Here is a 142,291-nt window from a genome sequence, read left to right on the forward strand (position 1 = left end):
TTCAATGAATAATTATGTCATGTTGTAAATTTTGAATTTACTGGGTGGGTGTAAATACAAAATTTACAACATGACAGTTATCATTTGTTATGATTAACTGTGTTGTTGGTGTCTCTGAAACTCATTACAATGTGATTATTGTGGTAAATGCTATATTACTTTGAAAATATTGTGGCGTTTTAGGCATATAACAGAATCTCCGACAACGTGTATGAATTATTCCCCATACCCTATAAAAGATGCTTGCTAACCCCCAACTCACGGATCAGAGGTACTTAAGCTTGTACTTTCTCCTCTATTTCTTGAGGAACACGGTTTTTGTTCATCATTCTAACCAGTTTGAAGCCATTTTTCGCGTTTGATTACACTTGTACACAATCATATGAATTAATTGAACATTAGAACATTGAAACTGAACTATGATACAGGCAGTGTTCTAGTGCATTCACTGACACAATTTACTCAAGTACCTATATGATGGTTCCATTGTCAATTGATGCCTTATTCTATTATTTGAGATCGAGTAATTTTTATTTGCAACATAGAGACCACAGTATGCAATTGCTGACGTCAGATTTTATCATATAAAGGTAGTGATTTCCCATATATGGAAGAATTTGCTCTTCCTTCTATCTTACTGACAATAACAATAAATTACGTAATTTAACTACTTTACATTAATAATTTACTAGGAGGTTCATACAGAGAAGCTTTCTTTAACAGGTAAGTGTCCTTTTAAAAGTGTTTCAAAAAAGGCTACGGAGGTAGTGGTAATGTTAGAAAAAATAAATGGTCCGCTGATTAAGGTTTTGTATTTTCTCTACAACCCTGCTTCCTTCATACCCGCATGAACTCCCACAGAAAGCATTTTTTTGTTTAATTGACTACTAAACCAATTTTTCGGTCTCACTTTCTCGTTGCACCATTTTTTTTCAATTTCAACATGGAATATTGGAATTTGAAATGCTCAAGACGTCATTATTCTCAGTGATGACTTTTGGGTGCAATATCTTTCAATTATTCACCACCATGCTTCTAGAGAAAACCACCTCTTTATCAGTCATCCAATAGCCATTTGTTTTAAAAACGCTTGAATAAGTGCAAAAGTGCACTTTGTTGATTATACAATATAATTAGGTATGCAAAATATGCTGAATATTTATTCATGAATTATTACACTGGTGTGCTTTTTTCCATTTTCAAAACCAAATCAGTAATACTAGTATTTATCATTTTAGTTTATACATTTTCAAATAAGTTAATCTGGTGTAATATTTCTTTTACATATCGTTTCTTGTCAGAAGAAAATCTCATTAACAAATCGCAGCAGGACCAATTATGCATTTTTTTTCGAAGCATAAGATTTAATTTGTATGAAAAACTTACTGTATATGGCTGAAAATTGAACGCTTTGTTGACAGTTTCATGCATGAATGCGCAACATACATTTAGGACACACTCGACGTTCCTCAGTTTTAGATAATTTTCCTTGATAGATTATTTCTTTTTTAATTGCATTTAAACCTGTTCATGCCCAAAAATTCAGGGTATATTACCTGGCTATTTTCGGAGTTAGAATATTTTGAATTTTTCTTTTTAATAGCATGTAGTATATGCAATTGAACGCTTATTAATAAGGTCATAGCATATATTTTTAATTGAAACTATATATCCCAATAGAAAAATAACATATACCATGAAAATATAATTTTGGAATTACATAGTGGAAATCTTCACGTTGATAGAAAAAAATAGAAAACAATGGAAGATATGTCGCGTCTGACCTTAATATAAGAAATCAGACAGGTAAAGAGAACATGGTATTTGATATATTTTATTGGCAAGTACAAGTATCAAGGACTGAGGTGAAGTTTTGGAGATATGACCGAGGATGCCTACCACTGGTACTGTATAACAATATGTGTTGAATACAACTTTACGGGTTTTTCCAACAGAGCTCGCAACACACAACGGAAAAATCTGAAAGGAAAGTGCACTGTTGTATAATGTCTATGTTTCTTGAAGGCAACGTCCAGATGAAACTAAGTCAGCCATAATTTTGTCTATGTATCATCTCCATGGCCTTTGCAATATGCACATATTTCAAATAGATATCCATATCTATTACAAACATCGCATATAGTTTAAAATCGGTTATTGTGCGCATTTCAGCAAAATGATTTTTGACGTCATAAGAATGTGTATTTCATAAGTCTTGACCGTACAGCACTGAAGTTTCCGAAACTGAATATATCGGCAAGATTGGTTTGAATATTTTGCTTCAGTTATATAACAGTATTAGATTACGAGAAAACCGTCTATCAAACATTATATCGTGATCACAACATTATATTTCATTATGGTAGTTTTTATGTTTTTTAGACAACAGGATTAGTATCTACAAAATTAACTTACAGTGTGTAATTTTCCGTCTGTCAAATGATGGTACCAGCTACTATCTATGGACTATTGAAACCCGTTATAACAAAGTCCTTATCATACACCAGTTATGTAATACAATATATGAATTTAAGAGATACAACCTGATAATTCTAGTTGCATGCATATCTGTACATGTAGATTCATATGTTTAATATCAAGAACAAATAATTTTAAATATATAGAACTTAGATAAATTAAAAAAATACATAAACAAATATGCACAATCATAAAAATCATAGTCTTTCAAATATGCATACAGAACAACCATGACGTCACAACTCGTACAGGTTCTCGCACGACTTGTCTTTTTTGCTGTGTTTTCGGAAGAGTTTTGTCAGAATTCCTTTGGCAATTCTAAAGGAGCCCTTCCGGTGCTCCTTGTGGGTTTTGTGCGCCTCGTGCTCCTCCACGGCCCCTGGGTCGTGTTTTAGCCTGATCTGGCTCAGTACGCCCACCAAGAGTTCGTCCACGTGATGGTTGAGGGCCGCTGATGTCTCGGCGTACTTTGAGTCGTACTGATTCGCCGCGGCCCTGGCTTCTGTAATTATGAGTGATTTATGAATTTTTATAATTATGGATGAATAATCATGAATATAATTACAACAATGATTTTTACAGCACAATGAGGAGTTTAATAACCAATAAAATCTTTGCATCATTAAAAACAGCGAAAATATGGAATGCACGTTCTGATGACAGCTTTTGGCTCTTGGAACCGTCCATGGAACTAACTGATCGTATATATCATAATTAATCACAATTGTAGTTTTATGTACTTTTACTCACTTTTCTATATGAATTTTTTAAGAGATAGGTGAATATAAACAGAATGCTTCATTTTTTTTGGGGGGGGGGGGGGGTCATACAGTCTTTTAAGTTAACGATCACTACAGAATACAACTACATTACTTTCTGATCAGGGAATAATCAATATCAACTTTTTATTGTTTCAATCAAATAGAATTTATGACTGAAACGCATAAGCGTATTTTCATAAAACCATAAAGTCAAACGGCTTCGCAAAATTTGATAAAGCTTGATAAAACAACTATTCCAACTTAAAAAAAATATCCTGTTGCATATCATTACTAAATCTGAAGTTTCAAATATCATTTACACTACTTGACGCATATTTTAATCTGAAACAATAAAGTTATATTTTATAGTTAAGGTATAAAATACATAAACTAACTGAATAAATAAAATTGTTATAAAAATACCAATATATTTAATCGGATTTATCCTCAAAAGACAATTATCAAAAGATTTCTCACATGTTTTTTGTAAATAGCTACCTACTTAAAAAATAAAGACTTATATATCTATAGATTGATTTTGATTTTTGTGATATTAGGTATAGAAACAAAATTGTTTATTCTCAAAAAACATCGATTCCGCGCAAAATTTTCAGCCAACCTGCAAGTACCTTGACAGCAATCGCAGTTGCCGTGTTAATTACATTTGCATGGAGACTAGGGAAATCTTGAGGCCAAAAATTTGCATTCTTCGGCAATAAATCAGTTTTCTCTAACCCTTTACAAGATTCGCCTCGGAACCCATTTCTCTGTTTTGTGGTCCACATACCGTCTGAGGAAATCACCCTCTTCCGGACAATATCAATTTTGTTTGCGACCAGAATGACTGCTTTCTCCGAGCAGAGCTCGTGGCGTATTTGGAACAAAATTTCCACCGCCATTTCAAACGTCTCTCTGTCGTTGACCGAGAAGACAACGATGTAAGCGTCAATGTCATCTTCGCTCACATCTTCCTGTAGTAAAAGTACCAATTCTAATCGTTAATGACATCCATGTTCATTTACAAATAAATTGTTATTGATACAACATCTGTCAAGGAGGCTGTATGGTCTAGAAATTAACCACAATTGATCTACCTTTTAAAATTATTTATTAAATTTTTACACACGCCATAAACTATTATTTAGTAAAGAAAAATTCTTAATCGCAAAATTTGACTGAGTTCTACATTATTTTGAATATTAACATTAATTTTAATCAATTTTTACACGTTACAATAAACAAGATATTAAAAACAGCGGCATAACACCTTAAATATTTCGGGGTTTTTTATTTGCAAAGTTTTCAAAAAGGTCAAGAGTCTATGATTTATTAACAGCATGTGCTTTGTGTAATTGTACTTAGTTTGTTCAATATAATGTATTTCAATATAATGTCAGTTCAATAAACGCTTTAGTTGCGGGAATTTGACTGCAATTTAGATTTTTTGTAAAGCATCGAATATTTAGCAATTATTTTTTTCCAGGGAGGCACTGCATTGTTATGTTGTGTACTTTTCTCTCCAGGAATATAATAAGCCTTTAACAGCATAACATAAAAAAATCTAGATCACCCATATTTAGAGGGCAGAAAGAGCATATATATTATGTGAAAAGCATTGATTGATGAAACTGCGCCGCTGATTTTCGGAGATAACACTCTTGTGGCGTGGGGAAGGGTGTTAGCACCAGTGGGTGTCTCATACAAGGGTCAAGGTCCGATTTACAATGTTTCCATACATGTCTCTTAATTAGCAAATTATCCAAATAATAATTCTTTGCCCTGTGCCTACGCATGCGTATATTACAACCGGTGTGGGAAGAGATACAATGTGGTATTTCTTGCTCGCAGTTGTTATATTATCTAGGGCATTAATTGATACCCATATACGAAACCTTCACGATCCTTTACATTAAAATTCAGCCCAGAAGAAATCGCCGTGAAATAATTGCGTGAAAAGCGTATATAAAGGGTTATTGACATGCAAAGACCATCTTGATTGTTTGATGAAACCATCTTTAGAGTTCCCTTTAGGATGCATGCTACTCAGACGTAATTAAGGAAGGACATTGATTTCTGTTGACGATGTGGAAGTGGATATAACCAGGTTTTGAAACACCTGTTTGTCAAAAAGGGCTTCTTTTAGAGGAATCCCTATGAACTACATTGTAACGATTTGTCTTCATCTCGACCGTCAAACATAAAAAAACAAATATGTAGACATTTGTAGCCATAAAAAACATTTGTAGACATATATGTAGCCTTAAAAAAATATATTTGTAGACATAGACATAACAGCTTGGAATGCAGAACATGTACGTCAACACATTACATAGATATGTTTTAATAAAAACATGGAAGTTGTAGTTTTTTACTTTCTAGTAAATATAGTGAAAGTAACAGATGTGCTAGGGATATTTTACCAATAATCTCATACTTTGTCAAACCAAAACCTCTCCAAAGAATTTTGCAATTTAGCAAATTATTATACGCAGAGTATGGCGGACACTTACCCCGTCTCTGGAGGGGTCAATGAACCGGATGGTGTTCTCCTTACCGTCCAGTTGTACGGTCACCGTCCTGTCCCCTCCTGGAAGATAAAAAACCATTCCATTTCAGGTTATCTTTCACAAGATAAATACAAACCATATCCAGATAGTTTTATATAACTCTTGATATCCTTACATCATTAAGGTATGCCAATTAACTGTTGCAAGAAAGGGAATGTAAAAGTGCGTCAACTAAAGACTTATCTCAACTATCACAAAACGGGGGGGGGGGGGGGGGGGGTTAAACTACAACGCTGATTAAAGGTCTTGTCACCATTGGAGTTGATATACATGAAGTATTATTGGCGATACATTTTTAAAAATTCTTTCTATTCCTTCCAGACAACTTTGATTTATCTTTTTATATTTTTTTATGTGCAGTTCAAAGTTTTTTTTTCGGAAGGCGGGGGTTGCGTGTGTGTTGGGGGGGGGGGGGGGATGTGGACTGTGATACAAGTAAATAACTCGATGTTTAATGACATCATATCTACTTTGCAAATTTTGGATATAACGGATCTCACTCTCTCTCTTTCTCTAGATCTGCGCACGCATTGCAAAAATTAAGATCGAATCGGGGAAAGGAAATCCCAAAACAATAACACTGATTGTTTTATACGTGCTCGAGCGTATTAGTAGAAAGCTTCCACTAATCATTGTAAAATTACAAGTTGAATCAAATGACATTTCTAAACGACAATCATATTGAAAACTTAAGATTAACGTTACGTACATGAGAATTGAAATGTCAAACTTTTTATATTCTTGAAACAGTTTTTATTAGTTTCGATCGCGGATGGTAATTCCATTCAGGGGAACAATTTTTTGCGTTTTTTATTTTTGTTTTCAGACGTAGTTCAAATTCATTTGAAGTTTAATACATGTATTCGACATGTTTACTATACAAGATTGTATAATCAAAGTAAACATTGTAGACTTCGGTGAAATTAGTGTCATTTTTATTAGAAATAATATATAATTAAAAGAAATCAAGTAAAGAAGTCAGAAATATATACATGTATTTCATTTTAGAGGCCATATAAATTTAATGAAATTTCGCAAATTTTCAAGGAATTCGTTAGTATCCCTTGCTAATCAATAAACATCCCCAACGAATACTTAACAATTCTTCTACAAGAGAATCACGAAATAAGATTCCAATGAACCTTTACAAAAATTAATAAATGACAACAATTGGCCCCAACGGGTTTTAATAATTTCACACTTTTGTACTGACTAGTGTATATGCATGCAGTTAAATGGAGACGGTACTGTAGGGTATTTTTCTTCCTTGGGGTACAAAGCCTTGTTTTAACTGTGCACGCAATCTTGCAAAATCAACAACGAAATATTATGTAACGGTTTACGGGCTTGAAAATTACATCATGGCTCTCATCAGGCTCCATTTCAAAAAAGAAATCCTTCTAAGCTTATTGAAGTCCTTGCAGACCAAATGCCATGAAATCACGCAAGATTACAATACACAGACATGGTGATGAAGAAAAAAATGGTATCTTCCTTCCATGAGCTGTACGAGAGCTTGTAATGACTGATGAAGGGGATTAACGTTGTCTACGCCATGGATTAATCACGGACATTAATGTTGATATGTTTACTTAATCCCGGCTTTGTATTTATGGAAACATAAATCCATCATCTAAGTCGGGCTGTTAGTTGAAAGATGCAAACCGAACGGAAACCGCCCATAATAGGTTGAATATATATCGTTTTTTCATTGATTTTTCAATGATGATCCAGAAATATTTGTTTCTTTTAACATTTGTTTCTTTTAACAAGTTAAAAAAATTCTCTCTCTCTCTCTCTCTCTCTCTCTCTCTACTGAACTGAAAAGTGAAGAGTATCGCATCGTATGAACTATGTATCTGTTGATGCTTTTTAGCATTTTTTTCACAATATATCGATATCCATATGCTTTATTCTTTTTCAAATGCAGAAAATATGATCTCAAGTTTGCAGCACATTGTATCAGTGACTTCCGTGTGAACGGTATTGAATAATTCAATGCAACTGATAATGGCAAAGACCTTTTGCAATCTTGTTACACACCACAAAACAGAGAATTACTGAGTATAAGTAATAACAGAACAACTGCTTCAAAGAGAACAATTACGTGTTCTGAAATGTCAACTTGCTGCTACAGAGAGAACTATAGCATTTGACTCTAATGAACCTTCTGCGTACACAATAACGAAACATTCCACTACAGTGTATACATATAGCAGATACAAAAGACAGCCGTACTTATCTTTCATTATTGTAAAAAAAAAGTCTAACTTATGCGTTATTATTTCAAAGTTTTAATGAAGAGGACTGAAAGATAATAAATACAAGTACTAAACAAAAGGAAAGCCCCAAGCACCATTAAGCAATTTAATGCAATGTCCGTTCAAAGCTTCAAGCAACAAAAATCTCCTCAGATGCGGCCGATGTGATGAGGGGGAGCGGACTAGTACTTGTATTGATCCTGGGGGGCAATATCCGCGGCCAGATGTGGCAACCGAACGCTTGTAAATGTTTAGAGCTAGTTAATTCACCAATTAATGACGTCCCTATGCCATCATAATAGAAGAGAGAACCTGGTCCACAGAAGAAGCTTGTTTGGTGTTAATGGAGAGATGCTGGTTTCGATAGACAGGGAACACTGGATCGATGGACAGAAAATGGACTTATTTAGAGAAATAAGATTGCATTGTAGATCTACATTATCTCTTGATTAGGAAGAGAGGAGGAACTAATAGAAACGTTACTTATATTTTTATTCACACCACCGCCCTTGATACACAAAAGAATGAATCGTCGAGCTCGATAAAAAGTTGGCGACATGTGTCTACCACATTAAGTTGTGTTTGTTTTTCTTTTATTTACCATGGTGATGTAACACATTGTAGTTTGATGTTTTATACATGCAACAGCCTTGTGTCGTTATATATATATATGTTTTGCTTTTCAACGTTGAACTTATCTAGCATGCACTATTTGATACACAAAAATATCATTTTATAACACGTGATTGTTCTTCGCAAGTGAAAAAACATGAATCAAATTACATGCAAATGTATATCAAATATTAACATCCCATCCAGAGTATATGTACAAGGAACAAGGAAATGCTCGAAATTCCGAAAAAGAGCAATGGCGTTTTAATTGGATCATTCCTTAAAACCTCATTACGATTTGCTGCCTTGAAAAAAACAACTATTTACGGAAAATCCCAAAGAAATAAACATCTCTTAAACGTTCGGTTCAGCCAAAAATTAAACAGTTCACAGCCAAGTTGTTTTGACTTTAATGGATCGCAGAAATTTAAACTACAAGAATTGATTTTTATCTAGAATATTTGAAAAATCAATTTAAGAACAAGGGAAAAATGGAAAAGAAGTCCCTTGTTTCTGTCCAATTCCTGACATAAAGCTCATAAACATGTAATATTTTAAACATTGGTGAGAAATTTGCAATAATGGACCAGTGCTTTGCCCCATAATCACTAAACGAGATCCTGTGTTAGAACTTGATCGATAAGGCCATTACAGATATTGTGAAGGATAAAGGGAAAATACGCTGTATTTTTTACGACATGCAAAAAAAACTCCACAACTGTGTCACAGTAGTAGCTGTTGTTTTGACGGCATCGTTATTTCAATACTATATAGTAATAAAACCCCAATGTTAAGTCATGTTTGTCTCTGCTTTTGATTTTCACTATTGAAAAAACCGCTAATAAACAAATGAATAACAAACAAGGTTTAATCTACGAGATTTTCCAATTTTTTTAAAAAATTGACCCGATTCTAAGACTTACCATCGCCATCAGATGATGTTCCGATGTACTCTGACGTCATAAACTGCGTCGTCAGGAGAGTTTTGCCAACACCAGCGGGCCCCAAAACAACAACGGTAAAAACCTCGTTCTCGTTTTCCTCATTTTGGTATTTACACTCTATATCCGAGGAGGAAGCATGCCTTACCCCCGGGGCACGCCTGGCCTCGGCATCCTGTGGAACACTATTTGTGGGATGCACGTGAATGTGGTCCTTCTGGGCCTTCCGTTTAACACTGTCCCCTCGGTTCACAATCCCACCCTTTGACGTAGTCTTGAAAGATCTGACTCGACACAAAGACGATTCCTCGCCCTCAGTCGGGTCAGTAACGGGGGCCGGGGACGCCCCGCGGCGTGGGTGGGGGTGAGAGGGCATGCTGTTCCTCCGGGGGCGGAATTCGTGTTCCTCGTGCTCCTTTGGCCGAGGTCTGCCCTTGAAGGATCTGGACCTCGTGTGACGTCCCGATTCTTCTTCCAAGGCGTTTGGTGACAAGAATTGCTCGCTGTGATCCATCGTGTCTATCTCTTTACGTTGTCGGCGCTAATCCATGCTTCAGGGTCCACACAGAGTTACTGTGCTAACAGCAGCTATATAATAATACAAAAGTCCAAGTCATTTTCTTTATATTTGCCTGATCTAATAAAGATATTGATCACTCTGCTTGTCACGTGTAAACTTTTTTATCCAATATGTCAACCCTTTCTTCCATACGTTGAGCAATGTGAATGAAGCTGAAAATAAGAATTCAAATACCGTTATACCGTCATACTGAGATAATTTCCCCCTAACGTGCCAACACACCAATGGGTTGGAATTATATGACATATTGTTCAAACATTCTCTTATTAAACTGACAATGTTAAAATCGACTGAGGCTACCCCGGGTATTGACCTATATATCCTTCTGGCAATAACAATTCTAAACGCAAATCCATCAATTGTTCATTTTTGAAAGTCAACAGCCTCTTTCATATATTGCAATGAATCAATTTTTCAAACAAAGATAGTTATCGTTTCAAGTTATGTTAAAGCAATGTGAGAACTAGAATTTGGTAATGGAAATACTCACAACAGTTCTCACGTTGGCTCAGCTGATACACTAGCTTGTCCACAGAAAGATTTTGTAGCCGATATCCTATAGCTTCTAATGGAATCGATAAAAGTATGAAGTGGACCCTGGGGAATAATCTGGCCTGCAGTTGTAACCCGGCACTCCAGTGCGATGTGTAGATGGTCAACAATGCATGCAGCTACCTTAAACCTAAGTATAATCCATGGTGACATTTCTGGTGTATGTTTTAAGTCACATCTGCGCGTTATCATGGAAATACGAGATTTAACGAATATAGGATCTCACTTTTCTTTTAATTATTAATCATTTAGACGATACCTTTCCGCAGTCCGCTATAGGCTGGTATTCTTGTGACAGTGAACCGGTAAATTTTGTCCCTAGAGAAGCATTACTCGACTTCTATAGACCAGTGAGTCTTGTTTAAAATTATATATGTACTTTGTTATATTTATCCTCGAATGCATTACAAAATGTCAAAAGTCGTTTTAATAAACATTGTTATATTGATTTACATGTCCATAATTAAAACGAAATGCGCAGTAATGAAACTCTATAAATGCTGTGCCGCCTGACCTTAGATGCAAATCCTCGAGCATTGTCAATACATTGTCGCTGTGACAGATAAATTCATGCACAACTTATGAAATCGTTTCGAGCATAGAAAATCAAAACAATGCTGCAAATTGCAAAATTGTTGCTTTGGAAAAGAGACCCGATGATAATAAGTCAGGTTATTTGACATCTTTATAATACACAAACATATTGATTCTTTTTCTTTCTGTATCTCCATCTTTGTGGGGTTTTTTTTATAAATTTTATATTGTTTAATTTTGCTCATTGTGGTTATTCTTTCAAATGAAGAGATCGTTACACCTCAGTATAATTACATGTATGGCTCAAATCTAAGAGCGCAATTATGATATCAACGTTGATTTTGAATCCGCAACGCGTGTAGCTTCTGATGGACCACTGCGCCACGCATGGACGAAAACTTTGATTCCAAGACATTATCTACAGACAAATGCAAATCAGTTGGAACCATTTTCTTAATCCTCTTTTCTTCCACGGCCTTTCTTTTTTTTTCCCTCACGTTTCACTTTACCATCTAAAAGCCGTAAAAGGTCAAACCCATTCAAGATGCAATTTCCATTAATCCATAGCGCAGATTAATGGCCTCATGCAGTAACATCATCAAACCAAAAGTGCACGTGTTGATTGATTTGCCGGCAGTTTTTAATCATGGAATTACATGGTTTTATCTATACCCACGGGCACTCATCAGGAACTCCATCAATACAAACTTTAAACTAGCAATTGCTCGACAGAAAATCTAAAATCGATAGAAAATCTTTAAACTCATCCGTCATCAATTACACATCAATCGATTCAAGAACCTTTACATTAAGATCATGCAATTGATGATCTTGAATAAATAAAAGTAAGTAAAATATTCATATTTATTTATATATTTTAAAATATTTTATTTATATAAAATATTAATATCCATAAAATTCTCAAAAAAAGAAAAGAAGAAAAAAAAAAAGAAACTGGTTTTATGATCCTCTTTATGTTTTTATTTTCTCTGGTTACGTATTTCAAAAACTCATTTTTACTTCTGAGCAATTCTTCTTCAAATGTTTCTTTTTCATAGTAAGGAATACATTAGGTTGAAAAATAAAGCTATTCTTTACTCAAATGGAGTACATTGTATGTATTGCAGAACCAGCTCACCTTAGCAACAGTTCTTAAATGAGTGTCCAATCCTTCTCTATTTTTTCACAAAGAAATATGTACTATGGGGCAGGGAGAGAGAAAATATTGATTCTAAACATATATGTACATGTATATCAGGATGCTTGCATAGCAATATCAGAAATTACAAAATTGTATATCTCTTGAGAAAAGATTTAATAAAATTGTTTCCCAATGTACATGTATTTGTATCAGAATTTTGCAACTCATTACTTTTTTAAAATTTCACCTTTGGTTCAGGTGAGCTAAAACTAAAAAGTGTGCATATTACAGTTCTAACTTCCCCCCACAATACTTCCTTCATTGTTATCACAAATTAATTCACCAACAAATGTTTTCTGTTCGGAAGGATTTCTATATTAACCAGACACACTCAATATCTTAGCAGGGGCCTAGCATCGTTGTTTAAAGTTAGGGGGGGGGGGGGGGGCTCATAAAAAAAAATCTTGGCGAGCAAAAAAAATAAATTAATAAATAAATAAAGGCAACTTTTCAAAATCTTCAAAAACCTAATCCGTGGGGGTGGTGGGTGGGGGTGGCAACTCCATATTAATTCAATTTTTTTTATGTAAATTTAAGAAAATTAGTTGCTGTGAGAAAAAGGGGGCAGACCCCCCCCCCCCCCCCCCCCCCCCAATGCTATGTGCCTGCTGACCCCGAGTGTTATGACATGAATAAAGTCAATAAACCCTACCAACTTCTGTACGAGGTCCTTTCAAGATAGTTTCACACATGTACATTCTGAAACCCTGTTAGGTCTCCTTCCTGAATTCTGCAGGTATAATACATCAGGTAAATTTCATAAAAGGTTGGATACTTTATATTATTGATAAGATATCTAAAGCATCTCACCCAACAATATTTTTGTTCTTTTTAAAATTAATTTCGATACGAATTGGAGGGGGGGACCCTTCAATTGAACAATCCTGAGAGCCCTTTGTCATTTATAAATGATTTGTGCCAAGTTCAGTTGAATTAGCCAAGGGGTTCTTTAAAGAAACTTAAAATACCGGAAAACTTAAAGACACACACCCTGCCTCTTTCTGACTAAACTTTAAAATTCTCTTACTTTATTACTTATTTCACAAATAACTTCACTCACCATGTTTTAATTTTTTATCATAACATATTCGAAAAGGATTCAACCATTAACTGAATAAACTTTACTTAGGGATGCTTTGTGCCAAGTCTGGTTGAAGTTGGGAAAGTGGTTGTGGAGAAGATGAAAATGTAAAAGGTTTACAGAACAATACTGGATAAATTGTGATGAAAAATGCTCAATTCAGCTTTCAGCTCGAATGAACTAAAATCATACATGTTACCATGTAATTGCAGTAAATTAGGAAGATTGTAACTGATACTCATTTATTTAATCTAGGTCCTTTTATAACTATCTAGGTAATTCACGGCTGATTTCATTAGATGATAAAAGAAATATTCAATAAACCAACAGTTACTTAAAATCCAATCTAGTGTAATCACCCTGTAAATTTGTAGCTGAAATGATGCCCTGATGTCTTCCTGTATTTGTTTAATGTCTTCTTCTACACAGCTTAATCAATAGCTTAACCATACAGTGATCAAGTCGTCTGATTTAACAAGTGAAATCATTAAAAGTCTTATGACTCATTCCAGTTTGTCCAAATACATTCTACCTCTAAATAAGTCAATATATACCCAATCTCTAGATACTATTAAGCATTTTTGTCTCTTAAAAAAATGAACACTTGCTCAATCTCTAAATAAAGAGTTGGAAGCTTTCATTAAGAATCAATTCTTTAATAATTTTTGTTTATATGTAATGGAGATCATCTCCATACAAACAATCTGACATTAATATTTTATATAAACAGACAAAAATGAATTGCTCTATGATTCCAAACATTCAGAATGCAGGCAGTTCACTTAGCGTATACAGAAGCTCAGAACTCATCACAAGAACCTCAATTGATCAGTGCCACATGTACTTTTCACAAAATGGAACACATCACACATGATCACAGATGAAATATTGCAATTCAATGCTTGTTAAAGTCTTTGTATGTAAATGTCTTTGTATGTAACTGTCTTTATATAAGTTTTACAAGAGCCAACAGAAATGTAGCAATGGACACATTGAAACAAATATATCAGGTGTACAATTTGGTATTCCTTTTCTTTTTTGAATCACTCTTTCCATAATTGTCTTTCTTGGTGCACTTTCTAAAAATGCAATAGTTTCATTGCTGCCTCTATTTCCCAAGCTGAAACTCTGATAATGCAGATAAAGAAAAGTTTCCTCTACATAGAAAATGCTTTTCATATTAACAACATCACCCTTGCATTATTATCATATTACACATGTGGAGAATTGTGTTTCGATTCTACTACATATCTGTTGATCAGATTATACAAACAAATGATTTTTATTATCCTACGACTCTCTTGGTCTTTGAATTAGTCCTTATGAATATCAGTAGTACGTTTTCCCTTGGTCCTTCTTGGTATTAAATGACGGCCATCCCGAGTTTCTTTTAATATTCATCCTTACCAACTCTTCATTACTCTGTTGACTGAACACAATATATAAATCCAGAGTTATCAACAACCAAGATGACTGTTTCAAGATCAACTTGTTCTCACAACTTTTTCTCAACAACACTGATCTTTACGCTTTGAATTTCACAACACTTTTTTCTTTATACCAGTAGTTTAATAGTCATATATTTAATTTACTGTAAATTTCTATGATCAAATGAAAAATTTCTCCTTAAGGTGCCTCAATGCCTGACCAGATGACTAGCATTGTGCACTGGGGCTTGCTGTATGTACCTGACGGCCCCTGCGGGGTTCTGAGAGGGGTTGGCACTGAAATTTCTGTCCTGGCGAGTCTGGGAAGCATCACCCTTTAATATGGATATACCTTTCCATCTTCCAAGATAGTTTGCTGAAAAATGACATCAAAAATAAATCTCACAATGTCTAAAGCTTGTTCAACACAATCAAGTCACAATAAATCTCACAATGTCTAAAGCTTGTTCAACACAATCAAGTCACAATAAATCTCACAATGTCTAAAGCTTGTTCAACACAATCAAGTCACAATAAATCTCACAATGTCTGAAGCTTGTTCAACACAATCAAGTCACAATAAATCTCACAATGTCTAAAGCTTGTTCAACACAATCAAGTCACAATAAATCTCACAATGTCTAAAGCTTGTTCAACACAATCAAGTCACAATAAATCTCACAATGTCTAAAGCTTGTTCAACACAATCAAGTCACAATAAATCTCACAATGTCTAAAGCTTGTTCAACACAATCAAGTCACAATAAATCTCACAATGTCTAAAGCTTGTTCAACACAATCAAGTCACAATAAATCTCACAATGTCTAAAGCTTGTTCAACACAATCAAGTCACAATAAATCTCACAATGTCTAAAGCTTGTTCAACACAATCAAGTCCCTATAAATCTCACAATGTCTAAAGCTTGTTCAACACAATCAAGTCACTATAAATCTCACAATGTCTAAAGCTTGTTCAACACAATCAAGTCACTATAAATCTCACAATGTCTAAAGCTTGTTCAACACAATCAAGTCACTATAAATCTCACAATGTCTAAAGCTTGTTCAACACAATCAAGTCCCTATAAAACACACGAGAATACTGTAAATAAAATATTGAACACATGCTATAAATATCACAGAGATTTTCAAGCAACCTTCGCATGCAGATATTTATCATTGCAAACCAGTGACCTTTTAGACTGTATGAAATGACAATTTGCTATCACAGATTGTTGCTGATCAGTTCTCAGCCAGCCATTTGTCAATAAAAAATGATCCCTGAATATTTGGTTCACAGTAATAGTATCAGTATTACATGATAAATTTCTACAGAGTCCTGCATAGACCAAAAAAGATTTCCATATTAGTTCATAAAGGACTATAATGTTGCACAGTGCTAAAAAAAGGTACATGTACTGGGGTACATAACCCAAGTCAGCAGGTGATTGTTATGTAATATTTCTCCTGCAACAATTGCAATCATTTATGACAAAGAGAGTATTCTATTCCCTATAGTACACCATAGTTGTACCTTTCTTTAAATTGATTAAATAAATTAACAGAAAGTGTTTCAATTTTTGCATTCTCAATCTGCATGTTCCATAGATGGACGATTCTGTATACATTGGACTTCTGACACTTCACCATTTTGGTTATGTTAGGCAATTAGTTTAGTAATTGTAACCAGTTTTAACACAGTTATTAAGTAAGACAACTGGATGTCCTTGATATTGGAGATTACAGAAAATGCTCTGTTATAGAAATATGAATTTATCAGTGTGTGGGTTTGAATGCAAAATCTGAACTGCTCTGAACAGATAAACTGCATTACAACTCTGCTTTTAAAATCTGGCATTGGGCATATATATAATATTGTTATACTTTCATGTTAAATACTGAAATCTGATTGGTTAAGACGCAGTTAATAATATTTTCTATTACCCTCAGCGTTAGCAACGGGTAACATTAAAAAATGTTACATGCGCGAAAATTATGCGCGTACGGTTCGCTGTAGAATTCACGTTATTCCTATATAAAAGCAGTAAAATGTTCTTAAAAATTAAGACATTCAGTATAACAAAATAAATAGTGCCTGTTTGGGAGGATAACAGTTGAAATTGACACCCCTCGAAAACCATTGTCAACCTCCGCTTCGCGTCGGTTGACAATGGTTTTCTCGGGGTGTCAATTTCAACTGTTACCCTCCCAAACAGGCACTATTTATATAATGTAAAGCAATGCATATTACAACCAAAGTACTATTATCAGTTAAAGGCCTGCAGTGTACATATTACAACCATTGAATGAAAAGGTCAGCCCAGGCGTCTTTACATTACTACCGATGGTACTTTGTCATTTGAATTACAACCAAGACACCATTACCTTTCCATAACCTGACACAGCCATCGTCTCCTGATGAGGATAAGACCGTCCCTGTCACATTCCAACTCACTCTCCATACCTGTCAACAAAAATTCTTAGTCAGTAAGAGTTGTCTACTCATTTTACTTACACGATTTGGTACCGGTATATATATGCATTTAAGAAATTCTGTGAAGCTTAGGAAAAATTTAAAAACAAGCAAATAAACAGATACATAAACAATCAAGCAATGCATCTCCTCACAACAGGATTTTTTTTTTGTGTTGCAATAAACATATACAGAATCTGTTGACAGAAAATACTTTGAAATTTGCTCCTTGAACAAGTTAAGTTCACTCATTCAGTTTTTGAGCAGTTTTGTTTACTTGAACATTAAATTAGCATTATATCTACATGATTTTGTCAGATTTCTTGTGACATACGGTAATTCATCAATAACTTTGTAAATGAATAAGGTTAACCTTAAGTGTGCCAAATTAAATGATTCTTTGTTCTAAGCACTAAGGTTCCTTTCAACAATGCCAAAGCTTTTGTTCACCTTTACACCATTACAGACCCGGCCGGCCCATACACTAAGTAAACAATGCTATGCCCTCCTCTGCAACAACTTGTGCCAGGAGAAAACAACAGAATGGGAAAACTGGTAGGTCATCAAAGTAATTCAAAAGCCATTAAGGGACTCAATATAAATTATTTTTTAAATTACACGATCATAACAATAAACTTCGAAGTCTTCAACTGAAATGAAACATCAGTGTACCTATGATTCTTTTGTCAGGTGTAAGAATTATCATTGTAGAACTTACCGGAGATTCATGATCTGTAAAACTGGCGACCTGCTTCATCTCAAACCTGCTGACCACAGACTGGTTCCCAATAACGGAGTCTCTTCTACCAACAAAAAACTTGGGTATATAATCAGGTAAAATGTCTTATTAGCATGTAATACTGTCATCATTTATTTGCTATCAGAATATACATGTACATTAATACATTAAACAAGAGGCCCAGGGGCCACATCGCTCACCTGAGCAACAATTGCCTTAATTCTGATCAAATTAGCATTACAGTATCAAAATATCTTGACAACTAAGTACAGTAGATCTTGCTAAAAAAAATTGAAAATCTGCCAATTTTTATCCACCTCTTTCTTGTGGTAAATACCAAGCCCCTTTTGTTGTTGTACCTGTAAGAAGATTTTTCTCTATTCCTATATACCCCCCCCCCCCCCCCCATTTTGTGGCCCCACTTTTTTCTAGGGTATCATGGTTTCATCAAACTCAGATTTGGGCTTTCCTGGCCTAATAGATTTGAGAAGAAGATTTTTTTTAGAGATTTTCTCTATGTATAAAAATGTATCCCCCATTGTGGCCCCGCCCTACCCCCAGGGACCATGATTTGAACAAACTTGAATCTACACTACCTGAGGATGCTTCCATTTTAATTTGATCTTTTCTGGCCAAATTGTTTTTGAGAAGAAGATTTTTATAGATTTTCTCTATATATTCCTATGTAAAACTTGATCCCCCCATTTTGGCCCCACCCTATCCCCGGGGACCATGATTTGTACAAGCTTGAATCTACACAACCTGAAGATGATTCCATTATAATTTGAGCTTTTCTTGTTTAATAGTTTTTGAGAAGAAGATTTTTTAAGATTTTCTCTATATATTCCTATGTAAAAATTCATCCCCCTATTGTGGCCCCACCCTACCCCCAGGGACCATGATTTGAACAAACTTGAATCTACACTATCTGAGGAAGCTTCCACTCAAATTTGAGCTTTCCTGGCCTAATAGTTTTTGAGGAGAAGATTTTTAAAAATTTTCTCTATATAATCCTATGTAAAACTTGATCCCCCCATTTTGGCCCCACCCTACCCCCGGGGACCATGATTTTAACAAATTTGAATCTACACTACCTGTGGATGCTCCCATTTTAATTTGATCTTTTCTGGCCCAATAGTTTTTGAGAAGACGATTTTTAAAGATTTTCTCTATATATTCCTATGTAAAACTTGATCCCCCAATTTTGGCCCCTCCCTACCCCCGGGGACCATGATTTGAACAAACTTGAATCTACACTACCTGAGGATGCCTCCACACAAGTTTTAGCTTTTCAGGCCAAATAGTTTTTGAGAAGAAGATTTTTTAAAAATACCAACAAATTTTCAATAATTCTCAATTATCTCCCCTTTAAAGAGGGCGTGACCCTTCATTTGAACAAACTTGAATCCCCTTCACCTAGTGGTGCTTTGTACCAAATTTGGTTGAAATCTGCCCAGTGGTTCTTGAGAAGAAGATGAAAATGTGAAAAGTTAACAACGACAACGACGACAACGACAGACAACGGACAAATTGTGATCAGAAAAGCTCACTTGAGCCTTTGGCTCAGGTGAGCTAATAAAAGCTATAATCCTTCCAACATAAATTCTAGGTATTCATTTTTTTTAAAATGACCTTAAATACTCATATACAAAATCAATTAATTCATGTAGAACAAAGATATTTCAAAAACATATCCATCAATATAGATCAATGTATGAATAGTTCTATGCAAAACAGATATGTAAAAACACCAAAACTGTAGTACCCCAATGGAGTCAAACTGATGATTTTTAGTTCCTTGGAAGCTATAGCCAATAAATGATAGGATCTGCCGAGGTTTGGTGCAAACGCCACATCGTGTACTGGGTCTGTGACTGCTACTATTGTCTCTACTTTTGTCCATTTCCTGAAAAAAGTTGACATAATTTCATACATCATTGGCCTGAAATATTCACTTCTACAGTGAGAAGTTCATCTACTACATTAAGTACGTGTAATAGATTATGTTATAGTTGCTTAATGGGGTTATTAATGTTTTTTTTATAGAACTGCTTGTTTTGGTCAACCATAATCATCTTTAATAATATGTAGGTTTACAAAGCCAAACTACATTTGTATACGGTACATAAAATTTACTTTGTGTGAAATTTATCTGTGTGATCTACATGTATTCACATACTGGGGGTATATTATAGGCAAACTTTTTTTTTTTTTTTTTTTTTTTTTTTTTACATAAATTGCATGTTAGGCTCCACTGACTGTGTAATTACATGTTATATATTCAGTAGAAATGGCAACAATAAATATTCATGGCTCAGTTTTCTTGGGACTCACCCATGAATATCAAATATTAATCCTTGGCAAATGATGAAACTTAATCTCCTTATAATTTTTCAAAAAAACTTATTCATCCACAAAATTTCATGTCCATAAATTAGTTAAAAAAAAACAACCTTGCAATCTATAAAAATTGGGAACAAAGAAATACAAGACTTCACAGTGTGTGTTTTTTTTCTTTTTGATTCATAAACACCCACCTTGTGCTATCATTGTACTCAAACACTTGACATTTTCCTCCCCCTGACGGATTGTTATCGTCACTCCCTACTGCAATCATCGGGGGGTGCATCCTGTTTACGTAACACAAAAATTAAATCAAAAATTGATGATCTTTTTGTTTTTGATAAAAAGTTTCTATTCTTTCTGTCAGAAATTGGGTTTAATGTTACAATCAGATCTAAGGTTACAAAATGCTTACTGATATATAATAACATAGTATTGTCTCTAGTAGCACAGTGCATGCTTTTCCAAATGATTAGAAAATAAATACAAAGAAATATTATACCTATCTATTTTCTCAGTATGCAAACAATCTTAAAAATTAATTTATTGTACCAATAGCCAAAAGCTGTTAAATAAATGTATTTTAAAATTGATGTAGAACTATAATGAAATCAACAAGAATTTTTCTAAGTTATAAATAACATACATGTATATGTACATTCTGTATAAAAATAAATAAATAAAATAGGAAAGGAAGATGTTATTATTTTTTTTAAATCAAAAACATTGCAATACATTTAAGGTGTCTCACTACACCTTGAAATAGTTTCTCAAATCAGCAGAAAATTACTTGATTATGATAGATAGCATGATGGATAAGAAGTATCTGTGTCAAATACCGGTAGGCAAAAAAATGTGCAATTTTAGATAAAAAATGATATTTTCAAAAATTTCATTCAGTAAACATGAACAAAGGCCCCAGCGGATTCAAACTCATGACCTGCGGTTCACAAGCCTGGTACTTTAACCACTGAGCTATTATGATATACATCTGAATCGATTGATACAAACAGTTTAACAAAACATTTAAATCGCCATCTTGTGACATAGTGTCTAAAAAAGTATAAGTCTCAGTGTAGTAAAGTACCTTAAACATACAGCAGTATATTGCAATACAAACCTTCCTGCCAATATCTTTTAACACAATATTATCAACTTATATATTTTAAAATTTCTTGATGAAAGTTTGCACTACATGTATTAACATCTGTGAAGCTGGGGTCCATACCCCTCATAAAATTATTTGTTATTTTCAAAGCATCTCTATATCAACTATAGAGAAGAAAAGTTCATATTGTACCATATTTGTTTTGTAGAAAAGTTTAACTTGTACCTTGAGGAGTTCCAACTGAGACAGCTGCACTTGAACTTTGTCTGTATGTCATGTTGTAGAGACCATTGACTGATGTTCATAACGTCGGGACATTCATAAATTCGAACCATTCCATCGGAACAGCAAATTGCCTGTCGTTAAAAACAAAAATAGAAATCAACACAAATATCAAAACCGTCAAATGCAATGAGAGAGAGAGAGAGAGAGAGAGAGAGAGAGAGAGAGAGAGAGAGAGAGAGAGAGAGAGAGAGAGAGAGATTGATTATTTACTGACCAACTGTAGACCTAGATGTTTTGGTGCAAATTTGACATCAGTTACAGCTGTTCGACTGTCCACTAAAATACTCTTTTTGATCCAATTACTCTTCACCCCCTCCCTTCCTACGTCCCCAAAACTCTCCTCCCAAACAGCTGCTTGTCTGTCAAACGAACAGGTGGCCAGGACCTGTCCGAATTCTGGGTGGGCCCACGTAACTCTGAACACTGATCCACTGTGTGTCTGAGAAACAAAGGAAGATGATTAGGTTTTTCTTCTTTTGCGGATAAAAAAAACTTTAAAAAATTTATCTATAGGTTGTGTAATAGAGTGGGAAGGAAGATGCAGAATCTTGTGTAGAAAGCTTACAATGGTTTCAATATTATTCTTGGGCATCAATTTTCATGGTTTTTGTGATCATTAGTTTCAAGGATACATAAATTTGTTAAAAATGATTCTATCAATACAAAATCATACATGTTAACCTCCAGTGATGAAAAAGAGGTAGATTTAGAGCCCAAAAGTGGTAGCATTGCGCACGGCCTTTTTCACGTACATTTTAAAGTATATACATGTATTTTGATGTACTATATAATTATGTAGACAGGATTTCTGATAAGACCAAATTAGGAATATTAACTATAATCTAAAAGACTTTAAAAATTTAGCAGTATCAACACATGCAAAAAAAGTTTGCAAGTATTTAATTACCGTCAAATTGATTAAGCTATTTATTTTTTTTTAAGAGAAAATCTTTATACTTAGAGACTTTAACAATTAATTGTCATTGTTCCATAAAAAAAAAATTAAGTTGCTGAAAAATAACGAAAAAGAGAAGTAAGAACTAGTAGTAAATGTATAATCTAATGACGATGTTTACATGCTTATCACAAATCATGCAGCGTTGCAATAAAATGCAAGTCAAGTTTACTGTTGTGGCCAAGTTAAAAGATATCTTCAGTCATTGTTTGGAATAGCAATGTTTCTCTTTCCTTGGCAAGGATAACATTGTCATGTCTTAACTAATGTAATCAGTTTAGGTGGCTTCTTTCATCGTTCAATGTAAAACACATGCTTGAAAACTTATCATTAAAGTGACTGAAAAAAACTTTTATATGCCCCAGATTCAAGTCACGTGCTGATTTCAAACCTGACAAGATTTATGGACCACAAAAGCTTTTCTTCAAAATGATTATCTATCAACTCACGTATTTTGAAGAAAAAGCGGTAGATTTTCTAATAAAAGCGGCAGACAGAGTTAAAAAGCGGTAGACTTCTGCATAAAGCAGAGGAATTAACAAATATGACAAAATGTTATTAGAAGCTGCACTTCAATGACCAGCAGCACAAGTAAAACAAAGTAATTTGTACATTGTGCAATGCTCATTTGAAATACAATGGAAACACTATTGACATGTGGTAACACATCTACAAATAAGTATATCTATCCTTTTTTCATGCTTTTATCGAGGTACAATGTATGACGACTAAGAAGACTTATATCAAATCGCATCTCATTTATGTAATTTGCATCGAATAAGCTAATTACAGTATCATCTTAACCCTAGATAGTGATTAGTTGAATTCAAAATACATGAAAGAAACTGTGTGATACCTTCCAGGTTGCTGTGCATTTCCACTCTCCATCTTCTCCTAAGTCCCATACCTAAAATATTAACTTGTTATTACACAAAATGAAAAGGTTAAGTCGTTATGACAATATTCAAATACAGGTTTAATCCTCAAAAATATGAGTATTAATAAAATATGAATAAAAATAGTCCCATCAATGCCACTAAATAATTCCAAGTCGTTGATTTTTAGAAATCTTACCTTGACACTTTGATCACTAGAGCATGATGCCATCCGTTTACCATAAAAGTCAAAAGATACATCGTGTATTAAGTCCTTGTGTTCAGATTCTATCTGTTTTGTTACAAACATCTTAACATGTTCTTTTGACCGCTTCTCTACTTTCACATTGAATCAAGCGGCAAACGACATATGTGACAACGCATTCTATTGGCTGATGGGAGATATACTACCCAACCACATTTTCTTTCACATTCACACACACCGGAAGTGGGGGTCTTTGAGATTTCTCTGCTGTTACTGACACTGTCCATATGCGACCCGAAAGAAAATACAAGTTTTATTGATATGCAATATTTTTTAATAAGAGACAATGATAAGTAAATCGATTAGGGTGTGTCAAAAATTTTTGAGGTATTGAAAGGTATGAAACAATATTTTTCTGTATTTGAATATTCTACGAGATATTAACTCAAGGTGTGAAGTTAACGAAATATACATGAAGAAGGGGACTGTATAATGACCTGATATGTATAATGTCCTGATGACCTGATGGCGTGTATTTTGTAAAATACTGATTTGTGCAATGATATAAGAACAATATTTTTACATATTTATACAGATAATACTATTTTCTCTCAGAAAAACACAAGAAATAATTTATAACTTCTTTCAAATAAATTTTTCAGAGCATATAATTTTTTCAGTGGTATAATGTCCTGATTTTTTGTATAATGACCTGATGACCTGATGGCATTTATTTTGTAAAATACTGATTTGTACAATGAAATAAGAACAACATTTTTATTTTGTTGTATAGATCATACTGTTTCCTACAAAAAAACACAAAAGATATTTTGAAAATTCCTTTAAATTATTTTTTATTGAGCAGTTAAAAAAAACAAGGGTTATAATGACCTGATTTTTAATTGGTAATGACCTGGTGACCTGATAAATTTCAACAGTTTACCAAACACCATTTTTCAGCTTTATATCTGAAAAATTGTGTAAAAGATGGATCTTTATAAACTTTTGAATAATAATTTTGTAGGATAAACTCTTTATTAATCAAGATCTGTTCATGTTTCTTTGATCATATAAATGAAATTAGGGACAATATTAAAGTTATTCGGGATAAACCCACATATTGCTATCTAAAATATATTTTTTTATGTTCTTTTTTTTGTTATGATATTTTTTTTTAATATATATAAATGTTTCAATATATTATTTGTTCTGGTATAATATGTGTCAGATTATATATGTATATATTCAGTAGCCTCTATAAATGTATGGTTTACTGGGGTGTTATTCACACTTTTTTACCACAAGAACCATAATTGGGTTCCTTTGTTTTGATAGCAATTAACAGTTTACACTGCATGTACACTGTCCTCTCCTTGTTACATACCTTATTTTTATATGTTTACATTGCCATACAGTGTATAATAAACATTTTAACAATTGTGTTACAAAAACAGAAATTATTGTGTATTAAAGTAGAAGTTGAATAAGAATTAAAATAATGCAAAATTAATACGATTACATATAATTCATCTAGTACTGGTAAATCAGTTTCCACACTTTTGGATGAGGAATGTATGAATTCCTCAGAATATTTTTACAAACTAAGATTTATCATCTCAAAGTATTACATGTGAGTGTATATGAATTATATTTTTTTAAATCAACAATAAAAGATTGATTCCCTCCGTTAAAGATCAAGGTATTTACCGATATTTCTTATTGACAATGTGTGTATTTTTCAGTTTTACATATAAATTTTTCTAAGTTTAGTAACTTACAGAGAAAACATATACAATGTATTTAGGCTTACATTTCAATCTAAAATCAAAAAGATATACTATACTGACTTTAATTTTGAATATTTATAGCCTATAATACCTACGTTCAACTTACCCCCCCCCCCCCCCCCCCCCCCCCAAAAAAAAAAGGAAAATGAGAAGTATAGACAAATCACATTTCATATAATCTTCACACTCATTTAATTCTATATAAAGAAAATGTGGTATTTAAGTATTTTCAAAAATGTATAAACACTGAAACCCAAACAAAATTCAGCTGTTTCAGAGAGAGAGAGAGAGAGAGAGAGAGAGAGAGAGAGAGAGAGAGAGAGAGAGAGAGAGAGAGAGAGAGAGAGAGAGAACAGTCTTAATAACCAAGAATTTAAAAAAAATCTTAATAACATTATTTGTATGTATCATTGAAATGTTTTCTTCGTTCTTAAATTGTCAGAATTATAGGATCCGGTTCATTATCTACTTGATCAGGTCAATCAGGCCATTCTGAAATCAGGACATTATACCCCGTGTTTTAGATCAAAGTGATTTTTGGAAAAAGTATCCATTTATATTTGTTCAAACTTCAGAATTTTCATTTAGATGATCATATCAAACGATGTCAATATAAATAATGAGGCCTAAAGCTTAAAATTTATAGCTATGGCCTTTTAAAAATCATCAGGTCATCAGGTCATTATACAAAAAAATCAGGACATTATACCCCTTAAAAAATTATTTGCTCTGTAAAAATAATTTGAAAGAAGTTATAATTTATTTTTTGTGTTTTTCTGAGAGAAAATAGTATGACCTATACAATTAGGTAAAAAATATTGTTCTTATTTCACTGTTCAAATCAATATTTTACAAAATACACGCCATCAGGTCATCAGGACATTATACATATCAGGTCATTATACAGTTCCATGAAGAAGCGAAAATGGAAACTGTAAAAACTAAGAATCTTGACATACTTTTCTTAACTGCCGGTTGATGGCATATATTCATCATCTGCAGAAGTATTTTTAATAAAGAACGATTAACATGATTAAGCTTACGGTAGCATGCTACTTTTTAACCTGTGCATTTCTTGTACTTATTATTTTCAGATAAATCTTTACGTTTTGTAAATTTGTATATGTTGATATATATATATAGATATTGCACAAGGTATGTTGATGAAGAGAGAGAAACTTACTTCTTGGTGATCTCTTCCATAGCTCTCTGGAATAATTTTGGTTGACACACAGCCGTTTTAACTAGTCTTTTCAAGAGCGTTGACTTTAAGCAGTAATATACAAACTCTGATTTGATAAAGGAAGGTTCTACTCATGGTTAATTGTCCAGTCATTGGCAAATGAATATGAATATATGGAATGTAATGACACTTGTCCAACTTCATCTAGGGCTGTATATATTTCAGTTGAAACAGCATCAATTTCACACAACAAAGCCGACCATGGGGGAAAACTTTCTGATTTTGACAGTCTGTGAATATCAATGAACTTCTCTTAGCAAAGTAGAAGAGAGGAGGTCAAAATTTGACAGCCTGTTTTGATGTGTAAAGTGTAAACTAGAAAGAAGAAAGTAACATCACACCAGACGTCCAAGCTCTTGTTAATACGGCTAAATTGCAAGCAGTAGTTCCATATAGACTTGTCAGAAAAATATAATGTGTAGTATTGAACTGTGCAGAGACACATTGTTGGTTTTATATTTAACAGTTTTCAAGTTTCAAGTAAACGAAAAGATCTTGCATGTTGACATAGAGACCTAACAAGTGATGGTAGAACTTAGCTGCAAATCTATGGAATAAGGATATTTAATAGTTTAATTTAATTAAGTTGAAAGATAATTTTATGCTTTTATTTTTCAATATTACTTAATTTAGATTGTTTATAATCATTTGAATATGTTTATTAATTGTAGATAATGCTTTATTGACAATGACAAGATTTCATCCTTACCATGGGCAGAACATTCGCCTTCTCCATGACAACATGGTGGCATACAGAGAAACAAGCTTTGCACATGCACTAACATTCAGTGAAAAGCCTTTACGACCAGGAGAAATATTCCTTGTGGAAATTGAGAAGAACGAACGTGGGTGGAGTGGGCACATGAGGATAGGACTAACGCAATTCAATCCCGCTGATCACTTTGAATTACCACAGTATGCACTTCCAGATCTCCATAACATGGGCAAATCATGGATATTTGCTGTGACTAAATCTCATAACAAAGTCATGTTGAATGAGGAGGGGGACACTGATAATGGTGATGAACCGTACCAGTCCGTCATAGGTGAGACGGACATCGTGCAGACCCCGCAAGGCTCGTTTAGTCGCAGCTTATTGTTACCTTTAGGAAAACTGTTTCCTTCAAATAAAAGTGGAAATAATTCATATCATGTGCCCAAAAAGAATGTGTTGCCAACAGATGTGGGCAGTAGGATTGGTATTATGTATAAAGTGAATGGTGACACGGCCGAAATGAGGTTCATAATCAATGGGGAGGATCAGGGGCCATGTGCTCGCTACATTCCTTACCAAGGGGGAAACCTTCATGCAGTTGTAGATGTCTATGGAACCACCAAACAAGTGCGAATTATTCAGCTTTACGGAGGTAAAAACTGTAATATGATTATACTTGAAGGTGTTATTGGTACCTTTATATTATCAGCACAATTTCCTGTTGATAAAATTTGGGATGATTTCTGTATGCACTGTGCAGTCGTATTGTATGGGCTTTTCCCCTTTTATCAGCAGTTTGTATGTCTATTAGCTTTTTTGAGTTAAGTCGTCTTGAGTGCAACATATCAGCTGATACATCTTGTGAGAAGATGAGCCACATCTCAAAAGGAGATCATCTTATTTTGGAGTTCTATGGCTGTACATACACAATCACCAACATAATATCTCGGACACAATGATGCTGAGGATCATTTAACTTATTCAGCTTTTTCATCTTTGGGGAGGGGGGTTCTGCAACCCAAAAGTTGCTTACCAGTACTATGTCTCAATATTTGCAATTGAAGGCTTAACTTAGCTTCTCAAAACTAATAATATCCAATTCTTGCACACTGTAAGGCCTTGCTCTGCCAACCCTGGTCTATGAATGATACTGGGTGGAAGGTGTTGTATGACCTAACAGTAGGTCAATTTTGGCCAAAATATATTTATTGTTTGTTTGGAATTGCCTCCCGTCTCATTGAAATACCCCCCACTGATAAAATTTTAGTAGCGAAAAGTATAAGGAACTTTTTTTTTATAGAAAAAAAGATGGCAAGAAAAAAAAATAAGCTGTAAATTTCCACTGTTTATTAAGATTTTGTTTTACCAATTCTTAATTAGTTAAACTTCCAGTTTGAAAAATAAAAAAATTCCCTCTCTCCCTCCTGGGTCTGGAAACCCCAGGCGGCAATTCAAAACAAACATTTTTTTAAAGAGGTTCTTGTCCATAAATTTTTAATTTTTTCAATATTTGGCTTATGAAAGATGTGTAATTTTTATGGCATCTAATACTTCTTTGCAGTGTATCCATGACTGATCAACCGTGGAAAAATTCATCTCAATACAAAATAATGAGTACTTAATATTACAGGGAAGATAAACCTAAATGTTTGTAATAGACATTTTTTGGGGTTTTTTTGTTTTTATGACATTAAATACTTTCCCCTTCTTCTCCTCTTATCTTGTACACAATGTATACACCAATGTTAATTGATTATTGTTTTGATGATAAATCTTTTCCCGTCTTTCAGTGTCCACCCTTCAGAACGCCTGCAGGGACAGAATCCTACAGCTAACCAGTGAGGACGACCTCAATAAGTTGCCATTGCCGAAAAAACTCAAGCAGTTCCTTCGATATGAACTGTAAAACTCATGACACGATTTTTTCTTTGTTGAACTTGATTTGATTATGTTGTTATAATCATGTTTAAATCCTTTCATATGGTTCTGTGATCATTTCTGGGTAAGATTTGCCACGCTGTCTATTTGTTTTTTCATAGGGCACCATACTTTTTTGTATCTATATATATATAAAGATATAGTTTAGACTTAAAGTCATAACAGACTTTTACGCTGTGAAAATTTCTTGAAAATCCGTCTATAGCTTTTAAATGTTTTGATATTCTTATAAATGTACAATGTACATATTAGATATCAAATTAAGTCGTCATTTTGAAACTCTTATTGTGATGCTGAAATTTATGTTTTTTTCCTTCTTTCTAATCATAGAAGCTTTTTCTACTTGTAATTATGTAACCTTGTTGTTGATTGTTTTTACCAGCAGTTGCCATTATACTAATAGTTTCTTTTTGTCATTTAATCTTAGCATTAACACAAAATTTAAAATTTGATGGAAGGATACTAAGTTGTGATAAATTCTTTCTGTATAAAACTGTTTGCTATCTGATTACAGTATCATTTACCAAAGTCTTTATGTTCTAGAACTGAGGGATAAATCTGTATGCTTCAGTCTAGCATTGTATATCAGGTGTTTTCAAGTTTTGATATGAGTGGAGCAATGTATATTCATGTACTTGTAATTCTTGCAGTTCACAAAACAAGATTTGAAAAATTCAAACGCACGTTTTGCAAATCTACACGAACACCTCTGGTGTAATGTTTTGATATGGTTTTAGCTATCAGCAGCATAATACATTAGTAATGCTTCCAGATACGGAAAGTGTACCATTTCTTGTGTTTAATTAATTCAAACATCAAAAGTATTAAATACACAATTTTAAAATCTTTTTACATAGACTATTGCAACATGGGTCCTTCCTGAAAAATGAGTAAAATCTAAATGAATTATTTTCTTGTATGAACCAGTGAGGAAAATATGGCGTGTTTGTGTGTGTTTTTAATTGATGTAGGTGTCATTTTTTGGTGCATCTTATCCTTGTATCAAATGTAATAATAAAAGTTATCCAACAGAAACAGAAGCTATTTGTACGGAAAAAGAAACAAGTTTTACCTGTATAGGTGAAATATGTATTAAACAATGGTACAATCTTTATGTGTTATTATGTAGGGTTGTGTGATTATACTGCAATTGTTTTATGACAAAAAAATTGGAACGAAAAACAGGTCATCATGATGAACTCGTACTTCAAAACTATTAACTTATTATTGCCTTCAAAATTTTATGTACAAATGAGTTTTTATTTAGCAGTTCTTCAAAATAAGTTTCATGAGAGTTGTTCTTATACATTTTGTTGTACTTGTAGTTTGAAGGAATAAAGATAAATAAAAACTTTCTAAGCATCTGTAATAAGTACTTGTTTTTAATTACCTTCAAAGAAAATATCAGGATACGTTGGTCCTGATTCACTAATTAAATGATGTACAATACACATAAAAAAACATAGCAGGCTATAGATATATGAAGAAAAAAATTTTGCTCTGTTGTGTGAAGTCTATTTGAAATAATTTTATCTTTAGAAAATTTTTGAAATGCAATTTTATATGTGAAGGTCAGACTGCTTCGAATATATCATTACCAGACAGCTCAGTTGGTAAAGCACTTGACTAGAGATTAAGGGGGCCTGGGTTTGAATCCGGGTCTGGTCCATCATTATTTTTTCCCTGCACATTACATTTGGTGCTGTGACCAACCCCATGAACTAATTAAAAAAGCTAGAGCATGGTGTAATGTCACTTAAGGGGGGAGGAATGTGACGATCAGACTGGTTTGAATACCTGTGCTAGATGTCTCATTTGGTAGGATACCTGACTAGAGATTCCGGCGGCCAGAGTTCAAATCCTGGTCTGGTCCATCATTATTTCTCCCATCCCATTATATATAATTTGGAGTTTTTACAATAGCTAATTTAGTTTATACATATATGCATGAGTAAATGGTACATTATTTTAACTACAAGTATTCAATAATGATATCAAAGTACTGAAAACAATAATTATTATATCCAGTACTGTACTTCAGAGTACCTGTTATCCTGAACACTGTAATATTTAATGCATTACTGATGCCCAGGGCACAATAGATATTCAGAACTATACTTTGGGTACTTTGCAATTAATAACATGATTAAGATATCTGCAGATATTGTACATATTCATTGCTGTACAGTCTAATAGAGAAATTTACAGAAGAATAAACATCGTGCGAGCTAATATCACTGTCGTATTTTCTACATCATCAAGATGTTTGTATGTCACCTGTTTTTTATGATAGATATTTATGAGTACGATTAACATTGAACTATATTATTTCATCATGTGTAGTGTACAAGAAGGCGAAGATGTTTCTCCTGCACGCAAGGAAAAGATTGTGTATGTAATTTTATATCATTGATAAAATTTTACATCCCTTTTTAAAGAAGAAGGTTCATCAATGTAATTGATAAAACAGTGTCACGATCACTGGACATCGATCACTGTGTCCACATGTTACAAGGCTTGTCTTCTTACTATGAGACCACCCCTATGCTAATATGTTTTACGGTGGGACTATAGGGGCGAGCACAGCAGAAACTACACACCCCCATAGACTTTCCCTGCCCTAAAACAGTCCTGTACTCTTATCGAGAATTTGATCAGTGAAATCAGCTCAGTAAACGATAAATTTATATGACGTCATAATCTGGTATAGGGTTTTTGAAATTTCCTGGGGTTATGTAGTTTCATTGAAAAAGTAACAGAACAAAAGCATTTTATTAATTTTCCACAAAAAAAACGAAGTCCGCGTCATATATTTTTGAATAGTGTTTTAGAAACACCAGATTACACATGTACATGTATAAATGTTTCCTCTCATATTGCGGGTTCTATGGTATCGTGGTATTTCAGTTTACGTAAAATAACACGCGTTGAAATTGACATTTGAAGTCAGGATATTTTTAGACATAGTAAATAGAGGCACACTGAACATCACTCGGGTATATAATAGAGGAAACTCGCAATAACATTAATTTCTGGAAATATCTCCGTATTGATAGATTTTTTTGCAAAATGATTTAACTACCGCAATATCATAGGACCAGCTCATATACTAAGGTAAGTTTTTCTTGAAATTGGTGGACTTGGAAAGGTTTCAAAGAAGTAAACATATTTTTGTTTACATTATATCAGTCCAATTTTGTGCATTTTATTCCAAGACTTTTTTCTAAGTAGTTCATTAAAATTTTTAAAAAATGAATCATGATATAAATAGTGACATTATTTTGAACATTTTAAGCATAAATAACCCGTATAATAGTCACATATAAAATGTATATATTTCTTGAAATTATTTACATTTTATCAACATTAAAATTTGAAATCATGACTTTGACCTTTTGTAGTTATAAAACGGGTCTGGCAAAGTCATTTGAATTTCATGTGAAAAAGGACTTTAGTATAGTGAACAAAATCGTATGTAACTTTGGTACAAATCCAAAAAAAATTGCAAGCCGCAAACCTTACCTTAAACCCTTGTGAATTTTAAATACTAGTAAACTTATTTAATTTAAATTTTTTTGCAATGTAAAATTAAAACTATCGTGATTGGTATTTTTTGAGAAATCCTGAAATTTTTAACACTGTGGAATTAAAGCAACTAAGAATATACAGAATTTATAATTATTCTAAGCTGATATTGAGAACTAATTTGTAGGGAAAATTCATGGTATGATAAAAGACAAACAATAAACATATTGATGATATCAGAACGGATACTGTAGTTTGTAAACAGGGGTCCACTGTCAATTTAAAATTAGTAAAATAATTTCTAATGTTTAATCCTACTTGCCATTGGTATTTCTTTTTCAATACTGAACAATAAGACAATAATTCAACAATGAGAAATGACACCATTCGTTCCTTGTTTTATACCAAGCAAACAAATTAATTTTAACAATGTTCTGAAGACAGCAACACAACTGTCCTTACAAACTGACAGTCATAAAAATGATTTCATGTAAAATGCATGCAATTAAATAAAAAGAGCAAAATAAATATTACATGAGCAAATATTGTTTATGCAAGATCTTCTCAGTGAAATTAGTATTTGTGGGAGATTCTACCAGCTTTTATGTGAACCCCAACGCGGGTAGGTTAAGGCAAGTCCGAGTTTAATGACCTTCAAAATTATGATCAATTCAAAAACTGTTTATTATTATGAAAACAGTGCTGAATATTAATACCAAGTGAATGTGTTCACCAAGATATTATTTTTCTACTTAGGAATCAACTCGATCTTTGAAGCTGCCGTGCCATGGTATCAAGTGACAGTTAAAAATAGATCACTTTTTTACCTTAACAAAAAATCAAAAAGTGTAACACTACCCCGAAGTTCATTTGTATGTTTGCTACAATAATTCGATTTTTGGCAATTAGTTCATATTTATCGGAAACCCTCTCAACTTCTATAATTTCATTGAAAATACTACGTATTTTTCATTTAAAACAACGAAGCACAGGATTCTAGCAGCGCTTTTCAAGTAGTTTAGGTCATATACTGTTGATATTTACCAGTCATCTTTCATAATATGCGGGTAGTGTTACACTTTTGCCATTTTTTGTACACACTGACAGAGGAAAGGCCAGTCAAGCCATATAAATGTCATTCTGCTTACCTTATTACACTCGCTGATAAAACAAAATATCCATGCCCATATTATCCTGATTATATCCTAACTGACACTCATCTAAATCTTGGGCATCTGTATTAAATAAGTCTTATTTTGGCATTGTTTATACTGCATTCCAATGATTTGTCTCCTGACATGATTTTCTCTATTAAACATGCTTGTGACGTCATCATTGACAATCATACGTAATACAAAGAAATCGAAGATATATTCAGTTTGAAGAGTTTCTAGTGATATTTTATGCCTGTAGTTTTTATAATTTAAACTAGAGATAAAGTGAAAATCTAGTGATATTTTATGCCTGTAGTTTTTATAATCTAAACCAGAGATAAAGTTAAAATCGACATGTTTCTGACTATAATATGACATCATGCTGCTTATTGTGATGTCATATCGATCAGAGGAATTTTTACTCAATCGAGTTGCCTTATCATACCTGCAAAGGCCCAAGCAGACATGGAAAGTTAACCCAAGGTTTGGTTGGGGTTCTCTTTTTAATAGGCTGTGCCTGGTCAAGACCATTCTCCTTTGATTAAGTATGAATATTGTTCATTCCTGAGCAAATCTTTGGCATTGCATTAATTTAGTTGGATTGTGATTTTTACCAAGTCGTCCATCTGAGTTTTTTCAGACTGGGAGCTATACAGACCTGCAGCTATTTGCATGTAAACACTGAGGAATAAATGAATGTTTTGTTCTTATCTTTATGATTACAACATTAATGCATTTAAGATATCGACTTGTCAAAATATTTTCAAAATTTGGATATTCTGGTACAATAGTATACATTCAAACTTAATTGAAAAATCCTTTTTTTTTTAAATTGCATTATTGTTGGACCCTTTTATTTACAGGGAGGAGAGGACATGCATGAAATGTGAGAAGAAAGCAGTGCTGGTGACCAGAGTCAATGATGCTTTCTGCAAGTAAGTTCAATAGAAATTAAAACAAACATTACTTGTACTCTAGTTTTTTTTTGTTCTTTTCCTAAAAATACATAAAAAGGTATTCGAACAGTTAAAATACAGTGAATTAGAAGCCATTGATGTGACAATGACTGTCCACCTGATGTAGACACACTGTACAATAAACTGTTGTTGTGTGATTTAAATGAGCAACAATGACTATTTGGCAGTATAACAGGAGCATTGTTTACTTTTCCTCTTCGATAGAAGGTGATTTAATGTAAACAAGTATTGTTAAGTAAATGCCAAAAAAGGGGAATATGAACTGATTAAATTATTGGTTTCTGGACATATGGAGTTAACTCGAGAAAATTCCTTGCGAAGAGACTGGGATTTTCACAAACATTTTTATGGCTTTAGGTAGGTGATATTAAGGTTGTGGAAAAAAAAAGTATTTTATTTATCTATATCTAAATATACCGGGTAGGTATCTTCATTTCTTTTAAAATAGAAACCATAAAACAAGCTGCATCAAACCTGATACAGAATAATTTTGGTATAAAGTCAAAGGTCAAGGATCAAAGTTCTTGTCACCAGAAAGATACGTGTAATATCTGACTAGGATCTTGAGCCCTTTGCTTGACAAACTTCAAACCTGGTAAACATGTACCCCTATTGATTTTCATGACAAGAGGTCAAAGGTCAAATTACATCTATTCTTTGCTTGTTAGCTTAACATCTTTGTGGAAAAAATTGCCTTATATGGGTTATATTGTTCTTTAATATTTCTTGGTATTTAATGAAGTTGATACCGACAAAGAAATCAAAAGTTTTTCTCTTGTAAACAACAATAATGTGTATCTTGATTCTCCAGAGCAAAAGAATAAAACAAATACATACATGTAATCCAAAATTGATTTATTTAATAATTTTATGTAAACAGGGAATGTGCATATATATGTACAGCTCTGGCCCATGAACAAATATTTATGAGCAGTTTTTAGAATGTTGAATGCAGTGTTACTCTAATCTTTGAACAGGGAGTGTTTCATGGTGTATGTCACCCACAAATTCCGGGCAGCCATTGGTAAGTCCAAGTTGATCAGAGATGGGGAGTCGGTCCTCGTGGGTGTGTCGGGGGGTCAGGCCTCTAGCTGTCTGCTGCACCTGATTCAGGAGGTAAGTAAATTCCATCAGTGAATCCTAATCTTGTTTTACTAACACATTATTTACTGCGTATGGTGAAAAATGGTCCTCTCAATTTCAACTGCTAGTTGTAGGAGTATAATTTTTTATCAGCATTCTGTAATGTTTATTTTAAGTTCATGACACAGTGTTAACAGATAAGAAAATTCTGATATAACCCTCTCCATCCTACCGTAATACATGTATTTTGTACCCGAGCTGTGACTGTGTTTTTTTTTTTTTTTGAGTTCTGTGTAAATTTTTATTGTCATCTTTTTGTAGGGTCTCAGTGGGCGTGCTCACAAGAAGTTACGATTTAAGCCAGGGCTTGTCTTTATTGATGGTAATTGTGTATTAAGTCATGTTACATAGGTATAATGCAAATGACATTCACAAGTGGGGTATTATTTAGTGTAGGTGCTTGCATGGTTCTCTGCACAGATATAAATCGATTTTTATTGTATGTTTTAATATACTCGCTGATTTATGAGGGAAAAAACTTGCATTGAGATGCATGTATTACAGTACATGTATTTATGTGTGAAACAATTACTATATTTTCCATTGCCAGAGGCAAATCAATAAAGACTTTTATCTCATGTTCCTAAGTACTCATAAATCTAAAGAGATTGAAGCAAATAAAAAATTAATTAAACAACTATAATTACAAAGTTTTGAACATTTACACGTACATGTTAAACATGATACAGTTAGGTTATTTTCGAATATTTTGAAATTCATCAGAACAGAAACAGTAAACAAATACATGTACATATACCTGGTATGACATTTGTTTACCTTTGTAGAGGGTGCCACCATTGGGATGTCAGCTGAAGAGAGATTGGCTAACTGTACTCAGGTGTTAGAAATCATGGAGAAGACAGGTTTCCCCTGTTACCTGAAGGCCCTCGAACAGGTAGGTGTCTCAGGTGTGACATAGATGACTTGAGAGTGAGGTACAGTTGAACTTTGACATCTCTAACACTGATATCTTGAATATAATAGGTGATGTCAAAGTGAGTTGTATGTCCCAAACACTTATTTTTTTAAGTATTTTACCCTCGATATTTCGAAGTTTTTAAACAGTCCCATCTAGTTTGAGATGACAAAGTTTGAATGTACATATGCCAGGAGGAAAACAAAATAAAAGTTAGAGATTTGTGTTGTGTTAGAAAATAATAAATCTATGCATGTGTTGCAACAAGAGTGTTAAATGTTAGAAAGGTAGTCAGAATAAACTGTCAAAAATCATGAAATTATAGATCACAACCAGACTGGACCATAAGAAAAATTACACAGTTGCCTATTAAGGTGGGTTTCTCTGTGATAACAAATAATGTTGTACATGTTCTACTGTTTATATGTTGCAGGCCATGGAACTAGAAAGAGAGGCTGTCACAAATACAGCCGACCAGACAGTCACAGCCTCGATGACCTCGGTAGAGGACCTGACCAAACTCCATCGGTATGACAAGGCGGAGGAGGAGCTCCGAGCTCTGATGGACTCACTCAAGTCTGTCAGCGCCAAAGAGGACCTCATCAAGAGCCTCAGGTAAATTAAGGAACAACCTGTTCTCTCAGATCTCTGAATAAAAGCCTCAGTCCAGAATCAAACTGTTCACTGTAGTCTATTAATACCAGCCTTGATTCAGAATCAAACTGTTCACTGTAGTCTATTATTACCTGCCTTGATTCAGAATCAAACTGTACTATCAGCACTTTTACATCTGGAACATGTAAAAGGTTACTGAGTTAGGGTTTTTAAAAGTATCAACTTATAAAAGTTATTTTGTTGTGGATTGCTTATTTGAATGCAGTAATTTTAAGCCAAATATGAGTATACTAACTGTAGTGCCTTAAGGTTAGTACATTTATTTTGATATTTCAAGGACAGTGTAAATTAGAACCATATCACACTGGGATTGAAAAAAATACCTTTTAGAAAAAATATTATATAGTATAAACAAGCAGTAATGGAAAGCAGTGTTTCACAGTGTTTGGAATATATATTGCAGGCAGAAGATTTTGATGGACCTTGCCCTTAAGAAAGGTTACTCCAAGGTCATGCTGGGGGACTGCAGCACCAGACTGGCTGTCCGACTACTGACTGACATCGCTCAGGGCAGGGGGGCCCATGTAGCCATGGATACTGTAAGACAAAAATCCATCTCTGTTAATATACATGTAGATTTGAATTATTTTACTCTTAAGTGTAATTGTGTTATTGTTAAAAAATTCTCCCTGTGTACTTCTGCCAAACCTGTTTGAAATTGGTTGCTCAACTAGGAAAATTCACTGGCTTAACCAGCTCCAAGATGCCTGTCAATGGAAAATAACTTGGAGGGAAAATATGTTATACTACATGTATCTATAAAGATATCTTTATGATAAGAAGTGTTGTTCATAATAATATGTAGGGGGAAACTGACACATCTTTTTTTATCAACAGGCATTTGCAGACAACAGATGCAATGACATTACCATAGTTAGACCGATCAGGTACGGGTTTTGTTTTTGTGGTTGGTCATCATTAGAGTAATTTGAGTCAAGACGAACTTTTGTTTTTTGCTATGTACATGTATGTTCAATATTTGTACCAGTTCCTAATCTTTCCATTTGTGATTGACCTTGCTGTATGTTTGTAGGGATTTCAGCAGTAAAGAAGTGGCCATGTTTAACATCCTGAATAATGTGCCAAGTGTTTTCATTCCAAGGATAACAACCAAAGTATGTACATGTATTTAAAACAAAATAGATGATCTGAGCTATATTTTGACCTGTAAAAGAACGTTTGTAATCTCCCAAGAAAATTATAATTTTGTCTCATTTAGATAATTACAAACATAATTCAATTCAATTCAATTCTTTATTTCTTTAAGCTTTACAGCTTATCAGTATAATATATGTATAACATGAGGTGGTAGTGTATATAATTGATAAAGCTATTTAATCTTATCACTTTGAAAATTTCCCTTCTCATTAAAGAGATTCCTATGTTTGGCAATATACTCAACATTGGTGTGGGATGCTGTAGTTCTGTTTACCACTTCATAGATGAAATTTAACTTTGCCCCACTGAAAATTTGCTGTAGATAATGCTACAAGCATGCACATATCCTGTTGGATATTGATTCAATACCTTTGAAATAAAGTTTGACTTCTTTGTGGTTTAGGCAGCAGACAGCGTGAGCATTGAGCACCTGACAGAGAGGTTTGTGACCGGACTACAGGCTGAATACCCCTCAACAACCAGTAATATCATGAGGTAGGTTATTATACCCCCCGCAAACGAAGTTTGGGGGGTATATAGGAATCACCTTGTCCGTCTGTCCGTCCGTCTGTCTGTGCAATCGTGTCCGGTCCATATTTTTCTTCTGGAGAAACAATGGAAGTTCTTACTTCACACAAAGATTGCTTATGACATAAGGGTGTGTCATGACCTTGACTCAAGGTCATTCGGGCAAGGTCAAGGTCACTGGCAGAAAAAATACAAAATTTGTGTCTGGTTCATATCTTTCTTATGGAGAATTATTGGAAGTTCTCACTTCACACAAAGATTGCTTATGACCTAAGGATGTGTCATGACCTTGACCCAAGGTCATTCTGGCAAGGTCAAGGTCACTGGCAGAAAAAATACAAAATTCGTGTCCAGTCCATATCTTTCTTATGGAGAGTTATTGGAAGTTCTAACTTCACACAAAGATTGCTTATGACCTAAGGGTTTGTCATGACCTTGACCCAAGGTCATTTGGGTAAGGTCAAGGTCACTGGCAGAAAAAGTACAAAATTCATGTCCCGTCCATATCTTTGTTATGGAGAAACATTGGAAGTTCTTAATTCACACAAAGATTGCTTATGACCTAAGGGTGTGTCATGACCTTGACCCAAGGTCATTTAGGCAAGGTCAAGGTCGTTGGGAAAAATAGTGCAAAATTCGTGTCCGGTCATTATCTTTTTTTATGGAGAAGCATTGAATGTTCTAACTTCACACAAATATTGCTTAGGACCAAAAGGTGCGTCATGACCTTGACCCAAGGTCATTTGGGCATGGTCAAGGTCACTGGCAGAAAAAGTGCAAAAATTATGTCCGGTCATTGTCTTTCTTATGAAGAAGCATTGAGTGTTCTTACTTCACACAAATATTGCTTATGACCAACAGTTTTAAAAAAAATAGAGCAGTTGTTATTTATAGAAAATACACGGTGAAATAGATTCATCCAATATTTTCTATAATTGGAAAAATACACGCATTATGATTTTTATCTTAGCGGGGGGTATCCATTGTGAGCTTGCTCACAGTACCTTTTTAACTTTTCTGAAACCTCAAAATTTTTTATCTGCATTGTCTCAGTCCACCCAGCTAAAATTAGGTACAAATTATACTGAGGGTTAGTCTGTGATGGACTGGTGTCCCATCTAGGGGGAGTCAAAGACTCTCACCCGCTTAACACTATGGAAACTGGGGATAAGCACTGGCTTTAAGCTTTTAAGCACCTTCATGGCTCAGTAAAGGATTTAATTTTTTAAACTCACAAGTACTCCTGAAAAACCTGTAATATCATAGTACCCTCATCATGAGATAGATTCAAGTATTCCTCAACCACCACTGATATCTTGATGTACATTTATGTTACCTTTATATGAAATCTCACAAGTTCCCCTAAACAACCTGTAGTTTGAAATAAGGTAGGTTCAATTAAACCACCAGCAATATTGTGATGTATGTTACTTTTATCTGAAACCTAACGACATCATGAGCTATTTTATATCAAGCCCCAACCTCAAGATGCCAATTAAAGCAATAAACAATAGGCAAATAAAGATGTTTTAGTATTTGCTAAACTATATATTGTACATTGCTTATTAATTATTTTTTATATAAATAAAATTACCGTATTATTTGTTCTTGCCCTTGTCCAATGAGTAAGATTTTGAAAATTAGGAGAAATTATTTTCTGTTATTTTCTGCAGGACAGGTGAAAAATTACACACAGAAAAAAAGAGTTCTTCGGAGAATCAATGTGCAATCTGTCAGGTACTACAGCCTTGTTTCTATTTGTTGATAAAGTCCGTAGCTTTTATATAACTACAAATGACTACATAAAAAAGAGCCAAGATGCATGAATAGATGTCCTGTAGTTGCACCACTGAAATTAAATATTTATGCCATATGAAATATTCTGGTTACTAGGTAATATTACACAGATGTTTTTTGTGAACCAACTCTTAGTTGTGACAACTTTATTTATCAATATACAAGGACATGTAATTTTAAAATTGGTTCATGCAGATTATTTTTGTGATAGAGCCTTTGTAAGTGCATTAGCAAAGAGTACCCTAATAGTCACAACAGTTAAGATCTCATTAACCTTGCAATGTTTTCTGGCACAAATAGAATTTGTTTAAGAGTGTCTGTGTGGCTAGTATTTACTGTCTAGACAGGTTTTTTTAAAAAATAGTTAGAGTTGCGCAGTTGATTCGCATGCTATCTTAACTGACATTTCAGGCCCCCCTCGACACGGACGTCCCTCCATCCTCAGCCCTGAGTGCCGTCAGGTTCTCTGAGACTATGTCTCGTTGTAGCAGTGTCACCCTATCTATATTTAGTACAGATACAGCATGTGGTGGGGGTGGAGACAAAACCTGTCAGTCAGAGGGACAAAAGGAATCTGAGTGCTGTGGGCGGGGTGATGGAAGCTGTCAATCAAAGGAATCAAAGTAAGCAAACTAAGGAAGGAAGAGGGGTGATTACTGTTACCAGAATCAGGATCAAATACAGAAATTGTTTTTGTTCTTATACTAGGATTGAAGCTTTCTCTCAGTAAATTAGTACAGAATATTTTACAAAACTTCTTAAAACTTTATAACAGTGTGCTTTTAGATATAAATACAGTAAGTGATATTGGTGCAGACTTAATGTACATTTTATTTTTTTTTTTCAGGCTGACGCGTGATGAAGTTGAGTCAGCATTGTGTTATGCTTGTAGATTACTGATCAAAGACCTGGTTAGTCCATTACTATACACATGTATATGCTTACTATCAAATATTTTTCTTGTTTCAGTTTTCATATTGCGTGTACAAAATATCTGATCAGTAATGTCATTAGTAGTTGTCCAAGAAATAGATAAGTATTGAATTAAAGGTATTCAATTTGAATGTTAGCCAGCCTAAATGATTGGTCAAAATTATATGTTTATCTTATGCATTAGATTACAACTAGCAATTGGGTTTATAATTGAATTTTAGAAGTAAATGTACAAGTGAAATTACTTTCATAAAAAGTTGAAATAAAAAAGACAGTATTAAATTTGAAAATGTTATCATGACTTGCAATTGCTCTTCTGGGATATTTACTTTCATATGTTAACATTTTCCTTTGTATTTTGATTGCATTAATGATGAGTTGAATCTTTATACAGGGTGATGTCAGTAAGCTGCCGAAACATATCCTGGATGATATCAGTCAGAGACAGCGAAGGTATGATACATGTAAACATTAGATTTCTTCATCAAAATGCATTATTCGTAATATTTACCTCAAACAGTGGGAATTTCTGGAAAAGTGAAGTCAGCCAATCATAGCACAGCTAACTAGTTCATAATGATAAACAGGGTTATGATAATACTTCAAATTAGTGAGGTTTATTTTTGTATTTCATAAAAACTTATTATAATTTGTTATATGTAAACTTTGATTCTATAGATTATAGGAATGAAAAACTATTTTGCAACAAATAAATACTAGTGATTGTTTGATTTTGTTCATCTGATTTTGGATTGCAGAACAAAAATGAAGTCAGAAATTGAGGATTTCCTGTTGGACCCCTCAAACACCCCAGATTGATAACCAGACTACAGCCATCCTTGATTCTGTCAATTAGTATCTTTGACAGATTAATGTCAGAAATAAAATTTTAATAATTTAAAGAAAACCTAAATTGTTAAATAAAGATATGTTCCAAATATATAAGTATGTGAGTATTGTTATTTAAAATTAGTTATTACAATAGTATGTCACAGTTGTAATTTGTATTGTATCTTTCAAAGTCAAAATAAAACGATCTAGATTTTTGAAACTGTTTTCCATTTATTTTATCAGCCTTTACACAGTTACCCAAAACAGATTATTTATTGGTCAATACTATTATCAATTATTGGTATAAAAAAAAAAAAAAAGTCAACAATATTTAATGGCATCTACAAATTTTTCAGTATCTTTGTGATAACACTAGGATCGATTTTGTAATGTACAATCCAATAAATTCAAATGTTGTATTGTTGGGGCGCAAGCTGGATTTGCATACTTAATATTCTAACATTTGATCATACAATTGCTGAAAATTATATAAATATAAATAATAAGGAATCATTTTTTTTTTATAGATATAATGAGACGATTTCAGTGAGGGCGTGATCAAATCTATCATACAATAAAGTCTTGGGCTTTATTGGATTTGACCATCCCAAATAATCACCTCATAATACTCAAAGAATGATTCCTTGTTTCTTAAATATATATTTTCAAACTTCTGTCACCAAATGTATCTTCAACTGTATGCAAGTTGCATTTTTTTTGGTATCATCCATTACTGGTATGTGATGAATACAAACGTGAAGTATGCTGGGGTGACAACCGGTATGATGGTGGGCTAGGGTAACCCATATGTACAAGTTGTGTGTACTCCTTCCCTGTTTATTATGTTTCAAAACAAAAGAAAAGGCAATTTGATAAATACTTTATTTTAGAATGGCTTTTATTCATTTTGTTTTAACAGATTTTATAAAACTGGAGCACTTTGAGACTGTATATTGAATTAATTTTTTAATAACATTTTGTGTCAATTTATACAAAACTAGTTCACATCTAATTAAGCACAACTAACAAAATAACATCATAGATAACATCATAATAACAGAAATGATTTTCTCAGCATGTAGGATAAACAGAGAATGCAGAGAAAAAATTCCGACAAAAATTAACAACAAGCAAGATATAGTCACATGTTGAGATTTCTGTCGTTCTCTTGTACGTTTGGTGTCTCAACACAACACATACAAGTATACCAACCATCAGAAACATGGGTATCTCAATCATAATGAACATGTACCTTGAACAGATTCCAAGGGATATGTACAAGGTGAAAATATTGAAGGGTTTCAAGCACTTGATGATGAACAAATACTGCTATATATGATCACTGATGGAATATGAAATGTATATTCAGTGGAGAATGGGCCAGTGTCTCATGTATGAAACAGTTCTTTTCATTTTTGACCTGAGTCTAGCATGATTTGATTACAGAGGTTTGCTATACAAGAAGTGGAAAAATGATGGTTTTTCAATGCCACTCAAACTGTTTGTACAAGTACCAACTGACAATTGTTGTCCATTTTCTCCATTTTTATCTGCTATGATAAACAATTATTTAAAAAAAAGACCTTTTTGAATAGCTACATGTATGTGTGAAAATGTATGATGATTGAATTATTCTCCTATATAGTGTGGCAGTTATCTGCAGTCACCGATTTTTAACATAAATGTAACACAATTCACTGGGTTTGTTACATAACTTGACTCTCGTCAAAATTATGTGTGCATGGACAACATCGAAAAAAAAAACATTGCAAGGAAAAAGTGAAAAACACTTTCACTTACAAAGACATTATCACGTGTCCAAACATAACATGGCTATTCCAATGACAATTTCACCCAAAACTTTTTTTTGACTGTCATGTTAGTAAAATGTTACAAAGATGCCTGAAGATGGTACAACAAAATGTGCTATGTGGACAACATGAAAGGCACTGGGTAAATGCAGAGATTGTGCGAAGTTGTGATGTAGTAGTTCCTCCAGATCTAGCTGCCGGCCTTGACCTTCCTCTTATCACAAATCGGGACACTCGGTGTGAACCTTCCATCTCCAGAATCCCTGAGCTATATCATATTTCCTTGTCGCACAATAGATGAAGTGGAGAACAATTTTATGACAGTTAAAATTCTAGGTTTGTATCTGGGGAGTAAACTAATGTTAGTGTGTCTTTCAAGAGAGATATCCTAAATGTGTTGTCAAATGTTAAAAGTCAAATGAAAAATACACAAATTTCATCAAACTCCTGACTAAAGTTTCCTTATCAATTCGATAACATTGCCTATCATTTATCTCATCTTTCTTTACTGAGTCATGTTTCCTAACAATATCAGTGCACTTTGAATATGGTGACTTCTGAAGTGGGTACTTGAATAAGCATATTTTTACCTGCTAATTCTGGCTTTTTTGAGAAACAGAAATTAATGCTTACAAGTACTGTCTCTCCCAATGAATTTGTGTATTTAAGAACAAGAGGAAATGTCCTGCCTACAATGTTTCATAGCTTTTAAAAGTAATTTCTGAATTTCGAGGTATATATTCATAGCATTTTTCTCATAACCCATACAATGTTTCCTCACATAACAATAAAATGAGAATCTCAGTATTGAAGCTTTACTCTTTCCAGTCCCTTTGTGACAGAGTAAGGCACTAACTGCGTACTTCGTGCAGAGATGAAATTTTAAGAATCAATTGCTCAGGAATTGCTTCAGAAGATATTGCCAATATAAAAAAAAACTGAGATCTACAAGAACTTGAGTAGAATTGTACAAATGTTTTAACATTCCATCTGACTATGACCATGTATTAATTTGCTTAAGGGGCCAAGTCACACATCCCACCCCCAACAATAATGCAACAACAAAACAACGTGTAAACATATCTGATGCTCGTTCATTGGAGTTGTTGCCCTTTGCACATGTAATATATTAACCCAGAAATGTCTCAGTGGTTCAATGTACACCTATTCTAATGCGTTTTCCTATCAAGGGTCTTCTTTAGGTTTAAAAGAGAGAATATTGCATAATAAAGTGTAATTTGACACACTTTGACCGATTCTTAGTTCCTGTATTGTAGAAATAGTTTGATAATTGCTCATAGTATGTGATGGATGTTACAACAACAACCATATAGGGTTTCACTACATATTTTTTTTGTTTCTTATTAGCTGGATAAGAATAATGGCTTGAATTACAGACCACATTTCCTTCAAATCTGCATGCTTATGAAAGCATTCCCTTTCAATGTGGAATGGACTTGGAAAACCACCCATATATTATTTTTCTTAAAAATAAAAAATTGTTCAATAAGCTGGAGATCATTCTAACATTGTTGTTTTTCTACTTCTTGATATCGCCATTTTTCATAGGAAAAAAATTCCTGACATGTTTCAACACTGTAGTTATGCTGTGCGTTTCTAATACTTCAGACAAAAAAGTGCATTTTCAAGATAAAAGTTAAAAAAAGAAGAAGATATGTTATCTGTACATTGGCATTTTAGAGAGAAAACTCGTTTGATCAAACAACAATTCATAAAAACCAAAAATTTCATTCTGTTTTATAAATCAAAAACTGTTTTCCTTACCCATTCAAACACACTGTTACAACATTCATTGCTTTTTTTCTTAGAATTAATAAACTTGTAATTGTATTGTGCGTTATCTAAGATAAAAATAATCTAAAATTATCACAATCAATTTTCCATGAAACAACATGTAATAACAAGAAATAGACAGTCTATAACAAAATCCATAAAGGGTTCTTCACAGTGAAGTACAGTAAATGTCATTTTAAAAATAATTCAATGAATCATAGACTATATATAACAAAGCACTCTAAAAATACTGATGACATCATAAAAATTTGTCAACTCCCGGTCAGGGGGCAAAAATATACAGTATAGTTCTAAAAATTTGAAATCGAGGAATTACAATATGGATAGTTTGTTCAACAAACACAAATTTTATGTTCAATGGGCTCTAAGATAATTAGCTTCCAACAGATCTCTTCATTTTGGTATTCTTAAAATAAATGAGGATAAAAATAACCAGAAGCTGACATGTTTTCCTATTGTGGCTTGTTGATAAGCCTACCCCTAGGTTGGTTATATATGCCTTCATTATATACATCATTAATGAGCAAGTTACTAGAACAGTGTACTGCATGAGAATGCAGGGTATTTCTCTAAACTAACAAGCATTTGAAAACATCTAATAGCACTTTTTGAAGGAAAAACAAATTCTATCATCGTACTTATTATAGTGCTGGGACTTAAAACAATTGCACTAAAACAGCAATTTAATTGAGGCCTCATTGCTACAGTGTAACCGTGTCAACCAATCAAAAGGCAGGGAACACTTTAAAACTAAACCAAGCAGGAACACTATGTCATTACAGATAGATGGAAATATACATGTACAAAAAAATGTACCCTCATCTCTAAAGTTGTTGTTTTAAACTCAGACAACAATATCAAGAGTCTAATAAAACAAGGAAGGGTGGAGCTGATCTGTTTTTTTTTCTGTGTAACAACATAACAACACAGATATTGATAGCTTTGAGTCTGGAGGGGGGTACATCAGGTGACACTATAGTGGGGGCTCTCTGGAGGGGGGTACATCAGGTGACACTATAGTGGGGGCTCTCTGGAGGGGGGTACATCAGGTGACACTATAGTGGGGGCTCTCCCGCTTCACTTCTACATTGTCTTTCTGAGAATCCACATGGTGACTGGACAAGGACGAGAGGTGGTGCTTCCGGGATCGCCCCTCGACGTCACCGGGCGACGTCCCCTTGTGGGCGGGGCTGAGGGAGGAGGTGGAATTTCTGAGAGCGGACGCCCTGAGAGGGGAATCCTTTGACAGCTCCTGCTGCTGTAGGGAGATCTCCGCGGCCCTCTCCTGCACGTCTTTGTGTGTCAGCGAGATGCAAACATCCCCCACACTCAGCCTCTGGCAGTCCAGACCATAGCGGTGAAGGCTACGCTCGGGTTCGCATGAGGACCAACCCTGTCCAAAGACAAAGAATGGATGCTCCAACGTGGCCTCCACTGTCACCTTAAAGTAGAATCATTCAATAATAAACACCTCGAAAAATATATCTAAGTACGAATCAGCTGCTGTCGTCATCAAATGTACACTTCTAAAATAGCTACAAATAGAGAGAGACGAGAGTAGTACGTGCCTATTGTCACTTGGATGATGCTGAGGTGTTAATTACCACATATACATTAGGTTTATATCAAACTCATTCTCGATATGCCATAAGGAAAAAATATTATTATTCACCTACCAATAATAGGCTGCAAGTAGTCAATGTTTATCATGGTGTTTATTTAATTATGAGTGAAATTCTTCTAGACAAATAGCAAGATATTTAGTTCTGGTTAAACCATTGAGTGAGGTCCAAATTAATAATATGTAAAATTTTAAACCATGCACTCCTTTACATGTAACCCACATAAACAACATGCACTGCATGGTTTGATTTTTATTTTACTAAGATATACAAAGTGATCTTACTATAAAATGGATTGGCTTGGTGCCTGAACATGTTTTGATTCCATTAAAATTTCAGATTTAATTAATGTGTCTGTGCAATATTAGGGAGAGATAATTGCAGAATTGATTTAGCTAGAACCGACTCTTATATTACATTGAAATGAAATGGTTGTATTTTTGAATTGTAGGTCTATAACACAGACAATGTTTATGTTTTATTTATCTAGAACCATGTAAGAGCAATATTGATGGGTAAACGGATATTTCTGCCCCCTCATTCCATGTCTCGTAACGTGACAAACAGCGGGGGAATTATTAATGGTCGCGTGGGAGTGCACCACTGCATTGTCAACACGTTGACAATTTTCTGATCAATAGGGACAAATTGGGAGAATTGATTGACAATGCTTGTCTGTCAAAAAGCTATGGTGGCAAGTCTGCGTGCCTGGGAGGAAATGCTTGTTCATAACCTAATTCTCCTCATACATGTACAAGTTAAGTTGCAATTTTGAATTTGTCCCCCAGTATGTTGGACATTTCGCATTCAGTGTGATGGGCCCCTCTTGAAAATGGCTTTGCTTCATATTGCATATTGGCTAATGTCTCTATCAGGGTCCCAGTAGTGTGTAGGAGAGGGGTTTAATTATTCAGTCTGTTGATAGTTCACAATAACCCATCAAGTCAAAAATAACTAGACTACTGAATTTCCTATCTTTTTCTATGAATATTTCACAGTGCAACCTTTAGACTAGCTTCAGGAGGACCTTGAAAATAATTCTATAAATACTTCTTTGTTTAAAAAAAAGTAATATTGATGAATTAATCATGTGAAGCATTTAAATTGCTAGCTTTGAATCCCTTGGCTTAAAATTCTGCGAGAGATTAATTTAACTTTTGTTGTTTAGAAGTCATATTTCTTTGATGAGATGAAAAGAATCATAATACTAACTTCAAAAGTTTGTATTTTTTAATTTACCTTTAACAAAAATCTAAACAAACCCCTTCAAGTTTTGATAAATAAAAAAAATAAAAATTCAACTTAATGACTTTGAGCTATCCTCAGCAGATTGACGATTCGTGGAAAATATCAGTACTTGCTGTTCTATAAATATGTACGACACAACATCCTACCATACTCTGTGTATGATAATATATAAATATGTGCATTTTGTAAACAAATTTAATGAATTTATGCATTACTCACATACATATGTATATTGTTAACTTCTGTAACTCTTACTTTAATTATCAAACTTATTTATCAATCAAATTATTTCTCATCTATTCTTTTGTAACCATACAAAGTAACAGGAAATATAAATAGCATTTTGAAAAATTCTACGAATTCAGTTCACATTACATGAATTTTGCTCAACATAATTATACCCCTCCAAAAACCAAAACTCTTCCCTGGGACAAGGAAAGGGCATCAGGGTTCAAAGAATGTGAATTAACTCCCTTGGTCAAAGATGCAAGCCCAAAGCCTGATTTGTACCAAGGTAAATTATTACATAACTTACAATTCTAAATTTTTTTGTTTTGGTTTTTCCCTCTTCTTAAGAACAATAGAGCCGATTTGTTTACACAGACAGTTGCACGCCCCAGGGAACCTAATCTTAAAAGGTAAGATTGATTTGGAAACTCCCAATTGACATCTGTATTGTAATATCACTTGTGCTGCAATACCAGTATCTTGCTAAGAACTTTAATAGGTGAATACATCGTAAATTATCTGCATGTAGTGAATGTCCTTTTCTACACACTATTTTGTTTTACATTTCATGCTATTTAGGTCGTTATTTTTGTTATGTATCAATAACATACATGTAGTTTAATCATAATTATCAATCATGGATTTTTATGCAGTATTTTCTTTACAGTCTGTACTTAACATTTCATAAGATTTCATGGGAAAACAGAGGCAGAAATACAAGTTATAATACTCCCCTGAAATAATTAAAGTCTATAGCATATATAGCTGGATCGATTCTGATTTATTATTTCTAACACAAATTCATATCTATGATTCATAAATCTTACAAAGAGATCAGGTTTTGCAAAGATCAAACGATAGCAACTGCACAATCTTTATTCTAAATCATAAAGTACCAATAAAAAAAAAGGAGTAAATATGGAGGTTGCTTGCTGCCTACCTGCACTTTGTGCTCGCCTACCACAAAACCGAGAATAGCTGTGCTGTGGTCAGGATTGAATTCAATTTTCACCACAGTACTGGAATCTATTTTGAGATCATTGCTGATTTCTGCACTGTGTACAAAATCCTCTGTTTGCAAGTCCTCCACTCGTTTTAATTCACCATTGCTAAGCTGTATAATTGATCCTTTCATGAAATGGGGGGGATAATGTAAGTGTGCACCCGAGCCCTGGGCAGAGGATGGGCTCTGTCGCATGGAGGACTGAGGCATCATGGAATGCCCACTGGGCCCCTCGTCCGCGGAATGTTTGGTAGACATCCCTCCATGATTATTTTTTGATCGTTTGAGGGCAGGTTCTTCCGCTGTGTACGTGGAGAACCGTGAGTCTATGTGAGAACTCTGTATTGCACTGTCAGAGGGGCGAGTCAGAATCCGGTGTTTCAGACTGCCCTCCTTTCCACTAGGCACTTTGTAGCTGGCCTCACGGTGAGATTCCCGACGAGGTGGGTCCTTAAATGATACAGATTTTCCTCCAGAAAATTCAATAGATGAAAGACTTTGAGCGCGCTCATCCTTCAGACGAGACAACAATTCGTGTTCCTCTTGTAGCTTTTCTCTCTTCATGTCAGCGAGACTGATCTCAGCTTGATTGTGGTGAGGGTCAGGACTAGAGGACACTGACGCTGACATTGAGCGCTGGTGTGAGCTGCTTAGCCCAGAATACTGTGTCACCGGACCGTAGGTATTGCGTGGAATTGGGGTGTGGGAGGTCTGTTGCACAACAGTGCCCATACTTTGTAACACAGCAGAGTAAGACTCAATTTGTGGGTAAGGTCCAGACAGAATACCAGATCTCTGCAAGTTGTATGGATGCTGATAAAATGTATTATAATGTGCCAGATTTTGTAAATGGGATCCTTGCACTGCAGATGGACTATGTCCTTGCAGAGAGTACGGAGATATTGAACTGGCAGCACTACCCCCAGCTGAATACAGATTAGGGTACTGGCTGTTTCCGTGTGTAAGGAGTCTAGAGGCAGCATCATTCAAAGGCGGGCGGAAGACCCCCGACATACCACTGGGTGAGGCTGCTGATGCTAACATGGTTGTTGAGACCGATTCACTTCCTATGTTGGTGACATTACTTAGCATACCTTCGGAAGGCCTCGGTGGGGAAGATTGATTGTTAGAGCCATCGGTAAGCCAATTAATATTTTCACTGCTACTATGAGGAGCACTTCCAGTCATTCTACTGAACCCATTGTTATTCTTATTCATTCGTTCACTACTGTCATTTTTCAGGTCCAGAGCCTCATTATTGTTTTCCTCTGTATGAGCTTTGGTGGTCTCCCCTTCATTCAGTGGCTGCTTATCACTTGCGGTGTGAATACTTTGAGTCAGCAGCTGACAAAGTGTCTTGTGATGCACAGACTTTGTGGTTGCAGGGAGGCCATGTTGTACAGCAGATATCAAATTAGCGGACGCTGATTTCACATCTTCTGATTCTGAAAATAAAAAGGAACAAAAATTGGATTTGTATCTACAAATAAATCTATACTCGGCGTTTTCCTCCTAAACAACTGTATACATAAACCCCATTTTTTAAAAATCAGATCCAATTTACTGATAAAGGCTATGTAATGTACGTCACCATTCCAATTGATTCCTTATGGGTCTTGCTCACAAAATCTCAGTCAGTTGTGCAATTTGTACAACAGAGCATTGATTTGCATAATCACCACACTGCACTTTAGCTTACTAATGACACTGAGATTATTTAGAGAACTGTAAACTACATATAGTGTTAATCTTTTGTAACAGGGATTATATATATACACTGTATGTACATGAACCCGACACTGTTCATACTTCCGGACGACATGTAGATAGGAAGAGAAAATATGTGCATGAATAAACATTTCATAGTGTACACGACACAATGTATGCATGTTATCAGGGCCAGTATTAGCGCAACTATTTACAGTGATACTACATGTAGTAGTAGTATATATATAGAACTACAATAACAACAGGACATTTAAAACAAAGTAGAACATTCAATAATTCCCCCCATTCAGTTCACATGTATAAATATGTATATGCAGACATACACAATTCCTTTAGGAATTTAAAAGTCTTTTGGATCAATCCATTCAACGAGAGCTGAATGAATGAAACAACAAAGGGATTATAGATCCTAAATTGACACAACGCCAGGCTGGAAAATACTAGGGCAGCTTGAAACAAATGTGTAAGTCACGTTATGATCAAAATCAGCTCTTTATGTGTATTGATTGGTGTGTATTTAGACTGGCAGGCTCTAAGGGTACCCATCGTTGACCACAAAACATAATCAATATTAGATGACCATACCCAAACATCATCCATCATTGATTTCTGACATTGACAGAGGCACACAGTAAAAATTGACCCAATCCTTGCTCTAATATGCGGTGGCAATTTCCATCAAATTGTGCAATTACTCTCCAATGTGTGAACTCTACCATTCCTTTTCATGCATTTACAGCTCCAGACAAACACTTCTCTGGTCTTTTGACGTCTGGGAAGAATCGGGGCACACAGAGTGCAGTTAGTCACATGACCCAGGATATTCCTGTATAACGGGTTTTTAATACTTTTTTATTTTGATAACGCCCACTCAGCAATATTGGCTTCTCTTTTTCCAAATTACCATTTATCATGCACCTAAATTCAATTCCTATCAACTTTCATGGCCAATATTCTAACATATTGGTAGCCAGGAGCAATAATTGCCTATCAATAACACCACTAAATTTGTTACCTCTTGGGGATTTTACTTAGAATTCATAGCTTCGTATTCTACAGTACGCCTCAATGGCACAAAATGCACAATATAGATGTACAGTCTGATCCCAAAAATATGAGCATACAAATTCTATATTGTCTATAAGCAATCGTTTATTACAGCTTATCAAATGAGCTTTCAAGAATTATGTAAAGGAAGGCCAAGGTTTGTTAAAAGGAGTCACATATCACAAAATCAAATGGCTGTTATAATTTTTTTTCCCCTTCTGATTGCTTATCTGGGTGTGTATATACTCAGAAAAGGCGTGAATAATGTGAATCAATCGAGGCTAAACCTATGATTTCCTGAGAATGCAGTTGGTTTTGGTAATTTGAAAATTCTGATTAATATTAAATCAAATTTCTTAGCGATTTTTGGCTGGCTTTAACTTCATTTTTTTAATTAAGAAAGTCTAGAGTTAATAGTTAATGATTTTTTTTTTTTTTTTTTTTTTTTTTTTTTTTTTTTACAAAACTTGAATCCACATGCATTCAGGATCATTATTTACACGTGTATCTGCATTCTAAATCTGTTAAATCTCTATTATGATGGCAGAGAAAGCCACTCCACTGGGTATATTCACGTTGCATACTGCACGTGTAGATTTAGAACAGTGATTAAATTTGTTGCCTATCAACTTCAGTGACAGAAATAAAAGCATGCACTTGAACTGTAACCAGACTCCTCCCGAAATCTTGACAAGAAATTGAAATCAAAGACTGCATGTATATATTTGGGCGATACATGTACCAGTACTTTAACTTCTTTTTTAACATATGGTACATTAGTGGATAAAATCAGTACTTGAATGCTGTACATATATTTTTAGGTGAAAGAGTTGTTATCTGTCATGAAAATCATTATTATTGGTCTCCTATAGATAAAAATATGTATTGGACTTCTACAACTTCATCAATACCCTACATAACCTGAAAATAGACATACATGTACATCAGTGTACTGCCTATTTCATACTACATGTAATATGGGAGTGCAGGTGAACAACACAATATATGAGAAGGCTGAATGTTTTTGACAATCACTTGACTTTCCTCTTTGTTTATCAATAATAAACCCCTGTTACATATGACAACAATATCGACAGCTCTGCTACAGTCTGTATTGTTGACTGCTATTGTTGAGAGTGAAAACAAATGATCATCAGAAATATCATCAGCCAATCTAATAATTAGCTTACAATATGATACACAATATTACACATGTAAATGCAAACTCATTAAAGGTGTTTACAGATGCCACTGAGCATTAGTTTTTGTTGAAAAAAAATAACACAACATGTACATGTGCCCTCAGACTTCATAGCCCAAAGTAACATTGGTACATAGAAATTCCACGAACCCTGCACCTTGATATACCTGTTGGGGTAAGGTGGAATGAAATCTGTTCTAACCATGCAGTGTATCTGTGTTAATAAGCATCACCATTATACACACTGAAGCAAGACTTGCTCACAGAGGGATCAATAACTGTCAAGACCAGAAAAAATGTTGATTACAGAAACACCGTTGTACGCTACCATTAATTGGCATGTACATCTCTCTAGTCAGGTGACTTTCTTAAAATAGGATGATGTTATAGTTACATAAATTACAGTCCGCCAGAAATGCTTGGCAGTAAGTGACTCATTTATTAATGTACATTTTGTACTGAAACTTCAGTAAATCTGTTACAACAATAAAAAATCTTTTTGACAAATTTGAGCTAGTCAGCCGGTATCACCCCCCCCCCCCATAACATGCAAACTTTTCAAACATATAGTCATCCCCCAAAATAACTTTATTAAAAACATACCAGGAATATGAATTCTAAATTGATTTATTACTTCTTTTCACATACATTAAAACACAAATGTGAACTGCTAATCTTGATACTTAAAAAAAAAGATTTGCCCCAAAAAATGATTTGGAAAAATCTATTTCAAGGATAAATTTTATTCATATATACTTAATATTAAAATGTATATCATTGAGGCCAATATTAAGTCTAAATAACCAGAAAAATAATATTATCTATGGCCTTTAGAAAAAGAAATTTCCCCCTCTCAAATGCTCATAAAATGCTGCCACCCACGACAAGAAGATTGAACTACACTCTCCATGAACAAACTTGTACACCTTATGATTGTATGTACCAAAATCTTCAATCAGTGATGACCAGTGTAAACCTAATACAAAGCAATGTTTCCAACATTCCAAACAGAATATTTTTTGTTGCCTTGCGAAATTAAATCTTGTAAGACAAGTATAAGACGTACGTAACGACAAAAGACGAAATGACAATAAACTTGCTTACCTCCTGTAAATTGGTGAGGAAATGAAGGTTATTTATAAATCTGCTCTCACACAGCACAAATAAGTTTTATCCATTGTGCTCAACTTGCACATTTAAGGAAAGAAATCTCATCTGTGCTATATTTGTGCCTCTAATCCTTTGTGAATGCAAGAAGAAAAAAAAGCCCTACGAACAACAGAAATTCTTTAGGTAGCAGGAGATTTAACCTTTTTATCTGCTGATAGTATTTGGGCAAACTATGAAATTCTTTGGTGTACTTTGCCAAGCATGTGCACTGAAGCGTTTTTTCGTCCTGTTTCAGCGATAAGTATATTCATTGACAAAGTTCACTACGTACTCTACAGGGCGACCCATCCATCATGCCTGTCAACCGAATCTGTGTATATATAAAATGTAGACTCCAGTTTGGCCACCATACAGGTCCTCCCCATGTCCACAAATGAAATCACTCTCTGGCGAGCCTCATTCAGACAATGTCATGAATCAGGGACCCACAAAGCACACAGGTATATAAGTCACATACTAATGCAACATGTGACCAGGTGTATTACATGTGTAATATTGATTTTATGTAGGAACTTATACATAACCAGGAGCCGATTAGATCAACCATCATTTTTAAGCTTCAAATCTTAAGTGGAGCAGCTTAACATCAATAAACATGTGTTTTTTTTATTTTTACACAACAGTTCATTGAAACATATAAATAGTATAAGAATATTCTTTTACTTTATAAGAGTAATTCTGACAACTTTTATCTTTTTGGGGGTTTTTATGTGTAGGTATGTTTGTTGTTCCTTTTTGTTTTTGTTTTTTTTTTTTTGGGGGGGGGTGCATTTTTATATTCTGATTTCATGACATAACATCCATGGATTGTAAGTTACTTTTAGTACACAACTATATATAATGTCATAATCATATATATTTTTGGTTTTCACACTGCTATAAATGGTTTTGATAAAAACAAACCAACGTCAGAGAATCACCGACTTCTAAGTACTAAGTTGCAAAAACTGATCTGATTACATCACACACTTTTAGAGTCCTTTATCTACATCAATAAAGTTGAGTACTTGTTAATTATCCTATATAGCTAATTATTTCACAGCAATACATAACCACTGCACTCGAAGCCTCAGAAGTCAAACCTGTAAAGTCCATAGTCATGCACTGCACACTGATTTAAGAGAGGCATTGCAGTCTAGGCTACTGAAACTTTAATGCACAATTTCTTCTTAACTAGAAGCCTACAATCTATTGGCTTTATGCACCATCTATAAACTTTTGGACAGAAAACACAGCTTCAACAAACCATCCATCAACAAAGATAATAACTGTGAATACATGTACTACTTGACTCATTGTGGTGCAAGATTTGACTATTTCCGGATCAAATGCTGGTAATAAGTGTAACTTCAATTACACAGATGGACATTTTCAAGTGTGGGCCCTGCTCATGTCACAAGATGTCAACCACAGGGTGAGAAGTGCGGCCATTAATTTGTTGTCATTAACACAGCCAAGGATGAACACGTATTTCATCCCCAACAAAAGGTGGAAATGTGAATGAAAATTATTATGAAAGTGATACATATCTGACCTGGGAAGATGGCGTGTTTACCCAGCAGATATACAAATAATTCTACCTTGATATTAAACAAATAACACACTACCTGTACAAAACCATCTGTGTTGAAGGCCACTGAAGTCATGCAAGATAAAGTAGATGAAAATTGCAACCTGGAGTTTACATGACCCGGTGATAATATTTTGCAGCCAGAGAGAGAGAGACAGAGAGAGAGAAAGAGAAAGACTTATTCTCATACCTGCTCTATAATTGACCATTTTGTGACAAAGTATAAGTACTGGTAGACCCCACACAAAGAAGTCCCATTCCAAGAGTGATCGAGCCCTGCTTTCTAAGAATCTATTTTTTTTACTACCACGAGTTGTACCGGTTGATAGTAAGAGCACTCAGGGCTATCTGTGTACTGTGACTCATCAAAAACAAGGTCAACACAGGTCTCTCTTTTCTTCGCCCCTGGGGGTGGTAACGTTTTTAATGTCTATGCTTCAATGTGTATTGAATTTTTTCGGCAAAGAATTTAAACCTATCTCAGGTGTTTGTTCCTAACAAAAACAAACAGACCAGGTAGCAAGACTTTACACCACTCTCGGGTCAGTTTATAATTCAGAATCGTGATTTGACAAAATATCAGATAACACCCGGTGATTAAAGAGGCATGCACAAAGACAAGGAATTCGTTTCACAGGAGCACAACAAGTTCTTGTTCCTTTATCTGGATCTATGATCTCTGTTGCAATTACCACACTAGCCACCAAAAAAATATTTAAAAAAAAAAAAGGAGAAAAAAAAACCTGTTACAATTACTGCCTTCATTATTTGATCCCTATGGTCTCTCACTTCAACTTGTATTTGTTTTCAGTTCTTTTGGCGGTCAATACCTTTTTTCTCATAGCAACAATGGCAACTCATTGTTACACTGATAAGAAACACTTTGATAATGGATACAATATTTTTGTTCCAGAAATTCGACAAGTCACAGGACATGATCAATTATTTGTGACTGCCTTATTAATTCTGTAGCTTTAACAAAGAGCTTCTCCTGTTTAAAGTACCTATCTGACTCTCACCATCAGTAACAAGTAACAAATCAGCAATTAAAGCACAGAAATCTATAGGACCAAATTACTTATCAAAGTACACACACAATGGACACACACAGAATCCACAGCCGTAAAATTAGCTTCAAATGACCTTGACCTGATCTCGTTAAATGAAGGCAGGGTCCTATGGGCCTGGGGCCAAAACACATTAAGAATGTTAATGTGGACTTGATAATTCTGAAGTTAATAGCAGTGACTTAATGTTTTATAATCCAAACAACCAACTACAACACATGAAAAGGTAATAACCAATAAACTACCTAACTGCTGATGTTGCGAATACTTCCAATGATCCGGCGGATCAATTTCATTGGTGCAGCACTGGATCATCATTTTGGCTCAGTGCACCAACATGTCTGCCTCTTAACAGGAAGCTAAACCTGGATCAGCACCATCAGAAGTGAGCAGAGGGGAAATGAACACAGCACAACTACCAATGGCTGGCCATCTGCAACAGGCAATATTCACGGAGGCAGGAGGCAGGTTTTAATGGCCAAGAAGGGTGAATCCGAAAAATGAATCCGTATGCAACCTGAATGCATTTTCTCTTGAATATTTGAATTCATCAGAATGACAAAAAAAATGTCATGTAATTAACTTCATCAGCCTACAAAGCCCCATCTGCCCATGCACTGTATAGTTTGTGAACTTTTATAGTGTGAAAAGCACCCCTATGACTGCCCAATATCCCCGCAAGACTCTCGGCTAAAGTTAATCACACCCAAATGTTTTGGTTCTCAGGATGATATTTGTAAAATGGCATGTATTTATGTGTCACAACTGAGAGAGACTGGTACTTTACCACTTAATGTCAGCTTCAATTGTAACATACTCTATTGACAAAATGCCGGAAATATCCTGATCACCAGTTGTTTTTGTTAATGATGTACTTTAATTACAACTGCAACACTAGACAATGATCAATTTTCAAAAATCATCCAAAGTACTATCCTAAACACTGTTCACTTTGAGAAGTATAATAATATATAATTACATTGAATTGGATTATAAATACTTTGATGTTTTATGTACATTTGTTTTCTATATAATCCATATCAAATCACAACTTTTAATTTGTTTTATCAATGAAAATTCCCTCATCAACGGACGATATCTCTAGTTACTTTGAGAGACAAAACACAATTGAAACATACTTCTGTTTACTAATGTTATTTTCCTTTATAATAAAACATTAAAACTTAAGTTGGCATTATAGATTCATTCCTGGGATTGTCCTAAAATTAGATGAATCATTTCTTAATACACCTCAACAGTAAGAATTAAAAAATAATTGCATTATAAATTTAATCATCTATGGTATCATCATAATACATGTATGCTAATTAGAAATTTCTTAACTCCAAAGATTTCCAGGACAAATAAAAACTTCAACTGAATTTACAAAGACATGCACACATGTACTGTTGTCAAAGTTCAGGATTGATGGACAAATGAAATTTCCTAGACCTAAATGCTTGAGTCTGCAGATAATGTGTAAAAGTTTCTGTATTAAACCACCTAATTTGAATAGGATAGAAACAGCATTTTTCACTTGCAAGAATTAACACGTTACACTCTAATGGACTTGCAGGTTTCACTTTTTGGGCCCATCTGAAGACACAGTTTAAGCATATAAATGATCATTTTAATTGAGGCTGTTCAGATATTTAACAAGAAAACTATTTTTAAAAGAACTTAACTGAAAGTTTCTCTACCTACAGAATGGAGAGAAATACATTTTGAAATGTATAAGACAAGCTGATATCTTTACACACCTTAGTGGACCCCGCACTGTCAATTTAACCACTTTCAATCTAACGGAGGAAGGAATGAAGCACATGTCATACCTCATGTAGGGGAACACTCTCTTGAAGGCTTTACTATAAAATCCCTGGGTTTGAAACCACAGGATGCGATACAAGAGGTACTAGATTCAGACCTCCTCTCCCATTGGCTCATGGATTCTGACACTTTAGAGCACACAAAACCAACTTGTTTTATTCCTTGATCTATTACCGGTAAATGCAGGTTTACATAATCATATGCTGTATCATCAACTCATTACATACTACTTTAACTTATTAAAAATAATCATTAAACATACTCATTGACTGTAGTACCTGATGTTCAAACAAATGCTGCTTTATTTTTCTTTTTATCCAGTACCATCTTTCCTCCACCCAAATTTGCAGCAAATTCAGAGGGTTTTTGTACATATTTCTACATTTACCTCAAAATGTGATGAAAACCATCATATTTCTTTTTAACACCTATTATAGAAATACTGTGCTTTTAATATTGCCATTTGGGGGGGGGTGTTGGGGTGTTGATTCACCATCCTGACTTAACAATCTCAGTAAGCCCTAAAATCGGTTGCAATGCAGTGTCATTCAAATTCTTTACTATGACAAACACCCAACACCCCTTTTTTCAAAAGCAGATAGTTTCTCAAGCAAATCTTTTTTTCTTTTCTATCTGCATTGAATTTTGGATAAAGGGTGTGAGACCTGAGTCACCGTGTTGGCTTTTCCTGCCTGACAACACAGCAATATTCACCGAGACCGAACCAGACCAACAATAAAGTTGTGGGTGTATGGGAGAAATTCATTTCATAGTAAAACTTTTACAAATTCTGTTCTAGAAATTGATTTGGACTTATTCACATTATGAGGCACATGAAGTCATGCTTCAGTGGTCATACAAAATATGATCATGCTTATTCAAAGTGCCATAGCGTCTTCTTTCCTGCTTGAGATGCGATGTATTTCAATGCATTGATTATTTCCACAGAAAAGTACTCGTTTGAAAATAGGAAAAACCAAATTGACCTGTATCCTTTATTAATACATAGGCCAAAGAATCTCAGTTAACACAAAAGGGTAGGGCAGATTTGGAGAACATAAGCCTTTACCGCCATTTGCCTTATGTGTAGGCAGTGACGGTTTAATTGTAGGGTATTAACCAAGATATATAGATTTATTTACATATCATGATCACAATATAAAAGAGAGCCTCTTGTTTAGCTTTACTGGGTGAACTCTCTTTTTATCGCAACAGAGAAGGTATTAACACCCTCTCTTGGAAATAAATATCTAATGAATTATCCAATGGATATCTACCTGAACCTACATGTATGTAAATACAGAACTATCTTTAACTTATCTTTCAGATAAACTCTCCTAAACTCTCACTCGCCTAATCTTTCTCTCTTTTTATGTAAAAACTAGTAAAATTCATCAATGAGTGATGTAATTTTGGGAGTTTCTTGAAAAATTCATTTACAATATGAATCATAAACTGTATGGGGCACAAAAGTATTATCTCAATGAACGTCTACCATTAAAATTACTTCCATGACAAAATATTAATTGAGTGTAATGGCCCAAATTTAAATAAATGCCAAAATTAACATATCGTGAAGTTACTATTAAAGTTTACACCATAATAAACTAAAACTGCTTTGAAATTCAAGAGATCGTCACAATTAGGTTTAAAACATACATGACAGCTTTTAAAGAGTACATGCAGTCCAGATGTTCACTTACAAGCTATTTTTACACATAAGTCATCAAGTTTGTGTGTGGTTATTTTTTTCATGGTGGCGCAAATTGAAAAAAAAAAATTGAATAAATCCAGGTGTGAATCTTACGGCACACCTGTGCTATCTGCTTGCCCTCCTTCACAGATCCACTTATTATCTGGTCTAATTTGATTTCTTAACAAAGCCATGGAATACAAACATGATAAAGCAGGACTTTCAAAAAATAAATAAAACATTCAAATCATCATTTCAAAATCTCTCCACGGTATGTTCATAAATGGCTTTTGACATCCTACTTTATGCCCTGATATAATACAACATGTTTTCCCAGAGCTCATAGAAAAACTTACAACACTCAATAGAAAAGATTCAATTCACCAAAATACAAAAAATCAGCAATAACTATCGTCACTAGATGTCTGGTCCAATAAACACAATAAAACTAATTAATTGCTCATGGAAAAGGAACAAAATTTACAAAGATTACTGGAATAAAATGAATCCAAATTCTAACGTATGACACTATCAACAATACAAGAACTTTGATGTTTAAATATTCAATAATGATAGTAGTTAAACTATTTTCAAAACTTTGAAGTCTTGTAAATTGTATCTATAAATAAGGGATGGCAATCAATAACACTATTACAGTAACAATTGGTTAATTAATGTCAACTTAATGACTGGATAATATTATGATTTTTTTTTTTTTTTTACACAATTTTGAATGGTTTCACCTCTTCAAAATAAGCTCTATTTATACATAAAAAGGGACTTTGATTTTGAGTTGTTAGAGTCTAGTGATGGTTTTAAGTTTTCATTCTTTTGCCATCATTTAGGCACAATTAGGGAAATGCTGGACAGCTTGAGCTATGTCACAATGTGCCTAGATTTACATGACAATCTGGGGTTACTAGGAGAGCCTTGTAGAGTTGTGGCAACAGGGGGATGTCTAGGATGGACCACTCTATCCCAGCCACCCACTGTCACCGACAGAAGTAAATCAAACTTAGCAGATGTTCTAATGGCATCAAAAGTGAAGAAGTTGATAGTGACTTAGTGTAACCATTTACCAGTACATGTACTTGTGATTATATGTAGTAACTTTCCAGAAATCTGTCTACGCATCTTTAGTCATGTTCTATGTAGAACCTTAATAATAATTTAAAAACGGGTGACAAAGTTGTAAAAGTTGTTATACAATTTCTGAGTAACCGGATGATTCAATTGTTACATCATATTGACAGCGATAAAAAGAACTACTGAATGAAGACTCAGTATTCCGTAATACTATCGATGATAAGCAAACAATTCTCAGAATACCAGAGAATGAATCAGAAGAGTGTTTGGCTGCAGATGCCAAACCACTCAAGAGAGATTTTTTCTGCATGTGTAGTGAGAAAATAATGCTCTATTTTTAGCCTAAACCTTTACTATATACTAGATCTATGCTTTTTTATGTATACCTCTTTATCAATAGCAACTTGCCCCAAATACACAGGCAGTGAATCATAACCATCGCTCAAGATCAAAGACCAAATCATAACAAAATACCTTGTAAAACAACATACCACGCTCGTGTTTTTATATACAATACACAGTACATCTTCACATCTCATTAGATCTTCGACATTGATTAAATTCATCTAGACTTGAACCTACGGGCCATGGTCTCCAGGTTTTTCATTGGAGTTCCGTGCCCCCTAAAAATGTTAAGGAGAAAATGTGCATTCATGTTTCTGTGACGCCCCATGACACGGCATGTCATCCTGCGGAAGACAGCCAGTAATAATAGTCATGTAATCCGTCAACAAGCCCGTGTCACCGCTGGGCCAGTCTGTGGTTTTTTTCATACAGAGGAATACAGTGATATATGTCTGATAGTTCTTATGTGGTTTTATTTTCCCCCCACTATTTCTCTTTTCTCACCTCTAAAAAGATTTTGGATTTATTTTTTTTGCATAAGTCAGTAAATGGTTATCAATTATAAGTTATTTTCTTGCCTCAGCATGAGGAACCCTCCGATTTCTGTTAACTTTTCTAGCACATTTGTACATGCATATAAACAATCATAAAGAATTGACATTGTTTCCTGAGTATTTCCAATTATTTGACATTGAATGTCATAAACCTATACCCTATATGGCTTCAACTTGCATATGGATAAACTACCCAGTCAAAATCTACTGTCTCTAGAAGCTGGTTGTCAAGGAAAAAACATGTCATGTTATATATCAATTTTCTGACACCCTTGATTAAAAACACTTCTCAACATCCCTAAATCTGTTCACTTATAAAAAACTTAGTTTAAACAGCAATAGTTTTCTCAATAAAAAATCATAACTTAAATGCATAAAACTTCAGCCCATCTTGTAATTAAATCTGTCAGGAAATGCATGGAAATTTGCATTAAAATGCAAGTAAAAGATAGAGTTATCTCCCTGAAGAGAGGGTCAGGGCATGAACCTTATTGAATCTATATGACCTTTAAGACCATTTTAGCGCTAAAAAGTAGAATATGTATAGGCAATATTGATGGTCTAAGTAACTATCTGCACATTGTACAAATCATTCATTCTTAATATGCAATTAATTTTGAGTGTCCTTTACAGAACCTATGGAAGGTAATTCATTATATAAAATTAATCCTTTTTTTTTTTTCATTTCATTGTCTTTTCAAGAATTTCTTAAGAAAAATTTTCAGTCATTTAACCATAGTTACTTGGTAATAATGCACCGACCAGTTATTACACCTTATTTACTTACAATTAACTTTTTAAGTAAAAAAAATTTGAAATCTCTTCAAACAAATCAGAAAATCTTTTTTTACACACACTCAAAAAACTACAACCAGGATGAAAACAAAAAACCAAAGCATAAATGAGTTATAGTCTGAAAACACTTACATCATTTTAATTGCTTTGTAGTCAGCATTTCTCCTGTAGAAGATATGCACTGTATCACTCGATCCATACATCACTGAAGAGACGAGTTTTGATGAAAACCCAGTGTTGGCAAACTCAGTCACCACTTCTTGTCTAATGCTATTTATCATGCCGCTTTCCTATGATTTTATTAGCCACTTGTTGTAAATGACCTTGACCCCAATAAATCTAAAGAAGCTGCTTCCTTTCAGGATGCAATCAGGGGGCTAATATACTCCAAAGCCATAATCAATAATTACCTAGATGGTAAAAAAAACTTTTGGATTTCTCACCCAGTTACATAATATAGATTGTACAAATAGAAGCAATCATTTAGGAATGCTCATTGACTGAGTCATGACAAAGCACTCGGGCTTCCCCTCGCTCAACAACCTGTGCAGGCATCCCCAGAATTCTACACCTTGCATGTTTGCTGCATACCGTCATCGTCAGCTGTCAATACATTCTGATGACATTAATAAGCCTTCCCCAATACACACAACCAAATGTTCACACAAAGAATTCAATCTTCAGTTTATATGGAAACCATTCACCTAGCTCTGTACATTACTCAAATCCTTCAAATATAGAATTCTAAAAGTCTTGATTCAAATATATCTTAAAGTAGAAGCCAAAACTGCAAATGTTAGAAGAGCAAGTGAAGCTGGCTTGACAAGACAAACAGTGCAATTCATCATCAAGACTGAGTTTGACATAGAGATTCTGCACCTTCATCCAAAGGTAGAATCTAGACACACAGAATCATTCAAGTCTGCATAAAAGGAAAAGTCTCTCTCACTCAATAAAATTTCAAAGCAAATCAATTTTAAGAGCCGCAACATTTCATTTCAATATACATTGGGTAAAAAAGCCAATACCCAATTTTTGCGACTGTCTAAATCTTTTCGGTCAATGGTCCTCTTCCTGCTCAATGCGGTCAGACTGATCCCGATATTGATTTCTGTTAAGGATGTTTTCTGCTGTCTTGCACAGCAAATCAGTAATGATTTGACAACAGCAGCTGATTAAGTCCTGTTTTACTGAATGGAGCCATTTTTCCTTACAAGCACTTTCAGAGGACACAGACTTTTGGAGACAATGACCAGTGAGCCAAGATTTAATTACAAGGCCAACACAAAGATTCATAACTTCAGTGGCAACAACTTCATACAAAACTGACCCCAAATAGACAACATATGCTGCCAATGTAAATAAGAACCAGACAAAAGATAATTATTAATATATATCCATGGAACTAAATATCAGTTTCATGAAATGGATATGTATGACATAAGGTCCAATGTGTACGTATTTGTTGCATAATGGTCCACACAGAGTATGCAAATAGTCCTTCTGCTGTATTCAAAGAAAAACTTATTGAATTCAATTAGGTTTCATTCATAATTATATAGAAAAAATGTAACACAATTATCTCTTGAGAGTCTTGTAGAGGAAAATAATTGGAAGCTATTTTTAGCCGGGCTCTGCTGAAAGCAGAGTCCTGGCTATAGGCAGGCAAATCGCCAATGTTACTATAAATAGCACAAGTAAACAAAAAACCAAACAGCGTCAAGGTAAAGCTTCCGCTATACCAAATAGTTACACAAAGAGCCACGTTTTGTCAAACGTGTTGGCATTTTGTTTCTTTTTTTTTTAATTTCGAATGAATTGTCTACATGTATCTTTTTTAGTTTTCTTATTAATTACGTGTTTTTAAAACATTACTATGCATTTTGGACACATACAATGCGCATGAATTTCCATGAACTACTTTGCTGCGCGCTGAAGAAATGGGGATTGAATATATAATGCTTGTTGCAAAATTCAAGGCAGCAACTGTTGAACTTTTTAACTTCTACTAGACAGACATATTTTTTGTTTATAGCCGCTTACAAAATTTAGTCGCTCTCTGATGCTTTGCCGACATTAAAAGCAAGAGAGAGAGAGAGAGAGAGAGAGAGAGAGAGAGAGAGAGAGAGAGAGAGAGAGAGAGAGATTTTTTCAGTCTTTACAATATTACTTATTAGGTTTGTTACTGACTGTTTAAAGAAATTTGTGGGGTCGGTAAAGTCCATAGAAGGCGAGGCGGAGCCGAGCCTTCTATGGACTTTACCGACCCCACAAATTCCTTTAAACAGTCAGTAACAAACCTAATAAGTGTTTTGTTTTGTCGAGGACCTAAAGTTTGATAAGTAAACAAACGTTTGTGTAGAAAATCAGTTCAAATAACGTTACGTCCGCCATGTTGCGTTATAAATTTTGACGCTTGCCTTTTAAAGAAATTTGTAAGGCAGCCACGTGACGTGTTTCATCCAATGACGTCGCGACATTCTAGTCCGAGGCAAAACAAAATATGCATAAAGACACACCAAAAGAGCCCGGCTTTCAGTACTTCAGTACTTTGATTTGTTTCTGCCATGTTTTGTTTGAGTGAATTTCTTTTATAAAAATATAAAAAGCAGGTAAAGGGAGTAGATTTGAAGGAAATTTAACATAGAAAAAAATTTATTTAAGCCAAGTCTGTATTTAAGCACACGTTAGAGAATCAATAGCAGTAATTACCCGTCAACAAGGTACTAAGCAAGACGTGTCAATTAAAAAATAATCTTTAAGCGCCTCTGTAGACAGAATTCATTGACCCTACTCCCCTGTCATTGAATGGAACTTATGAATTATATATACATATATTATTCCTAGGTAATCAATCAAACGAAATAGTTTACAATCTACTGGCTTCTTATTGAAATGTGATTCTCTCCTTTTAAAGGAACTTGTACAGATAAAAAACACTGTCTGATCCAATCTCTTCATATCCATAAATATTTCAAATACTTGTCCAGGTCCCCCCCTGTAAAACAAGCATTTCCACTTGATAAGGTTTGATTACCATATGAATAAACTAATGTCTGGCATTTACTTTAAGGGTGGGAAACTATGTTGAATTCAATGCACAGGTATTAAAAAAAAAAAAAGCACGGCCAGGTAGAGACATTTTACCAGTGTGCACACAGGCAGGTTCATGCCTGTCAAACATGCATTCACCGACAAATTTCTAATTTTACACAGGCCCCCACCTACATACATTTTTGTTCCAAAAATCATCTCGACATTGAAGACAAACAATCTTCTACTCCACATTCATGTATTACCGACTATATAGGTTCTAATTTGTTGTTTACCAGACTGATGAATTTGTAACCATGACAAAAACGGCCGGTAAATGGGAAGAGAAAAAAAATTGTGACAAAAGATAGTTGTCCTTTGTCAGACACGAGTCCAAAGGTTGCCAGTTATCAAACTTTGGTCTCAGAACCAACACCCAGATCATGTTCTTTTGGGGAAAAGGGGTAAGGTGTTTACAAACAATGTGGCTCTTTATGGCGGGACTTAGCCCATGTTTGGAGAGATCGGTCTGAGCGGCTCAGGCTGTACCATTAGATGTACATCTATGCTCAACAGGAAACATCATCCCTTCATCAATCGGGCAAAGGAAGTGCTTACATCAGGAAGTTCTAAGAATGAAATACTTGAAATGTAATTCTTATAGGCATGTACAATGCACTAATCTGAATTATACAACAAGTCTTTGTTACTTAGGTTTATTTAACACATGTCTACACCATCGGATGTTATATGGTTTAATACAGGTCCATAGCATCAGATTTGTCCTTTTTGATAATTGAACTTAACCTGAACTTTGGATTTAGATATACCATTTATTTACAACAATAACAGAGACGGTATTTAGGTATGTGTTAAGACAATTAGGCTGATAAAAAATAAAAATGAAATTTTCAAAGCAGAGGGAAAGAACTGGTACATGGATAGATTAAACTCCCCTGTGCGCCATATCTATTTTCACAGATAACTATTTCAGTCAAGAATTTCACGGTGTTGCTGGGCAAAAATCAACAAGTGAGAAAAACATGAAATCTCCCATAGACTTGACTGCTGACAGAGAAGCTCTCACAAGCCTCTCTCGATGTCTTTAACACATGCCACAATACAGAACCGAGATCAGAGCCCAGCTCAGCCAGCCAGCCAGCTGTTCTATGCTCCCTCCAAAACACATCTCCCACATAATAACAAACAGACCCCCACTGGACCCTAGTCACTTAGCTAGCCTCTTGTGTCAAGTCCTACATCACTGAGTGACCACTGTCCAACAAAATGCAAGTTAAAATTGTGAAGTACATAAAAAACCCTCAAAACCAGTTTTATACAACACATTCCTAAATCCCGCTTTTTAAAACCGCTAAACAAACCGTTTAGCTTGAGATTTTTTCTGCACCACTAGCACATACCTGAGCAGAGGAATGCTGTCCAATTATTCCCGAGCCCGGTGGGAGAAACCAGCGGTCAATTCCAGTGTTTAGTATCTACTGTTAACATTACACTCTCTGTACCGAAGACAACTGCTGAAGATGGCTACATCCACTGGTACAGCTGGTATATATGTACGGCAATCAATAACAGCAAACAGAAACTAGGCCATCGCTCTGACTGTGTGTGAAGTCATAATGTGGATGTCAGATACTTGCTTACTCATGCAAGGTTTAAATGGCAAATATGCTTTACTATAAGGAGGTTCATGGTGGGAAAAAGGTGTATATAGAGGTTCATTACAGGAAAACCGGCTCAAAGAAAATGATATCTTAGGGATTATAGAACAGGTGCTAATAACTTTATTTACAAGCAGGCATTGTTTGTAAACATATTTATATGTAGTACAATGTGCTTTAATACTACATAAAGTCACAATCATCAAAACAAGACTTTTTATTTATGAGCAAGTTATGCAGATCAATTTTTTTTAATTGCACATAAATTCTGATACTGTTAATTGGAAAATTATTTCCCTTTTAAAAAAATATGACATTGAAAAAATCTGAGTGCATGCATTTCAGATCTTGCTTTCATTGTATTTGTACTCATATAACTGCAGTCATTTGCTATATATGCTTCAATACGAGGGTAATGAGAGAATGACTAATTTTTAACCACATTTAAAATCAGGTACCCATCTACCGAAGGGTACAATATTGAAGAGGCTCTAACACAATATACATCAGGTGCAATAATGAGTCAGTCGGTGCTGATGCCCAGACAAAGCTTGAAATGAACACACCCCAGGGAACATTATAGTAATGTCTGAGAAAGGCCCTCGGAGGGAGCCTACAATGGTCCTTTAGTATTTCATAACTGAGGCAGACTTCCTTTGAGTTTGTAATAACCTTACAATTGACAATTAAAAAGCCCTTAAACAATACACCCACCCACACATCACTGGGAATTATCTAAATAAAGCGCTAAGTTCCTTTCATCTACTCGGGGTGATGTGTGGAGTAGATGAAAGAGACCACATCTTGCTTATAACTCATAACAATAATCAGTGCATTCTAAACCCCCCCCCCAAAAAAAATGATTTAGGTAAAATTAAAAACCACCGAAAACCAAAAAAAATCATTGTGCACTTCGGTAACATTTTAATGACCAAAAAATTATGAAAATAATCCAACTTCTCTACGTTTTCAAGCAGTGTTGTGACCTTCACTTAATCTTTTTATATGTGTTACCAGTTTTTTTTTGTATATTTACCAAAGTATTAAATCATTTTCAAAACTGAAACTTTTGCAGGTGAAGTACCAGTACATGTACCTTATACAAAGTTTTTGCGTTAAATGAGCAGAACTTTGACAACAATACATTGCAATACAGTTTTATTGCAGAACTGCATGTAAATCTTCAAACTCCATCTAAGTGCATGACTAATCAAAACACAGTAGCCGTATAAACTTCACAGCAACAGTTTCTCTTTAGTAGTACTATAACATCCCTCTTGAGATTAAGATTAGCAATATATGCATAATTCTTTGTCATGAAGAGATCTTGATTTTGACTCCAGATATCAGGTATTGCCTGATATTTCAAATGATCCACTGTGTTTGATGTGATTGCCTTTAGCTTTCCTCAGACTATTAACATGACTTATTAACTAGCAGTACAGACTCAGCTAAGCTATGTGGTTAATAGGTCACCCGGGAAAATAGGTCACTATAAATTGCCTCAAATTGGCACTCGTAGTAATAATATAATGCAGTAAACACAACTATATTTCTCAAGTTTATAAAAAAGATAAATCAAAGAATTCAATTTCAAATTGGGTTAATTCAAAAATGTCTGGAACATTATTCTGCACTAGGTTTTATTGAGAGGGGCAGGATTACTTGTTGCCTGATCGTATGGTTTCTTTACGTCAGTATCATTACAAAACAACAAGATAACAAATATTGGATCTCTGATGACAGTCAATTTTTTGCGCTGTATATTGTGTGATGTTGGTGGCTAATTGTATCGTATTACTTGATTATTACTCAAACTAGACCACTCAGTGCATGCAATTGTGGAGTGATCAGCTTAAAGTGGCATACGATTCCAGTAGCTGATCTAGTTAGGCGAACAAAGAAAAGGAAAAAACGCAAAGAAACCACCAATCAATAGAGCAAAGCAGTTGTTATTTCCTGGTTTAGAAAAATTATGTTCGTCTTCAAAATTGTTACACTAGATGCCTTACAGGCCCATACTTAACATGGAGGTTTCCTGGCCTACACCCAGAGGGGCTATAAGTAACACAGAGCTCCAATCAAATACAATACTAAATCATTTAGCTTGGTATTCTCTGACCGCCAGATTTGGGGTTTTTCATGACCTCAACCTTCAGTTTGTGCGTCATTTTATGCCTGTTTCAATAAAATATACACGCCTCATATTTTGCTTACTGTGCTGGATGTTCACTTACAAAAACCTAACAGATGCGAATTCTCTGCCCATTAAAATAAAGTTGCTTCAATTTGTAGTCATTTACTAATAAAAAATTGTACATCATCAGCATGCATAGGCCATTGATTGTACAAAAAAAAATAATAAATGCAAAACTAAGAGTAGATTAAGGTAAAATTGGTAACTATTATACATGTATTGGAAAGTTATCTAATAGCAACAATGGATGAATGGATTTGATAATGTTAAAGGACCAGTTCAACTTTGTGAATGACAATAGTTGGGAGAAAAAAAAGTCTGCTAATTGCTAGTCTGTTAATGACAAAACTGAATAATTCAAGTAAAACTAGAAATGAATACCTTTACCCTCAATACTGAATGGATAAGTTATTTGTTTTGACGAAGGTATTCAAAGACAATAATGAATACATCCAATAGTTTTTATTAAATTCACGTTTTCAGATAAAGATAACTATGTAATTAAGTTTTAATGAGCAGTCTTTTTTTTTTTTTAAAGCAAAAAAACATTTTCCAATCATTGCAATATGAATGTATTAATATCTTTCAGATCAATTGCAACTGAATGTAATGTAATAACTTCAATTTCAAATGACAATTAAATAAATAGTGTTGGATTTTGGTACAATGGGTGCATGCTTCCATTAAAAAGTTCTCTAATACATCACTCGTGGTGTGGTGCATTTTCAAATTTTATAAACGATCTGCTTGATAGAAGCCCAGAATCGCAAGCCCTTCAGACATTAAATTCAATAAAAAAAAAATTATCCTGGATAAAACAGTTTCTCATTGGTGAATTCTGGACATTTAATACATCAACAGAAACCTGGCAGTATTGAATTTTGAAATGTCTGTCACTCGGGCCAGGTATGAATACATGTCCTGGGGATAATCCAGTGCAGTTTTACTGTCCTCTGATGTTTCTACAAGCTGTAATTGTTAGCAGCGTTACTGTTGCCATTATACTGTGCTTATAAATGTCACCTATAGAAACTGTAGAGTTAATGTTTCCTTGGGGTACTTGTCTCTATGATGGTATCAAAAATTGAGTTCATTACAACAATTTTACAAGCTATAGAAATATGATGCAACAACAATAATTTTTTTCACCCTGCTTTCCTTTCCAGTTATTTATTCTAATGTTGCCTTGATATAGCTCAAACATCTAGACAATAATCCTTAATGTCCAGAATGTAGGTCATCAAAAAAGTTGATACCAATTTTTTCCTGAATGCCAAGAACAGAATATTATTTGAAAAATGTCCTTGCTGCAAGGGTCAAATATGAAGAGGAGGTTAATTTAAAACACATCGCATCACTGCAGCTAACATTAAATTTTCTATCTGTATTTGCTTTACGGCCATCTATCAGTCATTTCTGCCCATTACTATGTCACAACACAACCTTATCAGAACTAATTTGTGAGGGGCTTAACCTTCATTTTTCAAATCGTCACCCAAATATTGCTACTTAAGTCTGCCACCATGTCGAATCTGTCACTGATCTGTTAACAAATATCAAGACTTTTTCCCCCCAATCGATATTCATCTTGCGGCTTCTTGTAATTAAATGATACATTCCTACACCAGATAAGTGCAATCAACATCGGCATTGCTTGGAGAATGAGATGCTGTTCAGGCAAGTCCCTGTTAGATAACTTTTCCATAGTACAGTCCTACTCAGCAGTGATCCCATTTGACAAAATTGACGTTTCCAGGTCAATCTCGATTCCTTCAAAAACAATAAAGTTCCTTGTCGCCTTCGGAAGAAATACTAAATAGCCTAAAGATGTCACTGCTTCAACACACATCCTTATGATATTGGAATTGTGACGACAGGCACTCAATGGCATCACATCACGAGGTCAACGTTCCAAGATATTTTAAAAACAAATCTTAAGTCGCATACAAGGAACTAATTTGTTTTCCCATCTACACCTGTTTTGCTTTGAAAATTAAAGAATACAAGAAGAAAGTGGTTAAAACCAGGAAAAAGTTTTGTCATGGATTCAATTTATATCATATATAGCAACACTGGCTTTGAATCCAAATTTGGCATTATCTTTATGTTCATTTTGGTTGTAATCAATATACTTACATGTATTTTTTTCACCCTGAAAATGGTTCTATTTTTGTCGAGCTAAATCTGTAATTCAAATAACTGATGCAGCGGCAGAACATTTTCCCCCTGCATCAAAGACCTGATATCCCATTAAAAGTGCACTCTGTTTGGAGTTTAATGTTTATTACCAGTAGAGAGAGATTACATTACAGCCACCATTATACATATTCAGGGCTCAACAAAAATTTTTTTTTCAATCAGCAGCTGCACTTTGTAACACAGATAAATACAAAAAACAGCCATCACTGGAGTACAAACACAAAAAGAAAATCTCTATCAATGTCAAGATATTCAACAACAAACCTATTTGGGAGCCGACAGCTTGCTTTGATAGCCGAAGATCAATACAAACTCTGTTTACGCCGTACATAACCCAATTATCTAAATTAATAAAGAAAATAAGTCAACCTTTCAAACAAAATGTAAGAAAAATTAGCATGTTAGATCACATCAGTTAGGGCTATATCAAAATACTACTTTCATTAAAATCCCACTAACTTGATACCTAAGGCTGGAGACAAAATCATATGCGGGTCATAAAGTATTATGTCCCTACAGTATCAATATAGTGAACTATAGAAATATCCAAAACCATCAAGGCTGCAGCATCTGGAATGTAATAATTGTGATTCAAGAATGCTACCCACATTTTGCTTCACTCTGAAAAAACATACATACATACTTTGCTGCAAAGTTTGGTTCAAGGACGTTCTGATAATAACGACTTCAATGTATTAAATCTTGATCTTCTTGATGGGAATTTTCCCTCTAGAGCTGTTTTTTATGACTTTTATTAGAAGTATTATTTCTTTTCCATTTAATGTTTCATAGAATATGAGTACATTCCAGATGTGAAAAATTGCTTTCTTTTTTTACTACTTTTAAGTAATGACACGTGTATTAAGCAACCAGAATATTTATTCTTGCAAGCTATAAGACCATTAATAATTTTCCCTCTTAAAAATGTTTTAACAGATAATGATTTTTATTTTCACACAACATAAAAACTCCCCGAAATAGACCTATCAAAAAAAATCTTTATGTACCTGTTAAATACAACAATGCAAAATATTACCAGGTAAGAAATACAGGTAGACTTTCTATATAATATACATTTCAAATTACGATTCAGCAATCCAGTCATAGTAATCTGAACATAAATAATATCACATATGATTTTGGTAAATCCTACACTTCCTCTTTTTTTCTATTTAGCTTTCAATAAAAGTATGGTAAGCAATATTGCCATTAAAGAGGAATAACTCTTGATAGTGAAATATAAAAGCAATAAATTTTTGTGCAAGAGAAAACAACTCTGTATATATTATCAGTTTCTTCCAACAAAGTACATAGAGTCTCATGTTTGCATTTTAAGCTTTAGTTTGGAGTTTAAATCCTAATCTGAGACTCCTTTGACAATTAGTAAACCCCAGCTTTCATTATTTGATGTTTGTAACAATATATATGGCTATACTGGTCCAATCTTGTGTCTCAACCCCTGACCCAGGGGCCATGAATTTCACAATTAGGGTGGAGGGCTTCATAGAAATCATAACCATGAAATTACTTTTTCTAAAATACTTAATGGCGTATAGAACAGCTTTTTCTAAGGTTCATTACTTTTACGCTGTAAGGGCATTTTGACCCAGCTCTAGGTAGGGCCTAAACACCTGACTTTCACAATTTAGGTAGAGGGCTTCATGGACTTCATAACTATGCGTTACTTTATCTCAAATATTTAATGGAGTAGAGAAGATTTTCTACGATTTAATACATTTTCGCTATATGGCCATAATGACCCTATCATAGGGCCTAAACCCTTCATCGAGGGATCATGAATTTCACAATTTTGGTAGAGAGCTTCATGAACATTATAACCATGCATTAATATTTGACACTGACCACAAAAAATAGCTTAAACTTGGACTAGATGATTGATGCTATTAATTGTACTGCCTTCATGCATGCAGTTTCATCAAAACTAATAAAACACAATCAAAAATAATAAAATGCAAACTGCAAATGAAATAATAAATTGTTTTTATAAATTTAATTATATATATTGTCCAGGGATCAACATTAAGGGTTGCCCAATTGTCAGGGCAAGTAAAATGTCATTTCAGTCAAGTGAACTATATTATAATACTGGGAGTCAGAGGCAAGTAAAAGGATGACATGTGTAGACTGTGCACTTGCACAGAATGTGTAATACATGTATTAACATTCCAAAACTAGTGCAAGATTTACTGCAGCATAAATAATTAAATTGCAAGTTTTTGGCATATGTGCAGCCAAGAAAATTTTCTGAACCAAATATTTGCACAGAATGTAATAGGAAATTATGTTAATCAATTAAAATTTGATATAAAACAAGTGTATATTTTTGTGCACCCTATATTGCATTTTAATTGTACATGTATGTGATGATCTGTAGATAGTAGCTCTACAACATTTCAAACCAAATTTTTACGATAGAGCTGCAGCTGAATAGAATTAAATGAAACATATGTTCAAACTCTGATTAATTGTTGTGATTTTCTTTTTTTAATTTTCAGTTCTTGATGATCTGCCCAAGGACAGGGTAGCATTAATCATATCAATTTTACTCACTTTTACCTTGCATGTTGCTGCTGCCATCATACTTAAAAATCAAACAAAATATCAATTAATTTCAAAATGCAGTTACATTTACCATCAAACTATTTCATTAAAAAATTTGAAACTGTATGAGTGGGTCTTCCTCGTTTGCCGCATATTAGTCAGACCCCAAGAGTCAGAACTTTGATACCAAGAAAAGAGTTAAGTTACTCTTTATGCATTAATGAATTTAAAGCAGTTTAAATACAATCTGGTCATACTTCACATATCAAAACTTGTCATAAATTAAATTACTTGTTATTTCTGAAATTTCGATATTTCAGCCCCAGGCAACAGTCTGCAGGTGCGAAACCGACAACTTCCGGTTGATTTACAAAGCGAAAGTTTCATTGGTTGGTTGAAAAGAATTGACTAATGAAATCACAGATAACATATTCGATACAATTTGCCGGTGTAGACGTCCGAGGTAGAAGACGAAGGGCTGAGAGAAAATCCATCGGCATCCTCGTAGTGTGGAAAATTGAAGAAGAAACAAAATGTGGTCCATCTTAGGAAAGATGATGTTGATATTTCTGCTGGTACTGCCATGCACAGTTATGATTTTTGAGAATGGTGAGTTGTATTGAAACATGATTGTTTTTCAATACTACGTGGCATATTTTGATAGTAATTTAAATGTAAAATTTTGTCTCGTCTTCAAAAAAATATGAATGTGTCCTCAGCAACTTTACTTTAAAGTATTACACAAGGTTGATTTGAGCTCATTTTTAATTTTGAATTGATTGTTAGTGTTATTGTTACCGTCGAACTGTGTCTACCCACAACAGCTGTGATAAGATATTGTTTACTTATCATATATGTTTGCTTTCATACCCTGGGATCTAAAATAAAAAAAGTTATGACTGCAATCAAAGGAAAAGAATATTTGCATATAGTTTGAAATAATGAAGGTTTCATCGGGCTTGATTAATCTAACACATTAAATTAATGTGTTAGACTTTGAAATATGGGTGATTTCCTTCTTTGCCCCCATTAAATGATAAGTTATCATGTACATATGTGTTTGTAAGCGTCCTATTATGTTATATTGTGTATATACTCGCACAGACTACAAGAGAGGGAGGAGACTTACTTAAATACTGTTTTGTTACTGAACACAATTCATTCTCTTTTGCTCAATCATGACAGTCGTTTATAAAATGCAAGACATGACCACTTTAAACATGCAAGAACATCACCCAAATTGGCAATATTGCATATAATCTTCTTTGAACTTCAAAGGCATGAAAATTTGATGTAAAGGAAGACAGATATGACAGATGTATAGGAGGGTTTTTTTTAAAATGAACTGCTTTTTGTACTGAAAAGACAAGAATTTAGACTTCAGTGTGTGGTGGGTATCTCTTCCCCTTATAAAGGTAAATGTGTTCTTTTTTGTAGATAAAGTAGCTGTGTATGCTCAAGATGGAGATTCTGTAGAAGGAGAGGATGACGAAGACACTGTTGTTGAAAATGAGGATGGGGTAGAGGATGCAGACCAGGCTGTTACTGAAAAAGAAAAGGTTAGACATAATGACAAAAAGCATGAATAGCACAGAATTATTCAGGAACTGTGTGCAATAAGTTTATCCTCAATGTTACCTCTATCAAAGCAGTGGAGGTCACAAAAGTATATGAATTAACTGGACCATAATAAAGTAATTTAAGATGTTTGTACTGTGACTTTAAAAGCCGCAATGTTGTATTGTAGGAAGATGAAGAGGAATCGACTGAAGAAGATCAGCAGCTGAAACCTTCTCCTGATGCAGATGCTGTAATGCTCTTCACAAAACCCATTGGCACCACTGGTGGGTTAAACATAGCTTTTCTCCAGACTTGTTGACATATATGTTAATCTTTATAATTTGAAACAAGTAAAATCAAAATGGTCCAAAAAAGAAGGTTTGAATATGTTCTAGACTGAAAAGAAATTAGGATTATATATAAAAAAAAATTTAAAAAAAATTTATGTTCTAATGTTGGTAAAACTCGAGGTAAATAAACTTTAAACAAATGAAAGCAAGTAACAGCAAGCAGAATTCTTAAATAGACTCTGACTTTCCTGAGCCTTGCAATATTAACTGCAGTTGTTTTAAACTTATTTCATTATTGTGCTATAAGAAAAACAGCTACTCACACTTTTCATTGTATTTGATTTTGAAGCTTGTGTCTGCTAGAACCACTTTTACTTTCCATTCTAAACAGACTTTATGACTTTCTATCGTAAATTCAACTGTTAAAGAATTTATTTCATGATTTATAAAGAAGTTTGATAGTTGCATTAACAGTTAAACTTATCTTCATAAGTAAAGAAAGTGCATATTCAGTGAGTTGCAACATTGCCATTTTTGATTTGACGCACTTTTCAAGTGCAAAAAAGATTTAACTTTTCTCACATATAGCATCTATAGGTAAATTAAAAATATTGACTATCTGGGTTATCATGTGTTAAATTCATGGATTGCCATTGTTTTTCATTAGATTTGCCTGCTGGCCATACCATCAGGTTTTTGGTTGGGTTCACCAATAAAGGAGAGAAGACCTTCACCGTGCAGTCACTCGAGTGTTCCTTCAGATATCCCCAAGACTACAACTTCTTCATTCAGAACGTGAGTGAATATACCAACAGTATCACAAGTAAAATGCACAAAGAATTACTGCAAAATGAGATGATATCTCAGGTTAAATGTTAAACATGAATTTGGTGTTTTGATTTCTAGTACACAACAGCTCAGTACAACCAGGATGTGGGGTCAAGAAAACAAGCTACATTTGAATATGGATTTACCCCCAATGAAGGCTTCGCTGGTAGACCCTTTGGCTTGTCCATCTTGTTGAATTACAAGGACGAGGTAATTATTAATTAATACATCTGTTTCCATTTGCTGAATTGAACCAGTTAGGTCCTTAAATTTCACAAAGGCTCAATGAATTTCAGAGAAGCTGAGCTTTTTATAATTTTGTGTTTGTGAAACTGTTGAATATAACCATTTGCAGAGGCTGTTCAAGAATTATTTCTAATAGTTGAATTTGCCAAATATGAAATTTCAAGTACAGTTGATCTTCGATATTTCAAACATCAATATCTCAAATACAATGGATATGTCAAAGTGTTTTGTAGTATTTTACCCTCGATATCTTGAATACTTGAATATCTCAAAGTTTTTAAACAGTCCCATTTAGTTCAAGATAATGAAGTTTGACTGTATTGAAATTAGGTCATAGAAGTCAGGATCAAAATAAACTTCCACATTCAACAATATTTACTTTGCTTAAACTCTTAAAGCTTTTGATACACCATTCATATTGTAAAATTTGAATGTTTTAGGAAGGCAATTCATTCATGAGCCCTGTATTCAATGAAACTGTCAACATTGTGGAACCAGATGAGGGATTAATTGATGGAGAAACGTATGTATTTTCTTCTTTTCTGGGAAGAGTTTTATTTTTGGCATCATAAAAATTAAAAATACATAGGATGCATAAACATTTAGGATAAAACAGAAAGGGAAAATTGAAAGCAAGGAACAGCAAGCAGAATTCTTAAAATAGATTCTGACTTTCCTGAGTCTTGCAATATTAACTGCAGTTGTTTGAATCTTATTTCATTTTTTTATTGTTATAAGAAAAACAGCTACTTACATTACTGCATAATTTTTTACAACTTGTACTATAGAAGTCACTTCTTCAATTTGGATTCTTTACTAAAGATGACTTTCAAACACCTAGGTTTTTCCTGTACGTGTTCTTGGCAGCTATTGCGGTTTTGCTATTGGTCGGTGCTCAGCAACTATTGGCTTCTTTCAGCGTAAGTATGAAAAGTTATTGATGACTGATGCAATTTTATGAGGTTGTCTTTCAAATATGCCAGTAATTTATTTGATTTTCTTCACGTATCTCTAAAATAGAATAGTTTATTAAAAGAGAGATTTTTTCATCTCCAATATATTTTGACTATGCCCACATTTTTTAGGAAAGTATCACCACCCTATGCTTGCTTTTATAAGTTTGTTTTTCCATCTTGTGGTTAAAAAAACTAAGAAATTAAATGTAAATTAAATGTTTTTCAAGAAATATCACCAAGCCTTTTTGCAATATGCCATTGTTCTCAGACATTGCAAATTTCTATTGTATGCATCATTTTAAAAGAAAGAAACTGAAATCCAATGCAGGTTCAGAGGAAAGAAAATTTTACTATGGATTTTCTTTTCCAAATTCTTGCTAAATAAATTGGAGTTGTTTGAACCCTTACTTGATATTTTTATGCTTGAAGGGTATAGAAGCTTCAAACAGAGGAACAATTTATTCTTATTTATTTTGGGGAAGGGGTGGGTGAATATTTACATGAAATAAATTTTTCAGAAGATTACAAAATATGAAGCAGCATTTTAATTTTTGTTGCAGAAGAAACATCGCTCAAAAAAGTCGCACCGCCAACCAGTGGAGATGGGCACACAGAATACAGATGTAGACTACGATTGGATCCCAAAGGAAACCCTGGAGAGGGATTTAAGTAAGTACAGGAACTTTGTTTTCCCAGTTGAATTAAGAGAGACATTGCTAATTAGTTGTGTAATTAGTGTACTAAATCTTGTGGGAAAGATTGACGGAAACCTTAGATTTGAAATTTTTCCAATGCACCTTTTTATAAAGCATTGCAATATTTCTAGTGATATCTGATGTAATCTAGTTTATACTACTCAGATCTTGTGTAAGAATTAACAAAAACAAAAGAGTTGACTTGTTTCGCAACACAATTTAAAGAAAAAAATGTTTCAGTCGTAAGGGTACAAACAGTTTGATGTGCTAGTAACTTAATTTGTCCACTTACCAATTCACATCATATTTTGAATCCCCTTTTAGTTACTAGGAATGATTGAATTATTTGAGAATTATTGGCAAAAAATACTAATTGCTGCTTCATGTTTTGTAGACAAGTCACCGGGGCGTTCACCGAAACAATCCCCCCGCCAGAGGAAGAGCAAGAGGACCGCCGGGTCAGGAGAAGAATGATCGTGCTGATGCTGACCCTGATGGAAGTGGATCTAAAGACCAGGTCACTGTTACACATACAACGCGAGTACAACAGCTTCATGGACTGCAAGAAAATCATCAAACTACTCACAAGAAATCATGTTATTCTTTAGGTTTTTCTTTGTAATCTAACTTTTTAACTAATGGTATGAATGGTGGTTGTAAAGGGTTCATTTGCTCATTGAATTATTCCCCTTTTGTTAACAGAGTTCATTAGTCAGTATGAGAGATGGAGTTTGTCTAGTTTTCTATTTATCAATAACTTTGGAAGTCATCACGTTTAACATCTAGTGTGTTGACCACATTGTGTAATGTTACTGGTAATGGCATTTTCTTAACAATGATGAGTGTATCTTGTTCATTTGAAGTATATTTTTATTTAATGAAGTGTGAATAATCCACAGGGGCTCGTCACGAAGTTTTTTCAACCTTTTATATATACCACCTCTATACTATAAAATACACAAGGGAGGAATCAAAACTCGGAAAAATCGCTACCTCCCGATTTCGGTCGCCTCGTATTAATTCTTCTCGGACGTTAAACCCTGCACTCTAGGTATCATTAGATCGGGAAAGGACCATAGTTTTTAGGAATACCTGCAAAATTTAAACATCGGCAACAATTTTAGAAGTTTTCACGCATTTTCTTCCAGTTTACTCTCCGGTGACACTTTCTTCGATCAGATGTTGCGCTCTCATTGGTCAATTCAATGTTGCTCAAGATAACTCGTACGCGGACTTGTATTTTAGAGGGATTTTCAAACGATATTCAAACTTGCTTTGATGCAAGAAATACATAGTCACGTCCTACCGAATGTCCGATGTATGGTTAAAATATTTCTACATAAATATGAAAATTAATACATATACTCACCACGTAATAAGAACTTCTTCACTCACCATTTGAATATCCCTCTAAAATACGAGTCAACGTACGATTTATCTTGATCAACAAAATTAACCAATGAGAGCGCATGAATAAATTTGGTGCGCAACATCTGATCGAAGAAAGTGTCACCGGAGAGTAAACTGGAAGAAAATGCGTGAAAACTTCTAAAATTGTTGCCGATGTTTAAATTTTGCAGGTATTCCTAAAAACTATGGTCCTTTCCCGATCTAATGATACCTAGAGTGCAGGGTTTAACGTCCGAGAAGAATTAATACGAGGCGACCGAAATCGGGAGGTAGCGATTTTTCCGAGTTTTGATTCCTCCCTTGTGTATTTTATAGTATAGAGGTGGTATATATAAAAGGTTGAAAAAACTTCGTGACGAGCCCCTGTGAATAATCTCTAAATTTAATATATGGACTGTAAAGCAAACTGTGATAGAGAAGTATTCTATGAGGTGCAATTGTTACAAAAATGTTTTGTGAGTATTATCAACTATCATGCTAAGTCAGGTCAGCAGAAATTGACGATTCCGAGGTTTGACATTAATTTAGGGGCTGTTGTACTTTGGCGTTCGCCTTTTGCCACTGATATTGTATCAATTTATCTGTCTTTAAGTACTCTTGTAAAATGGTGCAGGGAAAAACTGACTGATAGAAAAAAATTGTGTGTCGGCCAATTTATTTATATGTTCTCAAGGATTAGGAATGTAGCTTTTTAGTAAGAACAGATGTTTTCGTGAATAAATATTTGATGGATTTTGAATAGCATGTATTGTTTAGTAGTAATCTTGTGAAGTTCTCAACTTGTGTCATTCCAAAGCCTTGTACTTGAAGGATATTTTGTATTTTGCATATAATGTGACAGCAATGTTTACATCTACTTCCTATTTAATAAAATAAGTGAAAAAAATGTTCTCATTTTATTGCAGACTTGTCAGTATGCATAACAGTTTTAGTGTCTGAAGGAAGAAGCTGAAAATGAACGCATACACTTGCGCATCAGACTAAGAATTGCTTAGTATTATGAATTTTTGGTCTTTATACATTAAAAATTATTGATTTTTATTCAAAAACTATGCAGTTTCTTTCGCCATATGTATTTGAATATATTTATAAAATGAAAGGTATTGTTTAAAAAAAAAATTGAAAATTCCAATCAAGAAAATATTTAAAAGTTTCGTTTTGTAGAAAATGTGATCTTTCTTCGATTTGATTATTACAGAATCTAGATTGTCAATCGTGCGATTTGATCATAGTTGGCATTTAATGAGCACATTGATAAAGTCATCCGCTCATTTGCCAGATTACTGAGCCATCAGCCATGGGGTTTGTGAAATTAAATGACAACACCCTATTCAAAGGTATTGAGACAGTCAAGACAAATATTAACACTAGCTTCTTCCCCTTACGTACTTTGTTGTTTCGATTTTGAAATACGTACTCCTGACATAAAATTGGAAACTGAAAATGTTAACATTTTCGCGGCAACAATGACACCGGTGGTATATTTCTGTAGATCGCACCGCTACAGGTGTAGTTTGAAAGTGGCAATTCAACGGTCATTTGCAAGAAGTAAGTTTTAACGAAAATCATTTTCTGAGATTTAATGAATGAAGGGTGGGAAAATATTGTGACGTGTAGGGGTCAAGGGACGAAGCGCCCAGAAGCTAGATTTTAAGGGTAAACCACAACATAAGCTGTGTAATTGATGAAGATATGAATCGAATTAATTTCAGTTTATACGAGTATATTAACATTTTCCAGTGTCTTTGCCTGCGATAACACTATGTATTAATTTTGTACTATATAACCCATAAATTCAAATGACGCCGAATTGAGGCGCCAGCAGGGTTTGCTTATTTATATTTAAATATTCAATCGTACGATGGCTTAGAATTATATAAATAATAAAGAATCATTCTTTGAATATTATGAGGTGATAATTTCGGTCGGGGCGTGATCAAATCCAATAAAGCCCGTCGGGCTTTATGATAGATTTGATCACGCCCCGACCGAAATTATCACCTCATAATATTCAAAGAATGATTCATTTTTCCATATTTATATAGAACTCCATGAAACTGACACTGAAAAAGTAATTTTTATCATTTTTAAAAATAAAATCCTAACCTATATATCTTGATACCAAGCTCTCTTTCTGAAGGAAATCAATACAGTCACGACCATCGAACCCTGCAACGTTTAGCAAAGGGGGACTGGTATCGATTATTACGTCTGATTATAAAAGAACCAAATCAATCTATTATTATACCGAAAACATCAAACTTTAAAGATGTTTTTTAAATGCTTAATTCTTGTCTTTAACTCTTACCTTTATTATTTAATTATTCAAAGAAAAGAGATTTTTTCAACGATCAGATTTATTCCTTTGGAACAAATGAGCCGTATTATAGATACTAAACGAACCATACCACTTAACTATATCAGCCACTATATTAGGTTTCTCTTTTCTCTTTACAAATTGATTGAATCGAATAGAAAAATTACGGTTCATTAATTATATTTGTATTGTTTAAAATCTCCTGTTCTGTTGATGTCTGTACACTTCTATTGTCGATGACCTTAAACAATCAGATTCAAATACCAGTAGCAAATGTTCTTGGCGTGTAGCAGTCCTTTCCGCCATTTGTAGACCATCGCCATGGACGATATCTCCGCCCTGTTTCTTCTTCGACATCGAAAATCCCTTCATGAAAGTTTAGAAATAAACTTCAAAGATGACTCGAAGGAATTCTTTATGAAGGCTTCTCAAATTGTGGATGAAACAGGGGATGTTTTGAAATCAGTTGTTGGTTATACCAACGCTATCAAAGACGAAATAGTTGCCATTCGTGACGTTGTTCAGTCTTTCCTGATAAACATTTCGAACAAAATGTCAACAATTTTATCAACAAGCGTGCAAAAATGTGAGTACAATATGAAATTCAATTTACCTATTTTAATGACAACTTAATAAACAAACACATAAATCATACCAGCACGTACAAATACACATGTACCAACCAGTAGTTACATCTACAAGGAATTTTGTATACTAGTATTTGGATTTTATAAATGGAATAGTCCACTGGCTCATAGAAAAACAGTTATAAAACCCTTATTAACCTGGTAATTAGTACCATATCGATGGGTGATGTAATTTTTCTCAAATGCTCGCTTACGTCATACATGTATTGGCATGTATCACCAAAAAAAAAAATAAAATAAAAAAGCAAATATTGTGTAAGTAATAGTTGCGATCATGAAAATCTTTTTTTAAGTGACGCAAACACAAGTTTCAAAATGTATTTTGGCATTATCGGGTTACATTTTTTATAATGTATTTGAAAAATAATGTATTTGCATTCTCTATCCTTAACCGAAAGTTTTGGTTTTTGAAAGATATTCTTTTCTATTTCGGAACAGACGATGATTTTACAGAACCAGAAACGAAATCGGATCTGGAGTTCAAAGACACAGTATTTAGTCAACAAAAGGCATACCTTCTGAAAGAAATGGAGGCACTTGCCAAACAGCAGCAACATCTTCAAGAAGTTGCTTATTCGATCGCAGACCTGTTGATAGGAGTCGAGAAAGGAAGTTTGGACGTCATTGATAATCTTCAAAAAACACTTAAAGTTTTTGCAGTCTGGAAAAATTGCATTGACGGGACTGAGGTCAGTTATAATACAAAACCAGGAAATGATGTGGCAAAGAATGACACTTCAAGTAAAGAGCCAGTACAGCAGGAGCCGTGTAAACCACAGGAAGACGATTGTCCAAAGCTTGAAAAAGAGAAAAGCACATTAGAATCTCAGACCAAAAGTCAGAATAAGAACGAAATAATTCTAAACTCCTCGGATATCATCTTTAAAGATGAGCAAGAGAATGACACTCAAAACGAGAGAAAAGAGAAAAAGCAGAGGGATGAAAACGAGGAAAATGAAATTAGAGAACGCACTCATGAATCCAATTTCAAGGCCACTGAAACCAATGATGTCAAACCACAGACTGGTTTACAAGTAACGAACTCGAATGATGTTGATGAAGACCAAAGAGAAGAGAGCGGAGGCTCTGCAGTTGAGAAACGTATCCAAAGAATGGACAATACAAAGGAAAAGAGCAGAGTTATTGGTCAATCCAAGAAAAATGACAAGGGGCTGACAAAAAAGCAATCGACAAAAATTGAAAACGGCCACAAGAATAAAAATAAAACGAAACAGATTTTGGACACATCAAAACAGGAGCGTAAGGTCGTGTCATCTCCAGTTGCTGGCCAAACGAATGCGTTATCCTCGAGCAGAACTGTACATAAACAAAAAACTTCAAAATCTACCGCAAATAATGAAACAAGCGAAACGTCAAAAAGTCAAAAGAGAGCAATTAAAAGTAGAACTCCTGACAATAAAATTGCCGAAACCCAAGAAAATCACACTGAAGGACGACAGGAAGACAAAAAATCAAGTAGCGCAAAATCCAGTTTGAAGACGGATCTCCAGAGGATGGACACATCCGATAGTCATCTAGAAAAAAGGGAGACATGGATAGATTTACAAAGAAAGAAAGAAGAAATGGAAAAGAAAAAAGAAGAGAAGGAAAAGGAAAGAAGAAATCCACAAAACTGGCCAACCTACACGTATTTATGCTTTAAACAAATACCCAGTCTTATCCTTGTTATTTGTTGTATTGTCATGTAGTTGTAAATTTTGAATTTACCAGGATGGCAGTAAATACAAAATTTACAACATGACAAAATTGTTGTATTTGCTGCCACCCGGTGAGTTCAAAATATACAACATGACAGTTTTGTTCGAATTCATTTCTATATTTTATTTTGTAGTTATGAGAGGGAGCCAAATGAGCATTCATTTCATAAAGGCATATGCTGTATTGTATCGGCACTCCCTGGCTTCGACAGATTTTGCTTAACAACCAAATGTTCTGACCATCCTCAAGATCTAGAAATATTTCTGAAGGACAAGGAGGAACGCGTGATGTCATCTGTTGTGACGGTCACATCTACCACAAGATCTCAGATAGAACTAGAGGTCCGTAACATACTATAGATAACGTTGTATATTAAACGCTCTTCATTAAGTTTAAATATCAGTTACAATGTAATACCCTCTATTTATATTTTGAAATCTAACAATCCCACCCATTTAACATCCGTACAGGAATCGTTTACATTTTAGCTGCCTCTTTACATTTATATACCCTGTGCTACCAACAAGCAAGATCAAGAACGAGAACTTGTTCTTCTGATGTCACAAGATGGATCACCATTCCATCATGCAACGAAACTTCAACCTCTGAATCCACCAAAAGTATGTTTCAGGACAATATCGATTTTTTCCTTCCTAAAAATGCTATTTTATGTTTTGTATTTGATATTTGTCATCCTTTTTAAAACAGAAACTAACTTATCTGGGAACTGCAGTGAACAACTTTACGTCACTGGAAATGGTTGTCATTTCCCGATATGTTCGCTCGCAGTTTTTTGTCCATCCTATCGGGGGAGATTTTGAACCAACAGATGATAGGAATGTGTTGCTTCGCATTCCAAAAGACTGTTTTTCTTGCAACACCAATATCTATTTTAAGGTAAAATGATACACTGAAATCTTTTCTGAATGATTTGGTCGACCAATTACAGATTATAGAAATGTAATTTTGCATGATGAATTTCGTTTCAATATTAAGGTAGTTGACTTTCAAAATCTTGACTTGAATGAGAGAAGGTTACCAAACGCTCAGGCTCTGACATCACTGGTTGGGATTGAGTTCGATGAATGTTTGGGAAAAGACGTCGAGTTAGAACTTTATCCAGACACCATGATATCTGGTAAAATATTCATAACTGTACGACTGAAAATCTGTGTAATTATTTCTTTAATTTGCTGGGTTAACAACAGTTTGCTGTGATTTTTCCATGTATAGATACATTATTTAAAATGAAGGTTTTGTTCTTTGAAGCCGAGGAGGCAAGTCATGTTCATCAGACAACTCTTAAGATATGCAAGAAGACGTTGGTTTCAAATGTTTCTCCAACCAAGTTTTTGGAACGCCTTCAAAAGAGTGGACTAGTTGAAGATAATGATGCAAAAGAAATTTTGGTAAGACTTGAGGTGTACAAGTTTTTCATTAAATTATCATAATACACCAATCTTTAAAGAACCTTTTTTGAACAACACAAACTATTTACTGAATCAACACAAATCTAGTTGGACTTTGGCACTAAGATTCTAGGCAGTGAAATATGACTCGTTTCTGGAACTTTTCAAAAGGAAGAGTTATTTTTTAAGAGTTCGTTTCTTCTGTACTTTAGTATAATTTGCTGTTTAGGACTCGTTATATAGAGGTTTCGTCTTATCATAGAATACATATTAATTATTTGCGTACGTTATTAGTTAAACAAAGTATGATACGAACATATTATCAATGTTTAATTTAGGAGCAGACGACAGAAGGTAGCAAGATGCGTCAGCTACTCCAGCTGTTTAAGGAATGCAGCGAGAAGACATACACCAAGTTTTTAACTTGTCTTGAGGACATTTCAAAGGAAACTGCAACTATTCTGCAGAAAAGACAGAGAAATTTAAAGGACAAAATAAATATGAATTTAGGTATTGAATATAGGTTCTTTTATTTCTGTTTGTCGTTATTTTTTTTTAAAATGCAGAAACATAGTTTTAACTATATTTTCATATGCACAATACCGTAGTATTCTGTAGACGATTTCTATCTTCAGAAGCACTAAATTTAGTTTTGCAGGACCAATCCCAGAAAATGGTCGTGCTATACCATGCAGAAAATAAAGGTTGGGATGTCCTGCCTACAGTTCGCAAGGAAGAGAACCCTGATGCAATCTTTGTTACCATTTCAAAGAATAAAAGACAATTTCAGTAAGACTCTCTCTCTCTCTCTCTCTCTCTCTCTCTCTCTCTCTCTTTGAATGTCAGTACAGAGATTAATAACCTCTATACATGTATCAGGGGTTTTGGGGGCAATACGTGGCCGTAGTAATTAAGTAGTAGTTTTAATCATTTATCCAAGCTAACAATACCACTATTATTCTAGAATTTCCAAGAACAGTACATCCAGCTTATCATAAATCCTCTAACTTTTAATAAATCGTGCGAAATCTTTAATTTTGACTTAATATGCGTCCCTATAACACATCTTTCTAACCACGCAACGAGCCAGAGCCAAGTAAGATAATGCAACAGGTACTATTTCTATTCTCAGAATGCTATTTAACTTATCTTCTTTCAACGATATTATACCTTGGTGACAGTTAAGGCCCATGAGCTTCTTGTTCTTTTTACAGAACTATTGCTCTGTTAGTGCCAGCAGATAAAAAGGACAGTGAGTTGACATCAATTGGAGAAACTTTGTATAACATGTCAAACGAAACAAAGGTTCTTGTTCTCGTACGCCAAAACCCGATAAACTTCGCTGATGTGGCTGTTGCATGCACAGAGCCAAACAGCATTCCGTTGGCTGTTGAGAAACTTAATTCACTTGGATACACCAGCAACTCAACAGAAATGGTAGAAGTTGGAATATGTGATGGAGAGGAAATTTATTTTACAACATCTGGAAACATTCGAATTCTGTCACCACAGACAGAGATAAAATTGAGGTTCTTCCAGAACTTTGACGTCCCCGTTAAGGAGTTTAAAATAGTGGAGAGAGACCCGCAAGTCCAGCGGTTTATGAGGCGGTACAGCGGCGAGGTTTGTTTTACGGTGGGATCTGACAGTGGCACTCCTCACAGAACAGGTTCACAAACTGTTTATCTACCAAAGGTAACTCTACACGTAAAATAAAATAAAGATAAAAACCTTAAAGATAGTTGTCAGAACTTCAAATATGACTTATATTAACTCTTTTTTTTTGTTGATGAAACTGGTGCATGGGGTAAATAGATATATATGCGTGAAATATCATAACATACGTTATACAATACAAAAGACAATGAAAAGGTTTAACCAATGATTTTTTTTTCAGCCATGCGTACCACTCTCCACGGATGTTCCACGTAAGTAATAAAATCAAAACTTTATAAGGTATTAATGGTTTTGAATATTCTTGCATACATGCATTGGTATATTTGGTAGAATTAAAGTGTAAGACTAAAACCTATAAAAATAATCTTTCTAGATTGTTTTTTTTTTCAACAGTAAAGTTTAGTTTTATTATTATCACTTCATTATTTGAAGAATAAAATTTGTTTTGACTGAAGTTAAAGCTATGGCTAAATACGTCTCGTATGAAATATCATCTTCCGGACCAGTCAATCTGGAGAAGTTTTTGGACAGGCTGAGCTCCCATCCAGGAAAGTTCATCACGTTCCGAGACAGAGTCTCTGACAGGGATACGTGTGAACTGTTCATATTAAACTGGATTGAAAACCAACGAGTGTCGGATCAGATGGTGTGTTATTCTGTTTTTGTATTGTACATGTTAGAAATTATTGACTTAAATTTATATCATTCATTGAAGAAGTGAAAAAATAGATAACGTTATCTTTAAAGAAAAATGTATGAGTTGTTTGAAGGTAATTTTGAACTCAGGAAACTTTGCGAACATAATCACACTAGAAAAATGTATTGAAGAGTAAAATAAGTAAGGAATGTCATGCTGATAACCTTCTTATGTGTACGTGTAATTTTGAAGTGTATTTACGTAGGTTGTGAAAGAACAAACAAATCAAACACACGGTTATTCCTTCAACTGTGTATAATATAAATATATCCATTTATTTGTAATATAGCAATGAATAAAGTTTTTCTAATAACATTTCCTAATTACATAAACTCCTCGAGAAACCTCAATTAAAATTCATAAAGACATTTTGTTTTGGTGTATCGATTAAAACGCAGAAACCAGTTTATGTATGCTAGAAATTAACTTTTCAGGTTATACTCAAGTTTCTGAAAATTCTTCATTCAGACTGGGAACCAATCGCATTGAAAACTGACGAAGTTTTAAAACTTTATTCCTTAAACGGTAACATCGGTTTGCATAAATAAAACTCATATCTAGACTATCAGTGAATATTATCAACATTGTTGTTTCATTATTTGGTTTTATAATTTAGGGGTATTTTCAAACACCAACATAACAAAAATTGCAAAGAGCATAGGGAGTAAATGGGAAAACCTAGCGAAGAAACTCGATGTAAGCGAAACGACGGTAGGTGAGACAAAATCTTATTTCAAGGAAGATTCGAACCGTGCTCTTCATACTCTGGACCAGTGGAGGCTGTCAGACAAAGTCATACACTCGGGGGCTAAAGCAGCTAAACCCCTCAGGTCAGCCATGCAGGCCTGTGGTTGTGGGGAGGATATCTTGTTCTTTGTGTCTATGCTTGGATGAAAAGTCATCAATCTTATCATTGATACGTTTATAATAAGAAATATTATTTAATTATTCCAAATAGCAAAGGACAATTTTATTGGATCTTCCTTGGTTTAAAATTCGCTGGGATGTATTAATTTTGTATGATTGTAAAATATCTTGTTTCATTATTTGTGAACATGTGGTCAGTACAAAATAAATGAGCAAACAAAAAAATTCTTATAATCTATGAAAAGAGAATGTTCCATATTTTAAATTTTTCTGTCATGTTCTCCAATAAAATACTTGTTTAAATTGTTTTATATTTATATTGTAACAGATAGAACTATACCAGCATATGTAGCCGATTTATGCAGAAATTATCGTATTCTTTCGTTATCGTGATTTTACTTTTTTCATCGTTTTTACTACATGATTATATTAAATATAACGATCCAAAATAAACACTAACTGAAGGTACTTGAGTTTAAGCGGCACTTGTCCTACAAATGTATTGATGACTTTAAATCATGGATATCGTTGTTTTTTGTAATGATTATTAACTTTCAGCCTTGATTTTAGAAATAAACGTGTACATTTAAGTTATTTTAAATGCTATGGTGTATGTCGTAATAAACTCATATGCAATTCAAGTTTTTTTTATTGGTTTTAAGCAACTGTTGATATACAAAGAATATGCAGTTTAAGCATACACAAACACCTCCAAAAATCATTATGTACGTAAAAACTAAGGTAAAATAATTCTTCCAAATAAAAAATCTGACTTTCTACAATATATATATATATATATATATATATATATATATATATATATATATATATATATATATATATATATATATATATATATATATATATGGGTTTTAGCTATTCAACAAAAACATTTACTATACTTAGCATAGATATTACATTTTATATCAGACCGACAATTATTTTATACACATCAATTTTTAGTCTGGTCTAAAGCATAACAAAATTCTACAAAGAACAAAGAACAATAAATGGTAAGATTGCACGAAAATTTGTGCATACTCTAGCAAAGAAAATGCTACTCAACTTTCTGTTAAACCAATTTGTAATACATTAGTTTATTTCATAATTTACAAAGTTCATAATTGCATTTTTTGTCGATTATAAATTCTCTGTGAAACACAACCTTTATAGTTACATTACGCCAGCCATCGCCTTAATTAAAGTAACAGTTATATCAGTTCCAAGCTCTATAGTACTATCTTCAAGACGCCACCTGTCAAGGATGTGAAGCGCTCTCATTGTATCATTATCAAAATCCATGTACATGGCTTTTATTTGTTCATTGTTAAATCCAAGTTTTTCCGCGAGTATCTCCCATTTATGTTCCAGTTTTACAGAAAGTGTTTTTATACTTTTATCAGAGAGATAACCTGCAATGAAAAAATGGAGATATAAGCTATTAAATAAGCTAGTTTCAATTTACTAGTATTATTTATTTTATTTTTTTTACCGTGAATGGTTAATAGCTATGTAAATCATAGTTGGATAATAAAATATTCTTTATATTTTACATTGGTCACATTATTTATTTCATAAATATGATAAAAGCGCTTGTCAGACTAGTAACAACCATTGGTAAAAGGCATTAGGAAGGAGTCTGTTTCTTTAGCAAGACTTTCTTGAGAAATCTTTTTCAAGGCCTCCAATATAGTTATAGCCTGAAAGTATCACATAAACACATGCAAAAATAGTGTAGCTACTACCGTATATCCGGGGTTTTTTTTTCGCGTGTCAAAATATTTGCGAAAATGGGGGGAAATGTGAATCATTTTTAATTTGCAATTTTAAAAAAAGCAAAGAAGCTATTAAGAAGAAAATTTAACTAAATGCTTCAAAATGGTTCTTATTCAAATAGGTGTCAGGATATACGTTTAAATTAATTTTTTAAACAGTGTATGTTATACAGCAATAAGTCTTTACTTTGTTTTCTTGTTTTGGTCTTTGACTGGCCCAACTCATTATGAAAGCTTCACAGCATTTCCTGTCCGTGTTTCCCTCTCTATTGGCTCGATTCTTCAAAACGTGTACTCTTCTCTTATTGTCTTCGCACAGCTTCATATACAAATCATGTGGGTCTGGTGATCCAAGTTTTGTCAGTTGCCATGAAAGGTATTTCGCGGCTGCCTTAACTTTAAACATCAAATATTAAATGAAAGTGAATAAGAGCAAGTATTACTTCAAGACAATCTTATTCAAATTCTTTTTTAAAAAGTACCTGGTACATCAAGTGTTAGTGGCGCATATCGCTGGGCTTCCTGAAGAAAAAAGACAAAGATTAAGAGCATAATTGAAAATGTAAACCTCTCTCCCTAGTTGTCAGCGGGCGAATTTAAAATGGATAAATTGTAACGAGAGTTCTATCTTTAAACACGACTGTGTCTGAGCGAATTTAAGATGAGACAAAACCGTTTACAAGTGTAGAAGGATGAAAACTACATAGGACGAAAATGACCCTGTGTAAAGTAGCGTTACAGGTGGCATGAGGTCAACAAATTAACCAATGATCTTCCTAAAATTTTCAGATATAAGCTGTTAACTTGCTTGTTTACTATTAATTGGTCAATTAAGAAACAAGATGCCCAGGGGCCACATGACACATTACATGTATCAAAATATCTTGAAAATAAGTACAGTAAATCTAGCTCAAAAAGTAAAAAATCTGCCAATTTTTATCCACATATGTTTATGGTAAATACCAAGCTCCTTTTGTTGTTTAGTATTTTTAAGAAGATTTTTCTCTATTCCTATATACCCCCCCCCCCTTCCCCCAAGTACATTGTGTCCCCACTTTTCTATAAGAAAACATGGTTTGATCACACATAATCTGCACAACTTGTGTTTTCACGTAAGTTTCTGCTTTTTGGTCTGAATGTTTCAGAAGATTTTTTAAGATTTTCTCTATATATTCTAAAAATAATCCCCTATTGTGGCCCTACCCTACACATGGTTTGAACAAACTTGACTGTACACCACCTGAAGATACTTCCATACGAGTTCAAGCTTTTCTGGCTAAACAGTTTATTAGAAGAGGACTTTAAAAGATTTTCTTTATACATTCTTATGTAAAAAGTTGTTTCCCTATACTGGTCCCAAGCAACACCCCGAGACCATGATTTGAATAAACTTGACTGTACATAACCCCGGATGGTTTTACACATGTTTAAGCTACAGTATGATGCAATATATATTCGTACAAAATGGCGGCGTGTTTACATTCGCGCTTCACCTCACAAATTTAACGTCGAATAAAAGGGTTTATAAATAGCATCGGAGTTTCAATAGTTATTTATAACAATTTTTGGTCATGTGACATTTCATATGTCACGTGATTTTACTGTCGTCTGCTTTGTAAACAAATCTGAATCGACGGAAACAAGATGGGGCGCAAAGCAAAAGAATTGAGTAATGAGGTAAAAGAAATGGTATGGAAAATGTTACAAAATGGTAAAACTATTACCTACGTGTCAGAAACCTTCGGAATACCCAGATCTACAATTTCAAGTTTTAAGAAGCGTGTAAAACAACGAGGTTACATAGAAAACATCCCAAGACGAGGCAAGAAATCTACCGTGACATCCCTAGATTATCGGAAACTTGAAAGGCTTGTGAAAACCCACAGAAGAGAGAGTTTGAAGGATATTACAGACCAATTTAATGAAAACAGAGAGCGACCAGTATCTAAACGAACTGTGCAATTGCATCTGCACAAAAATGGATTCGTGAGACGGGTGGCAAAGAAGAAACTAGTGATCAGAGAAGTGAATAGAAAAAAGCGTTTGTCTTGGTGCAGAGAAAAGAGAAAATTGACTGTTGGGAACTACTGGAGAAAAGTTATTTTCTCAGATGAGTCAAAAATCGTTGTGGGACAGAATTCTCGTGTCTATATTTGGAGATAACGGGGAGAGGGCTCGAGACCGGACTTGGTTGAGGCACGTCGGGCGAAGCCATCATACGAAGTTATTATCTGGGGATGCATTCCGTGGCACGGAGTAGATACTATTACAGCTGTTACTGGCAACATCAATGCAGAGAAATACCAGCAAGTACTAAATGACAATTTGTGGCCGGTTATAGTCCGACATTTTCCCAAAGAACAGTACATCTTTCAGGATGACAATGCGCCGGTACACCGTGCTCGTTCAACACACGATTTTATCCATTGAAATGGAATAAGAACCATGAGCTGGCCTGCACAAAGTCCCGACTTAAACATCATTGAAAATTTACGGTCGTTACTGAAAAGAAAGCTGCAAGCACGTGTTGGTCGTATTGAAAACAAGGACGACCTGTTCCGAGAGAAACAGCGGGTATGGACATATATCACGCCTCAGTACGTACAGAGCCTCTATAACACAACCCCCGACGATTACAAAGTGTAATTCGGCTGAAAGGTCATCTTACAAAGTATTAGGTAAGTTTAAGTTATTAGGAATATTTTTTAAAGATGAAAACTAACTTAACCAAAGTTTGGAGTTTGACCTAATTCTGTCACGAATGTAAACACGCCGCCATTTTGTACGAATATATATTGCATCACACTGTATTTTGTCCTAATAGTTTTTTGGGGAAAATTTTTTTCTCTATATATTCCTTTGTAAAACTTGGTTCTCTCAATGTGACCCAACCCTTCCCCCAAAGACCATGATTTGAGCAAACTTGACTGTACACTACCTGAGGATGCTTCCACACAAGTTCAAGCTTTTCTGGCCCTATAGGTTTTGAGAATATGATTTTCTCTATATATTCCTACTTAAAAATTTATCCCATAATTGTGGCCCCACCCTACCCCCAGTGTCTATAATTTAATGACGCTTGAATCTATACTACGTGAGGATGCTTTCACACAAAATTAAGCTTTGCTGGCCCTCTGGTTTTCGAGGAGAAGATTTGTAAAGATTTTTTCTATAAATCCCTATGTAAAAAGTCATTCCCCCTTTTGCCCCCACCCTAACCCCGGAGACCAAGATTTGAACAAATTTGAATCAACACTACCTGAGGATGCTTCCATACAAATTTGAATATTTCTGACTTAGCATCTTTTGAGTAGATTTTTTAAAAATACAAACAAATCAATATTAAATTATCTTCCTTGTAAAGAGGATGTGGTTCTTTATTTAAACAGATATAAATTTCCTTCACCAAGTGAGGCTTTGTGTCAAGTTGAATTGAAATTCGCCCAGTAGTTCTGAAGAAGAATATGTAAATGTGAAAAGTTTACGCCGCCGACGACTGACAATTTACACATCTTTATCAGAAAAGCTTACTTGAGCCCTTGGCTCAGGTGAGCTAAAATCCATATATATTTCCCCCTATAAATTTGGGTATTTTCTATGTTTTTATATAGAGCTCTTCTTCTAAAGAAGATCAATACAGTTAAAAGATGGCCAAGATCAACTAGCCATCTTAAGTTTCTCATACATAAGTGTTAATTTTCTTATCAGACGCACCTTTCGAAGATGTATCAAAATAGACCCACTCCTTGGTGGGGTTTGCTTTGTGTCTCCCACATTGTATGCTAGATTCCCTTGGTATGTTCTGCTTGAAGATTGTGCTTCTTTATTTAGAACATCTATTTGAAAGGAGAGGTGAGCAGAATCAATATTCAAGAAAAAGCTCATTTGAGTCACCCCGGAAAGATATTTGATGTTTGCATTTGCACTAAAGATGACTTCTTCCGTGTCACATAAACCAAGCTCCACCATCTCCTCTGGTCCATCCTTATACCCCTGATTTGCCATCTCTCTTTGTGCGTCTCCACTCTTTGATTTCTCAACGCATCGAATGAATATATCCGATTGTCTGTCCACATGTTGTTTGACAATCAGTCGCACTGGAACTTGGTATATTCTTTGGTATATTTCATTTACGACTCTGCAGATATCTTCGTCTGAAATGCCTTCAGATACTACAATTCCGATCAAACTAAAAGGAAAAAAGTCGTTTATGTCGTATTCAATTGTTGGAAAATATATCAATTTATTGTAACTTGTCAATTTGATAATTATGTTAGGTCATACTCACTCAAAGTTTCTCAGGTTTGAAGGAATTGATACAGTTGCATTATTTGGAAGGTTTGAATTTGATTGAAACTTTATAATTGTCCATTCCTTGCTATCATTGCTCGACACCAACTGTAGTTTTGGTGATTTAAAATCTGAAAACATTAGTTACTCTCTAGTAGTAAGAAAAAGTAAACTTATACAATATATAAGCCAATCCTTATTAATCTGATAATATTCTACTATTAATCTATTATTGTGATTACATACCCTCAAAATCACTTCCTAGTTCGGATTCTTCCAAATCAGTCCGAGTTTTCTGAAGATTCTGAGCCAAATGGCCTTGTTTAGCCTCTGATAGGGATTCCACCAGTGCCTTGAACCCAGACTCACTTGTCGTTTTAAATAATTCTAATAGTTCCCTTGTCTTTGCTTCATTTGTTGTTCTGCTCTGAAATGACAACCTATTCCATGTCATCGATCGGTAAAAAATCTTTTTTGGGATTTGATTTCACAAAATAGACCAATATTGGTCAATTGTTCAACATGCTTTTTTGTATTATTCAACAGAATCAATGAAAACTAAGTTTTAACTGCGAATATGATTTTTTAGAGCTAAAATTTTTGTCTCAATTGATGCGCCATACAATCATCTTAAAATAAATGTCAAATTCAGCAAAATAAACTTAAAATTAAAATTTGTTTAGTAGAATATACTTATAAAAATGAAAAGTAAATCATAAAAAAAGAAGACTACATAATACATGTAATTTATTGTCATTTGCATTATACAATTACCATACAGTCATGTTTTAACCTGGAATTGAATCGAAATTCTGAAATTAAAGTAAAATTGGATAATTTTAAATTAGAACTTATCCCGATTGTAATTTAACTGATCCCGAAAAAAATCATCTAGAGAAACAATATATCACAATTTTGATAGAGTTCCAGGTTGTTTGACTACAAGATTGTTTGTACTTTTATTGATCTTACAAAGCATATCGGTATATTAGAGTTAACGAAAGTGTTTTTGTGAATTTTCAATTTTAGAATAATTAAAATCGGGATCAGTTAATTTTTCCAATCGGGATTGGTTCAATTTTGAAAAATTTAATTTTTCGAACATTTTGCATTTTCGTAATGTTTGTTTTGTTTTGTAAAATATCACTGTTTGACAAGTGCTTTATGCGACTTTTAGTTTTTTTCCTTTAGAAAATTGTCCATGCATTTAAAGATATAAGAGAATAACGATCTTAATGTCAAATAATATTTGCTTTAATCAAAAGAAGTCAATATATATAAGTTATAGGTAGTTTTATTATCCATCAATTGAGACCAAATTTTTTAAATCTTTTATTTATAACAGCAAACAAAGTATACAAAAACTTCAATAGTTAGCGTACAGACATTGTGTAATTCCTTTACTTTTATATTAATGTTCCTTATAAATTTACACGCTCTCATAAAGAGGACTTTAAGAAACTCTTCTACATTACTGGTTATCTTAAATACATGTTGCTACCATATACATAAAAATAACATGTTTAATTTTGTTTGAAAATGTCTTTATTTTATGGAATGAAGATACATGTACTTCGATAATCTCTAGACCATTAAAACCATTATTAAAGCTCTTAAATTTTCTATTTGCAGTCAAACAATTTTTGTAAAAAGTCTTTTGATTGTCAATAATTGTGGCAATTTATATATGCCTGATTTAAATTTCGCGTATCATAAAGTCTTAGTTTTCTAACCTTTCAGTACTTTTCAATTCATTCTAACAAGTAAAGTACTTAGATCGGTTGAGTTTTCAAAGTACAAGTGTTTTGATTCTCTAAATATATCAAAAACATGAAGCTATTTTTCTTCAAATACATACACATCTCGATCAAATTCATACCAATTAACAGGTAAACCACTTTTTGTTACGCCATACCTGGATTTTTTTTATCATTTCCTCTGTAAGTATTGTCTTGGACTGAAGTTTGTCAATCACATCATCCACAGCCATGTCTGTTACAAGCTTCTTTGCACATTGATGAATTGCTCTCCCACAGACTGAAGCTGAAAATTATGTTGAAAGCTTTGTTTTATATTTTCTCTCCCCCCCCCCCCACCCCTTTTTAAGCTTTTAAGCTATCTTTACGGACTGTAGTCTCTTGATCAACCTACGATTGCTCTTGAAAATATATTGAAATTATTTTAAAAGTGCTGCTACTTAATAACAAAACAGAGCAAAATTTGTTACAAGTGACCACATATTTCAGTACAATTGTATGACAGTTGACTACTTTAAAGCAAAACAATTTTGAAATCTAATTTACTTTCATAAAAGAAATCAGATTATTTGATTAAATATTATGATATTTTTCTTATTCTTTAGAATCATTATATTTGACATGTCGACATAAGTGTCCGTCAAGTAAACATACATATCTGACAAATAGACTTATCGAATATTAAGAAGACTTTAGGGAAGTGATAATGATTTGTTAGATCTTTTTGTTATCTTGTAAAATCAATATATGTCGACTTGTCAGAAAATATCATGACTGGATGGCACAAATTGGGCATGTAAAATTTTTATTTCAAATTTTTAGACACGTGAATAAATGACGAGTTGACATAATGATATGACAAGTCTACATTAAATCTGACCAATCGACACAATTAAATTACAACGGAGGGGGTGTTATATAACCTAAAAATACATTCAGCTTTTATTTGCAATCATTCCTTTTAACATGCCAAAAAGAAATTTTACATTAGATTTGAGCATGCTTATCTCCTATTTCCAGCTCCAATAAAAGCATTGGGCTATAGACAAGGAAATAAAAAAGAGGGCAAAAACAGACCGAAAGGCATATACAGAAAAAACTAGCAAACGAAGCAAAACATGCCGCTTCTGTTTAAGATATGCAGACCCTCTATAGAAATATAAACACACTAGCAGGTAAATTCCAGTCACCAGATATACTAGTAAAAGATAATATAGGGAATATTATCCAAAGAGGAAAACATCCTTAATCGCTGGAAAATTCATTTTGAAGAGGTGTTTAATGTGGAAGATCCAGTAAATGAAGCAGAAATAACACCAGCTGTGAACATTTTGGATATTAATACCGATCTTCTTAGTATAGACAAGGTTAAAATGGCCATAGCAAAGCTTAAAAATGGAAAAGCAACAGGCATCGACCAGATTAATAGAGCTTCTTAGGACTGAGGAAGTGCGGACACCCACCACATTGACAAACATTTTACAGAAAATATGGGAACAAGAAGAAGCACCAACTTTCTGGAAAATATGCCTTTTAGTAATGTTACCAAAACGAAAACCTCTCCAACTGAAACATCTATAGAGGCATAATGCTGCCCTCCGTCACAATGAAAGTCATAACCAGAGTGATACTGAACAGAATTACAGAAACAACAGATCCATTACTGCGGAAAGAACAAGCCAGTTTTAGCAGACCTATTTTTGTATTCTTATGAAGCAGAATTGATTCAAAAACTTGTACGTGAAAAAAAAATTACTCGCTGTGGCCTTCAACTCAACCTTCAGGTATACCGAAGACGTATTATCAATTAATAATTGTTATTTCCATACTTACGTCGACTCGATATATCAAAGTGAACTTGAAATAAAAGATACCACAAAGAGTCTCTGTCATCTGTAAAGTGTTTCATATTTGGATATTTTACTGGAAATGGACATTAATGGTAACCTAACAACAAAACTTTATAATAAACGCGATGACTTCAGTTTTTCTATAGTCAACTTTCCTTACTTATGTAACAATACACCTTCATCACCTGCATATGGTGGGGTTTTTTTTATCTCTCAGTTAATTCGATACACAAGGGCATGCTCGCGAGGCAAGCTACTGATAAACAAGTTGACAAAACAGGACTATCAACAGTCATCTTTTTGCAAGTTCTATGGTCGACACAACGACCTTATGAGCAAATACAATCTTCCACAGGGTTGCATGCTGACTGACGTTTTTCATACTAATTGTTAGAACATAATTAATCACCTAATTTTCAATGGACTTTTCTGTTTTTTCCCGATTACGACAAAGATCACACGGCGGGTGTGACCGGTCAGCAGAGGATGCTCACTCCCCCTAAGCACCTGATCCTACCTCCATCTTTATAGAGGTCCGTGTTGCTCTGCTTTGAATTGGTATTTCGTTTAATGGATTTTTGAGATGGTTGACAGTTTGTCGGTGTCATTTTTTATTTTAGAAAGGGAAGATCATGTACTGAACAGATTTTCACTACCAGACAAATACTAGAGCAGAGTAATTAAAAGGAACTCCCACGTTACATCAAATTCATTGACTTTAAAAATAGCCTTTGGCAGTGTTAATAGACCAGCCTTAGAAAGAATCTTCTTTCATTATGGAATACGAGATAAACTCATATCTATCATGAAGATGCTGTACACAGACTTAAATGTCAGAGTTTTCTGTGAAACAAACTTCTCAGATGAGTTTAAATTGAAGACAGGCGTTAAGCAGGAATGTCTGCTTTCCTCCTTCTGTTCACATTCTGCATTGACTGGATCATGAAAGAAACCATCAAACACAACCGAAAGGAAATCACCTGGACCATGACAAAAATGAGGGATGATCTAGATTTTGTTGATGATATAGCCCTGCTATCACACAGACACAGTGACCTGCATAAAAAAAAAAACAACAACCGTCTTGCAAACGCAGCAGTAAAGACTTACCTGAAAATCAACAACGTCAAAACCAAAGTAATGATGATCAACGCAAAATCGGAAGAACCCATCACGCTAGGAGGTACAATTATTGAATACTAGTAAGCTTTTGTGTATCTATGAAGCAAAGTCATTAGAAATGGTGATTTGATAGCTGGTGTCCCGGCTCGAATTTCTAAGGCCAGAGGAGCATATGCTGCACTGAGTAATGTGCTTGGGATCCTCCTTTATGGTGCTGAATCTTGGAAGGTGACGAAAGCCATCTCGAACAAGATTTTATACCTTCCAGAACAGTTGTATTTACATATTACTTCGCATCTTCTGGCCGAACACCATTACCAATGAAAAGTTCTACACCAGAACGAACACCAATCCTCTATCCCAGGTATTAAGTAAAAGAATGTGGCAGTGGATGAACATGTTTGTAGAATGCACCCACCTTCTATATCAAGGGTTGCCATTAGGTGGATACCAACTGGAAAGCGGAAGAGATGGAGATCATAAGAGACCTGGAGAAGATCGACGGGGAAAGGAAGAAATGAGAACAACTGGACATGGGCACAGGTTCAGAGATACCAACATCGGGATACCTGGTAACGGCCTTTTGTGCTAACAGTACGAAGATGACTAAGTATGTAAATATCTCCTATTTTTATGGTTAAACTTCAATGTCTGGTGGCGGGTCTGAATGCGAATTTTGAAATTGATTTCGATATATACGTCATGATAATGTATATGTACAGGTATTATGAACAACATCCCAATAATAATCATGTCATTTAAACGAATATTTTAGTATGTAATCAATAATATGGAAAATTAGTCTTGCCTGTCTTCTTGGTGTAATTAGGTTGAATATCAAGTGCCACATCTTTTTGAGTGTACTCATCAAACTCTACACCAAACAAAGGAGTTGCAATTCGTATGTGATTGAAATCAGGCTCTGATGATACTCTAGAAGCTAAGCCAGCGTCAACCTTGTTGGAAAAAATAAATAAACGTAGAACTGAAATGTTAGTTGGTAAACAATTTTTGTAAATTAGTGAAGATTCTTGTACTTCAACCGGTTTATATGTTTCAGAGACTATCAAATAAATTATAAATAAATAATTTATAAAACATGGATATTTCTGTCAATATACCTTTAAATGTGCACATATATCCTCCTTAAACGTTCCTTCTTGAACCCTCACTATAAAGTTTTCGTTGTTCGATGGACGTATTTCTGCGGCTTTGTGACTATTGTCTTTTATGACATGACTTTCTCTTTTAGGTCTAGAAACAACGGCGATTTCTACCATGTTGAATTTAAGTAAACTTGTTCCAACGAGTGCAACGTTTATCTGTAAAAATATTTTGAAAAGCGTTCAAGACTGACTAAAGTTTTATATACAGGTGAAAATTTAGTATATGATGATATTTATACATGTGAATATTACACATATGAACAACTTACTTCGTTTAGATTAGCAGTCGGTGTTATTTTTTCTGGGTAAGTCCATTTGCTTCCATCAATCGATATTTTTAACTTTAATTCTTTCTCATTGTCTATGGGGATATATGGAACAAATATTCTCATTTGAGCCTAAAATACAAACATTGAGTTAAACTTTATGTTGTTCAGGGCTTTGGTGACAGAAACATCAATTAAACACGGTTGAGGTGTTTTCTAAATAAACATGTGCCGATAGTTCGTGCATCTCCGGAGTAACAACTCTCGGTCACTAAATGTAAGTTGTCCAGTGAAGAACAGTATAGTTTTTTAAATGATATTTTGAGCTCTATTTGCTATAATAAATAAATTTTATACATTCATATCATGTCCGTTTGCCAAAGTATCAATGCAAGCACAAACTCTACGGAATTGAATTGACTGACCTGAGCCCTCCAAGTAGCTGTACCTTTACATTTATAGCAACTTTAGATTTATTATTTTTTGGACATTTATATCGACAATACGCGGCTATGTTAAGGCTGTCCGAAGCTAAATATATATCGAAAAATGATACTATTTTAATTATCGAAAAATACTTTAACCGAGCGAGTTTCTTTCAACTTTTATAACATAAATTAACAATGACACCCAACACTATGTTTAATGTATTTTTGTGACCTTATATATTTTTCTTAAGCACGTGACGGGTGTATTCTAACACGGTAAATAATCTATAAAAATCGCATCTGCACAAGTGAATAATGACATTAAATCAAAAATATTTTTATGAAAAATCCTTCGATAAGTAATGTATTTTGCAGTTCTTGCTAAGGGTTCATAATATTATTTCGTTTATTTGAAATATTGTCAAAAACATTTCACACCGCCATCGAAATTAGGCACATTTTTACCTTTTCGGCTCGATTTACACAAAAGCGGGTCAATCGGTAGGTTTCCCCCAGTAAGATTCACATTGCTACTTATTTTCTCTCCCGATTTCACGTAAAATATACTAAGATTGTTTTTATCTCTCACTTGCGCCAAGCCATTTTTTATATGCATATACATATCACCATTTATTAGATTGCACGTATCAGGGGGAGTCTCAAAACCAGTAGTCTAGTTATTTCCCTATTACGAAGCTTTAAAACTGTTGATTTCGTTATACTCCATATCGGTGATATTGAATTTAGTATCACTAGTATTTAAAACAGTGTCTATGTAAAGGAATGAAGCGGTTTTATTATGCACAATGAATATCACTAATTACGTCCCTAAGAACAATTGAAAGGAATGCAGATCGTGACGTCAAAGTTAACAATGACGTCATATCTTAAGAAGTACAGACAAGTGACTTTCTACATATCGCTGTGAAATTAATCGAGCAGCCTTAACATAGCCGCGTACTATTAATTAAAATTTACGTACTTTTACATATTTATATCAAATAATTGATTAAATGACTTTAAGAAGGACGTAAATAATTACCTACATACCCACGTAATAACCAAAAAGCATCATACATGAACTATTTAAAAAGTATCATTATTTGTGTGTTCACCAAAACACAAACAACATGTCTTTTCAAATTATCGGATAAACTCTTACATCCAGTTCAAACTTGAAACCATCTACTGCTCTGATCTTAACCACTGAAGCTCCAACGATTTCTTCTCTATTTTCTGAACAACGTTTCAAATCATTTGGGCTATCTGATGAAACACAAGTCAAATCTTCTTTTTTAAATCCGTGGTTTCCTTCTACAACAGTGACGACACAGCATAGTCCTTTGTGATACCCTTGGTCAGATTGCCTGTAATATCTGAGATCAAAGAAGAAGTTAAATTTAATTTTTTTTTCTTGATGGCAAAGGGGGAGGGGAGGAGGGCCGGGTTTACCTAAACCAAGTTTCCAAGATTTGGAAAAATATTGCAGAAGCTCGTCTTATTTCATTAAAAAAACCAAATGTTTGGCAAAATCTAAGAGCGAGAACTTTAATTTAGTTTTCAGTCAACAATGTAATTGATTTATTACTGACTGAAACCGTTACCATTTTAATAACGTTATAGCGTCATTCTTACTTATATGTAGGCCAATTATTTGGATCCTTTCTTCTCATTTCTTCTTTCCTCTTACGCTCTTCTTCCTCTTTTCGTTTTCTTTCTTCTTCTTTCTTCAGTTTTCTTTCCTCTTCTTTCCTTCTTTGTTCCGCCTCTTCTCTTTCCTTTTCCTTTCTTTTTAATTCCGCCTCTATTTTCTGTCGTTCTTCTTCTTCCTTCCGTTTCTTCTCTTCTTCCTTCTCTCGTTCCTCCTCCTCTTTTCTTTTCCGTTCTTCTTCCTCTTTTCTTTTTCGTTTTTCTTCTTTTCTTTTTAATTCTTCCTCTTCTCGTCTTTTTTGCTCTTCCGCTTCTTTTCTTTTTCTCTCTTCTTCTTCTCTTCTTTTTCTTTCCTCATTTTCTCTTCTTTTTCGTTCTTCTTCCTCTCTTCTCTTTCGTTCTTCTTCTTCTTGTCTTTTTCGTTTCTCCTCTTCTTTTCTTTTTCGCTCGGCCTCTTCTCTTTCCCTTTCTTTTCTTTTCCTCTCATCTTCTCTTTTAATTCTCTCTTCCTCTTCCTTTGCCTTACGTTTCTTTTGTTCCTTAGCATTTTCAAGACTATTAGACCAATTCTTTAAAGCTGACGCAATGCTGTTCAAATCACTGTTTGTTACTGTTACATCAGATGTAGCTTTTGCAATGACGTCTTCCGTTTGATTCAACAATTTTTGAAGATTATGTTGTTGATTGGCTACCTTCTCGTACTTCAGCACAAGTCGTGCTTTTTCTACATCATACCTTTTTCTGTGTAATTAATATCTAAATTTAACAGTTTGCTTATTGAACAAATATCATACAGTCAGGAACGATTAAAATCACTGTGGTTTAAAAAAAAGTTCCGTCAATTTTGAAGGTACTTCTCACCTACGACTTATTTTCCCAAATAAAAAAGTATTACGGTGCTTATTCATTATCATTAAAAGCGAATCAAAAAATTAAATCCCGATGTACCTAAGAGAAATAAAGAAATATGAATAATTTATGAACTTGGCCTCATCGCTTTTACATTGTCTCACAGTAAACACAAAAGCAAATCTAGATTTGCTTGTTTGGATTTTATGTTTCGGTATTGTTTTCTGAACTTGATAAAAACGTTTCTATTATAGTCAAATCGATCAAGAATTTTTTTTTTTTTTTTTTTACATTTAAGCATCTAGACTCTTATGATTGTTCAAATTCATAAAGAAGCAATGAAACTCTATGACTAAATACCGATAATATGAATTTATCATTATTTTTTATAAATATTTTTGTAACTGTTTATTAATATGACAAGAGGGAAAATTATTTTGATACATTTAATATACACAAATATCCACATAAAAATATTATTCGTCAAAATGACAGAATTCTATTTTGAGCAAAAAGCCAAGCATGTCTAATACCCTATTTCGCACTTAAAATTTGACAATAAAGTGCTACTGAAATGTGTGCACTATGGGGGTTGTCCCAAAATTGCGTAGTCAAGTATCGTTATTCAGTTATAGAAAACTGACACAATAGACAATATGCTGATGACTTTCTTGTTATATTTTGTTATGTATGTGTCTACTTTATTTTGCATAAGAGTTATCATTTATAGATCGGAGTTATCGTTCAGTTATTTACGCTTTATTGATCAATGGGCTGTTACGTTCTCGATGTTACCATATTTAAATTTGGATACTTATCGAAATTTTTGGTAGGTTTCCGTAGATGTTAATTAGGGGTGTTGCCAGGTGTTGCTATATTTAGTTTCTGGAGTAGTAAAGCTCGTTTGATTAGTTTAATTTGCTATTTATACGGAGTGTTGGCAAGATATTAAGAGAGGAGGTCTAGATCCCGAGCACTTTTTTTAGACCTTGTCGTGTGAACTTGGGTGTGTCTCCGTGTTTCCCTTGCTGAGAACATGTGCCTTATTGGTTATTTTTAGCATTGGCGTTGCAAGACCTGGCAGCTTATAACATTTTGTGTATTTTAATTGACACAACTCAGAAAGTTTAACTTTACGATATTTTTGTCTCAGTTGATAAATAATATAATTGCATTGTAATTTATTTAGTAACTGTCTAGAGTTTTTTTGATAACACAATTCACCTACAAGATCGTATTACCATGTGTTCTTCAATGTCGTCAATTTACTTTTATTAAAAGTAATTGCCATTGGTGGGTTCGCATAAAAATTATGTTGTTTGTAATGATTTATCACTTTGACACTTATTTCAAATCAAACTTGAATGGTGGGACGGGATGTAATATAATGAGGCGTGATGGATCTAGGTGTAGCGTATAGGAGCGAGGCGATGTTGAAGATGCATTAGACTGTATCGGCTCGTGGACAACCTTGATATAATATTTTCTTTGTAGATATGTATATAGATAAATTTATTGGATTCACACAAATGATATATTTGTGGGAATTTAAAGAACCCATCACAACAGTTCAGTTGTGACAAAGACACAGATGAAACTTGTACCACGAAGGGTTGATGTAATTTGCATTTGCTTTGATAACAAATCTGGTGAGAGATTATATTGGTAAAGTTGAAGCATGATAAATGACTCTGACATGCGGCACTATGTCAAAAACAAACGGTTCGAATACGAATACAGAAACGCAATTCGCGCAAAATACTTTGCAAATAAAAGACATTGTTTAAATTTGTTGAGTAATATTTTATTTACATTATTATTTTTGTGGACAAAACAAACGTTATAGATTTACGTAAAAAAGCGTTTTGCATCAAGTTAAAATGTGAAATTGTTTAGTAAATAAAATCAACAATATTGATTAGAAATGTAATTCATGATGTAATGTTGAAACAACGCAGATTTTAGATCAGACGAATATGATGACATCAAGTAAAATTGGAAATTCCGACCAATAGAAATTGACGAAAAATGCTGAAGGGAAAAACAGTCAATATATAATTTTAACAGTATTTGACGTCGCCGATCTTTTCTTCTTAGGAAATAATTTTTAAATGCATTTGGAGTGTGCATGCTGGATACATATTTAAAAAAAAAATCCTAGACATTTTTGGAAATAAAACGTTAATGTTTCCGTAAACAATGTAAAGGGTTTAACAACGATATTGTTTTGGACCTCACACATTGCTCCACCTGTCAAAACTCAACTGATCCAAAAATTCTGTTTCTCACAAAAAATATAAAAGTACACATTTGAATATTTAGGTATTGTTCGACAAAGGGTCAATAAACAAAATACAGTTGTTTGAATAATTACAGTAAACATATTTTAAGCATTGGTCTAAATTAAATCTACAAAATTTTGGGATATTCCTCGTAAAATATTACAGTTAATGATATACCTTGCATCTTCTTTTGCTTTGGTGTCACCAGACATTATTGATGATTTGATACCAATTAACTGCAAGTTGCTTGTAACAATATTATTTTCATCATTATCTTCACTTTTGAACATCTTTGCATTCTTTGTATTGGTATCTGAAGAAAGAATTTTTTCCGATTAAATAGCAAGAATTCGTACAGATTCCAATAAAAAAGTTAAAAACAAACTTGTCTCTCCTTTTTCGTTAGAAATACAAGATCACAAAAAAGTTATGATTGTGATTTTCATTTTCATACAGCACTGATTTTATTTCAAAGCTTGTCAGCTATGACGAGCAGTTCCATTTCAAAAAACAATACTTTTCCAAATTGTGATCTCTTGTTCAATTAATAGGCAAATTCTTCAGCAGTAACAATGTACAATTCATTATGATATATTTTTTTACATAAACATATAGTAACAAACTTGCATATTTTGATCAACAATATTGATTATATCCATGAATGTGAAATATGTAAAGATACGTGTATAACAATTTTTTCCGATTAAATCTTATGTTTATAACGGTTTGAAGATATACCTTTAAATTCTCGATTACTTAAAAAATCATCTTTCATAAACCAATGTAAATAGAATTTGCACTGACTTGAAGCTATTTTGTCCCCGTTTTACGGTACTGTCCTCTGTTTTACACACGACAATAGCGAATGCAATTCTTTTTTCATATTTTAAGGATCTTTTCAATTCAAATAAGTAGGATATACCTTCAAAATATTTTGATTCCACCAACTGCTTCATTTTCTCTCCCAGGTGAATAGCGAACGATTTAATCATCTCGTTTAAGGCCTGAATTTCGTCTTGGATGGCGTTGATGTATCTTTGAATGTCTGTACAGAGTCTAACTGTTCTGTCCGTCGTAGATTGTACATCCTCATTGTACAACAGAAGGTCCTCGCCAGATTTCAGTTTTACCGTCAAACTCGTGTATTTTTCTTTCTGTGACTCGGTGAGACTCAAAGCATTTAAATCTTTCATGCTCTTTTTTAAATCAAAAAAATCAAGCCAAATCAGATTCGAAATAGAATTCAAATTTTATTTTGATTTCCCTCCTTTAAATACTGCTTTAATCTTTTAATTTTTTTTTTGAATTTCAATTTATCAACTTTGTGATTTTTGTTTCCCAATCTTTTTTGGCAACTGTCCCACAGATTATGTTGTTGTGTACATTTTAACTATGTACGACAGAAAAATGAGGAAGTCTTAGGTCACACATCAAGAAATCTGACAAGTGCCACATATTAATAAAGGACTGAGAGGACACACACATTTGATTTCTGTGGTGATTTATGAACTGCAGTTTTCAAACTTAGTTTAAATATTATTTAGTGATATTTTTACAATAGCAGGTACATATATTTGACATGGTGTACAGTAAGATTGGGAAACAAGCCAAAAGGCTTATACAAATCCCTCTCTTAGATAAGAAAAAAATGAGGTGCAAATTACATGTATGTATGATGCTGTTCAAACTTTGGTGAAATGTACGTTTTAATCGCTTTTAATATGATATTTTAATCTCTGAGCTTGTCGTTTTTATAGCATTCAATTTTCCACTTCAGAGTTCAACTATGCACATTCAAAATCCCGTTTATTTCAAAAGAAAATGCAAGTGAATATTTTTTTCTTATAACTTTGTTTTAAGTAGGACAAGGAGAAAGATCGTTTTCTTGTTTTAGTAAGTGAAAGAGTTATTAATTTCTTTTTGTTGTATGCAGGTTTTATAAAAGGTAGCAAGCCGTGTGGATACGTAGCTTCAATTTTTCATGCAATTATCGTTACGTTCAAGCACGTATGAACTCCCTAAAGAGATTATCTTACAGTTACATCTAATGTATTTCTGAATCATTGTTTATTTATCCAAATAGAGCGTCAAAAGGATCGTTAATGATTATCGAGCAGCATGCTTCTCCATTGAAACTACAGGTGTCAACTTATTGGAATTCTGATCTTAGCTCGAGTACTAGTATGTCAGTGTATTAAACCGCTCGTGATTAAGCGAAAGCTAAGTATATATAAGTGGACGTAACTAGCCTTTTAACTGCTATATAAAATACACTCTTTTTCTTAAGAAGAAATTTAAAAATAAATTTAAGGGATGTAACTGTTTATGAATATTAGTCGATTTTTGCAAAAAAATAACCATTGTCATCTCTGATTGCTAATTTAAGCCAGTCTCTAACTTTTGTTATATTTACATTAAACAGTCTGTTATATACTATATCCTAATGAAATTAACAAAATTTTAACAAGATGATTTAATGACTATTGATTTAAATTCTTATTTTCTATGCCACAAATGATGTGACTGTAATTAACAGCGAATTTTTATTTTAAAAGACAAGTCAGCAAAATTACAAAGAACCTGGTCTTCAGGTTTCATAGCATTTTAAACCTTTTCCGTTCAAACTAATCTATTCACAATACGTAATTTGACTTACTTATCTTGAGATAATGCTAGACTCCTGATTTACACATACATAAAAAGCGATATTTATACTCTGGAAAACCCCTGAATTGTTCTTGGGGAATACCCTTCACTTAGGTTTTGCAAGACCAGTATACATGAATCAAGAATAGAGGAGGTCTTTTTAGGTAATGACATTAAAGATATCATTAATTTTAGAACTGATAAGTTTAATCTTGCATCAGAAAAATAAATTGAAAAGAAATGACCAATGACCTCTTGCATTTCTACAGACACGTTTTTCAAGTTTATGAATTTTTACCTTGTGATACGCAACCAATTGATAATATATCTTTTTAAACTTCATTTTTGTCTTTACTTTGACTAGAGCGTAAACAATTCTCATTGTTCTCAACGCTTTAAGGCCGAGAAAATGAGCACCGCATTCAAATTTACCTGGCTATTGTACCCCTGTCAATCAACTGAATTAAGGCCCTAGATTAGATTTAGAAAATGGTTGCCATTCGTTTACAGTATTGGTATAACTGCATTCAGACCTGTACCATCACAACGTATAACGAAGAAGTAAATGAAGAGAAAAGTCCTTTGAAATTGAAGAGAACTTCATTAACTTCATTACTTCCTCAAGAAAAATGTATCAAGTTTTCTTTTCATATTCTATTCATTAAAGTTTTAATATTATATCCATTAAAATTCAAATTAGACTGGAACAAGACTAAAGGTGACAGGATTAAAAACTTTAAGAGATGTTTATCAAAATTATCTTTACACTATTATCAACGAAAAACGTTATTGAATGACAATTATAAAGTTAATTTTGTTTAATTTTGTTTCTCGCGAAATTTCTTCAGATATTCTTTTAAGGTTTTATTAATAGTTTTTTAAAATAATTTTTAGTTTTATTATTATGAAAATAAATGTCGTATGTTTATATCGGGTTTGGAGTTCAGACCATAGTATGTTTTTATACAATATGAATTGGAAGCACACAGGACATATTTTGTTTATTTCATGAGGTAAAATGAAATAGCTGGGGTTTAAAAATATCATATATTTCTAACTCGGTTAAAGAATCTGCATAGTTCCTTTTAAGTAGATAAAAGGAAGAGTGTATTTGTTTTATTTTAATCTACAGGTGCTCCATTAACACTGTTATTAGTAATTGATGTTTGATTTGATACCTTGAGAAAAGCTATAGGGAATTAGATGTGTGGCAACCAAGCTACATGTACTCGTGTTTGCGTAGATATTAAGCTTTATGTGTTTCTGTGGCTACTGAGTAATCGTGTTAACATCTTAGTGTGGTTACTGAGCTGTCATGTGGCTACTGGGCTAAGCGTATATGTTTGACAACTAAGCTACTTGTTTTTGTGTGGCAACTGAGATATTAGTGTTCACATGAAACCCGATTGCAACAAATCAAACGTCCGTCTAAGAAAATTCAAAGTATATCTTTATTAACTGAAAACAAGTCAGCAAGTGTCAACAAAATCATTCATTTCATTCAATACTATAAGATACACATCATTTTTATCTCTCAAGAGAAATCGAAGTATGAAATGTTGTTTTATTCTACCTAAAGGACTATGTGCGGTATGGTCAAATATCTGCCCCGATTTCAACCAATTTTTAAATAGTATCGTATAAAAATAAAATCTTCACAAATCATTGTAAAGAGGATGCCTATAACTTTAATCTTGATTTTAGTCATCATTGCATACTCGCTGTTTATCTATGACGTCACCTAAATGACCTAATTCCCGCAAATTTGCAAACAAATGAAGATATTCTCATTTTTGCTCTATATCTTGCATTCGGAAGTATAGAGCGCAGGTCTGCTCAAGTGCGATTTTAACATATGTTTTTCTTCAGATTGTTATACATATCATACTAAAAAATGGTACATGAGCAAGCCTGCGCTCGATGTTTCCCAGTCGAAAAATCATCGGAAAATACCCATATTTTGCTACAAAACATCAATTTATCAAAATAATGCAATATTCATGACGTCATTTCTACATTATGACGTCACTGTGGTGATAACCTTTTATACCTTTATTTCCAATATGATTTTAACTATCTTTCACCTTATTTTAAAGCTCTTTCTTGAACTTTGATTTTGGGGGGCAAAATTTGCATAAAACCGCACTTAGTCCTTTTAAAATAAGATTCGATTAGCAATTAACTATAATTTAGTAAAGAAAAAATCAGTATACTGTGCCTTTTAAATTTGGGTAATACTTTTGGGTATAATTTTAATTAGAGCTATTCCTCTAAAGGAGACCAATACAGTCTAAAATGACCATGGCCAATGAGCCTTCTTATAAAAAAGTCTTCACATTTTACAGTATAAGTAGCTCAGAAATACATTGTGTCATGAATCATTGTCGTTCGTACCACTTAATGAATGACGTCACAATCAATAAAACTCGACATTTTATACTTACACATTGAAATATTTCATCGGCACAAACACAATCACAGTAGCAATGGCTAAAGATTTGACTTGATATTTCGTTGTTAGGCTGTTTAAATTTGCCATCTTTTTATGCACATTGACTGCATTTTGATACATGTAAAAGTAACCCCCCCCCCTTTACTGATTTGTTTATCTTTTATAATTTTATGTTGTTTTTAATAAATGACAACCTATCTTGGTGTTTGTGTGACTTTTTGGATAAAGAAAAATAGCGTCAATTCACTGGAGAACAAAAACAGTATTGCGTTTTCTACAAAACAAATCCCATGGACCTAAATCTAATAATGTAAATAAATGGAAATTAAATTCACACAACGAAATCTTGTGCTGGATTAAAAAAGGAAAATGTAATTAAACATTTTAAATCAACCTGTTAACAATATGATTCATCAAATCTTTTATAAGTTATAAACATAACAATCTATTCATTTACAAGAATTCATTATTTGAGGATTAATGACCTTTTGTGAGATGCGGCTTGAATTCATTTTAAACTATTGCCTCAAGTAAAGTTGCAGTTATGTCAGTTGCTAGCTCTATAGTACTATCTTCAAGACGCCACCTATCCAGCATGTGAAGCGCTCTCATTCTATCGTTATCAAAATCCATGTTAAAGGCTTTGATGTCTTCATCGTCAAATCCAAGTTTTCTTGCAAGTAGTTCCCATTTTGGCTCCAGTTTTGCAGACAATTCTTTTATACTTTTATCAGAGAGAAATCCTGAAATAAAATACATATATTGAAACTAATTGTTATAAATTTTTATCATGTATCAGGATTAAAGAGCTACGAGAGAGTACTTATTGTTTAAAACTCGTAGAATGATCCCTCATAACTTTTATTAGAATATTAATATTTATATTTTAACTTGTGTTGGTTGAAACCCAATCTAAATCATGAAAAAACATAAAATTTGGTCGTATAATTTCTGTCACATATTGAATAACAAGACAGATAACAACCATTCATAAAAGGCATTAAGAAGGAATCTGTTTCTTTAGCAAGACTATCTTCGTCAAGCTCCATCAAAGATTCCAAAATGGTTGTAACCTGAAAGGAATATACAATTGTTTGATAAATTATATTATGCACTGTTGCTCACAGAGAATGTGCGTTAGTATGATATTTGACTCTTTTTAAGACAGTCGTCCTATCATTAGCAAAATAAAATACACGACCTGTATTTTTTGTGCATTTCACATAAACTTTTAAATATTGGTGGCTCTGAAGCATCAACTTCAATGGGTAAACGATAAGAGGGCCAATTAAACCTATGATTTTTCAAAACTTTTTTAGAATTTCAGTTACAAAATTTTTACTGTAACATAATTTAATTCGGAATGCAGTTACAATCAAAGTACTGAAGTACAGAAAGCCGGGCTGTTTTTGTGTGTCTTTATCATGTTTATGCATATTGTGTAGTAAAGACTGAAGATTTTACTTTGACACTGTTTGGTTTTTTGTTTACTTTTGAAGTTGTGCTATTTATAGTAACATTGGCGATTTGCATGCCTACAGCCAGGACTCTGCTTTCAGCAGAGCCCGGCTAAAATCATCTGAAAATAGGGTAGAAAGGCGGACGTTGATATTTATTAAGAAAACATGGTATGTAATTAATCAAGAAATCTCTACTTTGTTTTCTTGTTTTGGTCTTTGGCTTGCCCAGCTCATAATGAAAGCTTCACAGCATTTCCTTTCCGTGTTTCCTTCTCTATTTGCTCGATTTTTCAAAACCTTCACCTTCCTAGCGTCCATACACAGCTTCATATACAAATCATGTTTGTCTGGTGATCCACGTTTTGTCAGTTGCCATGCAAGGTATTTCGCGGCTGCTTTCACTTAAAAAATCAGACATTAAATGGAAGCAACTAAATCAAGTTTTATTTCAGACAATGTTGAATCAAATTATTTTGAAAAAGTACCTGGTACATCAAGTGTTAATGGTGCATATCTCTGGGCTTCCTAAAGTCATATAGAAAAATATTAATAATATTATTGAAATAAAATAAACCAATATAATTTGTTCACAGTCTTTAAGTTTAACAAAGTCTTTACATTTCATATTTATATGCATGATTTTGCTTACAATGATAATTTTACTTGTTAAACGCACCTTCGGAATATGTATTAAAAAAGAGCCACTCCTTGGTGGGGACTGTGGCGTGTCTCCCACATTGTATGCCAGATTTCCCTGGTATGTCCTACTGGAAAACTGAGCCTTTTTATTTACAACATCTATTTGAACGCAGGGCTGGGCAGTATCAATATTCAAGAAAAAGCTCATCTGAGTCGCCCCGGAAACATATTTGATGTTCCCATTTGCATTGAAGATAACTTCTTCCGTGTCACATAAACCAAGCTCCACCATCTCCTCTGGTCCATCCTTATATCCCTGATTTGCCATCTCTTTTTGTGCGTCTCCACTCTTTGATTTCTCAACGCATCGAATGTATAGATCCGAGGGTCTCTCCATATGTTGTTTGACAATCAGTCGAACCGGAACTTGGTATATTCTTTGGTAGATTTCATTTGCGACCCTGCATATTTCCTCGTCTGAAATGCCTTTAGGTACCACAAATCCAATCAAACTAAAAGGAAAAAGGCGTTATATTGTTTTAGAAAACATAAAATTGTATAGCAACTAATCTTTTTGATAATATTTTAAGTCATACTTACTCGAAGTTTCTCTGGTTTGAAGGAATTGAGACGGTTGTATTATTTGGAAGGTTTGAACTCGATCGAAACTTCATAAGTTTCCATTCCTTGCTATCATTGCTCGACACCAACTGTAGTTTTGATGATTTAACATCTGAAAATATAGATAAATCCACTAGTACTAAGATATAAGTTAACCCATTTAATATCAAAGCCGAGGCCTTATTTACACTAATCTATCATCATCATTATATCACGTACCCTCAAAATCACTCCCTAGCTCGGATTCCTCCAAATCAGTCAGTGTTTTCTGAAGAATCTGAGCCAGATGGCCCTGTTTAGCCGCTGATAAGGATTCCACCAATGCCTTAAACCCAGACTCACTTGCCGTTTTAAACAATTCTAATAATTCCCTTGCCTTTGCTTCATTTGATGCTCTACTCTGAAATAATAAAAGTTTCCAAATTATGATGAAGAGAGATTTTTGAAACTGATTAGAACATTACATTTTTAGCTCACTTGATCTAAATTTTTACAAGGGAATAAAAAATGAGAAATTTGTGAAAATCTTGTTCGTAAGACTTTAGATAATCAATAAGTGTGGTCATTTATATTTGCCATTTCTAACTTTAAAGGATGCGTTTTGTTATCTGTTGATTTTCAAACGTTAACTACTCTCAGTTCTTTGAGTATCTCCAAAAAAATAACGTTAATATTTACGATAATTATTTTGTAACATCATGACCATATTTCATACCAAAACTTAGCTTGAGAGACAATATTTTGTTCTATCATACCTGGATTTTATTGATTATTTGCTCTGTTAGTACTGATTTTGATTGAAGTTTGTCAATCACATCACCCACAGCCATGTCTGTTACAAGCTTGTTTGCGCACTGATGAATTGCTCTTCCATGGAGTGATTCTGAAAATTCTGTTAAAAGTAAAATTCTGTATTAAAACTTCGTATTCTAAAAGCTTTGTTTCGTATCTGTATTCCCTCAACCCATGTTAGATTTCTTTATTGACAATGGATGTAGGGGTAATATGAATGTTGGTTTAAATCATATTCAGATTATTTTTAAATAGGTTTTTTTTTAATAATGAGAGATTGTCTTTACTCTCATTCACTCTATTGTATGTATCGGAATTTACGACAAGATTACCATTTAAGTTTTTAAAAAAAATAATAGAATTGGTCAAAAAGTGGTCAATAGTTTCAGTGCCAAGTCTTAGTCGATTGATTACTCAAAATCACAAAACAAATATCCTAATATTTTTTCTAAATAAATTGAAATATGCTTCATTGTTCAATATTTCCTACTATAATTGTCTCCCCATGAATCAAAAGAGTATTAATGTGCGATTTGTTGAACGGTATTTGTTTTTAGTGTTTGTGGTATAGGGTAAAAATTATGTTTATTAACCTCCTGCTGTAAAATATCAAAAAATATTTGCTTCATTTCATATTACACAGATATCTCTCCTTAGTTGATTAAAATTAATTCGATTTCTAATTAGATTAGTTTGAAAAAAAAATAATAATAAAAGATTTTGATAACATGCGAAAAATTATTTTTCGGTATGTCCTACACAATAGCATCGTTCTCAGTCATCTCATTCTGATCAGTTTTGAATATGTCTACCTAACTTTCAATTGTTAGACTTTGATGTTTCGAAGTTTGCGAGACTGGGTGAGAAGTTCAATATCCTAAAATCTCCGCATTCAGGATATCAGAATAGAATTTTACCTGAAAGTCATGATTATGTAAGAAATTATTAATATTATTTCCATTATGCTCTTTTCATTTCAAATACTATCTTTGGTGTATAATTAAAAAATCGGAAAATGTTGAAACAGTCTTGCCTGTCTTCTTGATGTAATTAGGTTGAATATGAAGCGTCACATCATTTTGGGTGTACTCATCAAACTCAACACCAAACAAAGGAGTTGCAATTCGTATGTGATTGAAATCAGGCTCTGATGATACTCTAGAAGCTAAGGCATTGTCCACCTAGTTTGTTAATCAATATTAAATGAATATATCACTAAAATGCTAGTTGGATAACAAACAACTTTTGTAAACTTGTGAAGGTTCTTCTATTTCTATTTATTAATTGGTGTCTAAGGCAATCAGATTTTAAATAATTCAGAAATCAAGTCATGGACATTTCTGTTAATATACCTTTAAATGTGCACATATATCCCTCTTAAATGTTCCTTCTGGAATTCTCATTATTAAGTTTTCGTCGTTTGATGGGCGTATTTCTGCTGCATTGCGAACATTGTTTTTGATGGTAAAGCTCTCTCTTTTAGGTCTAGAAACAACGGCCATTTCTACCATATTGAATTTAACCAAACTTGCTCCAACGAGTGGTACGTTTATCTGGTGAAATGTTTTGAAGGACGTTAAAGAGTGATGAACGTTTTATATATAAATGCATATTAGATAATATTTATACATGTGAATATTACATATATGAACATCTTACTTCATTTAGATTAGCAGTCGGTGTTATTTTTTCTGGGTAAGTCCATTTGCTTCCATCAATCGAGATTTTTAACTTTATTTCTTTGTCATTGTCAATGGACATATAAGGAACAAATATTCTCATTGGAACCTAAAATACAAAACATTGTTATAGTTGGTTCTTTTAGGCCATGAGGACAAACGCAATTAAACACGGTAAATATTTTTCTTAAATAAAGATGTTTTGATGGATCGTGGGACTCGTTAGAGAGAACTCTTGGTCCGTTTATCCAGTTGAGGACTTTAAAGTTTCGGTAAGCCTTAATTTTTGACTATCGCAAATGTGTTACAGCTGACAGTTTTTGGTTATTATTACTAATATGCTATTATTTGTGTTTTCATTGAAAAAAAATTATTTCCCTAATATTGAATAGATTCTTACATCCATTACGAACTGGAAACCATCTCTTGGTATGATCTTCACCACTGAAGCTACAACAATTTCTTCTCTATTTTCTGAACAACGTTTTAAATCATCTGGTCTATCAGATGAAAGACAGCTCAAATCTTCTTTTGTAAACCCATGGTTTCCTTCTACCACAGTGACGACACAGCAAAGTCCATTGTGATACCCTTGGTCAGAACCCCTGTAATATCTGTCAAGAAAGATGTGATTCCTTTTTACTTTAAAAAAAATTCTCCGGGGGGGGGGGGGGTGTAAAAACAAATTTTCCCAGATTGAGACAATTTATAACATAAACTCATCTCTTGAAAGAATAAATTTTGCGAAGATTTCAAGCGAAAATTTTTTTAGTTTCAGTCAACAATTTGATAGATCTAATACACTGATCTGACTTTAAACAAGACCATCATAACAGTGTTATAAAGTCATTTGTACTTATATACTGGCCAATTATTTGGATCCTTTCTTCTCATTTCTTCTTTCCTTTTACGCTCTTCCTCCTCTTTTAGTTTTCTCTCTTCTTCTTCCTTTCGTTTTGTTTCTTCTTCTTTTCTCTTTCGTTCTTCTTCTTCTTTCCTCTTTTGTTCCGCTTCTTCTCTCTCCTTTTCCTTTCTTTTTAATTCCGCTTCTCTTTTCTGTCGTTCTTCTTCCTCTTTCCGTTTCTTCTCTTCTTCTTCCTTTCTTCGTTCTTCCTCTTTTTTTCTTTTCCGGTCTCCTTCCTCTTTTCTTTCTCGCTCTTCTTCCTCTTCTTGTCTTTTTCGTTCTTCTTCTTTTCTTTTTCTCTCCTCTTCTTCTATTCTTTTTCTCTCCTCTTCTTCTATTCTTTTTCGTTCTTCCTCTTCTTTTCTTTTTCGTTCTTCTTCCTCTTTTCTCTTTCGTTCTTCCTCCTCTCTTCTCTTTTGTTCTTCTGCCTCTTTTCTTTTTCGCTCCTCTTCTTCTTTTCTTCTTCGTTCAGTCTCTTCTCTTTCCTTTTCTCTCTTTTTCCTGTCCTCTTCTCTTTTTCGTTTCTCTGCTTCTTCCTTTGCTTTGCGTTTCTTCCGTTCTTTAGCATTTTCAAGACTATCAGACCAAGTTCTTAAAGCTGACGCAATGCTGTTCACATCACTGTTTGTTACTGTTATATCAGTTTTAGCTTTTGCAAGGACGTCTTCCGTTTGGTTCAACAATTTTTGAAGATTATGTTGTTGATTAGCTATTTTCTCGTATTCCAGCATAAGTCGTGCTTGTTCTACATCATAACGTTTTCTGTTTAATCAATATCTAAATTTACTAGTTTGCTTGTTGAATTAACATCAAACATCCATGCAAAGTTAAAATCATTGTGTAGTTATCAAAATTCATGCAGTTCAAAATTTGTCAATTTCGTAGTTACCCTCGAATTATTTTTCCATACGAATTATCAAAAATAGTCTTTAATTTTTGAATTTATAAGCAAATCAACGTTATTATATTACATAGAACATTATTAATCCAATATGAATAATTAAAAGACTTGGTCCCGTCGCATTTATTTGGTTCCACAGTAAACACATAAGCAAATCTTAATTTGTTTGGTTGGTTGGTTTTTTGTAAGTTTTTTTTTTGGGGGGGGGGGGGGGGGGGGGGGCTCGATAAAAAAAAAATCCTTCTTTAACGTTTACACAGCTAGTTGTATTTTTCAAAAGATATAACCAGGATTTGACACTATACTAAATACTTCCATTTCCAAATGCTTAGATTTTAATTTTTGTGTGTTGAACTCTTAATATTTTAAACTTAATCAAAACTATTCAATTCTGGTCAAACGACCACAATAATGAAACAAATCCAAATCTTACCACAAAAATATCAAGTTTCTTATTATTGTTGCAGTTCATGTTATACCGTTGAAGAAAAATGCGTCAATATGTATTTTATGATATTTGCGATAACTTTTCATAACATTTATAGTTATATGATATGACTGTAGGAAAACCTTTTTTGTTTCATCTCGTATATAACACAATTTCGTATTGCTCATAATCAGAGGCATGGGTTGTTCCCACTTTCAGGTTTTAAATTTGAGAATAAAGTATAACTGATTTTTTACATGTAATACTAGTAATATTACATTTATGAAAATACCTTGCATCTTGTTTTGCTTTAGTGTCACCAGACATCATTGATGGTTTAATGCCAATGAACTGCAACACGCTTGTAACGACATTCTTACCATTCTCTTCGCTTTTAAAGATCTTTGTATTGGTTTCTGAAGAGAGAGGGAGGGGAGTAAAAACATTTCCAGTGAAGAAAATTGAAAACAAACTTGTTCCTAAGAGAAACAAGAAAATTATGGTTGTGGTAATCTTCTTCACATTTCACCTGTTTTATTTCTTAACAACGACCAAAACATTAGCCATCTCTATGATATTAAGTGCTTACCAAGGTAATGAAAGTAGTAATGTTTATCTTTATAGATTATATGAGCAGACCTTTCAGTAAAAGAGCAGTGGACAAATGTTTTAAAATATCTTCCATGAAAATTTATCAACAAAACCATACGAGTTTGTCATCACTGCCTCTAACATTCGATGTCCCTGTAAACAGTGACAAAATGTGTACTACCTACACAGAACTACTACAGAAAATACGTATCGCATCAGGAAAAAATAAAATTCCATGGTAGCGAGCGCAGCGAGGCGGCGCGAAGCGCCGCTCGCATAGCGAGCTCCATAGACAACGTGTACGAACGGAGGAAATTCGAGTTGAAATCTGCACATTGTTCAAAGAAAATTTTATGAGGCCACGTGAAAACGTTCTACTATCCCAGTGATCCTTTGTGGTGCATAGCAACATGGCTGAACAGGAAGCGTTTCTAAGGAAAATTCTTACCTGTAAATTGCATACATCATTTTCATTTAACAATAAAAAATCCTTTTAAAAATATTAAAGTAAACAACACATATGCTTACGTAAAAAACTGTACCTATGACGTCATTTCTTTCCCCGAATTTGTCCGACAATTTACGAAAACTGTCGAGCGCAAAAAGTTAAGTATGACGTCACAGTGATCTCGCGTTTTATATTCCCGCGATACATTTAGAGGTGAATCAAGCATCTGTACTGAATGTAACGTGTAGGAAGTACTCAGTAGGGAGTCACCGTTAATACTGATACTATGCTCGCTATTAACGGTGGCTGATTAGTTTTGTTTTGATGATTTTTTTTTTGCTCAGTAAATACACATGCAAGTTCCATGCTAAATTTATTGTCATATTGATCCAATCATTGTTATACCTTAGGTAGGTGACAAAAATCATTAACCCGGTAAAAAAAAAAAGTCTAATCGTTATTAGATCTACGTGTAGCCACGTCATTTTGTAATGAATGAATAAAAGAAAAAAAATTAAACTGTTAAAATATCAACATGTATTTGTTATAGTTGCATATGTGGTCAAACCTTTCAATAATATTGGATATCACACACTAAAAAGGGGGGAGGGCACATATGTCTACAACGCTTATATAGCGTACAAAAATTAAAAAGATTAAAAACAAAATTGATGTCTCAGAGGAAAATAATTAAAACACCGGTAACAACAAGGAACAAAATGAGATATAACACAGACACACAATTTATTGATTTTAATGATCATTATTAAAAGGTAAAGAAGAGATAAAAAAAAAACGGCTTTGTGTTATCAAAATATTTTAATAAGTTTGTTTAACATTTTATTAATGCTCAGTGGTAGTTTTTGTTTAAGTGTATTTAAGCCTAGGAAAGGACCATTGGAATAAAAGTTTGATATCTTGCGATGGTAAAAGTTTTCGAGACAAAGCCAAAGTTTTTTGGTTTGGTTAAGTCCACGGGTTGCAATTAACAATGATGACAGATGTGTGGCTCCTTCTGCGCTCGCCCCAACGGTCACCTCGTAAAACATATTATGTAACTAAGGAGTATCATTTTAAAAATCTATAATTATGTTATTTGTTATCAACACGATTATTTTTGCTATATTTTAACACAGAATTTTTATGAAATTTTTGTAATTATAAAATTTTAATTCACACCAAAAAGAACACAAAAAAATTTGTTTACATACTTCTGTACTCATAATTTTATGAGGAAATTTTATTAAGGCCAGGATTGAAGCAACCTTACAAACTAAGTACATGATTGTCGTCCTATACAAAAACTGGTGTGTGTGTGTATATATATATATATATATATATATATATATATATATATATATATATATATATATATATATATATATATAGGCGATTGATTGGTATAGAATAAGAAATTTAAAAAAAAAATCAGTTGAAAAGTTGAAATAGTAAATTATAAGCATTTTTAAGAACCTGATATTGTTTTGATTTTTTTAAAATATAAATTGATTAAAATATATTCAAAATGATGTTCAAGGAATTATTTTCAATGCGTAAAGTTGTTGACGTCTTACAGTAAATGTTGTGCGGCTGACAATTATAATATTTACAGAAATGATTGAGGTTAAACAAAATACTGGTGTGATACCATGTGATATCAAAATATTTATCACATGTGTGATATCCACCGTATATTGATTTTAACATGTGATTGATTTAAAATTCCTCATGACTTGCGATGGTATATGGTTTATATCCAACTCGTTTTTTGTTTTCTATTCCCTCGCCAAGGCTCAGGGATATATAACACAGAACTAGTTGGATAAAAATCATACACCATCGCAAATCTTGTGAGATCATTTATAGATTATCCTTAGTAAAGCAGTCTTTCTTCTAATAAAATCTTAATCTTATTTATTATTATCGAAGAAGAGAATTGTACTAAACACTTGTCTGCTGCTTTTCACCTGTAAACGAGAATTTTTGCATTAAACAGAATGATTGTATACTAATTAGAAACATTATTATCAGTTTACTATAGGGAGTAAATTTTTATTATAGTAATTTGGTATACAGGTGTATTTCTATATCATTGCTGAAAATTCGAATTGTGTGACATCGCTGGAAAAAAAAAGCAGGTACGTGTACATCTGTCGTGATTTATAAATAGGTATACTTGAATATATATTATCTTTGTAGAGCTCGTAATCTTTTATCAAGGGATTGAGTACCAGTAAGACATCGTAGTTCGCAAACGTGACAAATAGACATTAAATTGGCTCCATTCATAAATAAAACAATTGCTAAAGTAAATAAAACAGTTTTGATAATTTTTTGTGAGCATATTGCTACCAAATAATCGATCCAGATAAAAAGAACAAACGATCGTGTTTATCTCATTAATACGTATACTAAGATAAAATGACAATTTTCGTCAAAATAAATGAATTTTAACATTATCGACTTTTTTCAAGGGCAAGAAAAATTCTTCAGCAGTAGTCAAAACGAACAAGTAACAACACAATAATCATTTTATACAAAGCCTTTTATAACCAAAACTGGCATTTTTTAAAATCAAAAATCACATATTTACTACATATATACCTATAAAGGTGATATAGATAATGTGCACAAGATAGAAAATTACTTGTTTGTTAAATTAATTCTGATTTATAATTATTATTCATATTTAGAGATGGCGGGTAAGGCCTATCGTGTCCTTGGATTAGAGTATCAACAATAAACTTTGAAACTGTTGGATATGAGATTCAACAATAAACTTTGAAACTGTTGGATATGAGTATCAACAATAAATTTTGAGACTGTTGGATTAGAGTATCAACAAAAAACTTTGTAACTGTTGGGTACGAGTATAAACAATAAATTTTGAAACTGTTGGATAGAGTATCAACAATAAACGTTTGAAACTGTTTATGTAATGTAACACATAATATGTCTCACCTGCAAAATAGCCTTATAGTCTTTTTTCAATTCTATATTTTTTTAAATAATAAATCGTTAAAATATACCTTCAAAATATCCAGATTCAACCAACTGCTTCATTTTCTCTCCCAGGTGAATTGCGAACGATTTAATGATGTCGTTCAAGGACTGAATTTCGTCTTGAATGGCGTTGATGTCTTTTTGAATGTTTGTACACAGTCTAACTGATCTTTCCGTCGTTGACTGTACATCTTTATTGTACAACAGAAGGTCCTCGCCAGATTTGAGTTTTTCTGTAAAAATCGTATATTTTTCTTTCTCCGACCGAATAAGACCCAGAGCATTCATATCATCCATGCTCGTTTTTAATGATCATGTCAAATCAGACTCGAAATTTCAGAGTGATGTCTCCTCTTCTAGACTGCTTGTAACCTTTCTATATTTCTTCTTGCAACTTATCACATTTATGATTTTATTTATCCATCTCCTTTGGTTTTTGTCCAGCTGATAATGGAATTGTTGATATATTCGCACTGTGCACGACAGAGAAATGAGGAAGTCACAGGCTACACGTCAAGATATCTGACAAGTGTCGCGTATAAATCAAAGGACTAAGTATGTTTGGAGATGGACATGGGTATTTATAACTTGCAATATTTAAACTTTTTAAATGGATTTAAAATGTTCATCTCGTGAACTTGTTTGTTAAATAAAGATGTTCGAGTGTATACTTTTCTTTAAAATGTTCACAAACTTTTATACAGAGGATGGGGAAGAAAACCAACCTAAGGATGTATGATGTGAATAGTTTAAAAATAAATGTATGCTCAATGTTAGGGTATTTTCATGAAAAAAAATATTGTGTTTTTCTCCTTAGAAGTTATTAATTTTTTTTATTGAAAGAAGTTTGCTCCTCTCTTTTGGGGTAACTATTTAATGTCACGTCTTATCTAAAATTTCTGCATCACATATTAATTTTATTTGCTTTTGATTTTTCTATCGATATAGTTCAGCATATTAAGTTGATATTTCATAGAAGTCAAGAAAAAAATAAGTCCAATTTTTGCCTTAAATTAGCTTATTTCATGCCATATCTCAATTTTTTTAGAGGTGACCCCTCCTTTTTTTTCTTTTATATGAGACACTAAATGTTTGTCTATTTGTATGCAAAGTTTTAGAAAGATGGCATTATTATTTTTTTCATATGCGTTATAATCTTATTACTCCAAAATTTTGTAACATTCTTTACATTTGCTGTACTGGCTTTAGAAGCCATCAGTAAAGCTAGGTTTTTGAAACTTTGACTTGGATATTACTTTTATAGTCACTACGTGTGTTCAACTCTACACTGTATCGAAATCATAACTTAAAGTTCATACTATAAATATGTTTGTGATTTCTTCAAATAATCAATTTTCATGTCAAATTTTAGCAATTTTAGCAATAATTTCAGGAAAATTATCATTTCTGTTTTGGGTCCCACATTTTCAAATAATGGCATGTGACATACATGTATATCACAAATAAAATAAATGAAAATCCTAAGTCCCCATCATGTTTTCGTATGATTAACATTACTAGTATTTCAGGTGCCAACCTCCTTATATTCAAACAATATTATTGAAATAAAATTTGGTGTTTTCCACGTGTTTTATGAAGGCACCATTCATTGAGGAAAAATACATAACAGTTACTTGCATTTTTTTATCATTTGATGTTTAATTTTCCTTTTGTGGGAAATTTTGAAGGCCATATTTTATTTTCAACACGAATATCAATGCACTCTCTGAAAACTGTTTTGGTGCTAATCCTTTTTTTTTAATACGTAATGTGCCTTGCTTATCTTGTTATCACCCACGTTGACGTCTCATAAAAAGGAGATACCGAGGTTTTGGAAATACCTGAAAAATAATTTTTGGGGGAATATCAGGTTTTTGTAAGGCCATTCCAACGATTACATAAAAACAATGAAAGATGAGTGAAATATTTCTTATTTGGGCATTTTGAGAATTTTCTAATACAGAAAGTTAACAAAAAAATACGTCTAATTTTCGTTCTTGTATCGTTACATTTAAGTTTTATAAGTTTATAAATGTTAACAAATTGACTTGGAAAAACAACCAGCAGATATATGAGACTGCATTTGTCTTCACAACTGAATTGATCGTGAATATCTCTCATTGTTTGTAAACGTTTACATAACATGACAGATTTATGCGTGCCACTGAGAAGTAAACAAAGGGAACAGTCATTTGAAAATATAGATATAGATATTTTTTTATTTTTTAAAGAAAAAGAAATTTCGTCAAAATAAGAGCTATTACATTTTGGATTTTGGGGGAGACTGGGGCTTATTATTTTTTTTACTTTGTTACATAACACATATGTCAGAAGTTAATGTTTATTGACTTCTCCTTTAAGATAGTGTTGGTTTAAAAAAAAATAGTTTTTATCATGATTTATAATATTAAAGTGAACGTGAAAAAGTGCACGTTTTTGTTAGTTTATTTTAGTGTGTGACTGCATATCACACAGAACAAAATAAAAAAGCAATATTTGTATACACGCACAGTTACATTTCTTACTAGACTGTATTCGCCATGCAACGAAAATCATTATTATCAACTGAAAGCAGGACAAAGAGTGTAATCTATTTCAATTTAGATAGATTTCATTCATTACTTACTTCTAGCATAGCAACATGGCTGAACAGGAAGCGTTTCTAAGGAAAATTCTTACCTGTAAATTGCATACATCATTTTCATTTAACAATAAAAAATCCTTTTAAAAATATTAAAGTAAACAACACATATGCTTACGTAAAAAACTGTACCTATGACGTCATTTCTTTCCCCGAATTTGTCCGACAATTTACGAAAACTGTCGAGCGCAAAAAGTTAAGTATGACGTCACAGTGATCTCGCGTTTTATATTCCCGCGATACATTTAGAGGTGAATCAAGCATCTGTACTGAATGTAACGTGTAGGAAGTACTCAGTAGGGAGTCACCGTTAATACTGATACTATGCTCGCTATTAACGGTGGCTGATTAGTTTTGTTTTGATGATTTTTTTTTTGCTCAGTAAATACACATGCAAGTTCCATGCTAAATTTATTGTCATATTGATCCAATCATTGTTATACCTTAGGTAGGTGACAAAAATCATTAACCCGGTAAAAAAAAAGTCTAATCGTTATTAGATCTACGTGTAGCCACGTCATTTTGTAATGAATGAATAAAAGAAAAAAAATTAAACTGTTAAAATATCAACATGTATTTGTTATAGTTGCATATGTGGTCAAACCTTTCAATAATATTGGATATCACACACTAAAAAGGGGGGAGGGCACATATGTCTACAACGCTTATATAGCGTACAAAAATTAAAAAGATTAAAAACAAAATTGATGTCTCAGAGGAAAATAATTAAAACACCGGTAACAACAAGGAACAAAATGAGATATAACACAGACACACAATTTATTGATTTTAATGATCATTATTAAAAGGTAAAGAAGAGATAAAAAAAAAAACGGCTTTGTGTTATCAAAATATTTTAATAAGTTTGTTTAACATTTTATTAATGCTCAGTGGTAGTTTTTGTTTAAGTGTATTTAAGCCTAGGAAAGGACCATTGGAATAAAAGTTTGATATCTTGCGGTGGTAAAAGTTTTCGAGACAAAGCCAAAGTTTTTTGGTTTGGTTAAGTCCACGGGTTGCAATTAACAATGATGACAGATGTGTGGCTCCTTCTGCGCTCGCCCCAACGGTCACCTCGTAAAACATATTATGTAACTAAGGAGTATCATTTTAAAAATCTATAATTATGTTATTTGTTATCAACACGATTATTTTTGCTATATTTTAACACAGAATTTTTATGAAATTTTTGTAATTATAAAATTTTAATTCACACCAAAAAGAACACAAAAAAATTTGTTTACATACTTCTGTACTCATAATTTTATGAGGAAATTTTATTAAGGCCAGGATTGAAGCAACCTTACAAACTAAGTACATGATTGTCGTCCTATACAAAAACTGGTGTGTGTATATATATATATATATATATATATATATATATATATATATATATATATAGGCGATTGATTGGTATAGAATAAGAAATTTAAAAAAAAAATCAGTTGAAAAGTTGAAATAGTAAATTATAAGCATTTTTAAGAACCTGATATTGTTTTGATTTTTTTAAAATATAAATTGATTAAAATATATTCAAAATGATGTTCAAGGAATTATTTTCAATGCGTAAAGTTGTTGACGTCTTACAGTAAATGTTGTGCGGCTGACAATTATAATATTTACAGAAATGATTGAGGTTAAACAAAATACTGGTGTGATACCATGTGATATCAAAATATTTATCACATGTGTGATATCCACCGTATATTGATTTTAACATGTGATTGATTTAAAATTCCTCATGACTTGCGATGGTATATGGTTTATATCCAACTCGTTTTTTGTTTTCTATTCCCTCGCCAAGGCTCAGGGATATATAACACAGAACTAGTTGGATAAAAATCATACACCATCGCAAATCTTGTGAGATCATTTATAGATTATCCTTAGTAAAGCAGTCTTTCTTCTAATAAAATCTTAATCTTATTTATTATTATCGAAGAAGAGAATTGTACTAAACACTTGTCTGCTGCTTTTCACCTGTAAACGAGAATTTTTGCATTAAACAGAATGATTGTATACTAATTAGAAACATTATTATCAGTTTACTATAGGGAGTAAATTTTTATTATAGTAATTTGGTATACAGGTGTATTTCTATATCATTGCTGAAAATTCGAATTGTGTGACATCGCTGGAAAAAAAAAGCAGGTACGTGTACATCTGTCGTGATTTATAAATAGGTATACTTGAATATATATTATCTTTGTAGAGCTCGTAATCTTTTATCAAGGGATTGAGTACCAGTAAGACATCGTAGTTCGCAAACGTGACAAATAGACATTAAATTGGCTCCATTCATAAATAAAACAATTGCTAAAGTAAATAAAACAGTTTTGATAATTTTTTGTGAGCATATTGCTACCAAATAATCGATCCAGATAAAAAGAACAAACGATCGTGTTTATCTCATTAATACGTATACTAAGATAAAATGACAATTTTCGTCAAAATAAATGAATTTTAACATTATCGACTTTTTTCAAGGGCAAGAAAAATTCTTCAGCGGTAGTCAAAACGAACAAGTAACAACACAATAATCATTTTATACAAAGCCTTTTATAACCAAAACTGGCATTTTTTAAAATCAAAAATCACATATTTACTACATATATACCTATAAAGGTGATATAGATAATGTGCACAAGATAGAAAATTACTTGTTTGTTAAATTAATTCTGATTTATAATTATTATTCATATTTAGAGATGGCGGGTAAGGCCTATCCTGTCCTTGGATTAGAGTATCAACAATAAACTTTGAAACTGTTGGATATGAGATTCAACAATAAACTTTGAAACTGTTGGATATGAGTATCAACAATAAATTTTGAGACTGTTGGATTAGAGTATCAACAAAAAACTTTGTAACTGTTGGGTACGAGTATAAACAATAAATTTTGAAACTGTTGGATAGAGTATCAACAATAAACGTTTGAAACTGTTTATGTAATGTAACACATAATATGTCTCACCTGCAAAATAGCCTTATAGTCTTTTTTCAATTCTATATTTTTTTAAATAATAAATCGTTAAAATATACCTTCAAAATATCCAGATTCAACCAACTGCTTCATTTTCTCTCCCAGGTGAATTGCGAACGATTTAATGATGTCGTTCAAGGACTGAATTTCGTCTTGAATGGCGTTGATGTATTTTTGAATGTTTGTACACAGTCTAACTGATCTTTCCGTCGTTGACTGTACATCTTTATTGTACAACAGAAGGTCCTCGCCAGATTTGAGTTTTTCTGTAAAAATCGTATATTTTTCTTTCTCCGACCGAATAAGACCCAGAGCATTCATATCATCCATGCTCGTTTTTAATGATCATGTCAAATCAGACTCGAAATTTCAGAGTGATGTCTCCTCTTCTAGACTGCTTGTAACCTTTCTATATTTCTTCTTGCAACTTATCACATTTATGATTTTATTTATCCATCTCCTTTGGTTTTTGTCCAGCTGATAATGGAATTGTTGATATATTCGCACTGTGCACGACAGAGAAATGAGGAAGTCACAGGCTACACGTCAAGATATCTGACAAGTGTCGCGTATAAATCAAAGGACTAAGTATGTTTGGAGATGGACATGGGTATTTATAACTTGCAATATTTAAACTTTTTAAATGGATTTAAAATGTTCATCTCGTGAACTTGTTTGTTAAATAAAGATGTTCGAGTGTATACTTTTCTTTAAAATGTTCACAAACTTTTATACAGAGGATGGGGAAGAAAACCAACCTAAGGATGTATGATGTGAATAGTTTAAAAATAAATGTATGCTCAATGTTAGGGTATTTTCATGAAAAAAAATATTGTGTTTTTCTCCTTAGAAGTTATTAATTTTTTTTATTGAAAGAAGTTTGCTCCTCTCTTTTTGGGGTAACTATTTAATGTCACGTCTTATCTAAAATTTCTGCATCACATATTAATTTTATTTGCTTTTGATTTTTCTATCGATATAGTTCAGCATATTTAGTTGATATTTCATAGAAGTCAAGAAAAAATTAAGTCCAATTTTTGCCTTAAATTAGCTTATTTCATGCCATATCTCAATTTTTTTAGAGGTGACCCCTCCTTTTTTTCTTTTATATGAGACACTAAATGTTTGTCTATTTGTATGCAAAGTTTTAGAAAGATGGCATTATTATTTTTTTCATATGCGTTATAATCTTATTACTCCAAAATTTTGTAACATTCTTTACATTTGCTGTACTGGCTTTAGAAGCAATCAGTAAAGCTAGGTTTTTGAAACTTTGACTTGGATATTACTTTTATAGTCACTACGTGTGTTCAACTCTACACTGTATCGAAATCATAACTTAAAGTTCATACTATAAATATGTTTGTGATTTCTTCAAATAATCAATTTTCATGTCAAATTTTAGCAATTTTAGCAATAATTTCAGGAAAATTATCATTTCTGTTTGGGGTCCCACATTTTCAAATAATGGCATGTGACATACATGTATATCACAAATAAAATAAATGAAAATCCTAAGTCCCCATCATGTTTTCGTATGATTAACATTACTAGTATTTCAGGTGCCAACCTCCTTATATTCAAACAATATTATTGAAATAAAATTTGTTGTTTTCCACGTGTTTTATGAAGGCACCATTCATTGAGGAAAAATACATAACAGTTACTTGCATTTTTTTATCATTTGATGTTTAATTTTCCTTTTGTGGGAAATTTTGAAGGCCATATTTTATTTTCAACACGAATATCAATGCACTCTCTGAAAACTGTTTTGGTGCTAATCCTTTTTTTTTAATACGTAATGTGCCTTGCTTATCTTGTTATCACCCACGTTGACGTCTCATAAAAAAGGAGATACCGAGGTTTTGGAAATACCTGAAAAATAATTTTTGGGGGAATATCAGGTTTTTGTAAGGCCATTCCAACGATTACATAAAAACAATGAAAGATGAGTGAAATATTTCTTATTTGGGCATTTTGAGAATTTTCTAATACAGAAAGTTAACAAAAAAATACGTCTAATTTTCGTTCTTGTATCGTTACATTTAAGTTTTATAAGTTTATAAATGTTAACAAATTGACTTGGAAAAACAACCAGCAGATATATGAGACTGCATTTGTCTTCACAACTGAATTGATCGTGAATATCTCTCATTGTTTGTAAACGTTTACATAACATGACAGATTTATGCGTGCCACTGAGAAGTAAACAAAGGGAACAGTCATTTGAAAATATAGATATAGATATTTTTTTATTTTTTAAAGAAAAAGAAATTTCGTCAAAATAAGAGCTATTACATTTTGGATTTTGGGGGAGACTGGGGCTTATTTTTTTTTACTTTGTTACATAACACATATGTCAGAAGTTAATGTTTATTGACTTCTCCTTTAAGATAGTGTTGGTTTAAAAAAAAATAGTTTTTATCATGATTTATAATATTAAAGTGAACGTGAAAAAGTGCACGTTTTTGTTAGTTTATTTTAGTGTGTGACTGCATATCACACAGAACAAAATAAAAAAGCAATATTTGTATACACGCACAGTTACATTTCTTACTAGACTGTATTCGCCATGCAACGAAAATCATTATTATCAACTGAAAGCAGGACAAAGAGTGTAATCTATTTCAATTTAGATAGATTTCATTCATTACTTACTTCTAGCAGGTTTCAGTCTTATATATATATATATTTTTTTATTGATTATATATAAAACAATTTACAAAATTGTGGTCATAGATAGCTTATACGTAGATATGAATTTCAATTGAAATCATAATTCAAGAATATAAATATATATATAAATGAAGACATTATTATGCATACAGTAATAAATATAATAACACATAATAACACGTAATGTATCGTACGAAAACATAATAATGCATGCGATTATTGGAATGTTACATTCATTGGTTTACGTAATAAACTAAGTTAAACCCCTGGCTTACCCGGTGGACATAACACACACGTATTCATACATGTACAGTCCATCACTACGTCCCCGGGTAAAGCGCTAATACACAAATGAAATGTCTTTCTCTCAACGCCTAGCAATTATCTCTCTTATCCACATCAAAGATGAAAAATATCTATTAAAAAATTACAGACCTATCAGCTTGACGAACACGGATTATAAAATCATTGCGTTTATATTTGCACACAGATTGCAAAAAGTGATAGATGAATTTATAAGTAATGAGCAAACAGCGTACATAAAGGGGAGATTTATAGGTACAAATGCTAGACTAATTCTAGACATTTTTGAATATTGCGAAAATAATAATCAAGAAGGGCTACTCCTCTTTTTGGATTTTGAAAAGGCTTTCGATTCTGTTGAATGGAATTTTTTATTCAAAACGTTAGAGACTTTTAATTTCGGAACCAATTTTATTCACTGGATTAAAATTTTATATAAAAACCCAATATTTCGATTGAAAAATAATGGATGCATAGAGGAATTAGACAAGGTTGTCCTATTTCAGCATTACTATATCTTCTCGTCGCTGAAATCTTATCTGATGAAATAAAAAACAATGGGTTAATAAACGGATTTACTGTTAAAAACTTAGAAAAAGAAATTAAAAACATCCAACATGCAGATGATATGACATTATCACTGAAGAATATAGATTCTCTCAAACAAGCCATTAAAACCATTGATATCTTTTGCAAACTCGCGGGATCAAAAATAAATTTATCTAAAACAGAATGCATCCTTCTTGGCACTCTTAAAAACCAATACAACAATGTCGAAAGAATACATGTAACGAACCAATCAGTGAAATGCTTAGGTATACACATTGGTTATGATAAAATTGAGTATTACAATAAAAATTGGATGAAAAACTTTCATGAAATGGAAACTTTATTTGAATCTTGGAAAAAAAGAAAACTAACAATATTTGGAAAATGCACAATAATAAACACATTAGCAATCTCTAAACTTATATATGTAGCTAGCATTTTGGAAATACCCGACAATGATTTCATAAAAAATGTAAAAAGGCTTATATTTAATTTCATGTGGAATAAAACAGATAGGATCAAAAGAAATACAATCATAGGTGAAGTATATGAGGGAGGAATAGGCCTTGTTGATATAGAATCTAAATTTACGGCCCTAAAAGCTATGTGGATTCCACGTTTACTCAGTACAGAACACAATATTAAATATTTTTTAACAGTTTCTGTAAGGCTTCAAAAATTGATATCGAATATCTGATGAAAACAAATGAGACGGTAGCCAAAGACTATGGTATAATTAATAACTTTCCAGAGTTCTACAAGCAAGCTTTTGTATGCTATAATTTATGTAAAGATGATACCCAAACCAAAATACCAGTTTTTTCTACCGAATCTTTTTTAGTCTTATATTTTTTAATACAGAAGTGTTTTGACATACATGAATATTCAAAACGTATCACTCTACTACACTGAACCCTGAACAGTCAAACTAATCTAGCTAAACACGACACCTCCTTTGCCTTTATCATATTGTAATAACAAAAGACACGAGATATACACATATTATATAAGATGGATATATCGTACTGTGGGAAAACCCTTAAAAATTCTAAAAGCTTATAAATTTTACTTGTAAAATACAACCGATATATATAAGATTGCGTTAGTTTTCACTTCTGAATAGATCATAAAAACCTCTCATTTTTGTAAACGCTTGCATGGCATGACAGTTTTACGCTTGCATTTGAGAAGCAAAAGAAAGGAACCGTCATTTGAAAACAGAGATATATATCTTCATATATCCCCCTCAGGAAAAAAAGTTATATAATTGATTTTAATTTTTATTTCACTAAAAATAAAACTCGATTGGAAAATGTTTTATTGGAAATATGTGACATTATTGTCACGACTTTATTGAATATCAATCTTCGTCTTTTTGTACTCTGTTTTTTTTAATAAGTAAAGTTGTTGATTTGAATATAGACATTTTAAAAGCAGACAAAGATAATTCATTCCCTTTTAAGAGTCGAGTTAAACATTATCTGATGAAACATTTCATCGTGATTTTTTGCAATGAACGTCGCAGCACCAATGTTATTATTACATGAATTTGAACTTAAGGATTTACTCTGAAAGATCAGCCCCATAGATGCTAAGCTTCTCTGATTGAAATCCAATTTTCTGTCGTAAAACATTTCTAAAGTAAAATGTTTATTAACTGAGTGCAGGACAATGAGTGTATGCAAAATCTATATAAAATCACATAAGTAAGATCAATATCATTTTCATCACGCCGGGTAAGTTTAAGCTACAATGTACCTGACAGGTTTTAAATTTTTTTAATACAGAAATGAACTCGACATGAAATAAATGCATATCACTCTACGCTATTCAACATTGTTTTTTTTTCACTCAAACTAATTTGCCTATAAATAAGATATACGACGGTTTTCTTTAAAATCATGCTATGAGCACAGACACTTTAACATTAGATTTACACATACTGTTACATAAGAAAGAAATATCGGTATTCTGGAAAAACCCTGACTAATTCTCGAAGAATGTCAAATACCCAGCTTTTGTCAGACCAGTCTAAAGTTCACATGAGTAAGGAGAAGATGGGAGCATTTTAAAATATATTGACATAGAAGGCAGCATGAATTTGAGGACCGATAACATTATTCTTACATAAAAAATAATAAATTGAATAGGATTTACTTCCTGCATTTCTACAGATACGTTCTACAAAGTTACCTAGCTCCACTCGAAACTTACAATCAATAAATTTAAGATCTCATTATTTTGACTTTTGAATAGATCATAAACAACTCTCACAACAACTGTTTGGAAACACTTTCTAAACATGAGAGTTTTATACGGCCATCTATGGGGTGCTAATGTTAACAAAATCATTTATATTAATATATTATTACATTTACCAGTGTCTTTTCCTGTGATAACGCTACGTATCGATTTTGTACTATATAACTCATAAAGCCAAACTGAGGCGCCGGCGGGGTTTGCTTATTCATATTTAAATATTTAATCGTACAATGGTTTAAAATTTTATAAATATAAGAAATAAGGAATCATTCTTTAAATATTATGAGGTGATAATTTCGGTCGGGGTGTGATCAAATCTATCATAAAGCCCTTACATAAAGATTCCTTATTCCTTATATCATTACACCCCTAAGTATGATTCCCTCTATTTCTATCGTTTGGTCTAATCCCTCGGCTGCCTAAGAAGAGGCACGGACTGCACGAAATAATCATGAATATATGTCAGACTCAAGTATATCTTTTATCTAACGTTCTGTTGTACATTGACAATGATTAAGCTATGCTTTTATTACTTTTTACGATCAATTCATTAACATGTGAAAAGAGAGATATGAATATAAACTGAAAAAAATCAACACGGGTTATGTATTCTTTCTGAAATGTCGCTTCCTTCATATCCCGGATGAATCACTTCAATCACCCAAGAAAGAATTGTATTGTTTAAATAATTCACTACTGTAAAATGCACCTCCTTTTGAAACTCCAGGGATCTCTGGTTTCGGAACAATATATTTTTTTATTTAAAAAAAAAATAAAGATAATCAGGATAGGAACAAAAATTTTTGAATTTCTTGAATTACAAAACTTTAAGGAGGTTTAGTAGTCAACAAACAGATCTACCTGAAATATTTAGATACTATTTGTTAAGCTTTCAACTAAGTAAAGAAAAATTTCATAAAATTTGGCTTTTTATCATTGACGGAAATACACGATTGATTACGCACGACGCGTAATTAACCGTGGGTTTCCGACGACGCTTTATAATTGGTATTTTCTTATATCCTTATACAGAGCTCTTCTTCTAAAGGAGATCAATACAGTCTATTAATGACCAGGACCATCCAGCCCTCTTAATCTAACTTTAACGAGTGATTAAGTCAATTTTCCGCATGTGTTTACTTGTATGATTATGCAGATGTTTTTTAATGACTCCTCTGGATTTTTCGGTTTTGATAGGACGTATGACTTCACGTATTTCCTTTGATTGTTTAGTTTTCTCTTGTATGTCTGAAACAACTTATAGACGCACTCTTTTAGTGCGACTATATGTAAATTTTAAAGAACTTCCTAAAGTATAAAAGACATTCTAAAACATATCTTGCTATAGGGAAGTGTGTATATAATAATATATCTATCATTTATCAATTTCCGAGGGTTATCGTTCCTACCACTTGCGAAATCTCTCTCTCTCTCTCTCTCTCTCTCTCTCTCAATTAAATGAAATTCTATTATGTAATTATAGATAAAATATCTAAAAATATTTTTAGAGCAGTCTCATCATATTGCACATATTACGCAAGCATGAGCAATCTACCATTATGCAGAAGGTTTATATTTTTTTTAATAAAGTTTAAACATATTTAAAATAATATTGTGAACAACTACATTATATAAGGTTTTGTTTAGAAACTGGAAATAAAAAACACAGGGGTTTTAAATACATTGTAGTGAAAAGCACAGCTAAAAGTGTAAAAATGAATTAAACAATCACAAGCATCGAATACTTGTACAATTATACAATACACGGTTTTTAGTCCCCTCTCCGTTAATTGAATTTGAAACCAGTTATACAAATGTATAATCTATTATTTTCTATATTTACTTAATGCAAGATTTTATCATCATTAATCAAACAAAGAACAATGAAATAACAGCGTGTACCACTGTCCAGGTTATGGAAAGGAATTACCGTCAAAAGTCGTTAATGCTGCATTATGACGTCAGGTAGCAATGTGTGCGCTACAATTGCTGCTCCCTAATTTACGTGTGTAACAGAGATAAAAGTAAGAATTTTTACGAATAAGAAGAGAATGTTGCAACATGGATTTAAGCAAACCGTAAAGGATCATAGTGAAAAGGATAAGCATGAATATGAAAACATTTACAATAAAGTAACATGCAAGTGTAAATGTACTGAAGAATAAAGAAATAAGCATCCATCATAAGAATAGAAGAGAGATACAAAGACATTTGGCGGTAATTCCCTTCCATAACGTGTATCAATCTGTTTGCGTGGACCCTGAGGTCCACGCAGAAAATATATAAGCGAGGTTAAACTGGATGCTATGGGGAAAATTCAGCCTGCGCATGAGCTAGCCTGGTTCCTGTGCGTAATGGTAGCTCAGGGAACCAGGTTAGCACACGTTTATCTGAATCGGGATCGGGATTCCGTGCCATATGCATACATAAGTTCAAAGGCGCTGTAATTGTAAAGTTGTCGGTAAACAGTACAGAAAGAAAGTATTTCTTTTAAAGAAATGATTGGCATGTGATATGAACTATCAGTATTATGAAATAAGTTAATGTTAGCTGGAACTACAACATGCATCATATAGCATAATTTGCAATGTTTTGTTGTTTTCCGAACACACATGTAGCTTCATGCGCGGATCTAGAGGGGGGGTCGGGGGGGTCCTGACCCCCCCTTGAAAATGAAAATTTATTAAATTTACATAGTAAAATTATCGCGAAAATATGCCTCGGACCCCCCCCCCGGCAAACACAATTATCCTTCGGACCCCCCCTGGAAAAATTTTCTGGATCCGCGCATGAGCTTAACTTAACTTTTATAGTAGGCGAGGCTACAGAACTTCCCGATTAAATTTTTTAAGCATTTAAGTATGATTGAATAATTATGTCACTTTATATAAGTTAAAATCTAAAAAAAAAATGCATCAAAATATGAAATTTTTAATTTACACAAAGCTGTCACTGCATAGTTAACAAAGTAGTGCGAATCGTAATGTGTGCGCAAATAGTAGAATTCACCGAATGCCTGATACTATACATTCCAATTTCATTCATAGATAGATCATAATTATTTGAGAAGTATGAACACTTTAAATTCTGAGATAAAAAGTCAGGGCTATACATACATGTATACGTAATACAACGTACAAATTTAGTGGTTAAAAGCAGAGGGTTAGAGTCGGATAATCTTAAGGCTTTCACGTTTTCGTTGGAAACACATGCAAATGGTCCACGTATTGTAGTCCTTTTTTAAAGGACAGCAACTTGTCTTATCTATACTTGTTTACAAATGCAAAATGTGGAAATACCTTATTGGCAAAAACACAATTACAGTAATTGGCAATGGCCCAAGGATACAGTTTACATATGTCGACAATATTAACAAAGTAAAATTGTTTATAGAGTATACAAGTTACATTATTATAGTTTGATAAACATTTTATACATTCTTATAACAATTGCATGGACTCTATGTTTAAAATAATCTCTTAAAAATGTTCCCGTTTCTTTTAAAAATGTAGTGCATATCACAATTTAAATATACATGCATATCAGTGGCGTCGGAAGCAAATTAAGAGTGGGGGCTAGACTTATCAGAAATCTTGACAAGCTAACCCCCAATCCCCACCCCCCCCCCCCCTCCGGTTACGACGCCTATCAACATGATAACAAATACCTGATTTTGTTTAAGGGCTGGATGTTAGTGGCTATTTTTTGGACTGTATTGATCTCCTTTGGAGAAGATTTTGTATAAATATATAGAAAAATACTAAAATTTAAAAACTATTTATAGATTTTTTTCTTCTCTAAATAATACTTGATAGCTAAAGAAATCTAGCTGCAGAACTGTAGCTCAACGAAAATTTCGGGTTGACGCTCCGGACTGTATTGAGTGACCAAATTTCCCGTGGAGCTACAGTTCTGCAGCTAAAACAAATCATATCTAAAAGTTTAAGGTAGGTCAGATGAGGAATTGTTGACCACCTCCTTAACAGCAATTAGTTAGAATATATCAAAGTTGATTTTAATAAAAAATTTAATGAATTTATGTAAAAATTGTTAACTTGTACAGGATCACGTTCTCAGGTTAAAAATACCATTTCAGTTCAGTTTATAAATTTCTATCAAAACCTCCACTTCAATATCTACGGAAATGTTGGGTTTAGAACACTCCCTTGAAAAAAATTTTTATGTGTTTAAATTTATCATATTTCCGTTTGCTCTGGGAGTCCTTGCTAGCAGATTATCGGGGACACCTCGCTTAGGTATAGTCATTGTTTCCAACTACTGGCTCTGTAATCTGGGGAAATAAACTTATGTGTTGAACGCTTAATATTTCCGTGAAAAGAGTTCTATTAAGGAGAAACTTAAAAGATGCCAGCGACGTGCAGGTCAGGCCCCGGGGCCATCAAACTTACACGATCTCTGTAAGGTTCATATTTCATTTCACTTCCGCCATGAATGGAAATTAAACTTTTGTGAGAGTTTTATGTTTTGTTTTTGTTTTCGTGGGTTTTTATCATGCAAATTTCGATTGATTTTATTTTGATTATTTTTATCACTTTATGTAAATTTTAATTAGATTAACAAATTGATAAAGGTTTTAAAATATCATCAATAGTAAACTAATCTTTAAATTTTACAAGTGACAATTGATTTAAAAAGATCGTCAATAGAAATATACATGTGATTCAAGTTCAAGTTCAGTTTATTCGCTCAGACCAAATAATTTGGTACAAGAGGAACATATATATAATACATACAAATATAAATCGTCAGAGGTACAGACAA

The 142,291-nt window shown here is 33.4% G+C and overlaps 9 protein-coding genes across 19 annotated transcripts; 4 read left to right on the plus strand and 5 right to left on the minus strand.

Annotated features, from left to right (window-relative positions):
* Positions 1–1,818: 1,818 nt before the first annotated feature.
* Positions 1,819–10,968, minus strand: LOC128190270 (GTP-binding protein GEM-like). 2 transcript variants are annotated; one of them, XM_052862261.1, is made up of 5 exons: positions 10,691–10,968; positions 9,603–10,208; positions 5,750–5,826; positions 4,027–4,210; positions 1,819–2,980 (listed from the first exon to the last, which is right to left on the minus strand). In XM_052862261.1, exons 2-5 carry the CDS (start codon positions 10,132–10,134, stop codon positions 2,715–2,717), a joined length of 1,059 nt encoding a protein of 352 aa, XP_052718221.1. In that variant the 5' UTR covers positions 10,135–10,208; positions 10,691–10,968; the 3' UTR covers positions 1,819–2,714. The 2 variants fall into 2 exon arrangements, with proteins under 2 accessions (XP_052718221.1, XP_052718220.1); XM_052862260.1 differs by having other exon boundaries at positions 9,603–10,352.
* Positions 10,969–13,793: 2,825 nt separating this feature from the next.
* On the minus strand, positions 13,794–24,144 carry LOC128187798 (nucleoporin SEH1-like). The gene is made up of 10 exons (XM_052858398.1): positions 23,974–24,144; positions 23,756–23,806; positions 22,159–22,383; positions 21,885–22,015; positions 20,746–20,838; positions 19,974–20,114; positions 18,188–18,272; positions 17,382–17,460; positions 15,257–15,371; positions 13,794–14,997 (listed from the first exon to the last, which is right to left on the minus strand). The coding sequence occupies exons 1-10, from the start codon at positions 24,082–24,084 to the stop codon at positions 14,898–14,900; spliced, it is 1,131 nt and encodes a 376-aa protein (XP_052714358.1). The 5' UTR covers positions 24,085–24,144; the 3' UTR covers positions 13,794–14,897.
* Positions 24,145–24,223: 79 nt separating this feature from the next.
* LOC128187799 (neuralized-like protein 2) lies at positions 24,224–31,026 on the plus strand. Its single transcript, XM_052858399.1, has 3 exons — positions 24,224–24,376; positions 27,681–28,376; positions 29,515–31,026. The coding sequence occupies exons 2-3, from the start codon at positions 27,698–27,700 to the stop codon at positions 29,628–29,630; spliced, it is 795 nt and encodes a 264-aa protein (XP_052714359.1). The 5' UTR covers positions 24,224–24,376; positions 27,681–27,697; the 3' UTR covers positions 29,631–31,026.
* A 918-nt stretch (positions 31,027–31,944) lies between these two features.
* LOC128187797 (cytoplasmic tRNA 2-thiolation protein 2-like) lies at positions 31,945–43,519 on the plus strand. Of its 2 annotated transcripts, XM_052858396.1 has the most exons (15): positions 31,945–32,053; positions 35,205–35,276; positions 36,296–36,434; positions 36,723–36,783; positions 37,247–37,356; positions 37,811–37,992; positions 38,456–38,591; positions 38,890–38,939; positions 39,086–39,167; positions 39,614–39,705; positions 41,412–41,475; positions 41,947–42,158; positions 42,383–42,446; positions 42,863–42,921; positions 43,227–43,519. In XM_052858396.1, the coding sequence occupies exons 1-15, from the start codon at positions 31,962–31,964 to the stop codon at positions 43,285–43,287; spliced, it is 1,476 nt and encodes a 491-aa protein (XP_052714356.1). In that variant the 5' UTR covers positions 31,945–31,961; the 3' UTR covers positions 43,288–43,519. The 2 variants fall into 2 exon arrangements, with proteins under 2 accessions (XP_052714356.1, XP_052714357.1); XM_052858397.1 differs by lacking the exons at positions 31,945–32,053; positions 35,205–35,276 and adding an exon at positions 35,536–35,675.
* A 645-nt stretch (positions 43,520–44,164) lies between these two features.
* LOC128186729 (uncharacterized) lies at positions 44,165–77,173 on the minus strand. Of its 8 annotated transcripts, none has more exons than XM_052856594.1 (4): positions 77,071–77,173; positions 76,795–76,819; positions 50,964–52,471; positions 44,165–48,366 (listed from the first exon to the last, which is right to left on the minus strand). In XM_052856594.1, exons 2-4 carry the CDS (start codon positions 76,799–76,801, stop codon positions 47,971–47,973), a joined length of 1,911 nt encoding a protein of 636 aa, XP_052712554.1. In that variant the 5' UTR covers positions 76,802–76,819; positions 77,071–77,173; the 3' UTR covers positions 44,165–47,970. The 8 variants fall into 8 exon arrangements, with proteins under 8 accessions (XP_052712554.1, XP_052712553.1, XP_052712551.1 ...); XM_052856593.1 differs by having other exon boundaries at positions 76,789–76,819; positions 77,071–77,152; XM_052856591.1 differs by lacking the exons at positions 76,795–76,819; positions 77,071–77,173 and adding an exon at positions 74,482–74,574.
* A 27-nt stretch (positions 77,174–77,200) lies between these two features.
* On the plus strand, positions 77,201–83,653 carry LOC128186731 (translocon-associated protein subunit alpha-like). The gene is made up of 9 exons (XM_052856599.1): positions 77,201–77,388; positions 78,217–78,338; positions 78,527–78,623; positions 79,297–79,424; positions 79,536–79,667; positions 80,144–80,226; positions 80,545–80,623; positions 81,220–81,328; positions 81,749–83,653. Exons 1-9 carry the CDS (start codon positions 77,313–77,315, stop codon positions 81,826–81,828), a joined length of 906 nt encoding a protein of 301 aa, XP_052712559.1. The 5' UTR covers positions 77,201–77,312; the 3' UTR covers positions 81,829–83,653.
* Positions 83,654–85,286: 1,633 nt separating this feature from the next.
* On the plus strand, positions 85,287–92,696 carry LOC128186640 (uncharacterized). Its single transcript, XM_052856476.1, has 14 exons — positions 85,287–85,667; positions 86,167–87,376; positions 87,581–87,788; positions 87,936–88,067; positions 88,156–88,344; positions 88,444–88,585; positions 88,717–88,856; positions 89,195–89,366; positions 89,507–89,645; positions 90,071–90,551; positions 90,754–90,784; positions 90,989–91,179; positions 91,665–91,755; positions 91,847–92,696. Exons 1-14 carry the CDS (start codon positions 85,403–85,405, stop codon positions 92,122–92,124), a joined length of 3,669 nt encoding a protein of 1,222 aa, XP_052712436.1. The 5' UTR covers positions 85,287–85,402; the 3' UTR covers positions 92,125–92,696.
* A 528-nt stretch (positions 92,697–93,224) lies between these two features.
* LOC128189785 (uncharacterized) lies at positions 93,225–110,733 on the minus strand. The gene is made up of 15 exons (XM_052861545.1): positions 110,455–110,733; positions 109,710–109,845; positions 106,387–107,142; positions 105,914–106,127; positions 104,327–104,455; positions 104,013–104,213; positions 103,700–103,847; positions 100,078–100,214; positions 98,409–98,589; positions 98,161–98,293; positions 97,587–98,061; positions 94,355–94,394; positions 94,060–94,268; positions 93,710–93,797; positions 93,225–93,509 (listed from the first exon to the last, which is right to left on the minus strand). The coding sequence occupies exons 1-15, from the start codon at positions 110,723–110,725 to the stop codon at positions 93,271–93,273; spliced, it is 3,357 nt and encodes a 1,118-aa protein (XP_052717505.1). The 5' UTR covers positions 110,726–110,733; the 3' UTR covers positions 93,225–93,270.
* A 2,874-nt stretch (positions 110,734–113,607) lies between these two features.
* On the minus strand, positions 113,608–126,506 carry LOC128189784 (uncharacterized). 2 transcript variants are annotated; one of them, XM_052861543.1, is made up of 15 exons: positions 126,122–126,506; positions 122,346–122,469; positions 120,678–121,487; positions 120,222–120,435; positions 119,802–119,930; positions 119,495–119,695; positions 119,176–119,323; positions 118,106–118,242; positions 117,570–117,750; positions 117,330–117,462; positions 116,767–117,241; positions 116,576–116,615; positions 116,286–116,491; positions 115,616–115,703; positions 113,608–115,373 (listed from the first exon to the last, which is right to left on the minus strand). In XM_052861543.1, the coding sequence occupies exons 1-15, from the start codon at positions 126,390–126,392 to the stop codon at positions 115,144–115,146; spliced, it is 3,387 nt and encodes a 1,128-aa protein (XP_052717503.1). In that variant the 5' UTR covers positions 126,393–126,506; the 3' UTR covers positions 113,608–115,143. The 2 variants fall into 2 exon arrangements, with proteins under 2 accessions (XP_052717503.1, XP_052717504.1); XM_052861544.1 differs by lacking the exon at positions 115,616–115,703 and having other exon boundaries at positions 115,205–115,373; positions 126,122–126,505.
* Positions 126,507–142,291: the final 15,785 nt, after the last annotated feature.

This window comes from Crassostrea angulata, chromosome 6 (assembly GCF_025612915.1).
Source record: "Crassostrea angulata isolate pt1a10 chromosome 6, ASM2561291v2, whole genome shotgun sequence".
In the NCBI taxonomy this organism is placed as follows: Eukaryota; Metazoa; Mollusca; class Bivalvia; order Ostreida; family Ostreidae; genus Magallana; species Magallana angulata.

Excerpts from the sequence above, each read along its gene's own strand:
- LOC128187799 (XM_052858399.1), top strand. The coding sequence starts at position 27,698 with ATGACAAGATTTCATCCTTACCATGGGCAGAACATTCGCCTTCTCCAT. Across the intron at positions 28,377-29,514 it reads AATTATTCAGCTTTACGGAG|TGTCCACCCTTCAGAACGCC; the intron begins GTAAAAACTGTA and ends CCCGTCTTTCAG.
- LOC128189785 (XM_052861545.1), bottom strand. The coding sequence starts at position 110,725 with ATGAAAGATTTAAATGCTTTGAGTCTCACCGAGTCACAGAAAGAAAAA. Across the intron at positions 104,214-104,326 it reads CGACTGCTAATCTAAACGAA|ATAAACGTTGCACTCGTTGG; the intron begins GTAAGTTGTTCA and ends ATATTTTTACAG. Across the intron at positions 98,294-98,408 it reads ACTAGGAAGTGATTTTGAGG|ATTTTAAATCACCAAAACTA; the intron begins GTATGTAATCAC and ends TAATGTTTTCAG.
- LOC128187797 (XM_052858396.1), top strand. The coding sequence starts at position 31,962 with ATGAGTACGATTAACATTGAACTATATTATTTCATCATGTGTAGTGTA. Across the intron at positions 32,054-35,204 it reads GCACGCAAGGAAAAGATTGT|GGAGGAGAGGACATGCATGA; the intron begins GTATGTAATTTT and ends TTTTATTTACAG. Across the intron at positions 41,476-41,946 it reads ATCAATGTGCAATCTGTCAG|GCCCCCCTCGACACGGACGT; the intron begins GTACTACAGCCT and ends CTGACATTTCAG.
- LOC128186729 (XM_052856591.1), bottom strand. The coding sequence starts at position 74,548 with ATGTACGGCGTAAACAGAGTTTGTATTGATCTTCGGCTATCAAAGCAA. Across the intron at positions 52,472-74,481 it reads AGCTGTCGGCTCCCAAATAG|AATCAGAAGATGTGAAATCA; the intron begins GTTTGTTGTTGA and ends TTTTATTTTCAG. Across the intron at positions 48,367-50,963 it reads TAGGCGAGCACAAAGTGCAG|GTGACAGTGGAGGCCACGTT; the intron begins GTAGGCAGCAAG and ends TTCTACTTTAAG.
- LOC128187798 (XM_052858398.1), bottom strand. The coding sequence starts at position 24,084 with ATGTTTGTAACAAAACAGATAGAATCTGAACACAAGGACTTAATACAC. Across the intron at positions 23,807-23,973 it reads CTAGTGATCAAAGTGTCAAG|GTATGGGACTTAGGAGAAGA; the intron begins GTAAGATTTCTA and ends TTAATATTTTAG. Across the intron at positions 14,998-15,256 it reads AACCCCGCAGGGGCCGTCAG|TCAACAGAGTAATGAAGAGT; the intron begins GTACATACAGCA and ends TATTGTGTTCAG.
- LOC128186731 (XM_052856599.1), top strand. The coding sequence starts at position 77,313 with ATGTGGTCCATCTTAGGAAAGATGATGTTGATATTTCTGCTGGTACTG. Across the intron at positions 78,339-78,526 it reads CTGTTACTGAAAAAGAAAAG|GAAGATGAAGAGGAATCGAC; the intron begins GTTAGACATAAT and ends GTTGTATTGTAG. Across the intron at positions 78,624-79,296 it reads AAAACCCATTGGCACCACTG|ATTTGCCTGCTGGCCATACC; the intron begins GTGGGTTAAACA and ends GTTTTTCATTAG.
- LOC128186640 (XM_052856476.1), top strand. The coding sequence starts at position 85,403 with ATGGACGATATCTCCGCCCTGTTTCTTCTTCGACATCGAAAATCCCTT. Across the intron at positions 88,345-88,443 it reads ACACCAATATCTATTTTAAG|GTAGTTGACTTTCAAAATCT; the intron begins GTAAAATGATAC and ends TTCAATATTAAG. Across the intron at positions 89,367-89,506 it reads CAAAATAAATATGAATTTAG|TTTTGCAGGACCAATCCCAG; the intron begins GTATTGAATATA and ends CACTAAATTTAG.
- LOC128190270 (XM_052862261.1), bottom strand. The coding sequence starts at position 10,134 with ATGGATCACAGCGAGCAATTCTTGTCACCAAACGCCTTGGAAGAAGAA. Across the intron at positions 5,827-9,602 it reads AACATCATCTGATGGCGATG|GAGGGGACAGGACGGTGACC; the intron begins GTAAGTCTTAGA and ends TTTATCTTCCAG. Across the intron at positions 4,211-5,749 it reads TTGACCCCTCCAGAGACGGG|GAAGATGTGAGCGAAGATGA; the intron begins GTAAGTGTCCGC and ends CTTTTACTACAG.
- LOC128189784 (XM_052861543.1), bottom strand. The coding sequence starts at position 126,392 with ATGGATGATATGAATGCTCTGGGTCTTATTCGGTCGGAGAAAGAAAAA. Across the intron at positions 121,488-122,345 it reads AAAGCAAAACAAGATGCAAG|AAAACGTTATGATGTAGAAC; the intron begins GTATTTTCATAA and ends TTGATTAAACAG. Across the intron at positions 115,374-115,615 it reads CTTAATGCCTTTTATGAATG|GATTTCTCTCTGATAAAAGT; the intron begins GTTGTTATCTGT and ends ATTTTATTTCAG.